Genomic DNA, 144,179 nt, shown 5'->3' with positions numbered 1-144,179 from the left:
CAAAACAATATTTGTTTACTTGTCTAGAAAATGCTTCTGGCTTTAAGACTTTTTAAAGATATTTGGACTAAAAACAAGAAACATCTGAGAGCAAGGTGATGGTTTGATTATGAATATGAATGAATATTGATTGTCATAATTATTTTTAAGCTTGTTTTGTTATTATATGCAAATGATATGACTCGTTATATTATCTGATTCATTATATTATATGATTTAAAAGTCTAAAGCAGTGGCTCTCAAAGTGAGGGTCACAAGACAATGAGGGGGAGGGGGCACTATGATTAATTATTAATACAATAATTAGTAATTTCATTTAATTAAAATTACTAATACTATTAGAATTGCCATATATTATCCATAACCTTAAATAGTTTAACTTATAATACATTTAATATATACTTATTCAATATTTACAAAAAACAACAACATGCAAATAAAATGCCATCAGCCCTTCATTTTTTTTCCAGTGGATTGTGACCCCTGGGGTTATAATGCTAGATTAAAGTCAAAGCAATAGTGTTAGTTGCAGCAGATTGATTTTACGGCACAATGTTAAACATTGACACCTTTATAGCACTCACATACATTAAAAATAAAGCCAACGACTGAACATGAAGATGATCTCCAAGTGGCGATCTTTAAAATTATACCAAGAACAGTCTTGTTCTGTAAACACTGTGCCCACCATCTTCATTAGGGGAGGTTGTTATATGGGTGTCAGACTGTTGCACTCTTTTGTGTTGTCAAAATGCTCATGTCTATATAGTTTCTATTGGTGTGTGTGAACCATTGGTGTATATATAATTGGATCCTTCTGTGTAGCTTGACAATCTGTGCCAATTTTGAGAAAATACAGAAATGTGACATCCAAGAAAACATCCAAGGCGAGAATCTAGTCAAGAAGTTAAAAATATTAAGAACTTTGTGTCATCCTTAACTCGTATTCATCTACAAGTCTACACTTTTACATCTGTTTTTCTTCTGTGGTACAAATAAAAGGACAAATTGGATTGAAGGTCCCACTTTATATTAAGTGTCCTTAACTACTATGTACTTACATCAAAAAAATAAATACAATGTACTTACTGTGTTTATAATGTATTTGAGAACACGTGTGTGCTTTTGAGTTGGGATAGAGGTTTTCGTTATGGACAGGTTCGGTGGCATGGGAAGGTTTAAGGGAGGGTGTTAAGGTGTAAAGAATGGTCAACAGTGTATTTACAAATGTAATTACAAAAGTTAATAACAGATGTAATTACACACATGTATTTAATCAAGCATAAATACACAGTAAATACATGTATTTACACAATAAGTATATTGTAACAAACTATTTATTCCTGTGTAAGTACATATTAGTTAAGGCCACTTAATATAAAGTGGGACCGGATTGAAAAATCAATCCAAAGAAATAATGAACCACAATGACTTTGCTCATATAGGCAAAAAAGCAATAAATAAACTACTAATTATCTGTTTATTATAATAGTAAAGTAGAAGCTGGGTTTAGGTTTTGGGTGGGATAAGTGATGCAGAAAAAGATCATACTTAATAACTACTAATGAACAGTTAATATCCTAATAATAGGCTTGCACTAAGCCAGCAGTTAATAATATGAATTGTGACTAAACTAAAGTGTTTCCAATATTTTCTGTTGTTTTGGATGCACATATTCATGTTCTGTGTCAACGTGTGGAAAAACTAACTAACATAAAAGTGTGATTTTGAGTCAACAGACGAAAATACTGTGAATTTTTTTTAAGATTTGCTAGAGAATGCAGCTGACAATAAAAATATACAGTATATATAATTGGATCGTTTTATGTAGCTCGAGAATCTAAGCGAATTTTACGAAAATCCTCAACAGAAGCGTTTGGAAAAACATCCAAGGCGTCAATTTAGCAAAGAAGTTAAAAATATTATGAACTTTGTGTCGTCCTTTACTCATATTCATATATCATTCAACACGTTTACATCTGACTTTCGTCTGTGGTACAAATAAAGGGGCAAAGTGGATTGAAAAATCAATCCAAAACAATAATAGACCACAATGACTTCCATCATATAGGCAAAAGCATTAAATAAACTACAATATCGATTTAAACGTGGCATTATTTCCCCTGCATGACGTCTATTAAGCCTTGAAACTGCTCCACTTGGAGACGCATTAAAGCACATAAACTCATTCTGCTATTTCATAGCGTGTTATAAACTACACAGCATCTGATGTTTACTGAATTGGGGAATGTTCTTGCACACATTAGCGTGCATGTCATGAGTAAGATCTTGCATCGAGAGAGTTGAATTTAAATAAGTTGTACAAAAGTGTATCTTGATGTTCACACCCTGGTGTTGATGATTATCGAGGCTTTGACAGCTGCAGCCATCGGTCGGAAAAGAGAAGCAGCCGGACCAGTTCACACACACACACACACAGAGAGAGAGAGAGAGAAAGAGAGAGAATGATACTTTCAGTTTCTCGACAAAACCCACACACACTCACTCATATGCACGCATTAACATAACCACAGGTGACAATGCGTTTTTCTAGTTGTTCACACTCAGTAACAGACAGAGAGTACAAGTAAGTATCTGGAAATTCACAAAGTGAGTAAAACAAGCCATCATATTTTATGGTAGTCTGTGAGTATGTATATATATATATATATATATATATATATACACACACACACACACACACATATGTGCAAAAGTAAAAAATTTCATATTTAACCACAAAATAAAAGCCCCAAATGAAATAAAAAAGAAAAGTAATCCGACTTTTATTTATTAAGTTCCTTGCTAAAGTATTTAATTTAGATGAAAAGGCAATATATTTTATTTGTGAAGTATTTTTGCATCACTTTCGTATTTGTTGACTCAGATTTCATTCATCTTTTGTTTAAAACTGCATCAGATTAATGTGAAATAAATATAAAATAACTATGAAACAAATAGGAAATAAATCTAAATAAATACCAATAATAAATAAATAAAACATCCATTTTCTTTATGCAGTTTTAAAAATATATACCCGATGCATCTTCGTGCTCACTTTTCGCAAGAGTCGCCCACATGTAGGCCAGGTTATGGGAAGATGCATTGCTGGAACCCAAACTAGGCGATCAGACCACAGCAAGATGACTAGAACATCTACAAGTACACCGCTGGGTCACATTATTACCACAGAACTCTCTGAGGGAAACATATGCCAGCATGTGACGGCGGCTTTATTAGCAGATGCGCAGCACAGTAATTCTGACACTCACTGATGAGTAACACATGAGATCAGTACTGGCTAGTGACCATGGAAATGCTACTTAGATCACATGAGATCAAGCTTCTCACTGAAAGCATTGGAAGAGGGGAATGTTTTGTGAGGTCTTTCTATATGCATGTGCTGTTAATGCTCGTAACAGTGCGGTAACTAAAACTACACAGTTAAACTAACTGTGTTGAATACAGTGCTTAGCATATAATAGTACACCCCTCACAAATCTATCTTTTAAATTCATATTTTAATAGGAAGCTGTACAATATTATATTTGTGCATATACATTAGATTAATCAGTTCTGAAGCCAAATCTGGCTTATCTAACAAAATAACTTACAATAACGGTCAAAAAGATAGTACAGTTGAAGAAAAATAGTTATATAAAAAAAATAAATGCAAATTTTAAAAAAGAGGGGAAAAAAAAGCAAATTTTTTTTAAAGATTTCGTTGAAATTTTTTAGATTGTAATTTAGTTTTGCAATATTTTCCAGGAATTTAAATGTATTATCTTTCAATTTCTAAATATGTCTGGTGACTAAAAAAATATTTGAATAATATATCTGTTTAATAAATCTGTTTTGTTTAAATGCACCAAAATACATCACCTATATTAACTGAGAAATTGATAAAATATTTATTTTCAAAATGGGGTGTACTCAGTTATGTTGAGCACTGTATATGAACATTTTTATGTTCGAGTTGACATGGATTCAACATTATGAATTTCATTTTTTGGAAAATGTGGTTGAAAACAAAATATCTCATTGGTTATTTTTGTTTATCATGGTCTGAAGATGATCTGTTGCATTTTTTGTTCAAATCTGTAGGAAGAGTGCAGAAAAAAATCTGGGGATGATTGAATATATGTGAATTTCTCACATTTTTAAAATTCATTTAATTCATTGATTTATATATTTTCTTTTTGGCTTAGTCTCTTTATTAATTAAGGGTCGCCACAGCGGAATGAACCGCCAACTTATCCAGCAAATTTATCAGTTAGTTGACGCCCTTCCAGCCATTTATTTTGACCACTAGGTGGCGTCGTTATATGTGCCAATTTTTATCAATTCGATGGTATGTTCCAAAATAAACTTCATGAGATGTTTATGCCAAATAGTTGGTAAAATACAGAAAACCCAACCACAGGGTTAAATTTTTAAATGACATTTCTAACCAAACCACATTACGCAAATTTGAATTTCAACAACTCTTATTTAGAGTATAGCCACTGAAATCCATAGCAGGAAAAAAATACGATGGATAAAAAAGATAATTCATAAATGTTTATCTAAATATTTCAACAAAGGCTCATTCTGAAAACGTAACCGTATGTACATTTCTGGAGATCGCAAATTATGTAGAAAGAAGTATGCATGGCTACATTTTGTTTTTGAAACGAATGCTACTGGGCGGAATGACACTGTTCCTTTTCGCGCTTACCAGCTGACCACTTACCTCCATGATGACTGCTTTCCCGCTGTTACTAGTTTGTCCAGTTAGTTCGCCATGTACATTGGCAAACTTGATATGCAGAGAGAAGTTGACCACAACGATGGGGTTCGAGTCTGGCGAAGAACGGTTTCGGAAAGCAGTTAAGACAAAAACAAAAGCCAAAAAATTTAATAAAGAAGTAAATAACAGGGTGAAAATGTGGTAAAATCTGAAAACATGGTAAAAATCAGGCAAGGGCTTTTCTTTTTCAGGATTGCTTTTAAAAATTTGTTGGGTTTAGGGAAGTGGCTGGGTGGGTCAATAAGTGTTTTTGAAAACACTATTGGTTGAGTTTAGAGCAGGAGGAGGGTGGGTCAGTTGATTAGTCAGTCAGTCAATTTGAGATCTGAAAAAGCATACACAACGGCCTGTGGTGGATTTATGAAAAATAAAAAAGTAGCTTCTGAGTGGTATTTGGCGCTCTCCAGATATGTATATAGGGGTACATTTTCAGAATGAGCCTGTGTTGAAATATTTGTTTACAACACAAGTGGAATCAATAAATGATGACATAATTTTCATTTCTATCATTTAGAAATAATGTGTCACTATATTAAAAAGGTAATATAGATCACGTTTACTCTCCAATGTCCAAGTTATTAATGCCCTATTACTTCCACTGCGAGACATTTTGCCTATAAAGTCGATATGATTGTGTGAGCGTTTCCTTTTTCACATGCATCACCTATAAGTGCAATGCAAACCACACTTCCTCCAGACATCACTCTCTCTATATATCAAGCACTCACACATACACACTCACACTTCTTTGTAAACCATCTGCAGGGAAGTGAGTTAACACTATAGTTTCTGGAAATGGCTTTTACTGTTTTATATTATCGACTGATGAGTCTGCAGGGGGGGAATCAATACAACACAATTAAGCATGTCATCTTAGCATTACACTCCCAGAATATAAAAAGACAAGTGATGACATGAGAGGTGACAGATTTTTATTTATTTATAAGGCCTTATCTGTCTGCTCAATCATTGTTTTCTGTGGATGCTAAGGGTGTCAAGATCCTCCAAATCCTCGATTCGATTACATTTTCGATTCTAAAGGCACGATTCGATTTGATTTTCGATTATGAATAATTAATTAATTAAAGACCAATTATTTATTTGCAGCCTACCGTTTAAACTACCTGACCTGCATGGTCTTTGTTTTACCCATAAACAAATCATACAGTAAATGAATAAAGGCAAGATACACACACAATTACCACCTGTCAATCACTTTTTCTGCGGGACTCGTGAATAGGCAGTGATCTGTGTCGTTATAATGGCGTCAGTAAAAAAGACGCACAACCAACAGGAACCAGCCAACAGTATCTGAGGTGTTCGCTAAAATGACTAAGTACAAGTGAGTGAAAGATTGAAGCAGTCCTTTGACTGCCTGGACCTGCTGTCTCGAGCGCATGGCTGTATGTGCATCTGTGTCTGTGTGGTCACGTGATGTGCATTTTCAGAGGTAGAGAGGAAGGAGGGCTGCTCAGAAATGCTACACGCCACTGTGGATGTCAAATCGTTGTCGTTCTAAAATGCCATTTAAAAACAAAGACAGAGTAAACAGGGCCTGAGTGTGTACTTTTCGCGAGCGGATTTGCAACGGGGGCGGGCAGAGGATCGCGATGCCGGTGTTGTCTATCGGACGAACCGTACGTAATACGTACATAGCAGAGCTTGCAAACTGTGTTTTTTTGTCGACAACACGAACGTTGTCAACATAACTCACTGGAAATCCAAAATGCTTACACACCGGCGACTTCATTGAAAGAGCAGAGGGTTTAAGATCTCTCGACGGGTCTCCTGCTTCTGCAGATTAACAAGCACTTCAACAAGCCTGTTATTTTCCCGCTTGGCAAGCCAAGCTGACGTGACATGGGGGCGTGACAGCATCGACGATTCTATTTTTTGATTCGATAATCGAAATTGAGCATAAATTTCTATCTATTTCGATTATAAATCGAAATCGTGACACCCCTAGTGGATGCATGACGAAATCGCACTCAATCGTATTTATTTCTGTAACTTCAGTTCCTGCTGGTACTAACATCCTGCTTAAATCAGACTAGGTCAAATCTGATAAGCAGGAAAAGGTGTAAAAAAAAATCACCTGACAGACAGAATGGAAGACAACTCAAGGTCAGCAATCCAGAAATGACTGATTTGCTTAGTCATATTCATTCAAAATAAAAAATGTTTTTCGTATTCCACTATCCCAATCATTGATCCAAAATATCCTTAACAGGGTCATATTATGCTTTTTTTACCAGATGTTATACAATAGAAATATTCAGTGTCAGAATATCTGTCTGTACAGATTCATGCTCAAAATACCTGACAGATCATTTATATATTATACTATGCTGCAAGTCCTCCGTTTATGCGTCTTTCATTTATTTTCCTCTGGCAAAGTCCCTTTTTTATCAGGTGTCTTTACAGTGGGATGAACCGCCAACTATTCCGACATATGTATGAGATGCGCTCTCCAGAATCTCGCTGGAAGTAGTAAGTCAGTAAGTTTTTCGAATTCTATGAATTTGGATATACTACTCGGCTCGCATACTGATTTTAGCATACTGAATAGTATGGAAGTATGCGGTTTCAGACGCAGCCTATGTCTTTGGACCGTGGGGGAAACTGGAAGAAATCCCAAGCAAACACAGCAAGAAAATGCAAACTCTACACAGAAATGCCAACTGGCCCACCCGGGACTCAAACCAGCAACCTACTTGCTGTGAGGCGACAGTGCTAACCACTGAGCCACCGTGCTGCCCCATGTGTGTCTTTGTAAATGCAAATGAGCTGCTACTCCCCGCCCCCTTTTTCAGAGAAGGGAAGAGCTTTTACAGCTTGTGCCTCAATTACTCTTGGAGAAAAAAAAAACATCTGCATAATAGTTTAAATCCTGTCAGATTAAACTTTTGATGTGCAATTTTCTGCAGACTTTTCCCAATCTCACCACCACCCCCTAACCCCCATCCCCTACTCTCAAACATCCTGTCAATATATACTGTCCCATTACAAAAAGTTCCAAAAATAAATCTGAATCAGGAGTGCCCAAACTTTTTCCTTTGAAGGGCCAAAAACCAAACATCATTGAGAGCTGTGGACCGAACATAAAGCTACCATGGGTTATCAAGGGTAATTTCTTAATGTATGTCCTAATATTTTAAAATAAATCAAAAACATTACTTTGAATTGTATTGTCTAATGTAGTATCACTTTTAAAATAATAACTTATAGCAATAAAAACATAAACAATCACATTTAAAACACAGTGGAGTTCAATGCTGAATACAATAGTCAAGCAGAATCTGCCCTTCACTTAATTTGCTCACCGAAGTCTCTGCATTGCAGGATGACAGTATGTACATTTAAACAAAATGTGATTAATTTACACCATCTAATTGAAACATTTAATTTCAGTAAGCTTTCAACAATAAAACAAACAAAGGGTTTTATTAAAGGGTTGCATTAAATTTGAATTGACAATCTCAAAACTATCCCCATCATTCTCTCTCTCTTCTCAGATAGGATGGTGGGCCAAATCTAAGGTTACCATGGGCCAACTTTGGCCTGAAATCCCTAGTTTGGGTATCTCTGATCTAAACAAATGTCAAAACTCACAAAAATCCTCACATTTACCAAATAACCATGTCTCTTGGATACAGTGAAAACAAACTGCTAACATAACTTAATTGATCACTTATTTTTAATTGTTTCACATTCCTAAAACTCAGAATTCAGGACAATCCAGATATTTGACAGAGGTTGGAAGATTACTTACATTTGTGCATGGTGATACAGAAAGTAACTCTCTTTTGAGTGGACTTAAGTACTATCTTTAATATGTTAATTAACTCCTCCTTTCCTAATATACACCTACATTCTTACAAAACAATAGCTAGTTATCATCAACCAGACAATTCCCATCCTACAAATGTTCATTCATGCAATTTTCCTTCGGCTTAGTCCCTTTATTCATCAGGGGTCGCCACAGCGAAATAAACCACCAACTTATCAGATGCTCTTCCAGCTGCAACCCAGTACATGTTTCCAGCTTTAAAATATCTTCTTTTGAGTTCAACAGAAGCAAAATAGAAAATGAAAACAGGTTTGGAACAAATGAAAGTTGAGTAAATTATGGCAGAAATATAATTCCCTTTAAGGTGTGTTCTTGTGTTTGTAGTCCAGGCTGTTCTGGAACACACATGCACTTCTGCTAATTTCGAAAAGAGGAAGCACTCCAGAGCCAAGAGAAGAAGCCAGACTAATGGCTAATTGGGGTGGTCGTAGAGCACATTTCTGTTTTTCTTTTCCTTTTTTCTCTCTTTTGTTCCCTTTGGGTGGAGGATTATTGAAAACTCTGATTGCAACACTGCATGAAGCAACAAGACATGTTGGGGCCCAAAAAAAGAAAGATCGATGTGCTTCTGCTAATGCGTGTGAATGGAAAGCAAACAAAATATAGCTACCAAAAGTGTGTGCACACTCATATGCATGCCCGTCCTGCAATTTACAGTTACAAACAGCATTTAGGTGAAACTTTACTGACAGCGCACCGCCACCAAAAGGGAAATCACCAACACCTCAGAAAGCTAAATATAATTTAAGACAGTTCACTTTGCAACATCGGTTTCAAACAAGGTCTGCCTGCTCAAACAATCTCACACAACGACTAGCATAGAAATAATTAAGAAGGAATGCTGACTGAAAACAGTGCCTGATGTCATTTAATTGCACTTAAAACACCCTTATCTAGACATGCCATTTCAAAGGGGAAGACCTCACAAGATTTTGAGAACATGAGCCAGGCCTCGGGGCGCCTTTATGTTACAGAAAGAGAAATTTAAGGGAACCCAAAACAATGACTGTGCTTCCAAAAGTATGAATAGTCTCTCACGTGTGTGTGTGTGTTTGTGTGTGTGTGATGTGATTTGTTTGGGTGTGTGTGGGACGTTACTCACAAAAACACTCACTGATACACTCTGACCTCACGACATCAGAGAAATGACATCACTTTTCATGACCTGATGGTGACCTGTAGTCGTTCCTGAGTCCCTGGATAAGAGCGCTGAGAAAATAGCATGACTTCTGACCTTCAGACAAGTGGAAAATATGATTATTATTATGTTTTTAACATTTAACCAATTAAATTAGTTAATACAAGAACAATTTATTAAAAGGAACAGAGCGTTTATTAAATAAATTGGGTGGAGCTGAGACAGCATTTGTTGATGACTATATTTTTGGCACCACTCCCTATAATTCTGAGAATCAAGGCTAGTAAATGTTGCTCTGTGGGTCTGGAATTTATTACCAACAAGTTCTGGCATGGTAAAGCAAATCAGATCATTTACCACAGACACATTTGTCATTGAGGTTCAAATTAATTCTTGGAGGATGCTTAATTAACACCTAAAGTAGAAGAATAAGGGTTTACCTTAGATACATTACCTAAAACCACAGGACTAGCACTCATTCAGTTTGCCAGTAAGTATATTAAACGTGAATGCAGCTCTCATCAGTGCTTAAATATTCCTATTGATGTCTCAGCTTTAAGTCATGTTGTTGTTATTGTGTTGTCTGTTTGCAAAATAGAAACTATTAAGTAATCGTTACTTATTTTGTACTCACCCGTCGCTCCAAACTCACGACGTTTTCATTGATGAAAAACATGAGGAGTTCGTTATAAAGCGCGCGAAAAAACACACAAAGTAGTCCTCAGTGTTCCTGTGTAGTGTTCAGTCTGCTAAATACTGTATATTCGACGGTTTTGTGTGAGAAATTACGCCGATTTGAGTTGTAATCATTTAAAATCAGTTCCTCTGACGAAATTCGAACGCACGTCAGACGTTACGTCAGCGCATGGAGTCCCCGCGGCCGACGCCATAACGAAAATACCCGCCCGAAAAATGACCGCCAATAACTATCGCCTGCCTTCAGCTTGTCGTTCTCAAAAAATCATACAAACACAAGCAAAAAGTCATACAATTCAATGACAGAACGCATCCTTGATTACTGTCAGCTTCTCCATCATCATTTTATGTTAAATTTATTGCAAATGTGACAGGACTGACAGAAACATGGGGAGTGGGGACAATTGTAAATATATTTGTGGAATTTATTTATAATGTTTGTAGTGTTTTTAATAAATTGATGTGAATGATAATAACTTAAACTTGCCAACAGTTTTTAGCATAACAAAAAGCTGTAGGTTCAATTGGGCTGAGGACAAGGACAATGACAGGGTTTGTGCATTTGTAAAGTGTGTTTAATACGGTGGAAAAATCTGATAACCAAACGAATTACATACTCATAGGGCCAGACGGAATCTGCAGAGGTTTTTTGAAATTTCTGCTAAGAATTTTGGTAAAAATCTGCAGATTTCTGCGGAATTATTTTGAGAGTATAACTAGTAACTAAAACCTTAATATGTAAATAAAAAAATTATATCTTTTAAACTTTTATTTAATGTTTTAAATGCAAATCCAATTAGATTCACTTTATTTGTTAAACAAAGCAAGTCTCTCATAAAATATATCTACTAAAAGACAGAAAATATTACTAAACAAATGTATTGTACAAAATTGTACAAAATTCAGATGAACATTTCTATACTAGTCAATAATTTTACTGTAATTACTTTAAAAACTGAATATAGATTTACACACATTTACTCAAGTAAATAAACAAAACTAATGATAGGCTAAAAATCTGCGGAATTGTGCGCACACATTCCATGTGGGCCTACTCATAGCATAACAACTCACAGAAATCAACCATCAGTCCTTTTTATTCACTATATCTTTTTATTTCAGGGACTGATAATGTACGCTTCTGGTAGAATGTAGAATGTATTTGAAAAAAAACTTTTGTGTTTAGCTATATGCAATTAGACAGAGGTTTAAGTCCAAATTTGACAATCCTACACTCCATGATATGATACTTCAGAGTAATTTCCATTAAACTACAAACAATATGTGAATTTCTTTTAAACTGAGTAGACTGGTGAGATGTCATTATTATCCTAATGGTTCATCCATCGAATATTAAAAAAACTTTGACTTTTTAGAAAATGTCATTTTGTCTCATGTTAAATAACAAAGCATTTATTTATATGATGGATTAAAAAACACACACACACACACAAAGCCAAATACAACTTAAACACCATTTTTTATTATTGTGTAATTTTTATTATTTGTTTACCAGCACCTTATTGTTTAATGTGTTTTTATTTTTTTAATGTAATTTCACCAAACCAAGTGCAACCCATAATTTACATAATAGAGAAAAAGTTAGACAGAAACTGTATTCAAATTCAAGGATTTTAAATGATTGATGATTTATGACCTTTTTAAATGATTTCATGAATATGAATATTATTATATTAATATTATTAATGTGAATATAATATGAATTATGAATTTATTATTAGTCTTTTTCTTTTAAAAATAATATTCCTGTCAAAGTTCCCCAGCGGGCACCTTGATGTCAAAACAGCATAAAATTGACATGATGTCTGAGACCACGTCAAAATGCAAAATGATTTGTTGTCAAAACCTTGATGTACATTTGAAATCCACCTACTGATGCCCTTTTGACCACCAAAATAATGACACAAAGTGTATTTATTCATCTGAAAGCTTCAATTCCAAATTTACAGTGAATTTTGTATCCCTACAATGCAAGTCAAGTACCCCAGCAGACACACAACATCATAAGACGTTTTTAATATTAGGTCAGATTTAGGTCACCAGTGTCTAAAGACAATGTTATTTTGAAATCCAATAACGTGAAATGATGTTATTTGGTTGATTTTAGGTTGTGTTGGAAAGTGACCAAAATCCAACGTTGAGCCAACGTCTTATAATGTCATATTGATGTCAAATACTGACATTTATTCATAAGGTATGGCAACCGAAATCTAACCTAATCTGATAGACGTCGTAGTGGTAGCGTCAAAACAACGTCAAACTGTAACATCATTAGATGTTGATATTTTGTTCTTTTTAGGTTGCGTTAAAAAGTAACCAAAATGCAATGCCTGTCTGACGTTGGGTTTTGACGTCCACAGGGTTCCGCGATGTTGAGGTAAAATGTCAATCTGGCGTTATGTTGACGTCCTGTGCCTGCTGGGCCCTTGATGTTAAAACAACATCAAATTGACATCAAATATTGGTGTCAAAAATCAATCACAGGACTGTCCTGAAATCAACGATTGATGTGTATTTTTGACACCAACTTTAGATGTCATTTTGATACAGTTTTGACACAGATTTGCATTTTTAACATGTTTATTGATGTAATTTTGATATCAAGGTGCCTGCAGGATCATATATAGGCATAGGATGAAAACTTTTACAGTGGTTTGGAAAAGTCAAAGTTTTAAAACCATCAAAATTTTCTGCTATACCATTCCTATGGTACGATATATGTAATGTTTTTTTATTTATGCTTTTGTTTTTAGGACAACAGTATCTCCAGCAAAAAAGATCTCTAAATATGCTGTTTTAAATTGTAAAGAAATCTGTGTTTTTAAAACTAATTAAGACAGCAGAAGTCAATGATTGATTTGAATTATTAAGCTTTACATGTTTACTGCTCCAAAATATTTTAAAAGTTTCTCAAAATAAAATATATTATGTACAAAATGAAAAAAAGCTTTTGTATTTTACCCAGGCATTTAAAAAGCACATATTTTAGAGCAGTAATCACAATGCTGTGAAACGGGGATATTTTTGTATAAGATTATCATACTGTCAGAATCTTATACCGGCCCATGCCTAGTCATATATACACCATGCTTGACATAGATAAAGACACTTCATGTAAATAAATAAACAAGACTTTTTTGTACCATATTTAACAACTAGCACATTTGTAAGCATATTCCTTTAAGTCTTCAATAAAAAAATCATCTCATTTGTAAAAAAAAAAAAAAAAGCTGAAAGAGCATTACACTCTATTTAACTGGCGTCTGGCATGTAGTCAAGTGGCTTCACTCATGCTCTCTAAATATTTCCCCTCCTCATTGTAGTCCATATGCCCCCTGTCTGTCTGCACGTGCCCTCCAGTGCCAGGGCAGCGCGGCGCGGCCTTTTCCTGCCAATCTCCTTCATCCCGTTGACATCCGCGCGCCTTGTGCTAAAGGTCTCCGACTGCTAAGAGGCTCCTCTGCGCATCACCTGCAGCGATGCGGCTGTTCCTGCGCAGTCACAGAGTGGCGATTAGCAGAGCATTCATTAGCGCGATTAGCCGTGGACACAACAGACCCCTGACCGACGGCACAGAGGATAATGAGGGCCGGGGTGGAAAAACAGAGGGGGGATGCTTGGGTCTTCAAATGCTAACAGCCATCTGTTAGCAGTAACTGTAAGCTTACTCTAACTTTCTTTATGATGAGGTTGTTGTTCTTCTTAATATGCTTGCGAAGGACTTTGTACATTGTTTCTCCTTGCCCATGGGGACAGAAAGAGTCACTCTTACCTGACTCATGACTCCTACAGGCCTCTCACGGATCAGTGCTGATGCTAACGCTAACCTTGCCCAAGAAGGAGAAGAGATATGCGCTGACCTAAGTGCTTGTTAAGTGCTGGACAGTACAGTAGTTTTTTCTCCAAGGACTATTGACGTTGTCACATACTAACTAGTCATGTTAAATTAAAATAAGCATGCATGTATGTGACAGTATGTCATCTCTATGACATTTTGTAGCTATATCATTTTAAACATTCCTGATTTGTTTTTAATGAACATGGGTGAAAGTTAGGGTTGGGCCAATACATGATATTATATTGAATGGCGATAAATGTTTTGTCAATAATAATAATAAACTCTGGCCTTTTTTACTCTATATTGATCTAAGAGCCAATCACACAGCAGAAATGCGCAACAATGGGAGTCTAAAAGTGGGTTGATATTGGAGATGTACCGAATTTTCGGCCACCGAAAATTTATCGACCGAAAATGTTATGCCATTTAATGAACCCCCTAATTTTTGTGGCTTCATTCATTGTTGGGATATTTTTTTTAAATCTGGAAGCATTAACAACTTCTATCGAAATATATATCGTTATCATTCAATATGGAAAATAATTATCGAGACTGCATTCTTACCATACTGCCCAGCCTAAAGTGAAAGTACACCCAGATATAAAAAAATGAAAATAAAACTAATGAAAACTAGGGATACACCGATATCGTTTTTTTTTTACATCCAATCTCATACTAAAAATTTAGATACAGATACCAATCCAATACCAGTGCAGTTGTTTAATATAATACAATTTATGTTGTCCACGCAGGTTTTTTGCATCTCGTTTATATACACTATGAACAACAGCGACGCTAATTATTCTCTTCATTCTCTATTTCCACTATGCAGCGCCACTGATTCGATCCAAGACCAGCCACAAGATGATCCCAAGGTTTCCATAATCCTGAGCCAGGCCGTATCCTGAGCAGCTGCTGTGGTGGTTATGGAGGAGTGGAGAGCATGAGACTAATTCCTGTGACACTCCAAGGACAGACGAGTCTCGCTGACGTCCAACTTCTACAGCCTACGTAGACTGCAGCTCTGCACAAGACGTTTGCCCATAGGAGAAATGGTCGTGCCCAAAAGAGCCTGGTTTCTCTCTGGGTTTTTTAATTCTTCCTATTCGCAAATTGGTGAAGTTTTTTCCTCACCGCTGTCGCCAATGGCTTGCATGGTTAGGGATCTGTAGAGCTGCGCATCGATGGATTTGCTCTTTAGTGTTTGGACTCTCAGCAGTGATTATTAAACCACACTGAACTGAGCGAAACTGAACTGAACTTAAACACTAAAAACTGAACTACCCTGTTTCAATTTATGATGATCTTCTATGTAAAGCTGCTTTGACACAATTTACATTGTAAAAGCACTATACAAATAAAGGTGAATTGTCTTGAATTGAGCTGATGATCTATAATAGCCTAAAATGCAAAATAATCTATAGGCCTAATATGATTCATTCTCAAAAAGCACTAACATACAATAGAAAAATGTATGAAAACTTGGTGAAAATGAATAGTATATTACAATAATATTAAATATCTACATTAGGCATTTAAATATCACAACTTTTAATTTAATTTTGCAAACTGATAATAATGATATCGTAGGCATTTTGGATTCATTCATTCATTTTCCTTCGGCTTATTCCCTTTATACATCAGGTGTCGCCACAGCGAAATAAACCACCAACTTATATAGTACAATTCCAGCTGCTACCCAGTACTGGGCAACACCCATACACTCTCACACACAGACACGGCCAATTTAGTTTATTCAATTCACATATAGCGCATGTCTTTGTGGGGGAAACCAGAACACCCGGAGGAAACGTGAACGCGGTGAGAGCATGTAAACAGGCCAAGAAATGCCAACTTGCACAGCCAGGACTTGAACCTGTGACTTTTTTGCTGTGAGGTGACAGCACTACCCACTGCGCCACCGTGCCGCCCTTCAGAAAACTACATTGTAAAAAAATGCTGGGTTCCACACAATTGATTTGTGTTGGGACAACATAAAGGTATAAAGTTAACATAATCATTTTTACAAATTTAAGTTGATTAAATATAAAACAATTTGGAAAACCTGAAGAATTGTGTTGTTTCAGCTCATTTTTAAATGAGTCATTTAAACAAACAGCAATCATTATTTTTTTGGAGTGTACATGCATCATCCACCAAAAGTCTCTCCAATCAACTAAATCAAGGTGGTTGAGATGTCAAAAACTATTTGGTGTAAATGTCAATGTGCAATCGTCATCTACTTGTGATCCTATCAACCAAAACACCAGGCCTTTGTGATGTTACACGACCCACAAGTTCAAATTCACAAGTCACAAAATTACAAGAATTGTCACAAATACAACAAGCAGTTCCTATTTTCCTTCTGAGTACACTCCGAAAAAGCAGACGTTCGACTAACAGAAAGTAGAAGCTTAACAATCTTCAAGAAAGCTGCTCGTTCAAACTACGTATTTAAGATAAGCTGAATCAACACAGGGGCAGTACAGTGGTTAGCACTGTCACTGGTTCGAGTCCCGACTGGGTAAGTTGGGATTTTTGTGTAATGTGTGCATGTTCTCCCTGTGTTGGCGTGGGTTTCCTCCGGGTGCTCCAGTTTCCCCCACTGTCAAAGACATTTGCTGTAGGTGAATTGAATAAACTAAAATGGCCGTAGTGTATAAGTGTGAATGTGAGAGTGTTTCCAAGTACTGGGTTGGGCATCTGCTGTGTAAAACATATGTTGGATAAGTTGGCGGTTCATTCCACTGTGGGGACCCCTGATGAATAAAAGGACTATGTTGAAGGAAAACAAATGAATCAACATAATTCTAGAGGGTTTTTAGAAATAACTTAATTCTTTTATGTTTAATCCACTTAAATTTGTAAAAACAAATATATTAACTTAATTCCTTTATGTTTCTCCAACTTAAACAGAACGTGTGGAACCGTAGCATTCTGTACACTGTATCTCCCATTTACCCATGCAGTGAACTAGCCATCCGCTCTGGCAGCGAAGTGTGCAGTGATGTGCTAATAGTTAGTGAACATATTTAAGTGTTCCCTCTCTCGGCTAACCCGAAGGCTCCATGTTCACCAGCTTGACTGATGTGACCACAGGCACGACTCTCTCTTTTTTTCTCTCTCGTTTCTTCAGCTTTTCCCTTTTCACCCCACGCCATGTCTTCTCCACCGCCATAAACTACGATCTGTCAACACTGATTATCCATCCGCTCAGAACAAAATGACACTTTCATGGAAATCGCTTATACATGAGCCGTGAATACATTTGTGTGTGTGTGTGGGAAGCATGAACGGGCTGCTGTGCATTAGAAACTCCAGTAAGCGTGATTGAAATGATATGAGAATTATTATCAATGTTCTTCTAAACGTTTCTTAAACAGAAAGTACTGTGACTGTCCTATAATTTCTCACGTGCATCGGCCTTATCTGGAGAAAAACAACTCTTCTGCGTAATTTGGATTTTACTGTAGAAATAAATGACTAATTTCAGCGGTAAAAAAACAGTAAAATGCTACAGTTAAAATCTGTAACCTGGTTAACAGTAAGTATCCTGAATATATACGGTTAATAACAGCAAATTGACTTATTTTAGAATTCCCTGCATGAAAATTTATGTTTTATGCCATTTTGTTGACATTACTATGGTTATTTTTAGCTTTTTTCTCATCAGTTAAACCGTTAACAATTTCCTGTAGAATTTACAGTAACTTACTGGCAGCAGTTTGCCAGTAACTAATTATAAAATAAATACAGGTAAAATGCTGCATTTACATTTACACCACCATTTATCTTGCTGTATATGCATTTACAGAATTGTTTGTACATCTTTACTGTAAAATATACAGTAATTTTCACAATGCCACTTTAAAATACAGTAACATACTGCATAACTGTGCCAGAGTAAAATGCAGTTCATTTTTAAAGTTAAATTGTGTGTGATTTACAAATTTCATAAACAGTCGATGTTTCATGGCTAATTTTGATATTCATTCATTCATTTTCTTGTCGGCTTAGTCACTTTATTAATCCGGGGACGCCACAGCGCAATGAACCGCCAACTTATCCAGCAAGTTTTTACACAGCAGATGCCCTTCCAGCCGCAACCCATCTCTGGGAAACATCCACACACATACTACAGACAATTTAGCCTACCCAATTCACCTGTACCGCATGTCTTTGGACTGTAGGGGAAACCGGAGCACCCGGAGGGAACCCACACGAAGGCAGGTAGAACATGCAAACTCCTCACAGAAACGTCAACTGAGCCGAGGTTAGAACCAGCGACCTTCTTGCTGTGAGCTGACAGCACTACCTACTGCGCCACTGCTTGCCTTAATTTTGATAAATAATGTTATTAATTATTCTAATTGTATGTGTATTACCATGGTGGTGTTTATTAGTTGTGAGAATGACTCTGATAACCTTCTGTCTCTCACTTTGTAGGTAAAGTTGTTTGTGATGAGCTTTGGTTTATCACGACGTTCTCATAACCACCTGTGTTTTAGTTTAGTTTTTTTGGACAAAACACTGATGTATAATACAATAAATTAATGAGATACGATAGTTTACCATAACTTTTAGAAAATTCTTTTGCCTCATTTTTAATGGTAAATTCTGGCAACCACCACTGCTGTTTACACAATGCAACATATAATGCAAAATATTGCAAAAATGGCTGCTTTCAAATGAGTAGCAATGCAATGGCTGTATATCGGCACTGGTGGGAGGCATGCGTTGTGTCCCACCAGTGGCGATATACAGCCATATCCCACTGCTACAAGTGTGATATTGCGTTTATAACAGTTCAACAGCATAATCGTGTGTATAAAAAGAAAATCAAACACGTAGAGTCTAAAAAACATTTTGTATAAGGAACTACTTTCTTCCACCATTCATTCACATCGGCAGCTGACGTCAGAATAGCAGAATCCGTTACTAAGTCACCAATGTCACTTAAGAGCTAGTGTTTGAAAGTTTCTAGCGTCATGTCTAAAATTATGACAAAACAAGTTATTATGCTCACAATTTAAGATTATAAGGCTGAACGGCATGAAATGCCATCAGTCTAGAGTTTTTTTCAGTATTTCTCTGAAAAATGCTAAACACATGCAGGCATTTCTTCTTTCTTTTTACTGAACTAGTCTGCAGTAGATGGATTGATGAATGCCGACGTGCTGTATCTCAGAAATGATAAATATATAAAATAGGCACTATCCTTATAAATAAACTGCATAGTTGCAATCTAAACAACTACATTCTCACCTAAAAAAGCCTCAAAAGTACATTATGTTGCGCAACAGCTACAGTATTTGTCAAACTGTTGTGAGTTTATTGATCTGCTTTCATTCTATATGTGAGCTGAGTATAATAGATAGGTGAAGAGGCTGTAGGAATGCAGATATTGCAGAATATCGCACAACTATCAGCCAATCAGATTTGAGAACCAGACAGAACTGTTGTACAATATTTATTTTATACTATATATTTTATATTTCAACCATTGAAATTGCAAATTTGTACACATTCATATATATTAACTGGAATTTTCTATATGTTCTATATTCTATAATTATTACCATGAATGTTATGCGCTTGTTATGGGTTACAATCCAAAATAAACTGGGAAAATTATATATCTAAGTGCCCAATTTTTTTGCTATTTTTTGAAATTAATGTTACATATTCATTCATTTTCCTTTGGTGGAATGAACTGCCAACTATTCCACCATATATTTTACACAGCAGATGACCTTCTAGCATGGGAAACACCCATACACTCTCAAATGCACACACACACACACACTTGTACACTACAGCCAATTTATGTATTTATTCAATTCATCAACTGGCCCAGACGGGACTCGAACCAGCAACCTTCTTGCTGTAAGACGACTAACCATGTTGCATATATGACATATTTATATACGTTAAATCCAAAATACAAATTAGCTTGTCATATATGTAATTTGCATTTATTTACATGTATCAGATTTCTATATGGGCTGCATTGCAACCTCCAGTAAGTGAAATGAGAATGATCAATATAACGATTGTTAAATGAGAAGTACTGTCTTAATCTCTCATGTTTTTCTGCCTTCAGAGAAAACACAATCCTTCTGCGAAATTCTCTTTGTTCTGGACCTGGTGTGATGAAACTGACAGACACCTGACGTCATGCGAGTGGGATCAAATAATATCGAAAGCTTGTTGATGGGAAAAAATAATGCTGTTTATAGAGTGATGCGCAAAGGTGGGGCTAAAAGTTCAAATAAACCTTTCTGTGACCTTTAATAGTGGCTGATGGATTTGGTGATAAGGTGGCTTACAGTAGATACACCTGAAAAAACAACAGTTGAGTAAATCTATAAAAAGATCACACTACGATATAGCAAATTCTTTAAAAAAAAATAATGATATCTAGTGTAGGAACTGAGCTTGTGGTGGTGGAATGAAGCAAGAGGAAGCCAACTTCCTCTGTAGCCTGGTTTGATTTTGAAGATATCAAAGAAGTGAGACGGAAGCCACTGTTCTTGGTTACGGTTGGATGTCTATCTTGTTCTTGTCTGTTTTTTTTATTCTCTAGCCTCATACTTTCACTATGACTGGCTCATTCATGAACAAACAATCCGGGTCGAATTTTGAAATGAAAAAAAAAAGGACTTACTCATTATTATGGTAGACAATGGAATCAAAAATATGAGTATCAGTTCATTTTGATTTAAAGAATATCACTGACATTGTTGATTTAAATTAAGATTTTTCCATGATTTTAAACCATGCAGGTGTTTAAAACAAAATGTGAGATTTGCATTTTTGTTAGTAAGTGAATTTGAACCCATGACCTTGGTGTTTAAGTATTAGAGGCTTCTGAAGAAAGAGTGCGGCCCATGAAGAATGACCTCCACCCTGATCTCATCCGATGACACAACTGAAAGTCCACACACATCACTGTCAATGAATCATAATCACTCAGAAGAATTATTTAGAGGACAGGAGAAGCAGAGCTACTGAATACATTTGTATTCTGACAAGTTGATTATTGTGCTAGAAAAAAAAAGATATATATATTTATTTAATTTTTGACATATTTATTTACGTAAAATCTAAATATTAACGTGCATTTCATATGTAATTTGCATATGTCTCTATGTATCAAAGAATATATATATGCAATTATTATGCTATTTAATTATTGGAATGCATTGGGTTTAATACATATACGGTTGCATAATTATTTATTTAAAAATTATGTATATTTAGCTAAGATTTATGGTTTTTCATTTGTTTTTGTTTTTTGTATTGGTGTCACTAATCGTTATGAGTTACGATCCAAAATATATTGGGAAAGAAATATATGTAAACCCCAATAAATAGGAAAAAATATATATGTAAGCACCTATTTTTGCAATATTTCGAAATGTATGTTACATATATGGCATATTTATATACGTAAATCCAAAATACGAATTTGTATGTCAAATTTGTCATTTAATTTTATATATACCGGATTAATAAAGGGACTAAGCTGACAAGAAAATGAATGAATACTGAAAAATTTTATCAGAATGAGTATACCTGAAACTCAACATTTGGTAATAGGATTGCAAATATTGTATAAGCAAATGGCTAAATAAAACCACTCATGTAATGTTTATAATCACCCATGCTTCCTAATTGTTAAGCTGTTTTTATTTCTGCAAAAACCTTCATCATGATTTGAATACACAAACAGACACATACTAAAGCACATACTAAAGATGATTCTGATTAGTTTATCTGATCATCCGAATTGTCAGAATCTAAATCATGCTTGGAATGACATGATAAACTGATCTGGACTATTGTTAACTGTTTACAATTTCTTTAGAAGCCTTAAAAACGGAAATGCGCTATTATTGGAAAGGGTGTTACATTAGTGACACATACTCAAGGTATTTGCCCAATCACAATGGTCGTGTAGCCAGAAGTTAACCAGCCAATCAAAACACTCTAAGCTTTTTAGAGGGAGGGGTTTAATCAGAGCATTTCAGACAGACTTAGAAAAGAGGTGCTGCAAAATGTGCCAAAAATCGAATACACAGTAAACAAAAACAACGTAGTTTAAAGAGGGCTTCAGAAGCCTTAACAACTAAAATGTGCTATTATTGGAAAGGGTGTTACATTTGTGACACATGCTTAAGCTATTTGCTTACAATCACACTGCTCTATGGCTTTAAGTCAACCAGCCAATTAGAACACTCCAAGCATTTAAGAAGGAGGGGCTTAATCAGAGCATTTCAGACAGACTTAGAAAAAGAGGTGCCGCAAAATGTGAAAGTTTATGCCTTTTTCAGTGTATTAAAGCATATTAACTTAATCAACACTCAGTAAACAAAAACAATGATATTTTAAAATTGCATCATGGCTTTCTGTCCAATGGCTGTGATTTCAACAGAAAAAAAATTGTAAAAATGCTACAGCTAAAAATCTAAATTTGGTTAACAGTAAGATACGGTGAACAGGGGCGGACTGGGACTGCATTTTTAACAGGGAAAAGTTATTGAACCATCAGGCCATCCGTGATCCATATGGCCAGGCCGTCCCTGACAGTGAATTACTGTAAATTGACTTTTACGAAATCCCTGCATGACACATAACTTTTTTTTTTTTTTTGACATGATGTTTATTTCAGTTTTTTAAGTTCCAACATTAAATACATTATAAACAAATAAAATACGGTAGTTTACCGTAAAAAGTTTTATGTTTTATTACATCAAATGTTGATAAATAATGTTTATTGCATTACTTTAGTCTAGTTTAGTACTCCAAAACATTGAATACATTATACATGAATGAAACACAGTAGTTTACCGTAAAAAGTTTTTAAGTTTAGTTGCATCTTATGTTGATAATGTTTAATACATTCATTTGGTCTAATTTAGTACTCCACAACACTGAATACATTATAAATTAATAAAATACAGTAGTTTACCGTAAACAGTTTTATGTTTAGTTACATCTTATGTTGATAAATAATGTTTAATATATTACTTTAGTCTAGTTTAGTACTCCAAAACATTAAATACATTGTAAAAAATAATTGAAATACAGTAGTTTACCGTAAAAAAAGGTTTATGTTTATTTATATCTTATGTTGATAAATAATGTTTTATTCATTACTTTAGTCTAGTTTAGTACTCCAAAACATTGAATACATTATAAATGAATGAATTACAGTAGTTTACCATAAAAGGTTTTATGCTTAGTCACATCTAGTGTTGATAAATAATGTTTATTACATTACTTGTTTAGTGCTCCAAAACATTAAATACATTATAAATGAATGAAATATGGTAGTTTATCGTAAAAAGTTTTGTTTTGTTACATCTAATGTTGATATATAATGTTTATTGCATTACTTCAGTCTAGTTTAGTACTTCAAAACATTGAATATATTATAAATGAATGAAATACAGTAGTTTACAGTAAACAGCAACCACAGCTGCCAGTGTGTTTTACCGTAAATGTATTTTTACAGTATACAGCAGAAGAGACATAAGTGTCGTCTTGACAGAACTCTGATTTATACCTGAATGTAGGTGAAAGGCTCTGCACTGCTGCTGAATGGCGAAACATTGGTTAGCACCTGGCTCCATGCCCAGCCAGTGATGATTCAGACTTATTATCATATTGAGGAGACAGTAGTGGCTTTCTTTTAGTGCTAAACAGGTGTTCAAATGTGGTCGCGCGAATATCTTCACGCACCAGAGATGTGAAGCTGCATTGTGTTCTGACCTGCTACAAACAATCGCTTTTTTCCTATATTATTAAAACTAAGGTTGAATGACAGCCATTGTGGGTTAGGTGAAAAACAACATACATAAAAGGTTATTTATAGTGGAAATGGGGATTCAGATGTTCAACACACTAAGAAATAAGTGTTTTTTTCTGATTATTAGAACTTTTTTTGTAGTCAGACAGTCTAATCATTAGATTGTTCATATTATTGTGGCATGAATTGTATTGAGAATGCCATTATGTGCATTGTCTGCAAATGTTTACAATGTACATGACTGATTTTTTTCATGTTTTAATCAATTGATTTTGTTTATAAACTCTGAAAATTGTAAATTGCAAGTTATGTTTTGAAGGGATATCTTTTGGTTTGGCTGTATAGAGGGTTGGGGGTTGTGCAGGGGAAAATGTGTTTTTTCCTGTATGCTTATACTTTAATTATTATATTTTTTATAAAGTTAATCAGGCACAAAAAGAAAGCAAGTGTTTTGTTTTGGTTTTTAAAGAACAATTTTCTTATATTATTTTTTTAGCATAACTTTTTATGCGATTTGTGATTTTTATTTGCAATTTATTATAGTGTGCTTGTATTCAGTCTAGTTTTCATGCATGTAAAGCACTTTTTTAAGATGCTACTTTTAAAAATATATTCATTTTAAACCTGTTTAATCACATTATTTATCTGTTTTTAATCACGTTAATGCTTTACATTTTTTCAGTTCTTATAATTATTGTATTTTATGGTTAATTTTTGTTTATCTAAAGCACTTTTAATTATTATCATGTAAAAATATGCTACATAAATTAACTTGCCTTATTTTAAAGGTGCTATATAAAACTATATTTTATTAATATATTATTAATAAAATTATTATTAATAATATATTATTACTATTATTTTTAACATTACTATCACTATTATTGCTTTTATTATGATCGTTGTTGCTATTATTATTATCAACATTATCATCACTAATATTGTTGTCATTATTATCTTTGTTGACATTATTGTTTATATTATTATTAGCATATTATTACTATTATTTTAATATTATTATCACTTTTATTGTTGTTATTCTTTTGTTGTTGCTAATATTATTATTATCATTTTCACTATTATTATTATTAATATATGATAACTGTTATTTTAATACTATTATTGCTATTATTGTTGTTGTTATTATTGTTGCTGTTATTATTATTAATATTATTTGTCTGTATTATTTGTCATTATTATTATTATTATTATTATTATTATTAATAGCACTATTATTAATGATATTATTTGTCGCTATTATTATTATTATTATTATTAATAGCACTATTATTATTAATATTATTTGTCATTATTAATATTATTAATAATAGCACTTTTATTTGTAATATTATTTGTCATTATTATTATTATTATTAATAGCAGTATTATTATTAATATTATTTATCATCATTATTATTATTATTATTATTATTATTAGCACTATTATTATTAATATTATTTGACACTATTATTATTATTAGCACTATTATTATTAATATTATTTTCAAAATACTTTTTGTTGTTAATATTAATATTATTAATATTATTTTCATTATTGTCAATAGTAGTAGTAATACCACTATATTATTATGGTCACTATTCTTATTATATCACTATAACTGTTATATTACTATATTATATATTTATATTATTAATATTTTTACCATTAATATTGTCACTATTATCATCCTCATCATCATCACTTTTATTATCAATAGTATCATTATAATTATTATCAAAATGATTCCAGCATCACTGAAAATCCCCCTTTATTTTTAAGAGTGCATGCATCAAGTTTGAGAGACCGGCACAACTACACTAACATGCAGTCTGCATTAATATGTCAGATGAAGAACAGATAAAGAACAAATGAAGAACGTGCTCTCTGAATCTCACACTCTTGCGCCAGAGTGTTGTGTACGTGCTGCTATCTATCAGCCTTCTCCCCTCCTCCAGCGCTCCATGTGCGGGGGCGTCGCCGCTGGAATCAGGCCCACATGGGAGAGGTTTCCCGGTCCTACACTAAGGAGGAACTACACTGCGGTTTGCCCATATATGGGACTCATATCAGTTGCCAAATCCTGAGTCAGATCATTCCAGATCAATGCAGAGTTATGTTTACAGGTTATACTTTAGAGTACAAATCTCTAGTGTAAAACATCAGCAGTTTCTTTTTTTATGTTTCTACATATTTAGCTTTTGAATTGCATTATGGGATCTTTCTTTCAACAACTTTTAGCCATAACAAGTGGCTTTATTAACATTTCTAATAGTTTAAAGTGATATATTGTCTGGGTTGGTGTTGTATATTGTGTTACAAAAACCTCGTAATAAACTGCCAGTACATTTTCTTTGATTTATTTCTCTCAATATATTATTTCTTATTCATTATATTATTTCAAACTACACTGTAAAACCCCAAAAGTTAAGGTAACTCAAACCATTTAAGGTAACCTATTGCAACAAACTTGAGTTCAAAAACTAATCCTAATGAGTACTGTGAACTTACTCCATTTGAGTAAACGAAGCAATTTGATCACAGTAAAACCCAATAAATGAAGAGAACTCAAACCAACTGAGTACTGCAAAACTCAATGAGTTAAGGCAACTCAAACCGTTTGAAGAAACTGATTGCTACAAACCATTTGAGTTAAAAAACAAATCAATATGAGCACTTTACTCCATTTAAGTTGAATTAATGAGGTATTTAATTAACTCATTACCTTCAACCCTGAGTTCAAAACTATTTTCAAATGAGTTCTCTGTTAAAATAGTTGGGTTAAAAATACCCCAACATATAAATCAACTATAGGTTATTATAGCACCTTCCCAACTATGGGCTATTTTAACCCAAAGCATTGGGTTATTTTAATTAAATGTTATTTTTTCCATTCTGCTATTACTATTGAAGTACTACTTTTATTTTCTAACTATGGCTGTGAAAATTAATGAATCTCTCCGCTGGGTCCCAAAGGCAAGAATGGCAGGTGAAACTGATATAAAAAACATGACACAGAGAGTAATTTGATAAAAAATAACAATATTATTATGTTACAGCTTAAACTTCACAACGCAAAAACAACATTACTTGCGCATATTAATACAGCTCTTCTGTGTCAGTTAAATCAGTTGACTGTGGAAATTCAAAATTTTAACCCAACTAGTTGAGTTATTATTAAATAATCTAATAAAGGTTCAAATATATCTTAACAAAACATCAAATATTTACCCAACTGATTGAGTTATTATTAAATAATCTAATAAAGGTTAAAAAATATCCCAACAAAACATCAAATATTTACCCAACTGATTGAGTTATTATTAAATAATCTAATAAAGGTTAAAAAATATCTCAACAAAACATCAAATATTTACCAAACTGGTTGAGTTATTATTAAATAATCTAATAAAGGTTAAAAAATATCTCAACAAAACATCAAATATTTACCAAACTGGTTGAGTTATTATTAAATAATCTAATAAAGGTTAAAAAATATCTCAACAAAACATCAAATATTTACCAAACTGGTTGAGTTATTATTAAATAATCTAATAAAGGTTAAAAAATATCTCAACAAAACATCAAATATTTACCAAACTGGTTGAGTTATTATATAATAACCTAATAAAGGTTAAACGTAACCCAACAAAACATCAAATATTTACCCAACTGGTTGAGTTATTATTAAATAACCAAATAAAGGGTAAAAATAACCCAACAAAGCACCAAATATGTTTAACTCAACCATTGGGTTTAAGAAATAACTAAACGTTAAGAACGTGTAGAGTTAACTTTCAGTGAATTTTGAGTTAACTCCACTCATTTCATTTGATAAAGTTGACAAAAATGTCAATAAAAGTCACTTTGTTCAACTGCAGAGTTTAATTTTCAACATTAAAAGTCGACAGAGCAGATATCAACATCCCATAATGCAATTCACACCTATAAATAAACAGAAAACACACATGTGAATCACTAAATACAGTAACTGTTCATTAACACATTTTTATTTACAGTGAATTCTATGAGAAGGATCTATTATTATTACTAGTCATGTTTTATGTGTTATATGACTCAGTACTTAAAAAGCAGTCCAATTCAAATAGCTGATAAGCCCTTGTATGAATCTGTATTAGATATTCTCTTAATTACTTTTATTTTTATATTACTCACTATAGCCTTTCCTAGCATGTTTAACAATAAAGCACATTAACGGGATAGTTCACCCACAAATTATATGTCTGTCATCATTTACTCACCTTTTACTTGCTTCAAAACTTTTATGTTGAACAATGAAGAAGATATTTTGAAGAAAGCTGAAAAAATCTAACGGTTAAGAAAAACAAACACAATGGAAGTCAATGGGTTTCCAGCATTCCTCAAAATATCTTCTTCAGTGTTCAACATATAAAGAAAGGTTTGAATCCAGTCAGTAAATGATGACAGAATTGTAACTCTTGGGTGAACTAACCCTTTAATAGAGCTTCTCTTGATCATTGACGAGATGATGTGGTAGCTCAGACACATTTAACTTGGGCTGAAATCCCCCAATCTCAATCCTGCAATCCTGTATTTACTTAAATGGCCAGTTTAGATGCTCCACCTAAATTAAAGGAATATATTTAGAGCTTGACATTTAAAATAAATTCCAATTTCGTTTATATTAAAGAGCTCCTCGTATATTCTGCTTCAGATCTACGGAGATCACAGTATTGTGTTGGAACCTTTTGTTTCCATTTCGACAAGAATGTTTATTATTATTATTCACACGACATCCTCTAACGTAGTGTTTTTCTCAAGAGACCACAGTAGTGTTTCTGTTTTCATGGCCATGGGAAACTTTTCTTAAAAGTGCCGAGCTATTGCGGCCAGTTTTTGCTTCTTGTCTGTGGAAACAAAAATAGGAGCGCAGCGCTCGGTCTCCCTTTGCTCTCTCGCCTCCAGCGTTGTTTTCAATCTCAGCGCTTACTGGCAACAACGTCATCAACCCATCTGACAGCTCGAGGAGCGGAACGAACTCTCGTCCAATCAGCGGCCGCGATTATCTCAGCCACGCCCTCAGCATTTGGAGTATATAAGAATGAAGGCGCACTTATCATGATACTGAATGCGCGACGGGCCAGAAGAGCTGTTTGTAAATAACCGTCTGGGAAGACACTTTTTGGACGTCAGCTGTCGAGAGAAAACACCTGTCGAATTGGTACAGTAAACTATTTTGGAAGTTTCTTCTTTTTTTGCTCTCTTTTGCCTGATGTAATATAACGGAGAGAACTTGCGGACTTTAGTCAGCTTCAGTACGTCCCAACGTAATCTCTGTTCACATGTCAACAAAAATGGAGCAACCGTTTTATGACGACTCGTTTCTTTCTGCTTATGGTCATCCAGACGCTGCCCTGCACGACTACAAGCTCCTAAAGCAGAACATGAGCGTGAGCTTCGCCGAACCCTACCGGAACCTCAAGACCCTCCGCTCCGAAAGCGACTTCTACACGGCGGCGACCGGAGACGTGGGCTCGCTGAAACTCGCCTCTCCGGAGCTAGAGAGACTCATCATCCAGAACGGTAACGGCGTCATCACATCACCCACGCCGGGGCAGTATTTGTACGGTCGGAGCATCACAGAGGAGCAAGAGGGCTTCGCGGACGGATTCGTCAAAGCGCTGGACGAGCTCCACAAAATGAACCAAATGCCCCCGCCGAACGTGTCCATCGGAGCCCCCGGGGTGTCGAGTTGTTCGGTGGCGTCGTCAGTCTTCGGCGCCTCCTTACCGCCCGAGACTCCGGTGTACACCACCCTGAACAGCTGCAATCCTAACACTAACCTCACACCTGCAGCCAACTACCCGACAGCCACCATCAGCTACCTGCCTCACCATCACCACCACCAGCAGTACCACCACCATCACCACCAGCCCACGCCGCATCCTCATCACTTCCAGCACTCGCTCCATCCGCAGCGGCTCGTTACTCTGAAAGAGGAGCCACAGACCGTCCCCGACCTGCAGAGCAGCGATGGTTCTCCTCCCATGTCGCCCATCGACATGGAGGACCAGGAGCGCATCAAAGCGGAGCGCAAGAGGCTCCGGAACCGACTGGCGGCCACCAAGTGCCGGCGACGGAAGCTGGAGCGCATCTCCCGGCTGGAGGACAAAGTGAAAGTGCTCAAGTCGGATAACGCCGGACTGTCCAGCACTGCGTCCCTGCTGAGGGAGCAGGTAGCTCAGCTTAAGCAGAAGGTCATGACCCATGTGAGCAGCGGGTGCCAGCTGATGCTGACGCCGAAGATCAAGTCGTTTTAGGGGGGAGAGGGATGCTACGGACTCTGGGAAACACTGGAAGAGCAGATCCTGTTTGTGATGATGTTATTGTCGCAGCACTGAGTACGAGCGTTGTATATTTCTTAAGTGTTTTCTTGTAGAAAACTTTAATGTTATTGTTGTTTTCCAAAGATAAGGTACTTTCAGCCGAACGGACAATGGACTAAACTTTTGAAGTGAACAGTTTTGGTTTTGTTGTTAAGTGCTGCCCTTTGAAAACATTCCAGTAAGTTATTGATATTGTGAGTCAGGTTGAGCCAGACCTTTAACTGTTTTTCTGTTTGTTTGTTTTTGTTTATTTTTTATATTTAAGTAAAAATGTTGAAAATGATTCTACTGTTTGGGTTGTTTATTTCAAGCGTAGAGCAGAAACAAAGTTTATTCTGTAGCCTACGGCTTTAAAGTTACGTCGAAGACGTGCCCACGTTGGCTTTTTTTTTCCTGCTGACGCAAGGCCCATATATGGGCAGTTTTGGTCTATGTACGTCACTAAGGGTAGATTTCGGGAACCCCCGCCCACGCTACCGGTCAGGAAGTCCGCGCGCTTTCAACTCTGACGTTCGATGAATGGAGCGCGTGTGAACGAGAGAAAATTTAGCAACGCGGGATTTTCCCCGCGCGCACAAACCTTCCCAAAACAGTTTCAGCGAAAAGAAAACTAGAGATAAAAATATGAGCACGGGCATTTTCCAGGTACTTTGCAGAAAACGGAGCCGTCGCAAGCACAAAAATAGACAAACAGATCTCAGTAAATATAAGAGCAAGGCTTATAAACGAGAAGTGCCCACAGTGACTCCTTTATCAGCTATTTCCCGAAAACACACAGGCGGTAGATTAGCCGAACTGGCCATTAAAAACGCCAACCCTTTATTAAAATGTTAAATTCATTTGAATAATTCCTAAAATACTTAGATTTTAGGTGACAAAAAGAGGGTTATTTGTCCATTATGCTAATTACACCTTTCAGATGTTGAATGAATGGTTGTTTCGAGCCTCCTCACAGACTATAAACACACATCTACACTGAATTGTGCCGTAGAAAGTTCACTTAGCTACTTCAAATGTTTTCGCAGCGATGCAGTGTTAGAAATCTCTTCTTAAAAGAAGGCATCTTGCCTATTATATTTTCTTTTACAAAATCATCTGGAAAAGTACCCTATTCCACAATAAAGATCAATCTAAAAGTTTCTAGATTATAAAATAGCCTTTCATTTTAAAGAGCCAAGTCAACATTTTAAACCCAGGAATTTTTACTGGCAACATATGAAGTTAATAATTAACATTTTTAGCATATTTTTTAGTTTTGTAGTGGTCATTTTTGTCACCATAGTCTGAAACCAAGCTAATACACGTTATAAACATTTAGATTTTTAAATAAGGTAAAGCAAAGGGACAAGACAGACAAGAAAATGAGTGAATGAATAAGGTAAAGCTTGAGATGACAGGATAATAACACGGCACACTTTATATTATAATATCTGTTATATTTAAAAAAAAAAAAAAAAAAGTATAACATTTTATTAAGGCAGAATTTACCTTTTTCATGGACACAGAAATGAGCCCTGGCCTTTAAATAATAAGAAAACACGGGGATGTTGTAAACAAAATTACAGATTTAAGCAATAAAGACAATTCTAGGAGATTAACTAAATTACTATTTATGTCTGAGCTGGTTTAAAATTCAGTGTAAAATAACCACAGAATTTACGAATCACTTGTTTAAGCAAGTACACATTCACTCAGTCCTGAACACGAGATTTGCCAAATATTTATTAAAATTGTTTTGGGTTTATGTAGAAAAGTGATTCCTGCTTCATTACAGCTGAATCAATGAGGACTCCAGAGCTGTAACTCTGTCCTAACTATAATGAAACACTGCCACCTGCAGGGCAGATTTGTTAATATTCTGTTAATTTTGACTTCCACCAAAAATATTGTAATGTCATTATCAGAGAAAATACGTTTGACTTCGCCTGCTACCTTTAATCTTAATAACTTTATATTCTTAAACAAGCATTTTAATCAGGGTGTGAATCATTTAGGCCTATGTTCGATAGCGTATTACACGCTTCAGTGAATCAAATGTCTGTTTTATATATTTATATAATAATATATGTTTTATATATTCATTTTAATTACGTATATTTTAATAATAAAACATAAGTCTTCAGTGTTTTAAAGGATATTTAGCGTATTCTAACTTATAGTGACTCGATTAGTCGTTTCAGGGGTTACTTTAGGTCAATCTATATAACTCAATTGACTTTAGTTTTAAGTTATATACAGACACAAACATATATTCTACTTAAAACAAGTGTCTTTTAAACACTTACGATGTCTGTAGCTGCTGAAGACCTGCCAGTTTCAGACTATCGTCGAGTGAATGTTTTTTCCTCACAGAGTGTTTGGCGCGCTTGCCTTCACAATGGTATGAACCGTTATAGGGGTGGTAAAATGTATATTTATACTATTAATTGAATTATAATATTATATAAGATACTATGGAGGGAGAAAGGGAGAAACCTGCAAAAACAATAAAATAAAAAATAAATAGCAAATTAACTAAATAATAAATCCACAAATTCCTGCATAAATAAAACAATAAATCAATAAATATGCAAATTTATCCCAAAGTCCTGCCTAAATAAAACACTAGCCAAATAAATAAGTAAATAAATTAATAAATTCCTGCATAAACAAAGCAATAAATTAATAAATATCCAAAAAATAACTTAATGTATATAAAACACAAATTCCTGCATAAATAATTGTTTAAATAGTACAGGCAGATTAAAAATAAATTACACAGATGTTGGGGGAATAAGAAAATGCTTAACTGAACGTGGATTTCTCCCCCTTTCAAACTACTATTAATTATGCACAAATTTGTAGATTTTATACATTTAATTGTGTATTTATTTAATGTTTTATTTATGCAAGAATAAATATTTGTTTGCGTAGGTATTTATTTATTGTTTTATTTATGCAGGAATGTGTATGTATTTATTTATTCATTTATTTGCATATTTCTTTATTGTTTTGCAGGTTTTGTTCTCCATACCCACACTATTATTCATTTCAATATTTATTTATGCAACATTTTTAAAAAAAATTTTAAAATACACTCATTTGGATATTTATTTAAGGTTTTATTTATGCAAGAATTTATTGATTTATTTACTCATTTAATTTTTGCCTATTTATTAAATTTGTTTTCGCAGGTTTAGTTTCATGAATTATCATGCAATTTCATGATATGCATTTATCTCTCAAATTCTGTTCCATCTATTATAATTCTAATATTAAAACATGAAGAAAACACTACTGTGTCCTTCTGCATTTAAAATTCGGTTTACCATGCCATTACCATACCTTCTAAACTAATTAAATGTTTAATTTGAGGTCAACCATCCATTAAGTAGCAAGCACAATAAGACAACTGCAACATTCAGCAATAACAGCCTGTTTATTTAACAGAGATATTGACAAAATCACCAGAATGCCAACAACTTGAGAGAATTTAAAACCAGCTATGTTCACAGAGTACCAAATATGCAATGCAGACTAACTAGCTGAACACAAACTACAGATATTTCAGTGCATGAGAGACGCGGGCTGAAACGGCTTCTTCAGACAGAAATCAGACTAACTAGTGCATTTAACCTGTGTTTGTTACGATGGCTAAATCAACTTTTCTAGACCCCCTCAGGCTGAATTTAAGTGCTTCAACAGCCCAGTGAATGCAGAAATAGAGACTGTTACTGCTTGGAGAAAAACTCCTTGCTCTTCTGCACGTCGGGAACGATGGTGTCACTTCCTGGCTTCCATCCAGCAGGACAAACTAAAGGAGAAAGCATAAGAAGTTATAATAAGTGATTTTGGCGCCCTCTTGTGTCATGCATAAAGTATTACATCAGTTACAGTTCAAAAAGTAGGGAGTCTTTAAGATTTCTACTGTTCTTTAAATATTTGTATAATGTTCACAAAGCTGAACTTACGAATATTAAATGCAAAAAAAAACTTTCATACTTCAATTAAAAATAACTGATTTCTATTCAAATGTTTTAAACTTATTTCTGTCTCGCAAAGCAGGATTTTCAGCATCATTGTCGTCTTCACAGTCACATGATCATTGAAGAAAAACTAGCACCGATAGCAATTTTCTTGGATGATTCAGATTCCCAATTTTTTTTTTAAATATACAAAAAAAAAAAAATTCTGAAAAAAAAAACAACAGAAATATAAAAATCTGACAAGACTCCAAGTTAAATTTTGCATGAACCAGAGGAATTAAGATGTTAATTCAAATAATGCGAGATGAAATGAACAAATTCTTGACGTATTGAGCATTACAGTCATGTGACCAGTCAGCTGTCTCCATTATGCTTTGTTTACTTTTGGTTGCTAGGTTACCAATACCACAGTTGGCCACTTTAACAACCTGATAGTGCTTAACCCAGTTTACTGACAAATTAAAAGTCCTTCCGCATATACGCCATTAAATAGAAGACCAGCCGGTCATCGTTTAGGCCGATCATGAGGAAATGTCAGCTGATTACAATCCCTGGCCAGTCAAGAGAAAAAAAAACCTGATTCATATAACGCACATTAGTCGCACTTTTGGAGTCACAAAGGTGCATGTGCAGGCAACTTTTTCACTTCATAAGACCTCAATGCATGGTCAGCAGTCAGAGGTGTTCATTATGTTTTGCCTGTATGCATTTTTTTTTACTCTAAAAGTGGTGGTTGATGCTGACCTGCATTTAATGAAACCAGCAAGAACCACAATTGCATTTAAAAATCTTCTTTAAAATGTTCTGAGATAAAAAAAAGGTGGAGGGGAGAGAAAACCTAGATGGAATGACTATAAAAAAATATTAAAATCATTTGTTTTCATTTTTATAGGTTACTTTCTTCTAAATCACACAAAAATATCAGATTTCAAGTCAAACTTGTAGACGGTAATCTTACTAAAGACGTTGGCTTAAGTTTTGCACAAATAAAGGCTTGACACCCCTATTTCAGATACATTGTGTTTCACAATTTAACTTTTATGTTGCCTTCAGGATGCGTTGATGTTTACACAACAAATACAACATGCTTAGAATGATCTGGAAACATGTTTGACCCCATTTACACAAAGATCACCCGAGACAGACATTAGAGGACATTAAAGGCTCATTTATACTTCTGCGTCAGGCGCAGGCGTATGGTCCCTTGCCATGGCTGACGTGTACCTCTCAAAAAATGTATTGACGCGTAGCGCAAGCTCTGTGATTGGTCAGCTTGGTTGCGGCGAGCTCCCTGGAGAAAGTAAAACCGCTCGCACTTTTAGACAGCCTCATAAAACAAAAACAAAAAACAGGACAAGGCAGATTTTGTTCTCGGCTTTGTGGCTGTTCATCAAGATGATGAAGGTTAGTTTGAGCTTAGGTCAACCATGGGTTGTTATTATATGCATATAGTATTACGATGTAATGTCTCAGCTGTGCATTTAAAAATGGCGGTTTCTTTGTTTTCATTCTTCTGTTTGTGTATGCACGAGTGACATTTCTCTGTATATCAATAGCATTCAGTTGCGCGTTTAGCTCAGTCTTTTGGTACCTTTTTGTTGTGCTTGGGTACTCTTTGCAAACGGTGCTCAAAAAGTGGTACAATACAGTTCGCTTGTAGGTACCTTTTGACAGTGGAAACAGCCATAAAAGTGTACCGAACTAAACCGTACTGTAACACTCAGTGGAAACAGGCCATTATAGTACAACAGCGAGCACGTTAAGTATAAAAGCCTTCACAGTTCTTGGCTGTGCCAGAAGTATAAAAGTATAAATCAGCCTTAAGAAAGAGAGTGTGTTTTCTCTCACCTTCTCCGTATTTGTCGGTGTGCTGGAAGGCCTGCACCAGTCGAAGAGTCTCGTCCACAGATCGACCCACCGGCAGGTCATTGATGGTGATCTGCCTCAAGATGCCCTTATCGTCAATCACAAACAGACCTCTGTGGGAGCAGGAAAACACAAAGAACACTTACTCTTAATGCAGGAATTTGGTTGAGCATTCAAGTTACATTTTAAAAACACATGAGGTCCAATGCAAGGTAAACACCAAACAAATTAAAGCATAATGTTAACTGCTACATAAGAGTTAACACTGATCATTTCTTATTACATTGTCTACATTTGAGCATAAATAATGTGCCATTAGGTGGACATTTTTTAAAATAAAATAATAATAAAAATAAATAAATGCTAAATGCGTTTATAAACGGTTACATTTTCATTTGATCTGATTTCACGTTATTCGAACAAAAAGCATGACCATTAATAAACCTAAACCTATCTATCTAAATATCCCAGGTGCATTAATTCAACACACAATTCATATGTTTCCCTTGTGGTTTGTGTATCCACCTCCCCCAGCAGTGCACGTGGACACTAGAGCACACTTGACCATGAAAAGAACACTATACACACATTGCAGAATCACTATAGTAGTCAACCCTATACATAACACCTTAACTTTCTGAGTTCAAATGCATTATAATAACATGCACCTTTTGTAAAGCTGCTTAATAAGTGCTATAAAAAGAAGCTTGAATTGAATGGAATCATAAAATCCTGCTGCAATGATGCACTGAAAGAGAAAGAGCCTGTAATTTAACTGAAGCAGAGCAAATGTCATCATAAAATCACAAACCTGTAGGCGATGCCCTCGTCCTCCTTCAGGACTCCGTAATCACGGGAGATAGACTGTGTCAGGTCGGCCACCAGCGGGATGTTCATGGAGCCAAGGCCACCCTGCTTCCGTGGTGTGTTGATCCTGTCAGGAGCAAAAGCAGAAGTTTGGTTTTTTATTTATTGCCACTTGAGCAACTTCTGGCTATTTCATGGCAAGATCAATACATTTATTCATTCATTTTCTTTTCGGCATAATCCCTTTATTAATCCGGGGTCGCCACAGCAGAATGAACCGCCAAGATCAAAGTACATAAAAGCATTACATCAGAACAACTTCATATTTAAAAACATGTCACGTCATCGCAGGAAAAGAGGAGATCCAATGAGAACTGACATGAAAAGGTTTTGCATTTACTCGATTACAAATTAGAGAATAACTTCATAAATAAATTATAATTAATGATAATATAATAATAAATTTTGTATGCACTTATCTTTATTAAAATGGGAATCTCAATGCTTTCTCAATAAAAGTGATCTAAATTCAAGTAGTAGCTCCTAGAACAAGTTTAGCTTTTATTATTAACCAACAAAACCACATATCTAATATTGTATTATATGCTATTTCTAATTCCTTTTATTTATATTATATATTAGGGACACGACGGTTCTCGTATCGTACCGCATCATCTCGTTGTTCGTCCATGGTCCAGTGCATCCTGTAATCCGCGGTTCAGAATATGAATTACGAGTGTCAACACAAATTATTGGAAGCTTTATTAATGATAATAAAAGCTATTAATACAACTAATAAAGCCACTTAAATATATTATTATTATATTTAAGATTTTTTTTAATTAGTTTTAGTGAAAATGCTAAAAAAAAAAAAAAGAAAAAAAAAAAGAAAAGGTCAGCATGATTTATAGTAAGAGTTTCTAGAACAAATAAAGTGCTACACCCTTCCTTTATCTGTGTCTCTCTAACTCACTATAGTAGCCCTTATCAGTGACAGGCTGGTCAGAAGAACACTAGATAACAGAGCGAAGCCATAGAAAACCTGAGAAAAAGCACGTCGTTCACAAGTATGAGAAAAAATATATCGATGAAGACATCTAATGTATAGTGCAGGACCAGCAGTACACCTCAACTGAACAATAAGAATGTGTAGTTCAATACATTCAAAGTTAAAAATCATATTCATCACTTGTTATTGGAAAAATACCGAAAGCCCTCCTTTTAAAACAATGCTTGCAAGAATAGTCTCATTGTTTGGTATTGGAAAACAATAGTATGTCCTTTGTAGGATTTCTGAAGCAAACTGATTATAATGGTCTGTGCATATAACTTGTGTCTGGCATCACCTGCTATTAATATACAATTTTTAAAAACATTTATATTGTATGTACATATACTTTTATATACTTGTAATTTTGTATGATTTGCTTTCTGTAGTACATAATAAAAAATAATAAGAGACAAGTTAATAAATTAATAAGTTTTTAAAGAAAACACATTTATCTAATCAACTTACTAATTTCAGCATTTTAACAATCATTTATGAATGTGCTGTGCTTATTAAAAGTTCTTTGCATAAAGACGTCCAACATTTTCGTATGCATTTTGTTTTCATATCCCCATTTGAAAGATTTGTCATGCACAGAAACCTTGCCTTTTAGCTGTCGCTTGTACGGTGGCTTTGAAATCTCAAAAACCCTCTCAAAACACTTTTTACAGATGCAAAAAATGAACAGAAGAAATAAATATAGCCGTAAGTTAGGCCTGTGACGATGAGGAATTTTTGTCGTGTGCTATATTGTCAGAGAAATTGCTGCGATAAGCAATATAAGTCATTTTGAGATCATTTTATTCCACTGATTATATATAATAATGCAAATAGCCATAAACACTTTAAAATACTCATCATTCTTACGGTTATTTAGACTCTATAATTTAATGTTAAAAAGGCAACTGTCCTATTATATATACTATTAAACGTCCTATTATTTTTAATATTCAAAATGTTTAATTATAAACTTTGACACCTGTGAGGTAGAATGTAAACGTCATTGTAAAATGGCTTTAACGTTATTTATGAATTTGTTAATATTTATTGCAACAGCAAAAAATATGAGTTTATATCCAAGTATTGCAGGATAAGTCGATATATTGATTGCTGTGAAAGGCCTACCATATGTGGCAATTGGTAGGGTTCAAGCATTTATGACATTTATGCTATTCATGTCCATGACAACCCCCAAATTAAGACTGACACAAAAACAGAATGTAATGACTGGAAAATATTGTGTATAAATTGGTCTAAATTTGATTTCAAATGCATTAAGTGTTTATACCATGTCAGAATGTAACCTTAACTGGAATTTCAGTGACTTTAAACTGAATGAAATGAAAAATAAATTAAAAAAACTAAGATCTACAAATGCAATGACCAAATAATAAGTGGTTGTAGGCTGCCATCTAGTGGCTAAAATAGTACGAGAGAGTTGAAGGTCTGTGTTTTAGTGGCTAAAATGGTATGAATATGAGGTTGAATTCATTTTTTTGCATGTGAAAATGTCAGATTCAGTGTGCAAAGCACCTTAAAGTCCACATGAACCAGAAGCTGAGACTGTTTTTTTATATAGTGATGCAGTTCCTAGACAAACTAAATAATAAATGAGAAAACAGTGGGCGTAGCTTGTTTTTTCTACCAAGAGCTGATTGGATGTAGTAAAGTAAGCATTTTATTCAGAAGGATCAGGGTTTGGGGAGAGTTATTACAACCTAACAGATGTCTCCTGCACACCATTTCTGTTTGTTGTCAAAACTGACAGCTGAAGGGGCGTGGTTAAGTATGTTAGCCACGCCCAATACCTCAGGCAGATGTAATCTGAGAATTTAACTGAAAACAATCAGGAAGTGCTTTTTCAGATTTAAATGAAAGATTACAAAGGCAAACTGTTTTTTTTTTTTGCTTAATGACATGCACTGATGAATTGTTCACCAAATTCAGCTAACAATGTGAGCCAACACAATCAATATGGTTAGTCTTTTTAAGTGTACTTTAAAGAGTTTTTCCAGATGTGTTCAATACAGAAATAGGGAATCTCACCATGCTAGATGGCTGAAATGAGAGTCTGTGGAGGCAGCGATGAGCTCCACACCGATTTTACGAAACTCTGCTGCCCGCTCGCTGAACGCAATGATCTCGGTGGGACACACAAAGGTGAAATCAAGAGGATAGAAAAACAACACAACATACTTCCCTGAAGAAAAAAAAAAAAGAGAAAAATGGGTTCAAACTGACACCAAACTTAAAAACAGTTCATTTAGAGACATCCAGAAAGAGTTGGCTCATATCATCATGATGTAAAGGAAGGTAAATGTGGTTCACACTGACATTTAAATGACATTTAGAAAAGAAACTGTGCTAATCTACAAAACACACACACACCTCTGTAGTCTGAGAGCTGAATGTCTTTAAACTGTCCATCTACCACTGCTGTGGCCTTGAACTGAGGAGCAGGCTGACCGATCTTAGCGTTTCCAGCAGACATCTTGAAGATTGCTTGTTGGTACTGTGGTAGAGATAATAAAAATATAATAATTCAACTTATACATAATAGTTATACATATAGGATTGACTTATAGTTATCGCTGACCTCTTCATAATTATTGTAAACCTTGCGTTAAACATTGTTCTTTGTACTTTTATTTTTCTGTTATCCATTTTAATTTTAAGCCTGTGTACAGTCAGTTCTGTTCTTATTTCTCATTGAACATAATTAAGCTCATCTAACTAAAAACATTAAAAAATAAGTAACTTCTCACGCCGTAAACACAAAGTATCCCTGAATAATGCATGCAATAGCCTTGCAGCAGACCACACACTGCAGGTCACATGACGCAGTCAGTTGTTCTGAACAATGGGCTACTAAGAAACTAATTCAAGAAGGGCTTCAGAGCGGTCTTTCACCCAAATCACCGACTAAAGACAGTACTAATGTGCATTTATCCATTTCTAAGCTTAAAATAAAGACTTTAACAGCGTTTTATGTGGTGAACTCATCCCAGAGGTCGCCTAAACGCTTACTTGTGGCCCTGCACTCTCTGATAACGCCTGACATTTCAGTATCTCTGCTAAAATCATATCAGACCCCAGCAAATGCACCAATGTGTCAACGACCCTCAGACTTTGCCCTGGAAATTATCAGTAAAAGACAAAAGGAAAAGGCCGAGACAAGTGTGCTAATGTAGGGCTTTACTATAAAAGTCTCGTTCAGCAATTATAATATCAAGTTTCTGGAAATGTGAGAGGAGAAGCAATGCATATGAAGAATGCATGATGCTTTTAGATATCAAAATGAGTAATATACACAATATCTGCGTTTAGCCTCGCGAGCTAAAGCAAGTTCAAGTGGGATGATGTTACATAAAAGTAGCATAATGCGAATCATATAACGTATACTACTTAAAGTGAACGCATGCATGATATATAATAATAATAATATATGCATTAATATATTTCACTCCGTTATCAAGTGTAACTTAAATCCAACATATAAAAATGACGCCGGCGTTTCACACGCGCTCTTTTGTTCTGTAGTACTCAACAAAACTACTCATTAAGCATTTGTACATTTATATAAACGTTCAAAATGTGCAGATTAAAGTTAATATATCCGTATTTAAAACCTACCTGTTCTGTGTGGACGAGAAAGTTCTCTTTGCCTTGATGCACGCGCACAGGAAGTGGCAACCGCGCGACCTGCTCTAAAACCAGCGAGCAGCGGCTCTACGTAAGAAGAGGGGGGAGCGACGTGGTTCACGGCACCGCCCACTTTTTGGCTTAATTATTTTTTTCAAAAATAATTTTTTCTGCTCCTTACTTTGTAAAATATTAAACTAATAAAATACAAAGACATTTATTTTAGTATGTATATAATTTGTAAACAAAAAGGCTTTGAAGCTTTGAAAACCTTAAACCTAATATAAAAAAAATAATAATTATTATATTTTTAAATAAATTAAATGATCAAAATTCATTATTATTATTAGTATTGTAATTTATTTGTAATTGTGCTTTGCACTTTTATTTTCCTATATTTATTGTAAGCCTATGAAGGACGAAACCTGCAAAAACAATAAAAAATAAATAATAAATAGGGCGTCACAGTCAATTAAATTAATTAATTAATTAATCCACGAATTCATGCATGAATTAAACAATAAATAAATATGCATATATATATATATATATATATATATATATATATATATATATATATATATATATATATATATATATATATATATATATATATATATATTTGCGTATTTATTTGTTTATTGTTTTATTTATGCAGGGATTTGTGTATTTTTTTAGTCATTTAATTATTTATTTGCGTATTTATTTATTTATTGTTTCGTTTATACAGGTATTTGTGTATTTATTTATTCATATATTTATTTATTTGTGTATTTATTTATTGTTTCATTTATGCAGGATTTTGTGTATTTGCTTATTCATTTTTTTATTAATTTGCATATTTATTTATTTATAAGTTGTTTATTTATGCAGGAATTTGTGTATTCGTTCATTTATTTGCATGTTTCTTCATTCATTGTTTTTGTAGGTTTCGTCCTCCATAATTTCAAAGCAGGATTAAAATATATTTAAAAATTCACCACATTTTGCTTATAAATATATATTTGGTATGTTGTTTTTTGTTCTTGTCCATGGTGAAGTATAGTTCATTTATTATTTTTTTTTTAGTCAAGCTTCACCTCCACAACATAAACTAATAGCACAAAAATCAACCGAATTCTGCTTTTCAACACATACATACATACATACATACATACATACATACATACATACATACATACATACATACATACATACATACATACATACATATACGAAGTCGACAAAATAAAAAATATTTGAACTCCATTTCCCACAAGCCCTTGCGACGTTGAGTTGAGGAGGCATACAGTTAAACGCGTTCACTTCATGATTTTGAACATTACACGATTTTTGTGTGTGTGTTACAGAATGTCTTGCATTTATCAATGAATTAACAAATACGTTCGTTTCTTTTTAATATTGTCGGTCAAAGGTCACGCTGTACCGTCAGACTCGCGCCAATTCTGTAGTTCCGGTTGAAGCGCGCTGCACACACATTCAGGTTCGTCCAACTTGTTTATGCTTCTGTTTACAATCACTTTTACGATTAAGCTAATTGTTCTAGAATGTATTTGTGTACACTTCAAGTTAGCATTTAAGAGTAAAACCGCATGTACTCACTACTCATTGTTCGCACAATATTTGTATTATTTATGTATATAACGTTGTTCCAGAGATGGGTTGCAGCTGGACGGGCATCAGCTACGTTAAACATATACAAGATACGTTGGCGGTTCATTCCGCTGTGGTAACCCCAGATTAATAAAACGATCCAAGCCGAAAAGAAAATAAATGAATGAATGAATGAATGAATGTATATAACGTTATCTCTCAGTAATCAGATCATATATTGTTAACAGTCATCTATGATGTACTGTACTGTTTTATATTGTGTTTTAAATGAACGATATAAGTTCTAGATAAGTTTAAATGCTTAGAGAGTTTCTCTGTCAAACACTAGGTTACTTCATTCATTATAACTTTAGGATTTATACAAGTTCAAGAAAATAAATAATGGAAATACGACACGTAAGTTTAATGGTTAGCTTTAAGTTTATTTTAGCACTTTATTGAACCTCCTTCAAAATATTGTTCATATTTTATAATTTTAGAATATTGCTTTAATTTTCTTTCCTTTAAATATTATTTAAATAGCACTCTAAAAGGTGCCTTTCAAGATAAGCTTCATTGATTTTCTTCAACTTGGTCCCTTTATTCATCAAGGGTCACCACAGCGGAATAAACCGCCAACTTATCCAGCAGAATTATTAGCACCTTCCTTTTTAAGAAATGTCCCAAATTATGTTTAACAGAGCAAGGAAATTTTCACAGTATGTCTGATATTATTTTTTTCTTCTGGAGAAAGTCTTATTTGTTTTATTTCGGCTAGAATAAAAGCAGTTTTTAAAAAAAAAATTAAGTTCAAAATTATTAGCCTTCCTAAGCTATATTTTTTCGATAGTCTACAGAACAAACCATCGTTATACAATACCTTGCCTAATTACCCTAACCTGCCTAGTTAACCTAATTAACCTAGTTAAGCCTTTAAATGTCACTTTAAGCTGCATAGAAATGTCTTGAAAAATATCAAGTCAAATATTATTTACTTTTTGTCATCATCATGGCAAAGATAAAATAAATCAGTTAATAGAGATGAGTTATTAAAACTATTATGTTTAGAAATGTGTTAAAGAAATCTTTTCTCCGTTAAACAGAAATTAAGGAAAAAAATAAACAGGAGGGCTAATAATTCTGTCTTCAACTGTATATACTGATCTAACATGTTTTAAAATGATATTCACTGTTTTATTAGTGATGGATCTGAGTGATTTTGAGGCGGACAACTCTGTGAGCTGCCGCTTGTCTTCATCTATCCCAGACTTGTGTAAGACAGAGGACTGCTGCCTGGGCATCGATGAGGCGGGCAGGGGACCCGTATTAGGTGAGAGTCATCTTCACTGGAAAAAAGCTCATATCCGATTGAAACTGGAGTGTGCATTAAATATGTTACTATTTTCCAGGACCCATGGTGTACGGCATATGCTTCTGCCCTGTATCCAGAAAAGAAGACCTAAAGAATTTAAAAGTGGCAGGTTGGTCTGAATTATTCAGCATGTTTTGTTACAGGGTGACATGGTGGCTCAGTGGTTAGCACCGTTACCTCACAGCAAGAAGGTCGCTGGTTTGAGTACCAGCTGTGCCAGTTGGCATTTCTGTGTGGAGTTTCCAAGTTCTCCCCGTGTTGGCGTAGGTTTCCTCCAGGAGCCTCCACAGTCCAAAGTCATGCGCTATAGGTGAATAGGGTAAACTAAATTTGCTTAAGTGTATGAGTGTGTGTGTGTGAATGAGTGTGCATGGGTGTTTTCCAGTACTGGGTTACAGCTGAAAGGGCATCCACTGTGTGAAACATATGCCGGAATAGTTGGTGATTCATTCCGCTGTGGCGACCCCTGATGAATAAAGAGACTAAGCCAAAGGAAAATGAATGAATGGATATTTTGTTAGAGAGCATGTGTGTAAATCTTCAGTATATTTGTTGTCTATTTAGACTCAAAGACGCTGACGGAGGCTGAGCGAGAGAACCTGTTTGTGAAGCTCGATGAGGCCAAAAGTTTCGTAGGCTGGGCCCTTCAGATCCTCTCGCCCAACATGATTTCCACCAGCATGCTACAAAGGTACCAGCATGCTAGATTTCAGTGAAGAGAAGGCTAGTGTGATGTTATGTCAGATTAAATCAGCACAAAACAAACATTTTTGGTGTACAAAACTGCTTGTCAAAGCATAGTTTCCACAACATTTCGCTCTGGTTGGTAAACTCCTTCAAACTACGACTAGTAAAGCAGGTTTTCAGTCCACTTGAAATCAAAATTTACTTTATTTACTAGCTCACATTGTTATTCCTAAAGTCTGCATGAATTGGAAGCTGCGGCTGTCTTTTTTTTCATATAGTGATGCAGTTCCTACAGAAACGGAATAATAAATGAGACAACAGTGGGCGTGGCTTGTTTTCTTTTTCTACTCATGGCTAATTGGATGTCTTAAAGTAGGCATTTCATTCAGAAAGAAAAGGAAAAGGGTTTTGGGAGAGTTATTACAGCCTAACAAACTCCTCCTGCTCACCATTTCTGTTTGTTGTCAAATCTGACAGCTGGAGGGGCGTGGTTAAGTATGTTAGTCAGGCCCAATACCTCAGACAGACTTAATGTGAGAATTCAACTGAAAACAAACAGGAAGTGCATTTTTAGATTTCAATTTTAGAAACAAACGCAAATAATTTTATTTTCTTATTGCTATGCACTGATAAATTGTTCAACACAGAACTAGCAATGCGAGTTAACAAAATCAACATGGTTAGTTTTGATGTGTACGTTAAGGTGAATAGATAATCTGTGCAAGTTAAGCCACTGAAAAAAATGATAAAATTCAATGCTGATTTGCTTTCGCTTTTGAGTGGCGGTTCTTCTGTTGACATCAACCTGGGGGCTCCCATAGCAACTGTACATGAATACCCTCTAATACGATATATAATGGTAATAATCAAAGAAATCCACATATGCAACGAAAACTAAACTAATTAGTTTACAAATTAAGTTAAGTGTAATAAAATGAAAGGACGCAGAGGAAAAGTATTGAACACACGAAGAAAGGAAGGTGTTGAAAAGCATGGAAAGCCCAGACAGCTGCTGAAATCTCTTTTTTTTCTCTAGTTTATTAGCAACCATCGTCAGTGTAAATGAATATTCGCTGCTTCAGTCCAACATCTACATTAGCAGATGATGAAGATGAAACCAGGGTGGACATTTCAGCAAAACAATGATCCAAAACACAGCCAAGGAGACTCGCAAATGCTTTCAGAGAAAGAAAATAAAACTGTGGAATGGCCTAGCCAATCACCTGACTTGAATCCAATAGAGAATACAAAATAAAGATCAAAATTAATAGACGAGACCCACAGAACCATCAATATTTTTATACTCTGTTGAAGTCTGTGAAAAACTCATGCCTGAGCAATTCATGTGACTTCATTCTCCATATGAGAGGCGTCTTTAAGCTGCCATCACCAACAAAAGCCTTTTATATAAAGTGTTAAATACGTTTTAATAGTTCAGTAATTTCTCCTTGTGTCATTCCATTGTTATTACACAAAATATTTCAGATTTTTTTTTTGTCTGTTTCTTTTTATGTTAACATTGTTCTGGTTTTTATCGTAATCTGGTTCAATTCCATGTCAAAAGCTCCTTTAGAAATGTTATTTCCAGGAAACAAACATGACATGTTCAGTACTTATTTTCCTCGCTGTATAGAATATAGAATAAAAAAAAATAGCTGCAAGTATATCTGACATCAAGGTTTTGTTGTTATTATTTTTTCAGAGCAAAATACAATCTGAATGCCCTTTCACACGATGCAGCGATTGGCCTGGTGCAGTATGCTCTGGATTCTGGGGTGCAGCTCAAAGAGGTGATTGAGACAAAGCAAACCTGCATGATAAACCGCAGAAATGGCCCATAATGACGAGTCTGTTTTTCCTCTCAGGTGTTTGTGGACACTGTGGGTCCAGCAGAGAAGTATCAGGACAAGCTGTCGCAACGGTTCCCCGGTGTGGAGGTCACAGTCCGTCCCAAAGCTGATTCCTTATTCCCAATCGTCAGCGCTGCCAGCATCTGTGCAAAGGTAATCTGCCCATCAGAGGTGGAGAAAACGGGAGTGTTAGTTATTAAAGGTCCAGTAAAGTGAAATGTGCATTTTTTAATTCAAAATTTGCTGTAATCACATCTGAAAAAAGCATAGAGTGGGAACCATAGGTGTTTTTCTTTATAAAAATATTCTATTCTATTATAAAAAGACAAATGATTTGGGTGTCTATCTCATATTTAGTATGATTTAAAGACTGCACTGCAATCAGTGCAGTGTTTGTATCGACCAATACTGTGAATGTTTGGTATCAGATCAAGTGTGCTTTTAAAGAAAGTATGAAAATGAAAGCAACCCTTGATGGAAATAAATGTTATGCACCATATAATTAATAAACAATATATAACTAATTGTATATATGAAGAGTTCAGAATCAGAGGCAAAAAAACTCTACAAAAATGCTACAACAAAATAAAATTGGCGGCTGAAATTTTAATCTAAATGCGTTTATTTTCAGTTATTTCATCTATCCTATTCAATCTATCCTTTCCCTTAGAAGTGAATCTACACACAGGAGGTTGGGAAAACAAACTCTTCATAAATATATACACACACAAACATACACACAATATATTTAACTGTACAATATACAGTTAAGAATTTTCTTATGTAAATTTAATCCAATACACTGCACTTCTGTGTTTTTACAGTTCCTTGTAATTTGTTTTCTTTCTAGGTGGCCAGAGACCATGCTGTCAAATCCTGGAAGTTTGCTGAAGATTTGGGTGACGTGGACACAGATTATGGCTCTGGGTATCCTAATGGTCTGTAGATGCTTTATGATTCCTTCCATTTGCTAAACAAATATACATTTTTCAATTAGTGGTAAATCCATAATCATTTTGCCTAAAAGCAAGCTGCTGTTATTTGAACGCAGAGACTGAAAAAGAACACCTTTCTGCTAGTAACGCCGTCATATGATGATTTAATATTTTAAATATTTTTACATTTCTTTGACCAGTTAGAGCAGATACATTCTGATATATAACTTTTGTTTGAATATATTTACATTATCCAGAATTTTCAGCATTTAAAATTTTTATTTTTGAGAAAAACATATACATTTGCAATGCCGGTCACACTTTATTTTGATGTTTGTTGAATATAAGTTACATTGCATCTACATGCCAACTAATTCTCATTATGTTATAAGTTGACTGTTAGGTTTAAGTTAGGGTTAGTGTAAGTTGACATGTACTTGCAGAGTTTCTTACAGTCAGTTAAATGTCTGTTGAATGTCTGTATCAGCAGATATTAAGCAGTTTACTAATACTCAAATGGACCATCAAAATAAAGTGTTACCGCAATGCCATGTTTTGTAATGTTATCAGACATAAAAAATCATCCATAGAGATGTTAAAATAAATATTTTTAAATGTGAATCCTTAAAAAAATGGTAGATTTAAAAGAAAATCAAAAGCAAGTCCTAAAATATTGTATCATATGTTTTATTTATTGTTGTTGGTGTCTTTTTATTGTTATAAAAATATTGTTTTAGATTTAGAAGTGTTTCAATGTTTTTTTTCTTCATAAAATAGCTAGGGAAACTGATACAGCAATAAGCTAAACTATTTCTCTGTTCGCATTAAACTTTTATTATCAGTAATGTTATAAATACGCTCACTGGCCACTTTTTTAGGTACACCTTACTAGTACCAGGTTGGACCCCTTTTGTCTTCAGATCTGCCTTAATCCTTCATGGCACAGATTCAACAAGGCACTGGAAATATTTCTCAGAGATTTTGCTGCATATTGACTTGATAGCATTACGCAGTTGCTGCAGATTTGTCGGCTGCACATCCATGATATGAATCTGCTGTTCCACCACATCCTAAAGGTGCTTTATTGGATTGAGATATGGTAACTGTGGAGGCCATTTGAGTACAGTGAACTCATTGTCATGTTCAAGAAACCAGTCTGAGATGATTTGTGCTTTATGACATAAAGCGTTTTCCTGCTGAAAGTAGTCATCAGAAGATGGGTACATTGTGGTCATAAAAGGTTGGACATGGTCGGTAACAATACTCAGGTAGGCTGCGGCGTGGACACGATGCTCAGTTGGTACTAATGGGCCCAAAGTGTGCCAAGAAAATATCCCAAACACCATTAAACCACAACCACCAGCCTGAACTGTCGATACAAGGCAGGATGGATCCATGCTTTCATATTGTTGATGCCTAATTCTGACCCTACCATCCGAAAGTCGCAGCAGAAATCGAGTGTTGTGCCTTCAGAGATGCTCTTCTGCATATCTCGGTTGTAACAAGTAGTTATTTGAGTTACTTTTGCCTTTCAGTCAGCTGGAACCAGTCTGACCATTCTCCTCTGACCTCTGGCATCAACAAGGCATTTGCTCCCACAGAACTGCCGCTCACTGGATAATTTCTCTTCAGACCATTCTCTGTAAACCCTAGAGATGGTTGTGCGTGAAAATCCCAGTAGATCAGCAGTTTCTGAAATACTCAGGCCAGCCAATTGGCACCAACAACCATGCCATGTTTAAACTCACTTAAATCACTTTTTTTCCCCATTCTGATTAAACTGCAGCAGATTGTCTTGACCAAATCTACAAGCCTAAATGCATTGAGTTGCTGCCATGTGATTGGCTGATTAGAAATTTGCGTTAATGAGCAGTTGGACAGGTGTACCTAATAAAGTGGCCGGTGAGTGTAGTTGTGCTGCAAATAAACAAACGAATTAACAACTGAACGAATGAATAAGGTGTTGTCTTTTTGTGTTTAGACCCCAAAACCAAGAGCTGGCTGCTGAAGTATCTGGACCCAGTGTTTGGTTATCCTCAGTTTGTGCGCTTCAGCTGGAGCACGGCGCAGACTCTGCTGGACAGTAAAGCTGTAACTGTTCACTGGTAAGTCTGACAGCAGAGGGCGCTGCAGTCACTCACACAAAGAGGTTTTTACCCCACATAGTATGTAATATTACGCTATACATACAATAATATTGCGTTTCTTTCTCTTCCAATATTATAGTAATTGTTGATGTCTGTTTGTAATAATAAATGTGTTTGTTTGTGTGTAGGGATGATGATGAAGAGGATGGAGAAAAGGCTGCTGCTCGCCAGAACAACACCTCTGTGTTGTCCTATTTTAGTCGCAATAAACCGTCTGAGCTCACACACACACGAGACACACACCGGTTTTTCACTGAGCGCAAACTGAAGAGCATAAACACACTCTGAACACAAACACACTCCATCAGGGGGAGAAATACACAAGTCGGATTTATCCAACACTGCAGATGATGAACTGTGCATGACAAAGTATTATATTTTCACATTTTTTGGGTGCCCATTTAACAATTTTCAGGACGAAAAGTAAATAAAATTGTGTTTTTTTCATGGGGGTGGTCTTTTTGAATGTGTCTCAGCTTATTTCTATAGCAAGTACAGAATTTCATAGTGTCTTATTCAGAATATTAGTCATTTATTATTTTATTCATTTCTTTTCACCTTAGTTTCTTTATTAATCAAAGGTCGCCACAGCAGAATGAACTACCAACTTCAACTTACACCGCAGATACCCTTCCAGCTGCAACCTATCACTGGGAAACATCCATACACTCTCATTCACACATACACTACGGACAATTTAGCCTACCCAATTCACCTAAAGTGCATGTCTTTGGACTTGTGGGGGAAACCAGAGCACCCGTAGGAAACCCACACGAACACAGGGAGAACATGCAATCTCCACAAAGAAATGCCAACTGACCCAGCAGAACCAGCGACCTTGTTGCTGTGACCCACTGCACCACCATGCAGCCCCTTTATTATTTTATTTATTATGTTATTTTGTGCTTGTGTGTGTCTGACTGAAAGCTGCAGTGCAACCTTCTTGAACACATTTATCTTAATGTATTTGTACATACAGTATCAGCCATATAAGCACACTTTAGTACACAACACAAATATCAGATTATAGTTGTATGGATGATTTCACAACCTCTGTAGTTCATGTTCACCGATGGGGTAAATAAAAGACTATTATGATAGTTTGATTAGAAAATATATTTGAGGCTAATGTTGGAAAAAATCCCATTTATTTGCTCGTCACATTGCAGTAGCTATAGTCGCCTTTCTGATATTTTCAGAAGTAATTAAAAAGTTTTTTTTGGTAAATATGGTTGACTGTCTATACATCATCAATAAAACTGGGATTAATCAATTAAAATCTTTGCAAATCTGTGTGAAGTCCAACCTACACAATTTCGCTGTGAGGAGGCTGTTACCAATTAATTTTAAAAGGAAGTTAGTTGCTAAATGCAAATTTTTTTATTATTATGCAAATTTAGACAATAATATATTCAAGATCATTACAATAAATAAAAAAAAAAAACATCCAGAAATTCAAATAACATTTTAATAATAGAAATAAATACAATAGGTTAAAACATAGTAATGAAAACAATGGGACACAGTCAACAATTACAGCGGGGGATTAGTCCTAGAAAGAAAATCCTCCCTCAAATCTTAAATCAGGTCGTTCTTTTTGTTATTAATTTGCATTAGAGACTTTTCCAAAGTTTCCATTTCCATTAAAAATAAATTACATTTTGGTATACACTTCGCAAACTTCTGTTTATGAAAACATTTTTATTTCTAAAGGCGGATTTCTTAACTTAATATTTTCATTATATTTACTGAACATTTCCAATCAAATGCTTTTCAAATCTTAAAATAGGATATTCATGTTGTAGCATAAAATATGTTAAACAAATAAATAAACGAAAAGAAAGTAACAAAAGGACAAGAGCGGGTATACAGCATGACAATTACCATAGGACTTTAGTTTTTGCAGTATATTTACAGTTATGGTTGCTTTACGACTTGCAAGACCTTTAAGAGTTCCTTTAAGTGTAAATTAGCCTTAAAATGGAGATATTAGGGCGTCACGGTGGCACAGTGGGTAGTATGATCGCCTCACAGTAAGAAGGTCGCTGGTTCGAGCCTCGGCTGGGTCAGTTGGAAAGTCTGTGTGGCATTTACATCTTGCTCCAGTTCCCTCACAAGTCCAAAGACATGCGGTACAGGTGAATTGGATAAGCTAAATTGTCCGAAGTGTATGTGTGTGAATGAGAGTGTATGAATGTTTCCCTGTGATGGGTTGCAGCTGGAAGGGCATCCGCTGTGTAAAACATGCTGGATAAGTTGGCGGTTCATTCCGCTGTGGCAACCTCAGAATAATAAAGGGACTAAGCGAAAAGAAAATGAATGAATGAATGAGAGATTTTAGGCTTCCTCTCTGTCCATTTACACTTGTGTATATGAAACTTACCAAATATTATCAAAAGTTCAACATAAACAGGATATTTTTTATCTATATCTTTTTTGTCAACATCTCTTTTCTGTATCCTCATTCTATCACCACTAAATAGACATTCCACATCAATCCAGAAATATTGAACATAGCCTACATACAATAAAAAAAAAACATTGCATAAACATCCCTTTTACAAAATGCTAAAGGTGGAATAATTTGTTGCTAACTGATGCTATGACGTCTTTGTGTTATTATAGCATCATTACATAATCCCAACTCAAAGCAACTTTTTATAATATACAAAATAATGAGTTTTCACAACTTGACTGGCCATCTCAGCATTAAAAAACATTTTATCCTGCATATGTTTTAATGTTTACTGCAACCCAGTACTGGGAAATGTATTAGCAGTTAATGCTATCTAAATGAACAACAGTTATACACGCTAACAACAAGGTAACTTCAGCTAATGAACAATCAAATGGCCAATCACAAATATTGATAAACTTGATCTTAGGTGCTTTTTGAATTCAAAAATGTTGCTAGGGTAGTATATGAAAAGTTGCTAAACCTAGCAACGAAAAGTCCTAGCAATAGTGTTAGTATCACTCCGCGACAACAGGTGGCGCAACAAGCGAAACCCGATTCACAACAATAAAGGAAACGAAGAAGAAGCGAAGCGCCAGTTTCCGCTTAAATCCAGAAGTGTGGTGAGTCCGTTCATTCACTTTTATTGTGATTTTTAAATCTATCAATAAGTTGTTTCACGTTTATAATTTTATAGAGCTGCACTCAGTGTCATTTCAGGCATCTCAGAAGGCTTAAATGGGAGACACTGCGAGTGTTTTGTGTTTGTAGTTCCTCGTTGTTTATTGTACTGGATCTCTTATGTGTTTACTGCAGGGACATTTTACCTCAGTTTATTAATCATGGACATCCGGCCGAATCACACCATCTACATCAACAATGTTAATGATAAGATCAAGAAAGAAGGTAAAGTCTTTCGTTTGTACTGTAACTTGCGTCTATATGTGGAAAAGCTTTGACATTTTTGTTTGTCTTTGCTCATTGAAGTATGTTTGAGTTAATTAGTAAAGGGCTTTTCACAGTAATAATTGCTCCACATCAGTTTTAAAGTTAAGATTGGGGTAAAGTTGCTTTTATATTATCTCCTTCATCATATAAATCCAGAAAAAAATGGTTTGCAATTTCTAAATGAGGAAATGTATTAAACTATTCAAATCAAACTAATCAAAGTACATTTCTCACGGTCAATTAAATGGTGCTAATGTTGTGTTAATCGTTTCTACAGAGCTGAAGAGGTCACTGTACGCCTTATTCTCGCAGTTCGGCCAGATTATGGACATCGTGGCTCTGAAGACCATGAGGATGAGGGGTCAGGCGTTTGTGATCTTCAAGGAGCTTTCAGCAGCCACCAATGCCCTCAGACAGCTTCAGGGATTCCCCTTCTACAATAAACCCATGGTCAGTGCCACAGCTCCTATTCCTATCAAGGAACTACACCTGAAATGATTATCACTTCAGAAAATGAAGCAGTTTGGGGCTTTTGATTGACTTTAAAGAGATAGTTCACCCAAAAATTTGAAATTGAGTAAATGGGGAGTAAATTTTCATTTTTGGGTGAACTATTCTATTGACTTTTTGTTTTATTTATTAATTTGATTAAAGATATAGTTTTTCTGCCTTTTTGCCTTATTAAGTAGATAGGACAGTACTATAGACAGGAAGTAAAGTGGAAGAGAGACAGGGTAGGGACGAGAAATGTCCTCGAGCTGGGATTCGAACTCAGGATGCCTTGAAGTGCTACTGCACCATATGTCAGAGCGCTAACCACTAGGCTATTCCGCCGATGACTTTGTGTTATTATTCGATTTTTCAAATTAGAAGTTCATCTAGTGTTGATTTAGTCATTTTGGGTTAGTCATTTAGTTAATTCTATATGCCATGTTTTACATATATCTTTTTCTGATAATCATTACAGATGATGTGTGAAGAAACAAAAGCTGTTTTATAAGAAAAGCGATTTGTGAAAAATGTATTATACAAGTATGAACGCAAGTCATACAAAGTCTACATATATTATGTTTTATTGTACTTTTTATTGATCAATTGTGCATGACGTTATTGCTGTGGCGTGAAATTCAGATGGAGTGCATGATTTACAAATTTTGGATATATTTGTGAAACAAACAAAACTTACTTTAAATGTGGTTAATCATTTTACAGCATTAATACATGTATAATTAGTAATTTTAATAATATTTATACACTACATTTTAAAAAACAGATACCTCGAACAACATTACACTTGCGCAAAATCCAAGCAAACAATAACTTATTACGCAATTACAATGTGCTGCAATGATTTTTCCATCTTGTTTGTTATAGTACATCCTATGAACATGGTCCTCACACTACTACTACTGCTTTTTTTTATTTTTTATTAAATTTAAATTTTCAAGCAATAGAGATACAACAACAACAAACAAATGAACAGAACAGGGCGGAGAAAATAAGTTGATGATGATGATGATGATAATAATAATAATAGTTAAATAAAAAGTATTTTAAAAGAGATCTTGCATATTCATGCACCACAAACCTTCACAAGATCTGACCTCATTAAATAAACCGTCTGATGAGTATGAAGGTTATGTTTAAACCCATATGTAACAAAAATGGATCCCACCTCTCATGAAACAAAACATCTTTGCCGTTTAAAACACAAGTTAAGTAGTCCAGTGGTACATATTCAAGTTTTACCCTGTGCCATGAAGACTTTGTAGGAGTTTTACCCGTTATCCAGTTCAGGAGAATACATTTTCTTGCACAAAATATCAGGAACTTGCAAAGTGTTTTTTAATTTCTATTTTAATGAATTTCATATTAATCTCTTCGTATAAACCAAACAGCATATGCTTTGGGTCGCAACCAATATTAATAGATAAAATACCATAAATTTCTTGTTCAATCATGGCACAGAACTGTTGAATTTGCCTGCAAAGCCAGAAACAATGAACAAGGTCTTCTTTCTCTGTTTTACATTTCAGACACATTGGTGACAACTCCTCTTTAACCTCTTAAAGAGCCCATATTATACATGAAATAGGGTCATATCTTGGTTGTAAGGGTCTCCAACAACAGTTTAATATGCATGCAAGGTCAAAAAAACACTTTCGTGGTCTTATAATCTGCATTTATTTTTATCTAATTATCCCAGCGACTCCTGTATGAATCGTCCAGTGATTCATTTGTTCCCAAACCCCTCCTTAGCGCGAAGCTAATCTGCTCTGATTGGACCGATGACAGCCTGTTGCGATTGGTCGACTGCCTTCAGTCAGAGAGTGAAATGCCAAACAGCTAATCAGCAATATAAAAGTAATCACAGTTCATGCACGCTCGATAGTGTAGGCGTGGATTTTAGCTGCCTGTGGGTCAATGTAAATACAGACTATGGACTTGAAAATTCAGACGACTAACTATTTTATTGAGCAAAAACAGTTGAGGAGATCTCCTAGCTTCTCACTCTGCTCTTTTCACAGACACACACACACACACATATTGCGCACACACACACACGCACTTAACCCTGCTCCGGACGACAACACACACACACACACACACACGCGCGCGCACGCACACACACACACACACACACACACACACACACACACACACACACACACACACACACACACACACACACACACACACACACACACACACACACACACACACACACACACACACACACACACACACACACACACACACACACACACACACACACACACACACACACACACACACACACACACACACACACACACACACACACACACACACACACACACACACACACACACACACACACACACACACACACACACACACACACACACACACACACACACACACACACACACACACACACACACACACACACACACACACACACACACACACACACACACACACACACACACACACACACACACACACACACACACACACCCACACCTCCGGATGACAGCACGCGCACACGCACACACAGACACACACACTACTCCTCGTCCACGGAGCTCCGTTAACAAAGCAGCACGCGTCGCGTTTTTAACGTGACTTTGCACGCGATAAGAGAATATAGCCAGTTAACCTGATACAGTACACGCGGTTACAAGTAACAAATCACAACTAAATACATTTGCAAGCTAGAGTCAACTTTAATCGCACGTACTTACACTTGAGAAATGGAGGAAGAAAAATCCATCCTGACGTCCAGCAGTAAGTTACTCTTTACTGATCCCTCCTTTAACAAACGCTGATGAAGTAATCTTTGTAGCATGTAGTTTCCAGAAGTTTCCAGTAGTTTCCAACTGCTTGGTTATAATGCTGAGGTTTCATCTTTGGGTAGAGACTCAATATAATATCCATCTGCAGTGTGACTTCAATTGACCGGCATGTTTGTGTGTGTGTGTGCGTGTGTTTGTGGGTGTGTGTGTGTCTGGGTTTCTGCGTCAGAGGGCGGGGCCTCAGGTTTGAAATCTCCCGGGTTTGCGCGTGCACGTGAATAACTTGGTTTCGTTCGTACGTCATGGCGAAACACCTAATGAATCGGTATCAAGGCGACTCGTTTGAAGCACTATGAGTCGACTCTTTTATAAATGAATCAACCGTTTTAAACACTGTACACTAACAGATTTAAGCCTTAGCTGGATACTTCACTTCACTTAGAGCTGTGTTACACACTACATGGAGGGGAATTTTCAAAAACCCATAATATGGGCTTTTTAAGGCCCAAGCTGTTTATTTACATGCATTTTCACATGCTTATTGCAACCTAATTAGAATAAAACCTAAGTATCATATTTTGACATGATGTATTTTTAGAGAAAAATTATGTCCATATATGTGGACTCGTGGTCCCAATTTACATAAAACACAGTAAAGTCACCTTTGTGTAATAGAATGAAAAACTCTTTATTTCTGCCTTGAACACAGCCGTTTTTTCCTGACTGTTTTTTAATGCAATAATAACACATACATTACACACATTTATTTGAACATGTTTTGACTATTAGTTAAAACAACATTTTTTTGCCCATTTTAGACAGCTAAAATAGTGTTTGGGACATTTCATATGCTGCAAAACAGTTGCAGGATCACACTGTATGTCTGAAACAAAATATAAAACATTAGAGCTAAAATGTGCTGTCCACGTATGTGGCCACTAAGCCCTAGGAAGTTAAACTTGTGCCTCCCTGAGGGAGGGATGTGAGCTCTGTAGAATTTTCAGTTGCATTGGTTTTACTCTGTTACATACACTTAATGGGCCATGACACCCCCCACTTTCAGTTAAAGTCTACTTCAGAATTTTTTCAGAAGATGCATTATAATGGGCGTGGAGCTACGCGAGCAAAGGGCAGGAGTGGGCGTGGCCAGCAGGGGAGAAGGGGAGCGAACAACTGTTGATGTCAGTTAGCTCACAAAATGAGACACAAACCGTGAGGAGATGCATGAGTTTATAGTTTACAAAGTTAAAATGCAAAGAAATAAACAGTAATTTAATGCCCTGCTACATTTGTTATTCGTAATTTTATATACAGATCACCACAATTTATATCATTATAAAGATATATAATGTGTTCATGTAAACACTATAAATGAGGATTCTCCCTCAATCCCCAGGTCTAAATTATAGATCTGAATGCAGGCTCGGTGCAGCAGATCTCCTGACCTGCCTATTTTAACTATTAGTCCTGCTGGTAATCTGGAGGATTTAGGCAAACACAGCAGCACGGTGATGTGTCTGTATGTGAACGAACTCCTGATAAAAGACAGCGTCCGCCATTCTCTAATTCTCGTGCTGCTCTCCTGACTAAAATGCTTGCAGCACACACACAGCTTTGCTGTATGATCGTCCCTGACAAGATCGCGGGGAAAAACATGCAACAAACCGCGTGGATCATGGAAACAAACACATACGAGCTTTCATGAACAACTACTGCGTGCCGTGGGTCCGTGTCTCACAGCTTGGGCTTGACACTGGCAGGTCTGCCTTGCCTTCGGAAAGCATGTGCTCTATTGAATAATTAAGCAGCAGGCTCTTCACATAGGATAAGAAAACTCCGCTATGAATAATAATGAGAAACCGACGTGTCATCTTTGCACTTGCAGTACTGCGCTCTGTCGCCAAATTTGATCCCGCCCCAAAAATCATTTTAAACCCAGAAGCTGAAGTAAGCTGACAAAAGCTCAAAATTATCTTGTTTTCCCCACAATTAAAGCTGACTGGTGCTCAACACACACACATCTGTTAATATAAAAAAAAAAGTTCTGAACCTTTAAGGACATTGCATTTTTCCAAGCTTCCTTCAATTGATCATCTGTGATTTGTATATCAAGGGTCCCTTTCCCCACATTTCTTGAAAGTAGCTGAATTTCAGACAAATTGATTCTACCAATGGAAAGTACTTAAAAACAAACATAGGTCCTTGAAAGTGCTTGAATTCAAATTTAAAAGGAAATTGTTTGTTGTTTTTTTGTTTATTGTTTAATTTTTTCTACTGCTGTCAAAAACAAAATGTAAAGAAAAAGAGATTCTTAATTTTTAAATTCTTACATTTTAATCCTGTATAACAACTATGACAATGCACATTTGATCAATATCAGAAACAGCATTTGAATATTACTAGTATTGAATTTAACAAATTTTTATTAAAGTTCTCTGAACAAGACTAAAGTTGATTAAAGTTTTAGTTTAATTTCAGATTTATTTTGAAAATGACACGCTTAAAACATCATTACTCACTTTTTATTTAATCTAATTACCCTAACTTGCCTAATTAAACTAGTTAAGTCTATAAATGTTAATTAAAGCTGAATACTAGTATCTTGAAAAATATCTAGTCAAATATTATTTACTGTCATCATGGCAAAGATAAAATAAGTCATTTATTAGAAATGAGTTATTAAAACTATTATGTTTAGAAATCTGTTGAACAGAAATTGGGGGTAAAAAATATACAGGAGAGCTAGTAATTCTGACAACCGGATGTGTTATATTTATCTCTTTAGAAATGCGGTTTAAAGCACAACAGTACAGACTTTCCTCTATCTCAGATTTTTTACTCCCTGGCTTCAGTCTGAATTTCACGCATGAACAATCCAGTGATCAAAAAAAAAACCTATTAAAAGAGAGTGATGCCATAGTTCATTTTCATATGCGAATGAACTGTTCCTCTCCTGTCAGGTTCATCAGACGTTTACATGCTATTTTATAAATATTAGAGGTGCTTTACACGTTTCTTCGCTTCATGTTCCTGCAGCGAATACAGTATGCAAAAACAGACTCCGACTTGGTCTCTAAGATGAGAGGCACATATGGAGATAAAGAGAAGAAGAAAGAAAAGAAAAAGAAGGCTCAGGAACAGGCAGCAGCCAACGCCAACAAGAAGCCGGCGGTGAGTGGAGATTCTCCTGGATGCCAGCTAATTTGGCTGTAAATTGTTTTAAATAAAGAAAAAGCAGGTCAACTGAGCAAATTGAGCTTAAAGATGTGCATGTTTTCCCTGCAGGGAGCTGTAAACACACAACCTCCTCCACCTGCTACAGTCCAGGTGTGTTTACGTAATTTACACACTTTGTGAATATTTTGTTTTTAATACTTTTGAAAATGCATCTCATTTATGTGCATGAGAATTTAAATCGGTTTTCTGTTTTATTTTAGATCCCGGATAATCCTCCAAACTATATTCTGTTCCTGAATAATCTTCCTGAAGAAACCAATGAGATGATGCTCTCCATGTTATTCAACCAGTAAGTTTTAAATATGATTTATACTGTGCAATTTGGTAGCGCTTTAAATAAATGGTCCATTAGTTAATGTATTTACTAGCATGAACAAACAATTAGTAATCCATTTATTATGGTATTTATTCAACTTTTTTAAAAGATAAGGTTGTTTAAGGTATATTATGTTGGTTAATGTTAACTCGCTGTGCATTAACTAATGTTAACAAGCACAACTTAAGATTTTATTATTGCAGTAGTAAATTCTGAACTATGATTAATAAATGCTTTACAAGCTTATTCATACTTTAACAAATACATTAATTAATGGACCATTATACTACAGTGTTGTCTGTATTTTTACTGTGTATATAGATGTGATTTGTAATATTAAATTGAGATTTTTTTTTTTTATTTGTTTCGGTGGAAAACTTTTAAACACTCACTGAAGTTTTTCTTTCTATAAATCGAGTGGGAAGCATTAAATGCAGTGTCTGCCTTTAATGGTACACATAACTTTTGTGAAAAATAAATGACATGTATAAAATAGTTTAACTTTTCTTGTATATTAAAGAATAAACGATCATTCTAAATGTCATTACCTTTAAACGATGAGACATGGATGAAACCTAGTGATTTGAAGGATAGTGGAAACTATACCAAGGTTTAAAATGATAATAAATGAGTATTTTGCACTTTTTTTAAAATTTGTAGTCAAATCATTTTTGCTCAGTGTGGCTGACAAGATTTTTTATGTATAAACTACTGTGACACTGATTGACATTTTACCTAGTGTCTTCTGTAAATCAGGGTAAAAATGATAAATAAGGAACAGAAGAAGAATAAATGAATAAATAAACTAGCTAATGGACCATTATTTTAAAGTGTTACCCAAAAAACAAACAAACCAGACATATTTTCTGTTTACTCATTGGCTTTATTTTATTTTTTAGGTTTCCTGGGTTTAAAGAAGTGCGTTTGGTGCCTGGAAAACATGATATTTCGTTTGTAGAGTTTGAAAGCGAAGCTCAAGCCGGAGTGGCGAAAGATGCACTTCAGGGGTTCAGAATCACAGCCACGTGTGCCATGAAGATCACTTATGCCAAAAAGTGATTTGGCACTGACGCCTGTTTGTCAAGAACCAAACATTTTAATGGACTTTACCTGAGGATTATTACTAATGAGTGAATCCTCGACTTTTATTTTATTTTTTGTCTTTTTCAATTAGTTTTATTACTGTTCTTCCTTTTTTTGGTATGGATCTTACTTGGTCACTAAGAACATTTTAATATTCCAGGATAGATCTTTATTTTGTACTGTGGACTGAAAAAGTTAGCCTATAAAATAAATGTCATCTCGCCCACCCATGTAACTGACGTTTTTATTTTTGTTTTTTACCTTTTTAAAAAGCACTGCATAGATGTTCTGTTTCTTTCAATCTAAACTGCATTTTTTGTTGCTTGTTTAAACTACTTACTTAAAATGAGCTGAAAAGACCATTCTTGATTGTGTTGGGACAACTTAATTGTTTTGTTCAATTCGCTTAAAGGGCAGCTATGATGAAAATCTTCTTTTGTAAGCTGTTTGGACAGCTTGAAGTGATAAAACACTAAGTTTTTTTTTTTTTTTTTTAATTTCCTGATGTTAAAATAGGATCCAAATCCCTCCATTTTGAGGTCCACCGCAACATGACGTAGAAATGCAGTTTCCCTGCCCACTGAATTGATTGACAGCCGTGTATTAACATGACGCCGTAGTAAGCAAACTTATGTAGCAAGTTTTTTTATGCAGCGGATGCCCTTCCAGCCGCAACCCATCTCTGATAAACATCAACACACATTCACACACACACACTCATACACTACGGACAGTTTAGCCTACCCAATTCACCTGTACCGCATGTCTTTGGACTGTGGGGGAAACCAGAGCAGCCGGAGGAAACCCACGCGAAGGCAGGGAGAACATGCAAACTCCACACAGAAACGCAAACTGAGCCAAAGTTCGAACCAGCGACCTTCTTGCAGTGAGGCGACAGCACTACCTACTGCACCACTGCCTCGCCCATTTTAGGCAATGTGTGTTTTAATTTCAGTTGTTCAACACTGATGTTCAATAAATAATCACAGATGGTAGTGTTTTACTATTATTTAAAATAAAAAAAAAGGAAAACTAGCTCATTTGCATTAAAGGCACAGGCAACAAAAACATCTACAAAGTCTAAACAGCTTAAATTTTCCAGATTTAGAAAGGTAAAACGAATAATCTAATGGGTGTTTTGAGCTGAAACTTTATGGACACATTCTAGAGACATAAATGACTCCTCTTAAATCTTGGAAAAAGGGGTAAAATAGCTGCCCTTTAAATTTGTAAAAAGTTAACTTGATTCCTTCATGTTGCCCCAACACAAACCGATCGTGTAAAACCCAGCATTTTTCACAGTGTATGATTGACAAACTATCAGACAGACTTGTGATGGAAGGACTGAAATAGTTGGTTTGGCACAGAATATTGAGACCTTCATAAGCGTCAGCACTCTCTCCTGTAAATTCTGTTCTGGGTGCAATTCCTTTATAAATTCGGCCACAAGTTGACATATCCATCAATAACTGCAGCAGCTTATTGCATTGACTTTATTATACAACACTGCAGTTGAATGCTTGCCCTGCAAACATGTTTTGTTGTCAATATTTTAATTGCGTTTTATTGTGGGGAAACTAAGTAGATTAATTAGTCATGTTGGTATTTAGTCGGAGACCGGTTCTGTCATTCAGACAGCTGTGGATCTGACCACTGAGGTCACTGACATTTTTCAGACATGCTGTTTTTAAAAATGTCACAAGAGATTTGCATAATAACAAACAATTTAGTCGACAGCACATAATGACCCCCTCACTTAGTGTAATTTAGTAATAAATAAATATATAGAGTGGCACAAAAACTCCATTATAAGCTTTTTGATACGAGGGAGGAATGCAAAGGACAAATATCTCCCTTGGGATTGATTTAAACAGGATAATTTAATTGGGAAATTTGAAGAGTAAAGATGAGCAGACCTTTAATTCTCCTTTGAGTATGCAGAGAAGGAGATTTTTTATTCTCTAAAAGTTTGTAGTTGTGTGCAGTAAACATGAGACAGGCTACATGTGAAAGTGTATGTGACAAATAAAGGCTACATCATAATCATTTTCATTTATGGGTGAACCGTCCCTCTATGGATAATTTTAATGTGATATTCCTCAATGCACAAAAATAGCCTGATGGAAAGATAGCTAGTGAGACGACATCAGCTAGCGTCATCCCCATTTACTCTCTAAATGAGCAGAGCGCTGATCTGTCGTCGTCATGACAGCCTAATCATCGTTTTTTACGCTGCTTTGATCAGGGTCACACAGCAGGTTTCCTCACACACAATCTGTGAAGTAACTCAAGCGTGCTGGACATTCACACAGTGTGTTCGAGAAGGAAGGACTTGTGAAGCGTCTGCCGTCAGATGAGTTCACCATGGTCTCTGACGCAGTCTAATGGATGTACACAGCTGTCCACCGTTAAAGCCGCACTATTTTTCCACTTCCAGTTATAATGAGATTTGCTTATGATGAGCGTTCTAATTTTGTCATCTTGTTGTCTCTGATTGAGATCTTTTGGTGTTTAAAAGAGCACTTCACTTCTTTATTTTAAAGATTAGGCTTATGTCACAACTTCCCTAGAGTTTAACAGTTGAGCTTTAAAATGTTTTCATCCATTTAGCTGATTTCGGGGTCTAACAGCAGCACATTAAGCTTAGCATAGATCATTGAATCGAATTAGACCGTTAGCATCTTTCTTGAAATATATATATAAATAAACTATATATATATAGTTTACATACAATATTGCATGGATTTCGAGGACAGTACCTCTGGACTGGGCAACTGGGGTGGTGGCTCCCATTTTATTCTGGACCAGCTCTATACCTTCACCAGGGTGCTCCAGGGTTCATGGGAGTATGCCCAACCAGTCCCCATGTGTTTTGTGGACTTGCAGAAAGCATTCAACCATGTCCCTCGTGGAATTCTGTAGAGCAGTGGTTCTCAAACTTTTTTCATCAAGTACCACCTCAGAAAAAAATTGTCTCTCCAAGTACCACCAAAATGAGCTGTATTGAAATATAGTAACGTAGTAGGCCCAGTAAAGCAGCTACAACTCTGCACATTTAAAAAAACATGGCAGATTACCTCAGAAATATAGACTATATGTCATATATGGCATAATATATACATCATTTTTAATAAATTTTGAAATATATGTAGGATGTACATGACATATTTCATTCCTCCGTGTACCACTAGAAGGAAGCCCGCGTACCACTAGTGGTACACGTACCACAGTTTGAGAACCACTGCTGTAGAGGGTTGCTCTTGGAGTATAGGGCGCTCTGTTAAGGGCCGACTCGTCCCTGTATGAACAGAGTAGGAGTCTGGTTCGCATTGCCGGCAATAAGTAAGACTTGTTACCAGTGTATGTTGGGCTCCGGCAGGGCTGCCTCTTGCCACCAACTCTGTTCATAATTTTTATGGACAGAATTTTAAGGTGCTGCCTTGAACTGGAGGGGCTCAGGTTTGGGGACCACAAGATTTCTTCTCTGTTATTCTCACATGATGTTGTTCTGTTGGCTTGATCAAACATGGACCTTCAGCATGCACTGGGGTGGTTTGCTGCTGAGTGTGACGCGGCTTAAATGAGAATCAGCACCTCCAAGTCCGAGGCCATGGTGCTCCACCGGGAAAAGGTGGTTTGCCATCTCCAGGTAAAAGTCTTTACCCCTGATGGAGGAGTTCAAGTATCTTGGGTTTTGTTCACGAGCGAGGGGACGTAAGATTGACAGGTGGATTGGTGCAATGGCAGCAGTAATGAGGTCGATGTACCGGTCCAGTGGTAAAGAAGGAGCTGAGCCGAAAGGCAAAGCTCTCGATTTACAGTCAATCTACGTTCCTACTCTCACCTATGGTCATGAGCTTTGGGTCTTGCCTGAAAGAACAAGATCTCGGATACAAGTGGCCGAAGTGAGTTTACTTCGCTGAGTGGCAGGGTGTACCCTTATAGGGTGAGGAGCTCTGTCACCCAGGAGAAGCTCGAAGTAGAGCCGCTGCTCCGCCACATCGAGAGAAGTTAGCTGAGGTGGCTCTAGCATTTGTTTCAGGTGCCTCCTGGATGCCTACCTAGGGAAGGGTTCCAGGCATGTCCCAACACCAGGAAGCCTCAGGAAAGACCCAGGACACGCTGGAGAAATATGGAGACTGTCTCTCGGCTGGCCTAGGAACACCTCGGGATCCCCCCGGAGAAGCTGGAGGAAGTACCTGGGGGGAGGGAAGTCTGGGGTTCTTTTATAAGACTGCTGCCCCCGCAACCCGGCCCCGGATAAATGATTGAAAATAAATGAATGAATATAGTTTTGATAATTTTTCTTTTTAAAGCTGCTGTTACTTATGATGAGAATGTTCTAATTTTGTCCTCTTGTTGTCTCAGATTGTTTGTTTGGTGCTGCTTTAAAGGAACACTTCACTTTTTAATTGTAGGAAATAGGCTCATTTTTACAACTCCACTAGAGTTGGCGGGAGCACTTTTAGCTTAGGTTAGCATACATAATTGAATGAGATTACACTGTTAGCATCTTGCCTGAAAATAAAAAAAAATGTTTTGATAATTTTCCAATTTAAATCTGCTGTTACTTATGATGAGAATGTTCTAATTTTGTCCTCATGTTGTCTCTGATTGTTATTTGGCGATTGCTTTAAGCTTAGCTTAGCATAAATCATTGAATCGAATTAGACCATTAGCATCTTGCTTGAAAATTTATCAAAATTAAATGTTTTGATATTTTTTCTATTTAAAACTTGACAAATTATAAAAAGAAGCACTTGTCAGTAGTCCCCAGTTAGGTAACTTAGTAACAGATCTGCATAATATCATTGCTCCTGCTTCAGCCATGGAATAGCAGCAAAGTTCCTTGATCATTACGCCAAAATTATAGTTCCTATCCATATTGGCCTAGAATATACTGTAGCAACTTTTCATTTTTCATCAGTCTTAGTACACCACAAAAGAGTCAAACTTTCATTTATTCATTTTCCTTCGGTTTAGTCTCAAAGGACAGGGATCGCCACAGTGGAATGAACCGCCAACTATTCCAGGATATGTTTTACACAACGGATGCCTTTCTTGCCACAACATCCATACACTCTAATTCTGACACACACTCATACACTACAGCCAATTTAGCTTATTCAATTCTCCTATATGTGTTTGGACTGTGGGGGAAACCGGAGCACCTGAAGTAAACCCACGCAAAAATAAGAAGAACAGGGAAACTCCACACAGGAATGCCAACTGGCTCAGCCTGCACTCGAACCAGTAATCTTCTTGTTGTAAGGCAACAGGGATAACCACTGAGGAAAATTATTAACTTTTTTTTTTTCAGTTTCTGGAGTGAGATGCTAATGGTCTAATCCAATTCAATGATGTATGCTAAGCTAAGCTAAAAGTGCTACCGCAAGACCAGGAGATCTGCTTAATGTATAATAAAAATGTTTAAACTCAACTGTTTAACTATGTAGGTGTCATCTATGCCTATTTCTTGAAAAAAAAAGAAGCAGAGTGTTGCTTTAATGGCTTGTTGTTTGCCCAGGATGGTGTGCGTGTGTGAGTGATTTAGAGAAGGAGAGGGATATTTTTGTCCATGCAGCAATCTAAAGTCCCCGACTATCTGTGCTGAAGCTGTAAATTTACTGGCTATTCAGGAATGATCCTGTCAGGGAGTGAGCGATGGCGTGTGTGTCTGTGTGTGTGTGGAGGACAGCATGATGCTCTTTGATAGATTCTGTGGTCAACATGTGAATAAATCTTTAATACAACACCTGTTTCACTTTCTTCCGCAGGCTGTCGCGATGGCCTGTCCTTCCTCTCAGTCGTCAGCAAGAAGAAGAAGCTCATTTTCAGTCCCATAATATGTGTCTGGGTCACGTCTCAATTCTATAATAAAGGAAGAAATTAAGAAAGAAGAAAATTAAGTCATGGCAATTTACTTCATACACTTTGGAAGCTTGTTTACTGGCATTACATTTTCATTTGGATGTTTAAATTACGTGTTTTCGAGGTAATTTTCTGCATAATTACTCAAGTTTTGCTATTCTGTATTCAGATTTTTGTTCCTACTGCAGTAATAAGAGGATATGTTTATATGACAGCCATGTTGTCAAAATGTTCCGTTCAAATGGGCCCACAATAACAACTAAAATTGCTGTATTATACATGGTAAGATAGTAGCTGGTGAAATGCAATTTCTTGTCTATAGATTGAATTATTTGTCCAATTAATTTACCTCATGACATATTTTTTCCCAGTATCAAGGTCAATTATGTTTGAAGTTGAACTATATTGTTTCTCTCAAGGTTTTCTCAGTCATCCTTGATTGTACTGGATAAATAATGATTTCAAATTATGTCAGATATACAATATAAACGATACCAAATCAAATGACATGAGCATCGTGTTCATAATGACACTTTTCTTTGAACTTAATGAGAAAATCTACAGTATAAATGAAAATGCTTTAAAACAAAAACCTACATTTAACTTTACATAAAATCACACATAAAAGTTATTTGCACATTGAGTTATAAGCATATCATTCTGTAATTTATATGAGGTTGTGTGAAAATGATAATTTTCATTTGGATGTTTAAAATACATGTTTTCGTGGTCATTGTCTGCATAATTACTCAAGTTTTGCTATTCTGTATTTAGATTTTGGTTCCACTGTAGTAATAAGAGGATATGTTTATATGACAGCCATGTTGCCAAAATGTTCCCTGTTCAAATGGACCCACAATAACAATTAAAATTGCTGTATTATATACATGGTAAGATAGTAGCTGGTGAAATACAATTTCTTGTCTATATATTGATTTATTTGTCCAATTAATTTACCTCATGACATCTTTTTTCCCAGTATCAAGGTCAATTATGTTTGAAGTTGAACTATATTGTTTCTTACAAGCTTTTCTCAGTCATCCTTGATTGTAGTGGAAAAATAATGATGTCAAATGATAGATTTAAAATAGGAACTATACCAAACTGAATGTAATGAGCATTGTTCATAGTGACACTTTTATTTAACTAAATGAGAAAATCTATTAAGGAAAAAAATGCTTTAACTACAACAATAATGTTTAAATTGAGCTAGAAGCACACATAAAAGGTGTTTGCACTTAGAGTTTAATCATATCATTCTATTACTTATATCAGGTCGTGAGAAAATGATAAATCATTTAAAATATCAGCATATTTAAACATTTTAGACCACACTGCAGGATTTAAAAGGATAAAACGAACCCCTAAAATGGCACACGCTAAATGCTGCTGTTTTGAGTATGAAGTGAAAAGCCTATACATTTTTTTCACACACTTTCATATTTAAAAGGTTTAATAATGCAAACAGCCACTCGAGGCCATGAATTAGTGATTTTAAAGAGCTTTCTTCGGTACAGGCTTCAGAACACTTACCTGTGATATAAAAAACGCACATGAGTGGCTTATAAAACTTACAGTTTTTAGGTAACAGCATATTGAATGTTGATATGCTAGCTTTACTTACAAATTACGAATAATCGAGGAGGAAAAAAACAACAACAAATCTTCGCATCTGGTAGACCAAACGTGTCACTCGTATCTTTTTGAAATGTAACGGTCAATATGATACATAAAGCCCCGCCTACTAGTACGGGAGCCAATCATCGATCGCTATATGGCAAATAAAACCCGCCCTTAAGTGCAGGCGCCAATCATCGATCGATATAGACTAGACTGACGATACTCCGGTGGAGGGGCTCGGACCAGAAGTGAGTTTCTGCAGATTTTGTGTGATTTGGACGTTTAGAAATGAAACTAAAGACACAGTTGTTGGTTAATTTTATTGGTGATTCATAATTTGATACTCAATCATAAGCTTGGCAAACAGTTTTGGAGAATTTTGTGTTTCCCTATTTAAACAGAATACCCAAGCATGCTGCTCGAGAGGTGTTTCAAAGATGGCTGCTGAGTGAAATGACTTGCATTAAAGGGATTTTGCCCAAACTTAACTGTTGTTGTTAAGTTTAAAAAGGCGTTTATTGACATTTTACAAATTAATAGTTCAGTCACAATTAAAATGTGTCAAAACTTTTATTTTGATTAAATGTTGATAGCACATGGTAATATTCTTCTGGTAAACAATCAGTGCAAGGTAATCCACTGAAAACAAAATGTCTGACATTTACTTCTGCGTTTAGATGTCCGTATGGCAGCTTCAGCAACAATATTACTAGCCACGCCCCTCTTATCGTTAATTTTCTAAAGAAAAACTCCGCCCCTATTCCGTTTCAGTTGGAATCCGCTTGTTAAGTGTGACCTCATGCGAAGCGGCTTCCGGGTCCAAGCGATCTATCAAACTGTATGTAAATGATAACAATAAACAAGCAATGTAATACTTTCGAAAATCACAATCGCATTATATGTCCATGCCAAATATCCGATAGCCAGAAAGTGATTCATTGATTCATTCATTTTCTTGTCGGCTTAGTCCCTTTATTAATCCGGGGTCGCCACAGCGGAATGAACCACCAACTTATCCAGCAAGTTTTTACACAGCCACAACCCATGTCTGGGACACATCCACACACTCACTACGGACAATTTAGCCTACCCAATTCACCTGTACCGCATGTCTTTGGACTGTGGGGGAAACCAGAGCACCCAGAGGAAACCCACGCGGACGCAGGGAGAACATGCAAACTCCACACAGAAACGCCAACTGAGCTGAGGCTCGAACCAGCGACCCAGCGACCTTCTTGCTGTGACATTCTACCTACTGCGCCACTGCTTCACCCAGAAAGTGATTCATTTTTTATAAATTGTTAAAATTTTGGTATTTGTGATGCAGCAAGCCCAGAGATTGTTGTGTACACCATGAGTTTATATAAAATTAACATTAATGTTTGATAGGAATAAAAAGTGATCATAAACAAATATTTTCTCAAGTCAAATGAGTGGGGGCTTGGACCTGCAAACAGTATACATACGTCACCAACACGTCATCACTTAACTAGCAGATAAGTACGTCAACATACTGAAAAATAAGTTTCAGCAATTGCTGTTCTACATGGACTTTAATGTAAATACTGTAGTTTATAATCCTCTTAGTTTTTTATCTCTGTCCTCTGTGGTAAATATTACGATATAGTCTTATTTAAAGGTCCCATGAAGTGTTTTGAAATGTGCATTTATTTAACGCAATCTCAACATGAGGAGAGAGCGGGACATCGGGTAGCTCCTCCCCTTTAAAAGGCAACCTTAGCGTTCAATTTTAATCACAGTTCTGCCAAAGAGAGTGGTTGAGATCAAGCGCATCAAATGAAAAGCAAACGAGAAGAAGGGGGCGGGGCATCTTGGATACTAGGGAGCATTTGATTGGTCAAGATTTGATGAGAAACTGTATGAGGTGAAGAGAAAAATAAACGTGGCGTCCCTGCTGAAAAATCCAACTTAAACCAGCCTAGGCTGGTTGGCTGGTTTTAGCTGGTTGACCAGCTGGTTTTAGAGGGGTTTTGGCCATTTCCAGGCCAGTTTCCAGCCATTTCCAGCCTGGTCTTAGCTGGTCAGACTGGAAAATGACAAGCTAAATCCAGCTAAAACCAGCCTGGTTTAAGCTGGACATAGCTGGTTTAGGCTGGGCTCCCAGCCTGGCTAAGCTGGTCAAGCTGGTTTTAGTTGGTCATCTCCCAGCCTGACCAGCTAAGACTAAGCTGGAAATGGCTGGAAACCAGCCTGGAAATGGCCAACACCCCTCTAAAACCAGCCTGGTCGACCAGCTAAAACCAGCCAACCGGCCTAGGCTGGTTTAAGCTTTTTTTTTAGCAGGGGTGAAAAACTGCAAGCGGTTTTATACTCCTAAACACAAATTTTGTCACTGTTTTAGTAGCCTTTAGATATCATTACACCTAACATACTGATACTAACATCTAAAAACGGGTTTTGGACTTTGGACACTGGACCTTCAAAAAGTGACTCGCAGTCACACAGTTCTGCCGCTAGAGGGAGGGAGGAGGCGCTGAGGATTCATTCATGAGCGGACAGCACAGCAGCAGCAGAAAAACTAGACCTGATCTGAAGACGAAGATGAAGATGTCTTCAGTCGGAGACATAAAGGAGCACAACTAGGAGAATAATGCTGTGAAGGTAGGATATACATGATTTAGTATTATTTCTGTCAATGTGAAGTTAATTGGTTTAGTTTCCGCCTGAATGTTTGCTCTTTTTTACTGTAAAAACGACTGACTTGACCTTACAGTATATGCTTATTTGTTGGACACCCCCTGAACTACAAACAAATGTATATTAAAAGTTTGTAACAGTTCAATTTTGAGACTGTTATTGAGTTTATTTACATGTAAATGAACAATTTAACTGCTCATAATTATAGTTCCATGCAGAAAACGGCATTAAAGCTGCAATTATTCTATAGTTAATTATTAATATGCATCTGCTGGTCGTGTTTTGCTCATGATGGAGACATTCAACGTTAATAATAGAATTAAAGTGCCATTTCTACATTAGGAATAACATTTAGGTTGTTCCACACCGTAACTGTAAATGCATTTTGGTACACCACAATAAGGAACATTTACTAATAAATGTACATCTTTACGAGTTTATTTCTTAGAATTATATGATCAATTTGTCCTGATAGCATATGTTTTTAGGTCATTGTAACTTATTTATTTACGTTAATAATGTTCTAACTTAATTTTATAAGGTACGCAAAGTGTTTTAAGTTAGATTAACATAATATAAGTTCAATGCACTCAAAAGGTTAATTTGATTCTAGGCATGGGCCGGTATAAGATTGTGATGGTATGATAACCTTGGATAAAAAATATCACAGATTCACGGTTTTGTGATTACTGTTGTAAAATATATTCTTTTAAAATGTCTCTTTACAATTATAAATGTTCCTGGCATCTTTATAATTTAAAATAGCATTTAAAACAGCATATTTACCATTTAAAACAGCATCTTTACCATTTAAAATGGCATCATTACAATTAAAACGGCAACTATACAATGTAAAACAGCATTTTTACAATTAAAGCGGCAACTTTACAATTTTAAACGGCAAAATAAAAAACTAAAACTAAAAAACTAAAACTAAAACAAACAAAAAAAAAAGAAAATTGTACACATACCTTAGGAATGGTATAACACAGGGGTGGCCAACCCTGTTCCTGGAGAGCCACCTTCCTGCAGATTTCAGTTGCTACCCATATCAAACACACCTGAACCAATTAATTAGGACCTGAACACCACGTGATAATTACAGGCAGGTGTGCTTGATAGGGGTTGCAACTGAAATCTGCAGGAAGGTGGCTCTCCAGGAACAGGGTTGGCCACCCCTGGTATAGCAGAAAATGTTGGGGGTTTTAAAACCTTGACTTTTCCAAACCGCAGTATACCTTTAAAACAGTTATCGTCACATGCCTATTTGATTCTGGTTAAATATTTAAGGCAAGTATTTTTTTACAGTGTAGGAAAATATTATTGAATTCAAACCTTACATTCTTCAAAATATCTTATTTTGTGTTTGACAGAAGAAAGAAACTTTTGAACAAGATGCTGAATAAATGGTCATTTATTGTTTTGGATAACTGCATTTTACAGAATATATTTTCAACAAATTTGTACATAAATAGGTCTGTGCAGCATTTTTAGGCTAGTCATACATTTAATGTTTATTTTAAAATCATATATACAGTTGAAATCAGAATTATTAGCCCCCCTGTTTAATTTTTTACCCAATTTCTGTTTAACAGAGAGCAGATTTTTTTAAACACATTTTTACACATATTAGTTTCAATAACTCATTTCTTATAATTGATTTATTTTATTTTTGCTATGATGAGAGTAAATAATATTTGACTAGATATTTTTCAAGACACTTCTATACAGCTTAAAGTGACATTTAAAGGCTCAACTAGGTTAATCAGGTTAACTAGGCAGGTTAGGGTGATTAGGCAAGTTATTGGATAATGATGGTTTGTTCTGTAGACTATCGGGAAAATATATAGCTTAAAGGGGCCAATAATTTTGTCTTTAAAATGGCTTTTAAAAAATTAAAAACTGCTTTTATTCTTGCCGAAATTAAACAAATAAGATTTTTTCCAGAAGAAAAAATATTATCAGACATACTGTGAAAAATTCCTTGATCTGTTAAACATCATTTGGGAAATATATAAAAAAAGAATAAAAAATTCAAAGGGGCTATAAAATTCTGACTTCAACTGTATATACAGTCAAGCATGATTTCAAGATGATTTCATAACCCAGGGGTATGATGAATAATTTCGAGCTTGACTGGATAAGATTACTAGTACACATGAGCAATTAGTAAAATGATTTGTATCACTCAAAGACTGATCCGCCATATTTATTACAGCATTCTCATACGCTGTAATACCAGATGACAAAAGAAGCAACTGGAAAAAATAAACACACACACACACAGATGGACGCACACATAAAGACACACACACGCACACACACACACACACACACACACACACGCACACACACTCAAATATGTAAATGAATAACATTCCATTTTTAACAAAACTAAGTTCAGCAAAGTTTTAAGTAAACATGCACCAGATTCTGCGCATTATCATAAATCCTTCTCTAATGGCCATCTGTGAGCTCTCCAAACTTAGAAACCTGAATGTGCCAGATAACTAGGCATGCTGTTGTCTCCCATCCACACGTTTCACTGGGTTATGAATATGTTTTCTTCCAATAAAATCACAGTTTACCCCTAAGGGAAGGTTTTGTTGACATTTAATGACCACATATCATTTCAATCTGTTCCATAAAATACTAAAATGACATGTTAGGCAGAATGTCAGAGCGATTGCTGACTGTACAAATCTGAAAATTAATGTTAATGATTTGTTGGCATTAATTCCACATTCATGGAAGCTTTCGATTATGCGAAACAAGTCCTTTCAATTCTAAAGTATAAATAAAAATGCACAATGTTTATTTTGATCATTGTTAGTCTTAAAAACATCGTAAGTAATATATATTTATCCAAAAATGAAATTTACATCATCATTTAGTCTTCCTTGTGAGGTTTTAAACTTTTATGAGTTTGGTTCCTGTGTTGAACACGAAAGAAGATATTTTGAAGAATGCTGGTTGCTGCCACCACACGTCATAATTTTGCAGAGTACGATACGATCCTGGATTAACATCTATGTTGATCCTGGAACATCATTTTTGTTGGAAAATGTAATCCATACTTATTCCCTATAAACCCAACCATAACTGTAAATTATTCCCAAAATCTGAGGGGAACAATCATGTAGAAGCGCATAAACCTAACCGTAAGCACTTAACATAATCTGTAAACATATCCTTTATTCTGATTGGCTGATTGGAATGTTGTTCCATGATCAACATTAATGTTAATCCAGAAACAGGTCCTACTCTGTGAAATCAGGTTGGTGGCTTGAATAGTTGGAAAAAAATATTATGGTAGTCAATGGGTAGCAGCATTTATCAAAATATCTTCCTATGTGTTCAACAGAAGAAAGAATCTTAAATACTGTAGGTCTCGAACAAGTAAAGTTACATTTTTAGGTGAACTATCCCTTTAATGTTAAAAAATATTCAGTGCGATAAGTATGGTCTGGACAAATGTGATTTCTTTAGGTATTTGCAAACCAGAACCTATTTTAATAGTGAGATTAGATGCTCAGAGAACCATCCCCCCAATTTAATTGACTTAGTTATAGACATCTACAAGAACAAAGATAATAGAAGACTTGTTTCAAAATTGTATTCTGCCATCCGATCGACCAAGGAAGAATTAACAAATTATATCAGACTAAAATGGGAGAGAGAATCCAACCTAGTTATCTCAGAGGAAGATTGGTTGAATATCTGCTCAGTACAGGCCACCTCTTCCAATTCTGGTATGTGGAGAGATTTTTGCTGGAAGAATCTTACCAGATACTTTATAACCCCCAAATTAACATACATGCAAACACAGGACAAGGACAGGGGGCAGTGCTGGAGGAAATGTGGAAAAGACTTGGCAAACCACTTTCACATATTTTGGAGTTGCCCAGCCATATTGGAAGGATGTAAAGCAAATAATACGTAATATTTTTGGTGATGATGTGGATCTTTCTTTTACAACAATTTATCTGGGAAATATTGCAGCCAACCTAACGGTAAAAGACAAGTACTTATTAAAAATACTCCTAGCAACCAGTAAGAAAACTGTGACTCGAAAGTGGCTACAACTGGAACCCCCTACAAAATCTGAAATGTTGGATATCATATCTAATGTTCAAAATATGGAGAGGATGACTTTTTCTTTAAAACTACAAATGGACAAATACCTGCAATATTGGGAGAAATGGATTGTACTTATGCCTTTACACAGTGTAATCTGATTTATATATGTATCTGTTCATGTGACCTGTAAGGAAATATGTGACCTGTCAACCGTTCATTTAAGTTCTGGTGTTTTATTGTATTATTTACTTACCTACTTCTTGTATTTTTTCCCCCCTTGTTTTATTTTTATAGACTTATTTATTTATTTATTTTTATTCTTTCCTTAAAAGTAATAAAAATAAAGTATAAAAAAAAAATATTCAGTGCAAATAAATCCAATAAAAAAAGGTTTGTTTTGATAATCGTTAATCAAAACCTGACTATTTATTTCCACTCTGGAATGGCAGTCCATCTCTGATGACATCAGTCAGTTTGACGGATTGGTTGAGATATGCTTAGCAATAAAAATATTTGGTCAGTAACAGACTTAATGGATGGAAGGGGCAATATTCTAGATTACAATACTTTCACTCTAAGACATGGATTTGCTTGTCATCCAAAGCAATTTTTCACTGTTATTAGTGCTATACCCTCAGGTATAAAAATGTTAATGAAAGTTACCTATCCTATTCGAAAATTACTCCAGTTCTTCCCTTATTATATACTGGTGAGATTAAATTTGATAATAAACTTTGCACTAATAAACATTTAAGACAAATTATTATCCAATCTTGTTTCCCTTATCAAGTATTAAGAAATAGGTTATTTCATTCAGTGGATAAAAATACTGTTAAATATTTTAGAACAACATATCTTAAATTTCCAATTCTCCCCAAGGCAAAAGAAGTACAATTTAAAATATTAAATGATATATACCCTTCTAATAGATTCTTACACCTAAAATTTATCTTAGAAAACTCACCATGCCATTTATGTAAACACTTTGGTGAAGACACAGAACACATATTTTTCTCTTGCAGCGCCATTCAATCATTTTGGAAAAAAGTACAAGACTGGTTGCAAATAAAAAATGTGGATGCTGAAGGTTTGACTTTTACATTACAAGATGTACTATATGGAATTACTAAAGATTGCTCTGCTTTGCACGATTTGATAAATATTATAATTGTGTCAGCCAAATATTTTATTCATAAATGTAGATATTTCAAAACACCTCCATTACTTATTATATTTATAAAAGAACTTAAAGTATTTTCAGATGCCCTGGCTAAAATGAAAACAAATATTGCCTTACAAATGTTCAATTTATTTGTAGTATATAACTTGCCATAGATAATATCTATGTTGTACTTATTTTTTATTTATTTTTTATTTTTTTGTGTTTTCCTTTCACTCTTGGATTTATTTTAGCTTGAATGCTTTTGTATATTACATTTGTAGCTTTGTATATTGTTTTGTGTTGAGCCTTCCATATGTTACACACAAGTTGTAAAGTTAAATCCCATTTTGTTGTATTTGAATTTTGTAATTTCAATAATAAAAAAAAAAAAAAAGATATGCTTAGCAACGCCCCCTCCAACCATTAGTTTGCTGCAAGTGAAAGAATAAGAGGAGCTCCAAAATAACCCTAAACCGATTAAATGAAATATAAGTTTTATATGAAAAAATTTCTTAGTATTTCTTAGTATTTCTTACTAGAGTTTTTGTCTTGTTTCTAGTCTAAATATCTAAAAAATCTTTAGTCAGGAAGCGTGTCTTGTTTTCAGAAATAATGAGTCAAAATGAACGAGCCCTAAGAGCTTTTTACTTAAAACAAGCTAAATAATGCGGTAAGCAAAATAATCTTTTTTCTTCTTTGCTTCGAAATAAGGTTCTTTTACTTACTCCCTTGACAGATTATTTAGCTTGTTTTAAGGAAAAACTCCCTTTATTTTTGACATATTTCTTTCAGAAAACAAGCCAGTATTTTTTGTTTGTCTAAAAAATGCTTTTTGATTTAAGAATGTTTAGATATAAGGACTAGAAACAAGACAAAAAAAGAAGAAAGAAAAGAAAAGAAAGCATATTTTTGCAGTGCAACGTCCAGTTAATGCAGAGTTTGAAGTGTTCTTCCCATTTAAAAATGGTTCTTTGACTGGTTAAAACGTTGTTACAATAAAAAAAAGAGCTAAAGTGCCGATTTTCTTGTGACTTTTTCCACTGTGTTTGTTTTTGATCGAGCACCTGTCTTTTAGAATCTCAGATGTGCTCACATTTCTGTTTTTTGGTCAAATCTGCAATAGTCACACATCGCAAGATTTCAGACTGAATTATAGTATTTTTATAACTATTTTTGGGGGGTTTTCACCTTTAATTGATAGGACAGTAGAGAGTATAGACAGGAAAGCAGAGAAAGGGGAAGGCTCAGCATACAACCTCGAGGTGGGAATCGAAGTCTAGTCACCATGAAACTGAAGTGAACATGTGTCGATGCACTAACCACTACGCCATTGGCACCAGTCTGAGTTATAGTTGACCTGGAGCTACAGAATTGCATAATTACTTTATTTATATGGAATGTTTACGATTTATGCAAAAATAAATGATTTACTTAGAATTTTTGTCTTGTCTCTAGTCCAAACATCCACATTTCAAAGTGAAAATCTCCTAATTTTTAAAAAAAATTTTATGAAGTTGAAAAGAAAGCAATATTTTTACTTGATCTAAGAATGTTTAGATATTTGGTGGTCTAGAAATGAGACAAAGCAAAGTAAGAAAAGCACTCTTTGCATTGTGACTATTTCATTTTTGTACCTAAATACTGTTAGTCTCCCCAGAAAACTGTCAAATAGAGCTATTCAAGCCATCTTTTGAAACTGTAAAAGTTTCATATCGCAATAATTATCACAGAACAATAAAATATCGTAATATCAGATTTTGGCAATGCGGTGGCTCAGTGGTTAGCTCTGTTGACTCACAGCAAGAAGGTCACTGGTTTAAGTCCCAGCTGGGCCAGTTGGCATTTCTGTGTGGAGTTTGCATGTTCTCCCCAAGTTGGTGTGCGTTTCCTTCGGGTGCTCGGGTTTCCCCTACAGTTCAAAGACATGCCCTATAGGAGAACTTAATAAACTAAATTGGCTGTAGTGTATGAGTATGTGTGAATGCGTGAGTGTATAGGTGCTTCCCAGTGTTGGGTTGCGGCTTAAAAGGCAGTGTGTAAAACATATGCTGAATAAGTTGGCGATTTATTCCGCTGTGGCGACCCCTGATAAATAAGGGACTAAGCTGAAGAAAAATGAATGAATGAATGTCAGATTTTCCCAGCATCGTACAGTGAAAATCTTGTGTGTTTTGCAGATTATATATTCAAGTATGGAAGACCCCGGTGCTTTGACGGACCAGTAAACACACAAGATGACTGAAAACAACACAAGCACAGAGACATGGACTCTTATTCACCCGTCCGGGAGTCCTCATGACCTCATCTATGACATCCCTGTGGATTACGAGGTCCCGGTGGACGAAATTCCCGACACGACTCAGGGACGAGCGTTTTTCGTGGCCACCATTGTAATTGCGATGGTCCTGGTTTGCATTATGCTGGTCTGTGGCGTTGGTAATTGCGTATTTATCGCCTCGCTGGCACGTTACAAGAAATTGAGGAATTTGACCAATTTACTCATCGCCAACTTGGCAATATCAGACTTTCTGGTGGCGACTGTGTGCTGCCCCTTCCTGGTGGATTATTACGTGGTCAAGCGGCTGTCATGGGATCATGGGATTGTGCTTTGTGTCTCCATTAACTACTTGAGGACTGTGTCTCTCTACGTGTCCACCAATGCTCTGCTGGCCATCGCTGTGGACAGGTGAGTGCTTGTCTTAAATAATTCAATAGTAAAATAAATAATACATGCACCAATGGGATTTTTGGCAAGACTTAGTTCTTAGAGTAGTGTGTTCAAGCGAAAAATGAATATTTGCTGTCAGTTTACTCACATTCCGGCTATCTAAAATGACTTTTTATTCTTTAAGGGTACAAAAATATATTATATAAATAATATACAGGCAAAGCAAAATGTAGACCCATGGCTTCTAATGATACATTAAGGTTTATTTAAGCTGTCAGAGTGCTGGTGGCTGATATATATTATTAATATATTAATCATCTTGTAATCAAATATTATTATTATTATTACTACTACTACAGTAACTAGCAGTATTTTTTGTGGCTGCATTCATTTTGGCAAGCATTATATAATCTTCATTTTGTTGCATTAGGAGTAATAAAGGTGAGAATTTTGCTTTCTATAAACTGAGCACAAACTAGGACTTCAAATTCTTATTTTTTTATGATTTTAACTTTATTGATTTTTCTTATTTCAAATAATGCAGATGAATATTAAATGCAGAGCATTGACATAAAAGCAGAACAATACAACATAAATAAATACAAATAAATAAATAACATCATATAAATTGCAAACGTAAACATATTGATTCGCTTCACGATTTTGCGTTTCATCTTTGCGCAAGGGACCATGCTAATCTTCCACCATCCTTATATTTTACTGGAAAGCCTATGCTTTCACACATGTGATTTGAATGATGCGAGAGGTGATCTCTCTGTGATCGTTACAAATTTAGGATTAATCTACAAGTAAAAAAAAATTTATTAATCCACAGGCCACGTGTGTTCCGAACAGTGGGTTGTGAGCCGTACGACTCACGAATCAACCGTGATCCATTACACCCTTACAGAATTGCATATTGTTTTGAGGTTGTGTGGTGTGGTTATATTAAGATATGTATGTTACCTTTTATGTCTGACTTGAATAAACCAGTTAATGTGATTTTTTTTCATTGTATTATCTAATTTTATTCAATTATCTTCACTAGAGAACTCTATGACAAATATAAGGTTAAAAAATGTGGGATAAGCATGGGATAAGTTGTAACGATCACAGAGAGATCACCTCTCGCATCATTCAAATCACATGTGTGAAAGCATTTAGGCTTTCCAGTAAAATATAAGGATGGTGGAAGAAGTTGTGGTGGGTTATTCGGGATGTGCTGGGTTTCTTAGGTTATTAAAGGTGTTTTCTGTCACCACTTGTTTAGTCTGAATTAACATGTAATTAACCATTAAAAGTTCGGGATCTCAACACCCACGCAACATAAATTATAAATGATGGTAACTTGCATATGTTTATTAATCCTTCGATTCGCTGCATTCAAATCTGTGTTTGAAAAACGCAAAAATTAAGAAAGAGATGCAGTTTTTAGTCTTTTGAGTTAGTTATGAAGTTACAAATAACACAGAAATACTGGGAGAACAGTTTATAGTTAAGATAGAACCACTTATGTTTATCGTAAAGATTACAATCACCATCATATGCATTTAACGTCGCTTAAAAATGAAAGTTGTAAGCAGCAATTACATAATTTAACCAATAGGTGGCTGCATCTAGCAATAAAACATGACGTTTTATGAGTGAATAACCAAATCATTTATTGAAAATAAATATGGGTTGTACAAATTATAATGTTAGATTTATACAAATTGTGTTTTCAGCAACAGTAGTAGTAACAGTGAATTTTAAAATTTATTTTTATTCAGCTGATTATTTCTTCATTCTATTTTTAATAAAATTACAGGTTCTAAGTTCTGTTTGTTAAAACCAAAAGTTGCTTGCAGTACTGTTTTTGTAATAAATGGAAGGCAAATTACATTAGTCTCCTCCCCTTTTTGGCTGCTCCGTGACTAAAAAAACATAACGTGATCCGAGCCGTGAGATTTGTGATCCGTTACACCACTACAATTGTGAGTGTGCCTCACACAGGTGAGTGGGCCTGACAAACCACATGTAGAAAATACACTCTTTTATCTCGCTGACACTTTAACCGACACTTACACCAGTTTTGCACATTTGCATCAGACACTTTCTTACAATCACTCCATATCTCGAAAAAACGATGAGTGGGTTTGACAAACCACCTGTAGAAACACTCTTTTACTCTAGTACTTAATTTTCAGAGCACTATCAGTTTCTTTATATACTTGGCAGTTGTTGTGTGTATTGCCTCTTCCTGCTGAATCACTGAATGCCTCCTTAATTGTAAGTCGCATTGGAAAAAAGCAACTGCTAAACTGTAAACGAGATCTATAACGAGAACCTATAAGCATTAATTCATATTCAAACCAACTAATTTTTATGTGTTTAAATCAGATCACTCAAAGGTAAAGACTGCAGGTTATACAGTGCTTTTCAGGGTTTTTTTTTATTTGCATCGTATTCATGGAAAGTTTTCAGTAAATAAATAAAACAGCACATATCAAATCTCCACTCTCCAAGTCACATTCGCAACTTTCAATCTTAAAAGCAGAGAGAGCTCAGAAAAAGACCTGGGGGCAGAATTAGAGGTGAGGTGCAGGACTCACCCAGAGCTCATGCTTTTCTGAAGCGCATTCGCACCTGCATGCGAGGAATTGCACAGCGCTTGCATCACATTTGGCTACTTTCTGCGGTATATAGCAAATTAGCATGTCGATATTCCAACGGCCGGAGAGTATGTGCTGAATTTAGCCTTCAGAAATAGGCACCCCATGTAAATCCAAACCAAGATGTGAGGCGTTGCGCCTGCTAGCACGTTAGAAAATTAGCATAGGACACACAGTACAGTGCATTTAACTACCTTATCGCCTCAAAACCCTGAAAAATCCAGGATAAACCAGTGTGAAGTCAGAGCTGGTTATACAGTAGCAACTACTGTACCATCCCATGTTACTCCCAGCATGCCAAAGCTTTAAAAGGAACCTATTATGCAAAAATTACTTGCATAAGTGGTTTAAACACAGTTGTGTGGCAGCAGTCTGTGAATATGACCAGCTTCTAATGGTAAGAATAAATTAATTCTGTTTTTTATAATCACACTTGATAAAAACAGTCTGCAAAAACACTTTGAGATTCTCCCTTTGTACGTGTCATCAGAGGGAGAAAGCCCCGCCCATTAGTGATGATCTCTCCCTCATTGGCATATTAAGTAAGTCTTGTTTTTTAATCTGCCACTATGCTGACACGTAGGCATTTGTAGCTCCGCCCTTTTCTGAAAAGAGCCCAATCTCATTTGAATTTAAAGCGACAGCCACCAATATGTCACCAAATAGGATCAAAGGCTAAAAGGGGCAGATTTAAGTGTTGTAAAACATTATTTGTGAGGTATTTTTGAGCTGAAACTTCACACACACACTCTAGGGACATCAGAGACTTATTTTACATCTTGTAAAAAAGGGCATGATCTGTCCATTTTTATGTATTAGTGCAGTTTGGTTCTTTTTTATCTTCTCTCAAAGATTATTCAGCAAAAAAATGTGACCAACGTTTACTTTAATGTTAAGTCCTAATGAGTGTCCTTGCTGTCTACTAAGCATGCTTTCACACCTGCCTTATTTAGTTCAGTTAAATCGCTCTAGAGCTCGTTTTCCCTCTTGGTGCGGTTCGTTTGGGCAGGTGTGAATTCAGTAGGGGTGTTACGATTTAGATTTTTAATTGAAATCGATCGAAATTTATGCTCAATTTCGAATTATTAATTATTTCGATTATCGAATCAAAAAATAGAATCGTCGATGCTGCCACACCCCCATGTCACGTCAGCTTGGCTTGCCAAGCGGGAAAAAAACAGGCTTGTTGAAGTGCTTGTTAAACTGCAGATACAGGAGACCCGTCGACAGAACTTAAACCCTCTCCTCTTTCAATGAAGTCGCCGGTGTGTAAGCATTTTGGATTTCCAGTGAGTTATGTTGACAACGTTCGTGTTGTCGACAAAAAAACACAGTTTTGCAAGCTCTGCTATGTACGTATTACTCGTATTACCCGGAGGAATCCCACACCAACACGGGGATAACATGCAAACTCCACACAGAAATGCCAACTGACCCAGTTGGGACTCAAACTAGCGACTTTCTTGCTGTGAGGCGACAGTGCTAACCACTGAGCCACTATGCCGCCTATTTTAGAATTCAAAATAATTCAAGATAATAACATTATATTTTACCAAACCGTGTTTTAATGTACAACATTTACAGTTGTGGATAGATAATCTAAAAGTATATTTATAGGAACATTTGGCAAAAAGACTTCACATGTGATTGACATTTTAACCTTCATAATTCATTCAAAAAAAATTAATGCATACTAATTTTGCATTCTAATTTTGCACAACTAAATATTGTTCAATTAAAACCATATTCTCATTAATGAGTGACTGAGGAATGATATAAAAACCCAGGCTCATTCTGAAAACGTACTGTGATATACATTTCTGGAGAGTGCCAAATACATCCCAGGAGTTTTTTTTTTTTTTTTTTTTTGCAGTTTTGGTTTTCGCAAATCCACCAGAAGCTGCTGTGTATGCTTTTTGAGATCTCAAATTTCTCTCGCGAGTGCCATTTACACCTGCTCTTCTCATGTAAATCCACCAGAGGCCGCTGTGTATGCTTTTTGAGATCTCAAATTTCTCTCACGAGTTCCATTTTCGCCTGTTTTTCTCGCGTAAATCCTCCAGAGGCCCAACCAATAGTGTTTTCAAAATCACAGATTGACCAACGCCCACCCACTTCCCTAAACCCAACCGACAGTTTTTAAAAGCAATCCAGAAAATGAAAAGCCTTCGCCTGATTTTTACCACATTTTCAGTTTTTGCCACATTCTCACCCTTATTTACTTGTTTATTTTATCTTTTGGCTTTTGTTTTTGTCTTACCCAATGTATGGAACCATTCTTTGCCAGACTTAAACTCCATTCTTGTGGTCAACTCTGTTTTGCGTCTCAAGTCCGCCAATGCACATGGCAAGCTCGCTGAACAAACTGGTATCAGCGGGAAAGTCGTCTACATGGAGGTAAGCGGTCAGCTAGTATGCTCGAAAAGAAACAGCATCATACTACCACATAGCGTTTTATTTTTAAAAACAAAATACAGCCATACATACCTCTGGTTACATAATTTGCGATCTCCAGAAATGTATATAGGGTTACGTTTTCACAATGAGCCTATGTTGAATATAATGGATTTAAATATTACCATGCTTTTTGTAACCTCTTTATTAAAATATTTTATGGAACTTATTTGAAAGTACGCTGACCACACCAAAAAAAGGAAAAAGAAAGAAACAAGGGATTGAAATGCTCCCATCCTAGGAAGCCTACTGGGTGCTGGAACTGAGCTGCTGTCTTTATCATACAATGTTTTTCATGATATAATCCAGACGTACTGTCTCCTGTCAACCCCGACTTCTTATTCGTGACCCTGACAGGTAGTACCTGATACTGTATATATAAATAATAAATGTAATAAATATTTTGGTCTGCCCATGTATCACAGAAACCACATGTATTTTTGGGAAAAGTACACACTGTTCACTCCTGCTTGTCTGTGCAGATAACAAAGGTTTCCTTTGGAAACACAGAATTTTGCAGCAACTTCGTACTCTTGTATAACATACAGAAAAATTAACAAATTCAATGAATCCAGAAAACATTTGAAACCACAACAGCAAAAACAAGACTTCCTGTGGGCAAAGATGTGCTGTTAACCACGGCAAAGTGTAAATGGTTTGAAATAGTGCCGTACCTTTTATTTAGGGAACCAGAGATGGAAAATCCAGTTATTCTCCATGAATGTCAAAAGGTTATGAAATATCTCATAAAGAGCGGGCAGCGGCGGGCAGATCATGAAGTCGGAGAGTGCTAATAGACCGCTGTGTGTCAGACTGATAATCCTGATTCATTTTCTATGTTTGGACTGTTCTGAGGATTTGAGCTTTGACAGAGATCAAACTCTGAGATCTTTGTTAAATGCAGATCTGCACAAACACACCACATCCATTCGAAACGCTATCACACCTCCTGATCCAGATTCAAGCCCAAAGCCAGTTTAAACAGTATTAATTCATCATTGTTAACGTTAGTTAATAAAAATAAAGTAATTAAATAACAGTATTACACAGCTTTCTGGAATACCTGATTGGTCAGTCACAATACATGGTATGTTATTCTCAGATAACAATCGGTAAAACTAATACACACAGGCCTTATTCATTCATTCATTCATTCATTCGTTTTCCTTTGGCTTAGCTCCTTATTCATCAGGGGTCACCACAGCGGAGTGAACCGCCAACTACTTTGGCATGTTTTATGCAGCGGATGCCTTTCCAGCCGCAACCCAGTACTAGGAAACACCCATACACTCTCACATTCACACACACTCATACACTACAGACAATTTAGTTAATCCAATTCACCAAAGCGCATGTGTTTGGACTGTGAGGGAAACCGGAGCACCCGGAAGAAACCCACGCCAACACTGAGGCCCCGTTTACACTAGTGCGTTTTAGTTTAAAAGGTTGTTTTAGATCAAAAACTATCCGCGTCCACACTAGCGTTTCACCTAGTGTTTCTGAACATATCTCCATCCACACTACGCCACCAAAAACGTATATCACGTGACCATTCGCACACTCTGGGCATGCGCATTCTAGTATACAGGAAGCATGTGTCTTGCTCGGCATTTGGTTATTGTTAGTAAATAAACGCCGGTTGAGCAATGAACACAATGACAAAGAAAGCAAGGGAGGTATTTTTTGTGGACAGACGACAAAGTCGAGTTGTTACTAAACGTAACAAGTGAATAACTGCACAATGGCGCCTAAAATAGACAATAGTGCAGATAACGCTCCCATTTCTGTGTCCGTGTTGTTGTTTACAGTGAAGGCTGGTCTGCTGTCGTCTGGTAGTGTTAAAGCCATGTGTTATAGTCATGTGATAGGGGCTTGATGAATAAGGGAAGGATACGCAATGACACAAAAGCCCCAATCAGGTAGCGAATCTCAGCAGCCCCGCCTCCATTTTCAGATGTCTCCGTTTTCCCCCATCCACACTGAGACGGATCAGCAGCGTTTCAGAATGAAAACGGCCTCTCCAGCGTTTCCAAAACACTCCGTTTTCTGTGCTCGAAAACTCCGGCGTAGTGTGGACTGATGGCATAACTGTAGCAAAACGTATGCGTTTTCAAACTAAAACGCATTAGTGTAAACGGGGCCTGAGAGAACATGCAAACTCCACACAGAAACAATAACTAGCCCAGCCAGGACTGATTCTGATCGGTCAGTCACAACACTATATGGCATGATATTTTCAGATAACTGGTAAAACTAATAACACACAGGCTCATCTGGGTACTTTAAATCATCTTGAATATATTCTATAAATAAAATAATCAATATACTTAGTTCTGTAGTTTGCTTTACACCATGTCACACAGTAGCTTTAGTGCACTGCTCAGTTTTGTTGTAATAAGTCAGAAATGTCAGGGAGGCCGCCTACTGCATTATCATTACAGCATTATTACCTTTCAGAACTGTCTTGAGTGTCTGCGCTTCCAAATAGCATCTCACGCCTCTAAAAGCCAAAGGCAATAGTCATTTATTATATAAGGGGAAAAAGCCCACAGTGATTTCTCCTACTGCAGGATATTACATTTTTCCTTTTAAAATTTGCCGCCAGTCTATCAGAAAGTAACGATTTAATTCTCTATGACAATATATGCAAATATGTCTGATGCCATATTGCAAGTTTTTTTTATCTGTTTATTAAACTTTTACAGATATAACTAAGTAATTTTACAGAGAAATTTAAATTTTATTCCCAGCCCTACCGTCTAAACAAATTGAAATTACATTTATCTAAGAGAGAAAAGAAGAAAAAAAACTATAAATTAAAATAAGTTAAATAAATGAAATACAAAATTAACCCTTGTGTGGTGTTTGTATTTTGGTTACTCAGCCAGTGTTCATGGGTCTGGTAGAACGGCTAAAGTATTGGCTTTCCAAATTAACACTATCAAACAATTTTATGTTAAATTACTTAACAAATGTTTAGCTAATCCCATTACAAGCCATATGAAAAATAAACATGGTGAATTTTTCCCCTTTACCTTAGATCATATTGATGAATTAATGTGCTTCTCGTTTTTTTTTTTACAATTTTTTATTAATGTTATGAAAAAAAATAAAACCCACAGATTTTTTTTTTCTTATTGTTCCCACCATGGTCATGGACATCATCATTAGAAGTTTTTCTCTCTTCCACAATCAATTACAAGGACCTCACAGCAGATTATCTTTTGGCCATCTTGATCAGTTGTAATAAGGAACCACACTGGCAAAGTCTTATTTATAGTACTATAGCCCCTAATTCGCTGATGGGACACGGTATGAGAAAATAAAGCTTGGTTCCCGCAAAAGAGAGGGTAAAATGTGCGTGAATGTAAGAGCAGACAGTGTTGATAGTTAAATTTTCAACAATGTTGCAACCGTGTGCGGGAGAGGGAGGGGAAGAAAACAGCAGCACCAGAAAGGAGGAGGACAGAGAGTAGAAACACTGGACCTACGCTTTCAAGGGTGCTTTCACACCTGTGAATCGATTCAGTTGTTCCGAAACAGAGATTACAATTGTTACATTGTTGCTCTTTGCTTTTGGAGCGGTTCGCTTTCACACTGCAAAGTTTCTAATTGGACCAAAAGAGCTAAAACAAGTCACGTGTGAGTAAACTCTCCTCACATTGGTCAGAGTGTCAGGGTTTATTTTGCAGCGTCCCGCTCAGCTGATTGACAGGGTGCGCGCGCGACGTGTCGGAGGAGAGATGCGGTGGGGAGGGTGAGAAGGGTGCGCGACGATGCCTTTTTGAGGACCGGGAGGGAGACGCGAGAGATCATCACTCATTTGCGGGCATCCGGAGACTTGCGAAACTTCCCGACATACTCATAATTCTCTCTTCATATAGCCGTAAGCCTATTACATATCCATAAAACACTGTGATATAACCGCGCTCGGATCGGATCACTTTCTAACTGCAATCGAACCGATCCAGGGTTCGTTTCAATCGAGCCGAGACCACCTCATTCAAGCGATCTCGGAGCGATTACTTTGGCGCAGAACAGAGCGTGATTGCCCTGTTCACATATGCCAAACGAACCGCGCTAACTGGGCAAACGAGATACGTTCCGAAACAAAAGTGTAGGTGTGAAAGCACCCCAAGACTTTTATTAGACCTGGGTCTAGTGGACCCGAACACCTTGTATGTAATGTGTGGGGGGAGGTACATTATGTGGTCGTTGCAAATTTGTTCGTATTTATTTTCTTTCCAGAAAATAAGCCAAAGCCAATGAATTTCAGGTTGAAAAAATAATTAATTGTTTAATAAAAAAAAAAAACTGAAAACGGGTCTCACAGACCCAAACCAAACCAAACCAAAACTGTACAGATTACACATATACCTTGATAACCCAATGTTGCAAAGATGAATCCTCGGGTATTTATACAAAGTACTTAATTACATTTGCTTTGCAATTGAAAGACCCTAAGATTTAAAAAATTCTAAATGGTCCCATGTTTCAGAAAAAGTCCTAGTATTGCCATTTATTTTAAGCCAGATTTTTTTTCAAATAGATGAAGTTCGTTTCATTTTGCAACCAGTTGTCAAAACTACGGATATCTACAGAGGCGGAGAGAGCTCAACGCGCTGCAATTAAAGAAAGCACATGCAATTACAAAAAGCACCAGCAAGTAAAGAAACGATCTTCATCAATTTGAAAGTGTTGCAAATTGTTCACAACACAAACAACTGAAGAAACACTTGCAAATATCCATGTAACACAACGCAAATGTTTCAAGGGGACCCAAAAACATGACTGACCCTGCTGAGATATGGATGTGTTATGTTGTGTAATCAGGATATTAAAATAAATGAAAAACAACTCACCTTTCAAGGACCCCCAATCATATCTCAGCAGGGTCATGTTTTTGGGTACCCTTGAAACATTTTTGTACTTCGTCACAGAACTGTGACTCTGTGAACTGTAAACAACACCAGTCACTCAGTAGTCTAGTAGTAATGTTATAGAGGTTTTAATGTATTGATAAAAAGCCTTTACCTTGGCAGTGCAGTGGCTGGTATTTAAATATTTCTGTCGTGTCATGTTTGGTGCAAACAAACAAATTGCTTGTCGCTGGAATCTTGTCACATCGTGTGGTTGTTAGGACATGGTGTTACTATTCATTGATAATCATCACGTTCTGTATTCAACAGGTACATGGCTATCGTTCACCCGCTGAAGCCCCGTATGAAGTATCAGACAGCATACTGGCTTATATTTGGGGTCTGGATAATCCCGGTTCTCATCGCCGTACCGTCTGCATACTTCGCCACAGAGCACGAGTACCCGCACAGCACACTCCACCACGACAAGAAGATCTTCTGCGCCCAGATCTGGTCTGCAGATCAGCAGCTCATGTACCGCTCCTACTTCCTCTTCATCTTCATCGTGGAGTTTCTGGGGCCCGTGGCCACCATGTCGGTCTGTTACGCGCGGATTTCAAAGGAGCTTTGGTTTAAGAATGTTCCCGGATATCCAACGGAGCAACTTCGGAAGCGTCTACGACGGCGGCGCAGAACAGTCGTGGCACTAATCGCGGTTTTGGTGGCGTACGTGCTGTGCTGGGCGCCGTATTACAGTTTCACATTGCTACGAGATTTTTACCCGGCGCTGATCACGCGAGGGCGGAATTCTCTGGTCGTTTTTTACATCATCGAATGCATCGCTATGAGCAACGGTGTCATTAATACTCTGTGCTTTGTGAGCGTTAGGAATAATGCAGTGAAGTGGCTCAGAGCGGTTAAATTCGCTAAATGGCGCTCGCTGACTAGAGTTATTGTCGGAAAGATGGCGGAAGATGACATTAGGACTTCCTCGTTGAGAGTGACTGAGGATGTGGAATGTACACGAATCAAATAAGAAAATAATAATCTTTCATGAGGACCAAAATATATTGACTTTGGTAGGATCTGTGAATTTATGAGTCAAAATGACTGATTGCAAAAGTTTTCAGATCGTTCAGAACATTACTGAAGAAAACTGATGCGTTTCAGCCAACAGTGGTGTTGTGGTTTTGAGTCTTTTTGATTTTGAGGCTTAATTTAGCCACAAATTTCTCTCTGTGTTTCAGCAAATGTAATGATTTTTGGGGACAAATCTTATTTCGACCCATACTTTGGAAGAATGTAAAAAAAAAAAAAAAAAACATTCGACAATACACTTGTATCAAACGGACAACCCTTTCGTTATGTTCGTGGCTGTTTTTGTCCCATTGACTTCCAATATAATGGCATTTTTTGATTGCAAAGCCATGACACATATAATCATGCATTCTTGATTGTTGCTGGTTTTCCCTGTTGGGAAGAGGTAAAACTTTTCATTTTAACTGTTGAAAACCAGTCGCAGTGCAAAAAAGCTTAGTTTCTGCCTTCTATATTGAGTATAGTGTGTGTGTGAGAGAGAGAAAAAGAGATGTCAATAGATCTCCATCTAAGGCCTTGTGTACACTAATATGTTTTAGTTTTAAAACAGTGTTTTGTTGAGGTTTGGGGGGGGGGGGGGGTGCGCAAGACGTATCTGAAGAGTGATGGGGGTGAGTTGCGTGCTGAAGAGCGGTGGGGTTAAGTTGTGCCCGACATACCTAAAAAGCTGGGAGGCATGGGGTGGAGACTATTTAAGGATCGGGCGGGAGACACGTGATTTCTGGAAGATTATCTTTTGTTTGCGGGCATCCGGGAGTCTCTATGGATTTGCGAGAGACTCCCGGAAACTTACGGAAGACTTGGGATGTCTGCCTGACCACACACACTCTGGCATTCGCTGCAGCGTATGCGCACGTCTGAGCTCCAGGCAGTCAGTGGGTGCTTTGAGCACACATCCCCAGATCTGAGCAGCGCATGTCAGATAATTCATCAAGGATATACCGCTGGATCTCATCACACTCTATTTGTTAAACATGATATTTAATTCATCTAGTCTCTATCTAATGACTCTTTGGTCTTTTGGATCTGTTACTTGTTTTCAGGTAACCTGTTTTGGCTGAGCGCAAAGATAAGTTAATATATTAAATCATGTAACCACGTACACTGATTCTGCACATTTTATCGATTGCTTCCCTTTATTTTCTATATTATATAAACTTATTGTACATTATACTTTTATAATGGCCATTATTGATTATTAAAACTGATATTCAGCAGATAATAATAATAATAAATAAATGCAGTAATGTTATAGGCACCGTTTTGTTATAAATAAGCATACAGTGAAGATGACGATCATATAAATGTGTAACTACATGACGCCTCAACATTTTTGGTGTCTGTTAAGTTGTTAATATGCCTATTATCATGTAAAATTATAATAGGCAGTATTTAATATTGAAAAAACGCCCCAATCTGAAAACGCTTCCATTTTCAGATGTCTCCGTTTACCCGCATCCACACTGACACAGAGCAGCAGCGTTTTAAAACCAAAAAGTGTTTTCAAAACGCTTCGTTTTCAGGGCTCGAAAACTCCAGGGTAGTGTGGACGCAAGGTATAACTGTGGCAAAACTTATGCGTTTCAAAACTAAAACGTATTAGTGGAAACAGGGCCTAAAGGATTAATCCTGCCAACTGATGATCAACAGAAAAAGTACACATTTTACCTCTTCCCAACAAGAACGCTTGATTATATGCTGTCATGGCTTTGCAATCCAAAAATGTCATTATAATAGAAGTCATTGGGGTGAAAACAGCTCTGAATATAACGAAATGGTAGACAATTTGAACTACCAAGGGTTAAAAATGAAGAGGGACTGAGCTGGCTAATGAGCAACATGAAAGCAAGTGAGATTCATACATTTATAATAAATCCAATGTAGTGATAATTTCCCAGCTGAACAAGAAATGCACTTCTTCAAACACTCTTTATACACCTGACATCAACATTTTTTTGTGTGTGATCGCAACAAAGGTTGTGTGATCAGTGTTGAATTGCTGGAGGCAGCCAGGATTTTACCCAACAGATTTTAGCAAATGTGCCAGATGAAAAATCTAGTTATAAATTCTCTTTCAGACTAATGCTAAAAACAACAAATGCTAATGTTTAATCGTGCCTCTACCTACATTTCCCGCAAAATACATTTCACTGATGTTTCCAACTAAAAAATACACTAATATAAACACTAAATTTTAACACCAGCTTTTATTCTCACAAATTCAATTGAATTCAATTCACCTTTATTTCTATAGCGCTTTTACCATGTAGATTGTGTCAACTGCGTCAGTCCAGTTTTCAGAGCTGAGGTTCAGTTTAGTTCAGTTCAGTGTGGTTTAAGTTTCACTGCTAAAAGTCCAAACACTGAAGAGCAAATCCATGGATGAGCAGCTCAAATCATGATTACAGGGGCAGATGATCAATTAATGAAGGAATTTTGAATGCATTTCAACTGCAGAGTACAGCGCTATCAACTTAAAAAAAAACTTTTACCATAAATCATTTGGGGGGCTTCTGAAAAGAAGTCTCGAGCCCAAAATATTCCGACTGCTGTACACGAAGAATAAGGTCAATGCTCTGAAAGGCTTGGCATTTTAATGTATGCATAAAAAAATGATGTTGCTTTGGGCTTGATGTTGAGCACTCAGGTATAAGTCCAAGAAACACCCTGAAGAATTATAAGCGATGTAAAAAAAAAGGTATGGTTGCTTCAACAAATACAGTCATATCTCATTTGCGCTCGTTTACGCTGTCAGTTCGTTTTAACATATGTGGTGTCTCATTTATTAAATAGTGCTAATAACAGTCATTTCTAAACTTCACCCAACATACTGTAATGAAGCATTCCTAGATTTACTGAATAAAACTTTTTGTGATTGTAGTGTGACTCACTAAACATTTCACTTAAAGGTGCAGTATGTAAGTTTGACACCCAGTGTTTGAACTAGGTATTGCACTCCTGGTTCAAAACACAATCAAGAGCAGGTTGCCAGATTGACGATGTACATTTAATAATGTTAAAGAGGCCTAATATGTATTAATTAGATTATAAACCTTGCCATTTTGTTAGAGTGCAGTGAGTGCACTATTCTGTGCTTCTGAATGGCTGTATTTAAATTTCTGTCGTGCTGCGTCTGGTGCAAACAGGCAGATTATCACTGCAAATCTCGTCACATAGCATGTTGTTTGGACACGTAATGTTTATGTTCATAATATTTATATTATTTACTAATAATAACTGTCATTATTAGCGGTTGAAACGGGAACAAGAGGTGTAGGATCCAAATGCAGTCTTTATTAAGAGATTGTGCAGCAACAGAAAAACAAGGTGTCCGACGTTCAAAAAATAACAAAGCAACAAATAAACAACTAAACAAGAAACTACGACAGAAATCAGGATCAGTAACAAGGCTAAGGAAATAACAAACTGGCTATACAAGACTTACTAGATACTGAAGACAGGAAAGACAAACGACGCAGTAATAAACAATGGGTGAATGGGTGTATAAATAGTCCAGGAAATCAACAGGAAACGGGAACAGCTGTGAATGGCCAATCAGTGTAAGTGATACCGGGTGTGTTGCACGTGGAATGTATGGACTTGTAGTTCTTTCACCACTGTAGTTCGCTGGGAGTCACTGGCGAACTACAGTGTCATCTGGTGGACACAGACAGTCATGACAAATAACCACCTCATGTAGAACTCTGAATCTGCATCTCATTTCAAGGGTGTTACTGTCAGGATGCTCAAATATAATTGGAAAAACAAAGACAGCCACTCCGGCATGTCCGTTCCGGCTTGAAATTGATATTTTCAAAGCAGAATATCTGACTATTGTTTTTCAGATACACAAGAATGTACATTTAGCATGTTTCCTAAATATCTGCAAACATATTACATATTTTTATGCGTTAGAAGAGTCAAAAATGTAAATACAGCAACTTTAAAACACATACAAAATAAAATATAAACATAATTATGAAGAAATGCCACCACATGAACATTATACGACTATAAAAGGTATTTTGCTCTTCCCTGAAAAAAGCATTTATGATTAGAAACAGTTTACAGCTGGTATTCAACCTTAAAAGCGTGCTTTTATTAAACCCCATGTTCTGTTAGTTGCTTTTGATTACCCAAAAACATTGAAAATGAGGCCAAAATGTCCTGTTTTCCCCAAACGTAATCTCAATGAAAGCAGATTTCCAAATATGTGTCCACAAGTATAACAACATAATTAGAGGCGATGGATTTGTCCTCATTTTGTTTTATGATCAGTGTACATACAACTGTATATTTGGGTTCTTTGAATTATTTTTCATTTCCCAAACACTGTAATGCAAGTCAGTCACATCTGGAGCTTGGAATAACATTAAAAGCTAAAACGTATCTGTAATAGCATCTGCCCACCGGGTTTTCTGTGGATCATTTTAAATGGTTTTGACTTGGAAATCAAGTTAGCAATTTTCTCCTTTTCCTAGTTTACAATTCATATGCTCACAGCTTTTGGGTACAAGATGCACTTTTGTTTTATATTCAAAAGAAGTTTTTGTTTCCATACACATGCCATCCCTTTTTTTAACCACGTTCTGGACTTTCCGAGTTGGTTTAATACATTGAACAAATACAGAAACATGAGCAGGCGCCTTGGGAGATATAAAAGTGAACCAATCGCATTATAACAAGTCAAGCGCAGCAAAAAAGAAGAATAAAACTTTATTAGAAGAACCAGGAGTCCCCTTGCACATCATTAACAAGGAATTATCAGTGTGTGACTCAATCTGAAAAACACATTCGCTTTGTTTCCAGTCAGCTCCCCGTGTAGGCAGCGTTAAAATCCCTGTGTAATTTCAATGGACACTTATTTTTTTGGAGTTGTTAATGGTAAATGAGTTATCTATGCACATCATGACCTTTTTACGTGTTCTGATAATCTTTAATCAAAATAATTTTGCCTCATAGGCGAAGCAGTGGCGCTGTAGGTAGTGCTGTCGCCTCGGAGCAAGAAGGTCGCTGGTTCGAGCCTCGGCTGGGTCAGTTGGCGTTTCTGTGTGGAGTTTGCATGTTCTCCCTGCGTTTGTGTGGGTTTCCTCCCGGTGCTCCGGTTTCCCCAACAGTCCAAAGACATGCGGTACAAGTGAATAGGGTAGGATAAATTGTCTGTAGTGAGTGTGTGTGTGTTTCCCAGAGATGGGTTGTGGCTGGAAGGGCATCCACTGGGTAAAAATGTGCTGGATAAGTTGGTGGTTCACTCCGCTGTGGCGACCCTGGATTAATAAAGGGACTAAGCTGACAAGAAAATGAATGAATGAATTTGCCTCATATTGTCACTCCATGTGTCACTCATGAAATCCATCTATGCACTGTAAAACGTTAGACGATGTATGTTTTTATGTTACTTTAACTTAATTTAAAGTTAATCAGGTACAACTTTATTTTTTAAGTTAAACTAATTTAACTTGATATGTGCTTTATTGAAGTTAACATGAGTTGTAAAGTTAAATTGGTTCAACTTAAAAATTTAAGTGAGCAACATTTTTTTTTTACAGTGTAGCAAATCAATCCAACCAATTCCTGGGATTCCGAGGTGTTCCCAGGCCAGCCAAGAGACATAGTTCCTCCAGCATGTCCTGGGTCTTCCCCAAGGCCTCCTCCCAGTGGGACATGCCTGGAACACCTCCCTAGGTGGGCATCCAGGAGGTATCCGACACAGATGCCCGAGCCACCTCAGCTGACTTCTTTGGATATGGAGGAGCAGTGGCTCTACTCCGAGCTCCTCCCGGGTGACATACTGTAGCTCATCACCCTATTCATAAGGGTGCGCCCTAATAACACACTGCAAAGGAAACTCATTTCGGTTGCTTGTATCTGAGATCTTGTCCTTTCAGTCATGACCCAAAGCTCATGACCATAGGTAAGAGTAGGAACGTAGACTGACCAGTAAATTGAGAGCTTTGTCTTTCGGCTCAGCTCCTTCTTTACCACAACGGACCAGTACATCAATCGCATTACTGCTGCCGATGCTCACATATTAATTTAGTAATTAATATAATAATAACTTATAGGATTGTTTTTTAGAAAGTTGATCTAAAAATGTTTTTCTCAGTGATCTCAATAATTTATATCAAGTAGCCTTCAATGGGATATATGTACAAGCACTTTTAATTTTCAGTTAGCCAGCTCAATTGCTATCATGCCATAAAAAAATCACAGTGTTATCTGGTTTCTTTAAAAACCAAATTCTCACTGCCTGATTAATATACCATATAAAGTAGGTCTCAGACCAGACAGGAAGCACTGAATTAAATTCCATCGTTCCACGCTGTATCTTTAAAATACTAACATTTGTTTTACCACAATATTTTCAATAAGGTTTCTGCGCTCGCCTGCTGCTCCTGACACATCTATCATCTTGTTTTACACTTGAACAACTAAATGAATGCTTAACTCTGTTTAGCTAATTGTATTTGAAATACATTACACCAGTGGTTCTCAATCTTTTTTTATCAAGTACCACCTCAGAAAAAAATTGTCCCTCCAAGTACCACCATATGACCAGTATTGAAATACAGTAGTGTAGTAGGCCTAATTAAGCAGCTACAACTCTGCACAGTTTAAAAACTTGGCAGATTAATTACTATTATTAATAATATTTATAATTTAAACCTTATAGATAGTTTGAACGTTAACACTGCTGTGCTGATATGTAAAAAAACAAACAAACAAAATAACATGGCAACGTTTAAATTAAAATGTGCTTTTAAAAGTTCGTAAAAAGTGAAAAAAAAATCTCCTGTACTTAAATGTAAAGTGTAAACCTATAATATCCTATTCATCAAAGCCTGGAAATGCTGCTTGGACCTCATAAATATAGGCTATATGTCATCATGTTTATATATGAACCATTTTTGATCATTTTGAAATATATGTTGCATGTACAAATGACTATTGGATTACTCTGCGTACCACTAGAAGGCAGCCCACGTACCACAGTTTGAGAACCACTGCATTACAACATTTCCCAGAGATGGGTTGCGGCTGGAAGGGCATCCGCTGCGTAAAAACTTGCTGGATAAGTTGGCGGTTCATTCCGTTGTGGCGACCCCAGATTAATAAAGGGACTAAGCCGACAAGTAAATGAATGAATGAATGAACATAACAACATCGAAGCTGTAAAAGAAACCTTGTGAAATTAAAAATAGTCACATTAATCGTTCACCGGAAGTTTATCGGTGTCTGAAAAACACTAGCTTAACATAACCATAACATAACGTTTCAAGAACTTTGTAAATGCTTAAGTCTATTTAACTGATTATACTTTAAATATATTACAACATCGAAGCTATAACCTTGTGAAATTAAAACATCACAATAATCTTTCACAGGAAGTTTATCAGTGGATGTGTTAACATATAACCCATTAGCATAATGCTTCAAGACATTTTAAGAATGTTTCGATCAAAAATATATTAATATTCATCAAGAACAAATCATGCCCTGAAGACATTCCAGGAGCATAAGACTTCCTAACAATGTTACAGGAGCGTAAACATATAATGTTATGTCATATAATAATGTGATGTATTACATTGATAACGTGTTGCGCTCAAATTTAAAGCACGTTATAGGAGAGTTTCCTGTTAGCTGGGGTGTCGTCGAGCGATTACACATCTGTGAAGTGTGAAATCTCACAACACACGCATCATAAAGCACAAACACATCTGACAGTGATGCACAATCCGCTAACAGGCACGCGAGATTAACTTAAAGCGAGTCAAGCACAAACCGCAGCGCTTTATCATTTACCTCATGAGGAAAACAGCCGCGTTCTTCCCGCGGTTTGGCGATTCCCGCGCGGAGGCTCGACGTCAGCTCAAAGAGATAACCTCCTAAATCTTACAAACACTCAATGCTAGAAACAGACCCGCAATGTCTCCATTTACCTCGTTTATTCTCCTAGAGACCGACGCCGATTTATGAACGGGCAACATTTCAGGACAGCTGGAACCATTCAATACCAGCAAAAAAGGTCAGTGCTGCTTTAATTCAACGTGGATAAATGAAACTGGTCAAAAATGACTATAAAAGTACTATAAAAAATCCTAAACAAATGTTTCGTGGTCATCAAAGCAGCACATTACACTGTAAGCATCCATAAATTAGCAGTTTTTTGATTATTGTGATTCATATTTTTTTATTTTTCCATACGTCAGAGTTGCATTATGGGATCTTGAACATTCTTCCAACCACTTTTTAACTTGAAAAGTTTGAAAAAGTGACTTTTATTGACATTTTTAATAGTTTTTAAAGTGGGGGTGCCCAAACTTTTTCATATGAATGGCCAAAAACCCAATATCATTGATAAGCCGTGGGCCAAGGGTAAATATACCCAATTTTATTACATTATTATGGCTGCATGGTGGCTCAGTGGTTAGCACTGTCGCCTCTCAGCAAGCGGGTCGCTGGTTTGAGTCCCGGCTGGGCCAGTGGAGTTTGCACTTTTTCCCCTGGTTTCCTCTGGCTTCCCCCACAGTCCAATGACATGCGGTATAGGTGAATTGAATAAACTAAATTGGCCGTAGTGTATGAGTGTGAGTGGGAATGCGAGAGTGTATGAGTGTTTCCCAGTACTGGCTTGCGGTTAGAAGTGCATCCACTGTGTAAATCATATGCCGGAATAGTTGGCGGTTCATTCCACTGTGGTGATCCCTAAAAATAAGGGACTAAGCCAAGGAAATAAATGAATGAATATCCCATTAAAGTTATTTCCTGATTTATTTCCTAATATTTAAAAATAAATAGAAACATTACTTTGAGTTGTATTATCTAATGCAGTATCACTTTTAAAATGATAACTTATTGCAATAAAAACATAAACAATCACATTTAAATCACAGTAGAGTTCAATGCTGAATACAATAGTCATGCAGAATCTGCCTTTGACTTGATTTGCTCACCAGATTCTCCAAATTCTGATTTCACAAACAAGTTAAGTTGTACGAAAGTGTATGATTTTAAAAAGGAGGCATGGCACCCAACCCCACCCCTAACCCCAACCGTCATTGGGTGATGAGCAAATCGTACTAAATTGTACGAAAGTCGTTAATTAGCCACTAAATCAGTTATGAATTGCCGTGAGATTGCGTTGCATTGTCGGATGACAGTATGCACATTTAAACAAAATATGATTAATTTACACCATTTAACTGAAACTTTTAATTTCCGTTAGTTTTTAACAATCAATCAAACAAACAAATAAAAAAAGTTTATATTAAATTTGAATTTGACAATCTGGAAACCATCCCCATCATTCTCCCTCTTTTTGGTGGGCCAAGTCAAAGGTTACCATGGACCAACTTTGGCCCGCAGGCCCTAGTTTGGGCATCTCTGGTTTCAAGTGACATAGACCTATTGTTTGGGTTGGTGTTGTATATTATAGTACAAAAATCTTGTAATAAACTGCCAGTACATTTTCAACTATTTTACAGACTTATTTCTCCATATATTATTATTTATTATGGGAGACTGCGGACAGTTGCAACACATTTTGCATTTCCTTAAATTTCTCAGAGACAGTTTCTTTGTGGAAATAGTTGCAACATTCATTCAAATTTAATAATAATTAAAAAAAAAACAATTCTAAAGCATCATGTTGGGTTTCTTTTTTTTTTTTTTTTGGTAAACAGACTAAATGTAAATTGGTTAAATTGTTAAATTTGCCTTATAAATACAGACAAGAACAAACAACAACCAATTATCAGGTCTAAAAAATAGAATAAAAATCCTTTTTTAGACTGAACCTTTACTAAACTACTTCTTTGAACTTTAAAATGAAATAATAAATCAAAGAATTCAGCCAAATTAAATTCAGATAAAGTTCAGTGTACATTGTTAATATTGCAAGCTTCTAAATTAATTTTGTAATTGGGGACGGTTGCAACTCTGTCAACCCTGATTAAACTCCATAGCTATACCTATTTAAAGCTGAGAAAACAGTTATTTAAATTATATGAATGAATAATGCTTCACAATAACAGATTAGACAGTGTGAGAAATTTTCTGAACATTAAAAAACACTTTTTGTAACCTAAAATGGGTTACAAATATGGGTCAAATATGGCTGATTTTTTTTCTGACTGAAAAAGGGTCTAACTGAGAATATGTATAAATATCATCACTCTAATCTAGCTCATTCCTGAATAGAGGAGTCTTACTGCAGAGTCTTGCTGCAGCTGCCCCCAATCTCCCCTATACATTATATCATTGCAAACTACTAGAATGTCAATAAAAAAAACTTTGTTAAACTGCATCAAAAGTCGACAGAGAAGAGATTAACATCCCATAATGCAATTCACAATTGTATATATAAATGGAAAACACTTATAAATATACATAAATTAATAAACATATTTTTTACAGTGTATAATCATTTCTGAGACACTTGATAATGCTGATTTTACTGTGTATTTACATAGAAAGCAGCTGTTTTGAATATTTTTATGTTTTATTGTGTATTTAGATCATATAAATGCAGATTTTGTGAACTCATGATGTTTTAAACTATTGTAAACAACACAAATAAGCTGGCTGGAGTTTTATTTTGCAGCTACCATTAAAATATTTAGCTTTCTGGCCTCATATCTTTATCTGAATAGGGCTTCAAGATGGCCCGCTTCAACTTTCAGATGTTATTTAATGCTGTGAACAGTCAGCTACACACTTCATCCAGAGCTGCATCCAAGATAAACCTTGGACTCAGAAAAAGCCCCTTCAGCCAAGCTTTTCTTTTTCTAGCCATTTAAAACACACAATTATGCACCTATTGGCTAAAACAGCAGATCTCAGCTGCTTCTGCTTCAAAATGCTGATTCCACATCAGTGCGCAACTATAGCCTGGGATGAAAATGATTTATTAAAAACACAAACCAGACATACATATAACAATATAACCCATAAAGTCCCTAAAATTAACATGAAATGAACTGTAGGCCCAAAATAAAAATACAAGACATACAAGACTTTCTTTTTAAAATCAACAATATGCATTTTTAACTTGCTATTCTATTGATATGCAAGGCTATTTATTCCTTTGTTATTTATATTTTGGTAATTAATTTGCTATTCTAGGTCTGCTATATGCATAATTGGGCTTGATTTAATAGAAATTTAGTACACTTAAAATTTTTTTTGTTGGGTTAATAAATGATGTAAATTTAAGTGTAAAAAGTATTGTTTATATATAATATTGTTTATATAATTGTTTATATATATATATATATATATATATATATATATATATATATATATATATATATATATATATATATATATATATATATATATATATATATTATTAGATTTAGTAATAATTTTATTAATAAGTTTAATAAATAAATACATTTACAATTTATTAAATTTTCTTTTCTTTTTTTATTACATTTTTATTTCTTATTAATATTTATTTAGTTTTTTTTGGTATTGCATTTTACAATACATTAATAAATATATACAGTTAAGTCAGAATTATTAGCCCTTTTTGAATTTTTTTTCTTTTTTAAAATTTCCCAAGGAAATTTTTACGTCTGATAATATTTTTTCTTCTGGAGAAAGTCTTATTTGTTTTATTTCGACTAGAATAAAAGCCGGTTTTAATTGTTTAAAAGCCATTTTAAGGTCAAAATGATTAGCCCCTTTAAGCTAGATTTTATTTTGATAGTCTACAGAACAAACCATCGTTATACAAAAACTTGCCTAATTACCCTAACCTGCCTAGTTACACTAATTAACCTAGTTAAGCCTTTAAATGTCACTTTAAGCTGTATAGAAGTGTCTAGAAAAATATCGAGTCAAATATTATTTACTTTCATCATGGCAAAGATAAAGTAAATCAGTTATTAGAGATGAGTTATTAAAACTGTTATGATTAAAAATGTGTTGAAAAAATCTTCTCTCCATTAAAATGAAATCAGAGAAAAAAATAAACAGGGGGGCTAATAGTTCTGGAAATAAATAAAAAGTAAAAAAAAAAAAAAAGCACTGTAGTTGCATAGTTCCAATTATAAAATAAAATATTTACTGTTTTTGCATGATCGTATTTATTATTAATTTTATTATTATTTTAATTTCATATTTACCATTTTACTAATTTGCTAGGTCAAATCATAAATATATGTATTTTTTGTTTTATTATTTATTTAATAATTGCTTCATTATTATTTATTTATTACTTTTTTTGGTACAGTTTTAGTTAGCTGTAAAACAATAATTAAATAAAAAATTTACTGTACTTGCATGATCCTATTTATTATTAACCTTATTTTTAATTTAATATTTACCATTTAATTAATTTGCTAGACCAGTTCTTGACAATTGTTGTAGTTTTATTATTTATTTTATTTTATTTATGCCCTTTCAGTCACAAGTTCAGCCCAGTACTGTGAAACAACCATACACATTCATTCACACACATTCACTACTGCCAATTTCGTTCATTCAATTCACCTATAGTGTATTTCTTTGGACTGTGAGGGTAACCAGAGCACCTGAAAAAACCTACGCCAACACAAGGAAAACATGCAAACAGAAATGCCAACTGGCCAAGCTGGGACTCGAACTAGCAACCTCCTTGCTGTGAGGTGACAATGCTAACCACTGAGCCACTGTGTCGCCATTTTTTGGCCCATCACCCCTTCATGCGCATTGCAGATGAATATGAAATCAAAACAGTTTTCCATCTGGCCACACAATGAACAGTGTTTCAGTGTCTGATCGATGTCTCTTTTCTCTCCTGTCAGGACAAACAGTGTCTGCAGGAATTAAAGTTAAACCAAAAGTCTCACATTAATCTCATGGAAATTTCAAAGAACCGACATGCAGGAAAGAAAGAGTTTTTTTAATGGCGACTGTGCTGACAGATGGAGGTCAGGAATGTTGGTAGAGTGTGTTTGGAGCTCAGCTGTAAATCCTGCACAGTGATGAGGTGAAATGTAGAGATTATTCTGTCAATCCGTGATTCGGTCATTCAGTATTCACCAGCGGCATGAATGAAGAGCACCTGAGGACTCCCAGACGGAGAACGATTAGAAAAAAAAACTAATGCATTAAAAAAAAAAATCTCTTTTAAAAAGGTTTTAAAAAAAAAAAAACTGGCCAAGCTGGGACTCGATTTAGAAAAGGTAAAAAAACAAAACAAGAATGTCAATCAAAAAAAAAAAAAAAAAAAAAAATTATATATATATATATATATATATATATATATATATATATATATATATATATATATATATATATATATATATATATATATATATATAAAAAACATTAAAAAAATTATTTCTCTAATAATTTCTGTAAAAAATATATTTGTGGCAGTACTAAAATACTAAAAAGTCTAAGCAAGTTTCTTTCAAAACCACCTCAATAGTAATATTGGATCATATCCATTAAATTTGTTTATATTTTGTGAAGTTTATTTATAAACAAGTTTTGAGAGGATCACGTGTTTATGATTGTTCACAGCTGTTCCAGCATTAGCTCATGACCAATTATCCAATCAGTTGATTCCTAACTCACTATAAATAACCAGAGTTTTCTTATCTCAATATCTTCATCTTGAAGAACCCGTTTGCGTTTATCGTCAGCGTTTTACGAGACGTTTTTCCGGATTCAAACCCAAGCGATTTTCACTGGCGTCAAGCAGAAGAGTATGCAAAATCACTCCTTGACGTTAGATGGCGCTACACCACTTTAAGCTTCCGACACCCGCATATAACACAGAAGACGAGAGGAAGCTCACACGCTTGTTGTTAAAGTTACTGGTGACTCGAACAAGCATGAATGGTTCAAGCAGCAGCTCTAGCAATGAAGAAATGATTAGTGTTCACAGAGCAATAAGCAGCTGCACGTTCATATCGCATCTGGGCATCTTCTTCAATGTGCGCTGCATTGACAAGTTTGCGCTTGAGCACCTCCAAGTGTGCACGTGAACAAAAGTACCAACCTGATTGGTGGAGAAGGAAAAAAAACAAGCATGAGGCAATTCTTTAAAAATGACGCTTTTGCGCATGACGTTTTGCGCGTTGGTGTGCACGATTACATCGACAGCCTTCATATAATCACGAGGTGTTAAATGTCGATGGAAAACGCGAGCAAAAGAAGTTTTTTTTTTAGCCCACATAAATGCCGCTCACTGCAAATCACCTTACTTCCCCATTCTGATGCCCGGTTTGAGCTGCAGCAGATCGTCTTGACCATGTCTACATGCCTAAACGCGCTGAGTTAGAAGTTTGCGTTAACAAGCAGTTAGACAGTTGTTCCTAATAAAGTGGACGGTGAGTGTGTATTGTTATTGTTGTTGATTTTAAATGTATATACAGATTTATTTATTGTCGCAACTAAATTAAAAAAAAAAGTGTTAAATTATTTATTTACTTTTTTAATTTGTTAGAAAAACCATCAGTCGTTTACAGAATAACAACAAAACAGGTTTTACTTAAACACTTAACTATTATTATTTATAAAGATTTTGATTGGTTTGCATGAATGAGGCTCAGTGGCTTTGTTTTCTCCTAGTGAGCTCCCTTGTTGTCTTTTGAGGGACTATAAATAAAAGCAAATCTTCCGAGTGAGAGACTCAACTGGACAAACTGAATCCCTCTTGACTTCAATCAATCGCAAATCTTAAAGCACACATTCAAATGAGGGCTCATTCTCCTTTTATTAATAAGGAATATCTTTTTCTTCACAGCGCTCGTCGTGTTTCATTATAGGATCGGCTTGTGACAGGAACATTCAGTGCCGTCTCAGATTTCTTTGGCCGATTCTAATTTTGCCACCTACTTTCTGGAGCACACTTTACACTTTATGCTGGAACTGAGCTAATATTTCCAGGACGACGGAGTGTCTGGCACATTCACCAATAAGCAAAACTAAAAGCAACTGTTATGACACGTCCACTGCCTTCATTTTGATTCTTCAGGCATTTTGATGTAGACTTACTGGTGTGCATCGAAGCATTGTCCTGCAGCAGAAAGCAGGTCCAGTTTAGCTTGAGGGCACTAACAGATGTCTAGATATTCTCCTTCAGTATATTTTGGTACGCAGCAGATTTCATGGTTTCATTTATCACAGGACGTCTTTCAGTGCACTAACACCACCACAGTTTACTGTTGGTATAATGTTCTTTTTCTGAAATGTGGAAAGCGGGACCAAAAGTATTTTCCCAAAAGTCTTGGGGATCATCAAGATGTTTTCTGGCAAAACTGAGAGGAGCCTTTATGTTGTTTTTGTTCAACAGTGGTTTTCGTCTTGTAACTCTGTCATGCGGTCTTGTTTTGCCCAGTCTTTTTCTTATGGGGGAGTCATGAACACTCTAATATATCCAGAAAGATTGAACGTCTGCCATATTTCTTTCTTTCTTTCCTTTCTTTCTTTCTTTCTTTCTTTCTTTCTTTCTTTCTTTCTTTCTTTCTTCTTTTATTTGTTCTTTCTTTTATTCATTCTTTCTTTTGGTTTTTCTTTCGTTTGTTCTTTCTTTCGTTCATCTGTTCGTTATTTCGTCCTTTCTTTTGTTCGTTCTTTATTTATTGTGTTAATTTTTTTGTTCTTTCTTTTATTCATTCTTTCATTCGGTTTTCTTTCTTTTGTTCCTTCGTAATTTCTTGTTTATAATTTCTTTCTGTCTTTCTTTCATCCGTTCTTGCATTCATTCTTTCTTTTCCTCTCTTTTATTTATTGTTTCTTTTTTTTGCTATTTTCTTTCACTTATTCATTATTTCGTCCTTTTTTTTGTTCGTTCTTTATTACTTTCGTTAATTCTTTTGCTCTTTCTTTTATTCTTTCGTTCTTACATGTTCATTCGTTCCTTTGTTATTTCTTTCATTCATTATTTCGTTCTGACTTTCATTGGTTTGTTCATTCTTTTATTCTTTCTTTCTTTCAGACTTTCTTTCATTTATTCTTTCTTTTGTTCTTTTCTTTCATTCATTCATTTTTTCATTTGTTCATTTGTTCTTTCTTTCATTTTTTTTCTTTTGTTCATTATTCCTTTCCTTCGTTATTTCTTTTTTTCGGTCTTTCTTTCTTTTGCTCTTTCTTTCATTCGTTTATTCATTTCGTTATTTTGTTCTTTCTTTTGTTCGTTCTTTATTTTTTTCTTAATTGTTTTGTTCTTTCTTTCGTTTGTTCTTTTATTATTTCTTTTGTTATTTCTTTCATTTGTTCTTTTGTTTGTTCTTTGTTCGTTCTTTCTTATGCTTTACACAAAATAGAACATTGCAAAAAAAAATTCAAGACCACAAACAAAGAGTATAAAATAAAAAAGTTTTAAAAAATGCAACTAAATACAACTAAAATAAAAATAATATAGCAAATTGCAAAACTGCAAAAGCCAAAAAACACAATGCGAGAAAATTCTATGAAAACTACAACAACAATAAAAAAACAACAACAAGATAAATGGCAGATTAGACCATCAGCATCTTATTCCAATAAAGTTTAGATAATTTTCCTATTAGCAGGTTAACCTTAGGATTATTTGGTAATATTTGAGTGGGAAGCTAATGGTCTAATCTGATTCAATGATTTATGCTAAGCTAAGCTAAAAGTGCCCTCGCTAGACCCGGAGATCGACTGAATGGATTAAAAAAAAAAAAAGTAAAACTCAACAATTTAACTCTAGGTGATTTGTAAAATGAGCCTATATATCCAAAAAAAATAAATAAATAAATAAATAAATAAATGTGGAGCGTTCCTTTAAATGAACTATAACACAGGGTCAATTTTTATTTTATTGTATTTGTTTTATTTTAAGCAACCAGCAAAGCACAAACAAAATGATGCCCCTTTCCCTTTCAGTGCACTCGATGCGCTCTCATTTTCATTCACTTTAAGTAGAAAACAGTGACTGAGGGTATAGGGGGCGATTTCAGACACAGCCCAATATCAGGAATATCTTTATAATGTAAGTCATTTCACAGGTGTCAACAAATCAAGATGGAGCCATTCCCAAATCAAATTGCCCATTATAGTGTCCATTTTTGCTCCACGCAAGCACTTGAACACTTCAAGCTGGCTACTTTATCTGACAAAAACAGGAATGATGTTTTTCCAAAACAACAAAGCGGACAAAAAGCCCAAAATATTCAACAGGACAAAAGACCCAATAGCAGCATCTTAATGCCCTGTGTGATGAATAAAGCTTGACTAAAGTGCCCATAATGTGCTTACATCAACAGTTCCTCTTCTGTATCCTCACATGGCAGCTTTCTAAACAATGTGGAAGCGGTTTTGGTCTCTTGGAGCCCTGTTTTAAAGTCACGGATGTCCTGTTTAAGACTTGTTTTTTTCAACTCAGTTTAGTCACTTCTACAAAGCTCTGGGAAAAAAAAAGATGTTCCCAAAATTACAGACCCTCAGGCTGCAGGCTGAAATAAGAAGTGAAATGCAGAAACAATTTTTTTGTTGTTGCTTACAATGAGTTTAAAAACACACACACACACACACACACACACACACACACACACACACACACACACACACACACACACACACACACACACACACACACACACACACACACACACACACACACACACACACACACACACACACACACACACACACACACACACACACACACACACACACACACACAAGCTCCCTACATAGACTGCATTTTCAAGTGTACTTCTAATGCATGTACTGTTGACTTCCTCTGTCCTAATTATTAAGCTGAATTAAGGTAAGCTCACACTGTAAAAAAAAAAAAAAAAGATGATGGGTTCCACACAGTTCATTCATGTTGTGTCCACACAAATCGATTAGGATGTGTCAGTGATTTAGCATCTACATTTAATAATGTTAAAGAGGTTTAGGCCAAATCTCAATTCAAATTTTTCCCCTACTCCTTGGCCCTTGAAACAGTGTGAAGGGGAAGGGCTTTAAAATTTACCCGTGAGAAATGGGACAGCACTACAGTACCTGCACACGTCATCATATGTCATCGCGATCTCTTCATATGAGATCAGACGATGGCGACTGCTGTAGTTATTTTTTGGTATTTATCTTCAGGAAATCACTGAAGGCATATATTATGTTATCATAGCCATATAATGTGGCAATAAGATCGTAACTGTGTATTGACACCCTGGCCATATTCATCTATGTAAACACACGACAAGACACTGTAAAAAGCCCACTCCCAGCCACTAGACTTTTCTGACAGGGTTTTCGAGTGTCAGAATGTTGTAGGACTGCTGTACAAGAGTTATTAGTAGGGATTATAGATTGCGAAATTTAGCATTTTTTTTAAGCATGATGGCAAAACACGAACCCGGTTATGAATGTATTAAAACGTGTTAGTTTGTTGTAAAAATTTGTGATAATGACAAAAAAATACTAATTTGTACTAATTTGCCATTTTGCTGTTGTGGCTGGTGCATTCTGGGAAATTTTCCTACCCCTTAGTTTCGAGGGTGGTCCTGAAAAATCTCAGTTTTGAGGGCTATCTAGCCCTTCCCCTGAGCCTTCAAGCTAAGGAGAGTTGGGACATCCCAAACCCTTCATGAGAACGCAAAAAATGAGGGGTAGGTGTAAGGGGAAGGGCTAAGGGCTAGAATTAAAATTGGCCCTTAATATCTATTTATTAGATTATGAACCTTACCATTTCGCGGAAGGGCAGTCAGTGTATTATTCTGTGCTTCTGAATGGCTGTATTTACATTTTTGTCATGTTTTTCTGGTGCCAAATTGCTTATCACCGCAAATCTCATCACATATCGTGTTTTTAGGACACAAGGTTACATTGTGGAACTCTGAATCTGCGTCTCATTTCAAAGTCTGTTACTGTCCACCGGAGGTTGCATTTCGGTCGCAGATGCTAATATTTGAGAGCCTTCCTGACTAAGTGAATGAAATACGCTGTTTTTCATGAAGTCAACTCGGGGTGCTGAAATATAATTGGCTAAACTGTCAGTGGACGGGTTAAAAGACCAAAATAAAGACAGCGGTTCTGGCATGTAATGCACATTTTCAAAATATCTGACTTCAGCATTGTTTTTCAGATAAACAAGAATGTTCAGTCAGCAGTTTCTGAAATATCTGCAAACATATTATGGTATCTTTATGATTTAGAAGAGTCAAATACGTACACACACACCACCTTTAAGAATAGTGTTGTTTCAACTCATTTTAAATAAGTAGTTTAATCAAGCAGCAAATGTCATTCTTGAGTGCATTAATATAAAATATTTGCAAAATTACAGCAGTTACAGCTGGAATAAGAAGTGAAATGCACAATAATAAATAAAAAAATCTTTGCTTGCAATGGCTGTGCTCAAAAACCCACACACGCTCCCTACATAGACAACACTTTAAAGTGTACCTCCAATGAATATGCGGTATCTTATGTTTACTTCATGAGGCCAAAATATGAAGCTGAACATGAACAGACAATCCCATAAAGTTTATTAAACAACAACAAAATATTAACATCTTGTGTATTTTACCCTAAGTAGAGTTTAAAATCACCCAGGACGCCAAAAAAACCATAAAGCAGGAATGTTGCTGTTGCTCTATAAATGTCAGTGGCTGATAAATAATAATGAAAGTAATAAGAATGAATGACCCACAAGTAAAAGGAATTTTAAAAAGATTACTAAATCTTGTTACTGGATGTTCTGTAGTGTTTATTTTCCCCTTATGATTCTAAACACTAGACATTAAAGACCACACAGCAGCAATAAACAGCCAGGGTGATTCAATTAAACTCCCACAATAGTACTAACAGAACCATAAAACTACACTTAAAGGTACAGTTCACCCAAAAATACAAATTCTGTCATTGTTTATTCATCTGGTTACAACACAAAGGAAGATTCAAAAGGAAGATTGTGTTCAACAGGAGAAAGTCATATAGAAGCATTTGAGTGAAATAAATAGAGGAAATTTTAATTTTGGGGTGAACTATCCCTTTAAGAGATCATTTAAAGGGATAGTTCCCCCTAAAATGAACATTACCTCACCGTTTACTCTCCCTCAAGTGGTTACAAATGTTTGTTACATAAACCCAAGAAGATATTTTGAAGAATGTTGAAATCCTGTAACTAACTGACTTCCATAGTAAGAACAACAAATACTATGACAGTCTATGGTTAAAGTCGATGGTTTCAACATTCTTCAAAATATCTTCTTTTGTGTTCAACAGATGAAATGTAGAAGTTGGAAAAGTAATGTTTTGTTCCGACTATGGGTGTCAATGGCTGATTTTTTTTTTTTTCCAGCATTCTTCAAAATATCTTGCTTTGTGTTCAACAGGAGAAAGAAACGTAGAAGCATTTTAGTGAAACAAATAGAGGTAATTTTAATTTTGGAGTGAAATATCCCTTTAATTTCATACAAACAAAATCAAAGTATAAGCAGCCTTTATTATAAAGCTTAGGATGAGATGAGAGAACATTTAAAAGTAGGCGACTAAAAACAAACATCAATTATGGTAGATTAATTAGAGGGAAAGTTTATCCAAGTATTAAAACATTTATAATGGATACAGATGGAGATCATTCAAAGGGATAGTTCACCCAAAAATGGACATTTGCTCACCGTTTACTCTCCCTTAAGTGATTTCAAAGGTTTATGAGTTACATAAATATAAACAAAAGAAGATATTTTGAAGAATGTTGAAAATCTGTAACAGCTGACTTCCATGGTATTTATTGTTCCTACTAGGGAAGTAGTTACAGGTTTTCAACATTCTTCAAAATGTCTTCTTTTGTGTTTTAACAGAAGAAAGAAATGTAAAAGTTTAGAACCATGTGCGTGAAATTTTAATTTTGGAGTGAGCTATACATTTAAGATCCACTTACATCAAATATTAACAGCCTTTATTAAAAAAAAACCTTAGGATGAGATGACAAAACATTAAAAAGTAGTCAATTATGGTAGATTAATTAGGGGAACGTTTACTTAAATATTAAAACATTTATAAAGGATGCAGATGGAGATCATTTAAAGAAATTGTTCACCCAAAAATGGACATTTGCTCACCGTTTACTCTCCCTTAAGTGATTCAAATTTTTGATTGAGTTTCCTATTTGTTTTGAACACAAAAGAAGATATTTTAAGAATGTTAAAAACCTGTAACCATTGACTTCCATAGCATTTGCCTTTCCTATTATGGAAGTCAATGGTTACATGTTTTCAACATTCTTCAAAATATTTTCTTTTATGTTTAAACAAAAGAAGGAAATGTAAAAGTTTAGAACCATTTGAGTGAAACAAGTAGATGAAATTTAAATTTTGGGGTGAACTATCCCTTTAAGATCCACCTAAAATCAAAGTATTAACAGCCTTTATTAAAAAAAAAAAAATTAATAAAACTTTGGATGAGATGAAAGAACATTGAATAGTAGGAGAATCTAAAAATAAACATCTATTATGGTAGATTAATTAAAGGAAACATTTACCCAAACATTAAAACATTTATAATGGATGCAGATGGAGATCATTTAAAGGGATAGTTCACCCAAAAATGGACATTTGCTCACTGTTTACTTTCCCTTAAGTGATTCCAAACCTTTATGAGTTTTCTATTTGTTTTAAATACAAAAGAAGATATTTTGAAGAATGTTGAAAACCTGTAACTATTGACTTCCATAGTATTTATTTCCATACTATACTAGTATTACTTTACATACAATACTATTTCCATAGTATTTAATTTTTTTTCTATTATGGAAGTCAGTGGTTACATGTTTTCAACATTCTTCAAAATATCTTCTTTTGTGTTTTCTATCAGTTTTAGATTAAAGTTTAAAGCTTGTAAAGCAAACAAACAAACAATAAAACGAACAATAAAAAAATGTTAATTTCTCTTGTAAGTTTGAGTAATAGCGAGACATTTCTTTAAATAAAATGTAATTTCATGGTCCAAATAAGACAGAAAGAATAAGAATCAGCCCTAAAACAACACCAGGGGGAACAAATCAATGATAAATGAATTTCTAGGTGAACAATCCATTAAAACGTCAAGCTAAAAGTAAATAAAATCATATAAACCTGAATTAAACGAGCAGAGATTCTGCATCAGCCGTTCAATCTTTGTAAAGTTAGTGTTTTTCTGCAGTCTTCCCCCAAAGCAGAGTCACTTTTTCCTTCTCAGAAAGTTCTTGGCTTCTCTCTGCAGCCGTTTAATGTCCTCTTTGCCGCTGCCGTCTGATTCTGGCACATAGTCTGAGTCTTCATCCACCTCCTCCTCCTCGCTCTCGTCATTAATAAAACTGTTCTCATATTGATCTTCATCCTCATCAGCAGCAGCAGCAGCAGCAGTGTTCTTGGCTAGGGAAAATAAAATGACATTAAAGCTGTTATGAAGTGAAATCAAATCTGTTTTAGCAGAGTTCCTTATATTAATAGTCTCGTTAAATTAATTTCTATAACATTTTTTAGATGTTAGTTTCATTATGAGAGTTAGATTTTGACTTTAATGCTCTGCCGGGACCCTTTTTGATTGACGTCGACTAGTCGCAGATCACACGGTTTTTGACTTGAACTACATGGCAGCCTTTTACACGAATGTAGAATCACAATGAAACTGCCCTCGCATTATTGACATTCATTTTAATATAATTTTTTTTATGTCAGCGTCAATGATTACATCCATTTTTAATAAACTTTAGATCCTCAAACAGGTGTCAGCCAGTAAGATTGCACCATGCAAATACCCTAGAGCAGATGATAGCCAATCATGTTTACGCAACACTGGAACAGAAATGTGATTGGCTGTTGTCCTCTGTGACGCACTGCCACTGACATGTTTTGTGAATGAACTGTGAAATGCAGCAAAACAGTCAAGCGCACAGCCGCAGAGGTGTGCCAAGATTGAACTGTTTGGCCATATTGACCAGTGTTACATTTGGAGGACAAAGGAGAAAGCTTACAAGCTTAGGAATACCATCCCAACTGTGAAGTTTGGACCATTATGTTGTGGGGCTGTTTTGCTGCTGGAGGGACTGGTCCACTTCACAGCATAGATGGCATCATGAAGAAAGAACATTATGTAGAAATACTGAAGCAACATCTCAAGACATCAGCCAGGAAATTACAACTTGGCCACAAATGGGTCTTCCAAATAGACCATGACCCTAAGCATACTGCCAAATTAGTTAAAATGTGCTTTAAGGACTACAGAGTGAATGTTTTGGAGTGGCCATCACAAAGCCCCGATCTCAATCCTATAGAAAATTGGTGGGCAGAGTTGAAAAAGCTTGTGCGAGCAAGACAGCCTACAAATCTGACTCAGTTACACCAATTCTGTCAGTACTTCAAACTATTGTGAGGAGCTTGTGAAAGGATACCCAAAACATTTGACCAAAGTTATACAGTTTAAAAAGCAAAGCTAAAAAAAACAAGGAAATTAATGTAAACTTTTGACTGTCTAGAAATAATAAAAATTAATAATAATAAATAAAAATAAAAAAATCATTTATTTTTCTGGCATTTAGCAAATGTAGATCATTTAGGTAATCCTAACGGACCTAAAATAGTAAACATTTAGTATGATTTACCATCTGATATTTACAAAAAAATGGTTCTGTTCCTTTTTTTAGAGTGTATGTAAACTTCTGGTTTCAATTGTATATATATATATATATATATATATATATATATATATATATATATATATATATATATATAAACTGCTATTTTAAATTGTAATCATATTTAATAAAATCCTACAGTTTTTGCTATACGATTAATTAAAATCTTGGAGAAAATAAGAGACTTTTTCTAAAGCATAAATAATTACATCCCCAAACTTTTGTGCAAAATCATAATTTAGATTTTATCTTTTAAATTACACAGTTAATTAAAATAGCACAAAGCCAATCAACCTTATCTCATAATCTTTCACATACTCTACCATGAAACTGCATTTATTTGTCCAAAGAAAATTCCTGTTATACAAGCGGAGCAGCCTGAAATGAGCCTCACTGACTTGTCAAACCAGTGTGTCTTCATCATTATCAGTAGGCTTTTTCAAATATTCATTTATTCATTTATTTTGTTGTCTTAGTCCCTTTATTAATCCGGGGTCGCCACAGCTGAATGAACCACCAACTTATCCAGCATGTTTTTACGCAGCGGATGCCCTTCCAGCCACAACCCATCTCTAGGAAACATCCACACGCACATTCACAAACACACTCATACACAACGGACAATTTAGACTACCCAGTTCACCTGTACCGCATGTCTTTGGACTGTGGGGGAAACTGGAGCACCAGGAGGAAACCCACGCGAATGCAGGGAGAACATGCAAACTCCACACAGAAACACCAACTGAGCCGAGGATCGAACCAGCAACCTTCTTGCTGTGAGGCAACAGCACTACCTGCTGTGCCACTGCTTCTCCCCCTTTTTTAATATCTGAACATTAATTTAGTTAAAAACTTTTTCAGTCATTGATCAAGTTTCACCTCGAAATGTTTGTTATTAAAGGTTTGAGCAACAGCTTTGGTTCTGTAAGATGCAATCGCTTTGACGTCCACAGAATAACAAACAATATCTTTATTGTTTAGAGTAGCCTCATGCATATTTATCACCCCTGATGAAGCCAAAATCTGAATCATATCTGCATGAGCGTAATGTTGTGCTGAGTAACCCGAGGCTCCTCTGGGTCATTCCTCGTCACATTGAGCGTAATTAAATTCTTCTTAAACTAAGTGGAAACATACTGTAGAAACCCTAGAGAGGAATAAAAGGCTGCACATGTGGCCCACAGCACCGCCGGTCCAGATAAATGTTAGGAGACGCGTCTGCCGCGCTGTTCTGACGTTGGCTTATTAGCATTCGCAGATGCCTTCGCTGATAAATGAATAGCATGTCATTTTTGGCTTGCTTCGCTCCTGAAGATGGTTGTAGTTTGTGCTGAGGCTTCTCAAAAACTGCTCAGAGCTGAATTTACAAGTTTATACTCTACAGGAAAACTAAAACACAGAGCTTGTAACCGCATAGCTGTTGGAGATGTTTTTGGGTGATCCTGAGGCATCAGAATACAAATACACACTCTAAAAAATGCAGGGTTTTTAAAACACAATGTTGTGTCAGATGTGGAAACCCAACTGTTGGGTTAAAAAGTCTCATCAAAATTTAATTAAAAAAATTAACCCAACGTTGGATTATTATATGAACTATTGTTGTCACAATGCTGGAATTCAGTACCAATCGGTACCGACTTTTAAAACCGTCCACTTCCCGCTAACATTTGAACGCTGTTGAGCTCGTTCTTAACTGCCGGATTGCCATTGTGTTCACATGCTCAACAGAAATGACTGTGGTTGGCCGTGAAGGTCATCAGTTCACCAAAATCACCACTTTTTACTGAGTGTAAACACTGACAAAGGGGCACTGGAGTGTTTTAAAGCCGTGAAGATCAGCTTGTGTGTCTATAAGCTGAGTTCGGTGCACTAATGACCTTCACAGCCAATCATAGTCATTTCTGTTGAGTACATGAACACAATGGCAAATGTGTTAAATCAAGTTTAAGAACTAAAATGTTAGCGGGAAATGGACATTTTTTGTAAAAGTGCAGGTGTAAAAGAGTGCAGAAGGATTCACTCACACCACACTAGGTTATTTCAACTCAATTTTGGGTAAAAAAAATTGCACACAACTAAACACGGAGTTAAATATTTTTAAATAAAATTTATAGGAGCAAATTTAACCCAACATTTGGATTTTTCCATATAATATTTTACCCAATTTGTTAATATATATATATATATATATATATATATATATATAGTTGAAAGCGTTTTTTAAATATAATTACTTTGTAACTTTCTCAATAAATATTAATTTCTTAAATGGTTATAAAGTTAAACACAACTAAAATAAATACATTTATTAAATATTTATTAGATAATATTAATTAATTCTAACATTTAAAATGTCTTAATTGCCTATTTTGACTGTAATCAAACTATTAAAAATATACATGCATAATAAAATATGCAAATTAAGAACAAAATATAAAAATATATAATTTTGACATTAGACTACTCAATTTGTTCAAAAGGGGCTAATACCTGCAAAAAAATATTAATTTCTTTAAAAAAAATTATAATAATAAAAAAATAATCCTTTTATCTTCCAAAACACCGAAATTAAATAAGAGTCTGATCAAAGGTTTACGAGAACCGAAAGGCTTCACTGCTTCACGTTTTCTTCAATGATTTCCGACTAAAAACTGGACAAAAGGTGGATTGGATTACTTGTTAGCGAAAATTGATCGCACTGGATCAGCGTGAAGAAGACGACGCACAACGCACCAATTGCACTGTCTGACAAATTGCACAGAAGTCTGGCAAGTAATGACTTCAATATGTAAACGTTTCTTTAATTCTGTGTGTGCTAATTTAGTTTGCAGGTGATAAAACTTAAGCGCTGTCAACATTTGGGTGATCATTGTTTAACAAGGTAATGCAGTGATATAAATCAGGTGAGGTGAAAACAGACATATCAAATAATTTAATCTATTTACCATCTAATTACGAAATATAAATAAAGTTGGACATATTTGACAAAATTCTGACAGATTGCTTGGATTTTTTTTGAGACACAGTGTATATTTATTCATTCATTTTCCTTTGGCTCAGTCCCTTTATTTATCAGGGGTCGCCACAGAACTAACCGCTAACTTAACCAGTGTATGTTTTACACAGCGGATGACTTTCCAGCTGCAACCAAGTACTGGGAAACACCCATACCCCCTCACATTCACACTCATACACTACGGCCAATTTAGGTAATTCATTTCACTAATAGTGCATGTGTTGGGACTGTGGGGGAAACCGGAGCACCCGGAGGAAACTTACACAAATATAGTATTTTATTTAATTACGTTTTTTCTTCGATCTTTCTTTCTAAAATGATATGTATTTGAATGTGCGTCTGAATTGCTTTTTACCAACTGCTTCTCCTCCCCCATTTTTTGGAGTTAATAAAAACCTACTTAGATTTAAAGCACTGCCGTATAATCTAAGCACAGAGTCATTTGAGTAGTTTAACTTTCCACAGGACCTCCAAGTACAGATTAGTGTGTCTAATACAAGCGGCTCGTATAACTGTAGTGGTTTACACTGTGCAATTTATTCCTAAATTCAGGAAAAACCCTGTATAACTCTGAAAACTGTCCAGAAGACGGTCGCTGCATGTAGCTCTTATATTAAACCTAGAGCCTGATGCTTGATGGATCTATCCAGATTCAAGAGGGCAGAAGAAAACAAACAACACTGCGCACAAAGACAGCATTTTTTTTTAGAAATACAGATCTGGATGTTGGAAAATGCAACAAATATTTCCCCTCCTCTCTCCACCTCAGAAATAAACACTGTTTATTTCACATTCGACCTGCAGTAATGCGATGATTTAGCATGAGCTGTCATAAAAAGACATATCACCATAAAAACATTTATTGAGTTCACAGGAGCGATCCATTTCTCTTGATTATAATTCATTTCCAAACCCGGAGCCAGCATTTTTAAGTTTAACATTAAGGAGGACGGATAGAAAACATTTTTCTCTCAATTAGTCTTCAAAAGTCAGCATCACTTTTATTATTGTTGTTGCTCTTAAAGTCGGAGACCTGAATAAACTCTTCATCTGACTCACAAACATTTAACTGGGGCAGGAATTAATAATTTTGCTGACCTAACGAAGCCAACATACTGAAGTCCTACTTAATTTATTTAAGCTTCTTCAACTGGGACAAAGATTCTAAATGCATCTCCACCGGCAGCTTTCAAGCTACAACCACCAAACTCACGTCAGAACTTCTGGCTGATCTCAACATTTATACTATATCTTTTCTAAATGGATCGACTTACGGTTTTTCTAAAAATCCAGAGACTTTTATTGGGGGGTGAAAACTTTTAAACAGTAAATCTCGATGAGCTACATCCATGCAGTTCACAACCTTCATCAATCAAAACATTAGCAGCTAGCCTAGATCATCCTAACAACATGTCAACTCATGCTACACACGTTTGGAACATTATTATTTGCTAATGGCATCATCTAATTTGCCAACAGTATCATTTGCTATTAAAATAATTTGTCAACGGTATCATTTGCTAACATTATAATTTGCTAACTGGTTTATTTGCTAACATTTTAATTTGCTAATGGTATTATTTGTTGACGATATCATTTGCCAACATGTTTATTTGCTAACATTATAATTAGCCAACGGTATCATTTTTTGACGATATCATTTGCTAAAGATATCTTTTGCTAACTGTATCATTTGCTAAGGGTATCATTTGTTAACATGTTTATTTGCTAACATTATAATTAGCTAATGGTATCATTTGTTGACGATATCATTTGCTTATGGTATCATTTGTTGAATGTACTATTTGTAGACAATATCATTCGCTAAAATTTTTATTTTCTAACATTATAATTTGTTAACGTTATCATGTGTTGACGATATCATTTGCTAACGGTATAATTTGCGAACATGTTCATTTGCTAACATTATAATTTGCTACAGGTATCATTTGCTAACATGTATATTTGCTAACATTATAATTTGCTAACGATATCATTTGCTAACATGTTTATTTGCTAACATTATAATTGGCTAACGATATCATTTGCTGACGGTATCATTTGCTAACGGTATCATTTGCTAACATGTTTATTTTCCAATATTATAATTAGCTAACGCTATCATTTGTTGACAATATCATTTGCTAACGGTATCAATTGTTGACTATATTATTTGTTGACAATATCATTTGCTAAAATGTTAATTTGCTAACATTATAATTTGCTAACGGTATCATTTGTTGACGATATAATTTGCTAACATGTTTATTTGCTAACATTATAATTAGCTAACAGTATCATTTGTTGACGATATTACTTGCTAACGGTATCATTTGTTGACTATATTATTTGTTGACGATATTATTTGCTAATAGTATAATTTGCTAAAATATTTATTTGCTAACATAATAATTATAGAAACAAAAACAGGAAAAATAGAAACTAATCCTTGCTAACAACATGCTAATTCCTGCTAATTCTTGTAAGCAACACACGCCTGAAAAACATGCTTATTCATGCAAGTAGCATAGTAATTAATGCTTAACAACATGCTAATTCATGTAAGCAATATGTTAATGTTAGAAAACATGTTAACAACATAATAAATGCTAGACCATACTAGCAAATATGCCAATTGATGCTACAAACAACATGCTTTCAGCATGCTAACTCATGCGAACATGTTAACAACATCCCAATTATAAGATGTTTAAGAAACACGCTAGCAACATGACAATCTAAAAACATGTTCGCAACATGACAATTCATGCTAGCAACATGCTAAATCCAATGTTAGAAACATGGTAAGTTAACATGCAGTTTGAATGTTTTATAATGAATTAATGCAAAAAGAAACCTGTTAATTCATAATAAAAATAATTAATAAAAAAAATACTAGCATCATGTTCATTTATTCTATGCTAAATACAAGCTAATTAATGTAAACAATATGCTAAAATACAAAAAACATACTAGCAGCATGCTAATTCATGTGCTTTTGTCCAGCCAACATTAAAGTTTGTCATCAAACTTTTTAAAATCACTTTTAAAAATACTCACGTGGTGACTTTGTGTGTTTGTACTCTTTCTTGTGAAGTGGATTCTTCCTGAAATATCGGAGCATGCATAAAGAACAAATGTTAAACAAATGCAACACACTCAAGAGTATTCGCACTTTGCAAGCTGGCCCGATTTAAGTCTCAGGACACCAGGACGCGTACAAGCAAGATTATCACCAACGTGTACTCCTCACTAAACTATCATAAGAATAGTTATAATAACTATAAATATAATAATTATTGTAAAACCGCTTTACAAATAAACCAGAATTAAACTGCAAGCATAAAATTTTAATTTTAAAAGAAAATGCCACAGGTCTGCATTTGACACGTTGCATTAAAAACAGTCTGACCAATGAGATTGGAGCTTCTGAATTTACATTAAAACATGCCTTAAAAAAATTAAACATAAAAATAAAAGTCTCTTCCTGTGAAATTCTTGTCACAATGACTTTAAGCATAATTCCAGAAAACTTGTAGAACTAATAAAAAAAATTGCTAATTTGCTAAAATAAATTTATACAACAATTCTGTCTGTTTTTTGAATCTGATTGTTTAGTAGCCATGCAATGCTAAATAAAAAAGCTTTAAAGTGAAGCATCAGGCGTCACCTGTAGCATTGTGTGCCGTATGGACACTCAGGCCGATCGTCATCTTCATTCTCCTCCTCGTCTGCTTTCTCCTCCTCATAGTCGATGTCTCCAGGATGACTGCACTCCTGAAAGTGAAGCGGATTCTTCCTGAATGGAGGAAAACACAACTGCTTACTGATGAGTCGAGCAATGCATGATGAAACAATACAGCAAATCAACTTAATCACTGGCATCCAACCACCTTCATTATTACACTGACAGACCGTCAGCTGAAGTGATTTTTCTTCATTATCTTTCTTGTGACCCATCCACGACACAATGCAACCTTTCGGCTAACCACAATGAAACTCTGAAAGAGTAAGGGCTCGTTCATATCAAACAAGTCTTTGCTTTTAAAAATGCAAGATACTGTGCTCAGGAATGAGTTTGAGCACGAGGTCCACCTGATGTGATATTATGAACGTGATATAATAACAGACCCATTAGAAATAGGAAACAATAAGTATGTTAAGATGCCTCATACAACATTCATTCATCTCTTTTCTGCTTAGTTTCCCAATTATCAGGGGTTGCCACAACGGAATGAACCATCAACTTAATCCAGCAAATGTTTTACCTAGCGGATGCGGTCTGTGGGGGAAAGCGGAGCACCCGGAGGAAACCCACGCCAACATGGGGAGAACATGCAAACTCCACACAGAAATGCCAACTAAACCAGCCGGGCCTTGAACCTGCCCCACCGCACTGCCCCACATGTTAAGTCATGTTAATATAATGCTGAACATGCTAGAAACATCTTGCTAGCATGGATTATGGCATATCACGTTAGCAATGCCAGAATCCATGCTAGCAAGTCCTAAGCTGCTAGGTTTAGCTACTTATAGCTTAAAGCAGGGGTCACCAATCCTGGTCCTGGAGGGCCGGTGTCCCTGCAGGGTTTAGCTCCATCTTGCCTCAACACACCTGCTTGGATGTTTCAAGTATACCTAGTAAGACCTTGATTAGCTTGTTCAGGTGTGTTTGATTAGGGTTGGAGCTAAAATCTGCAGGTCACCGGCCCTCCAGGAACAAGTTTGGTGACCACTGGCTTAAAGGGTCATGACACGTCCCACTTTCGGTTCAAGTCTACCTTACAATTTTCAAAAGATGCGTGATAATGGGCGTGGAGCTTCGCGAGAAAAGAGCAGGAGTGGGCGTGGCCAGCAGGGGAGAAGGAGGGTAGCGAACAACTGTTTTTAGTTAGCTCACAAAATGAGACACAAACCGTGAGACGCATGATTTTATAGCTTACAAAGATAAAATGCAAAAAAATAAACAGTAATTTAATGCCCTGCTACATTTGTCTTTCGTAATTTCATATACAAATAACCACAATTTATATCATTATAAAGATAATCATGTTCATATAAACACTATAAAGGAGGACTTTTCCCTCAATCTCTGGGTCTGAATCATAGGTCTGAATGCAGACTCAGTGCAGCAGCTCTCTTGCCCTGCCAATTTTGACCATTAGCCTTGTTTGTAATCTAGAGGATTTAGGCGAACACAGCAGCACGGCGATGTGTCTAAATGTGAACAAACTCCTGATAAAAGACAACGTCCACCATTCTCCAATTCTCGTGCTGCTCTCTCGACAAAAATGCTTGCATACTGCTTTGCTGTATCGGCCCTGACAGCATCGCGGGGAAAAACATGCACCAAACCCCGTAGAAAATGAAAACAAACACCTACGACTTTTCATGAACAGCTAAATACTGCGTGCCGTGGGTCCGTGTCTCACAGCTTGGCACTGGCAGGTCTGCCTCGCCTTCGGTAAGCCTATGCAGTCTTGAATTATTAAGCAGCCGGCTCTTCTCATAGGATAAGAAAACTCCGCTATGAATAATAATGAGAAACCGACGCTTCATCTTTGCACTTGCAGTTCTGCGCTACGTCGCCGATTTTGATCCTGCCCCAAAAATCATTTCAAACCCCGAAGCTGAAATAAGCTGACAAAAGCTCAAAATTACCCAGTTTTCCCCACAATAAAAGCTAACAGGTGCTAACATTGTCCTAACTCAATGGTCACCAAACTTGTTCCCGGAAGGCCGGTGTCCTGCAGATTTTAGCTCCAACCCTAATCGAACACACCTGAACAAGCTAATCAAGGTCTTACTTGGTATACTTGAAACATCCAGGCAGGTGTGTTGAGGCAATTTGAAGCTAAACCCTGCAGAGACACCGGCCCTCCAGGACCAGGATTGGTGACCCCTGTCCAAACTGATGCTCAAGACACACCAATCTGTTAAAATCTAATCTGTTAAAAAAGAAGTGCTGGAGGGTTTCGTGAACTTTTAAATATGACTTATACACTCTAACAAATTATGGGTCATTTTAACCCAACTTTGGGTCAAATATGAATAAACCCAACAGTTTTTTGTCCAATCTTTTCAACTAATGTCCTAGGTGGGCTTTTGGATTTGTCCACATTTGACCCAACATTGGTTCAACACAAGGGTTTTACAAAATACCAATAACAAGAAAGGTTATTGATGATTGATATTTAATAATAATGGTAGAATTTCCCCTGAATATAGTTTTTAACACTGTCGCCTCAGAATAAGAAGATTGCTGTTCGAGTCGCGGCGTTTGTGTGGAGTTTGAATGTTCTCCCCATGTTCATGTGGGTTTTCTTCGGGTCTTCCGGTTTCCCCTACAGTCCAAACGCATGCGCTATAGGTGAATTGGATGAACTAAATTGGTCGTAGTGTTTAAGTGTGAGGGTGAATGTGAGTGTGTATGGGTGTTTCTCAGTACTGAAATGCGGAATCGTTGGCGGTTCATTCCACTGTGGCGACCTCTGAAATAGTGGCTAAGAAAATTAATAAATGAAAGAATGATTGTCTGCAGATTGTCAGCAAGAAAATCGCTGGTTCGAACCTCGGCTCAATTGGTGTTTCTGTGTGGATTTTGCATGCTCTCCCTGCCTTCGCGTGGATTTTCTCCGGCTGCTCCGGTTTCCCCCAGAGTCCAAAGACATGTGGTACAGGTGAATTGGGTAGGCTAAATTGTCCAAGTGTATGAGTGTGTGTGTGAATGTGTGTGTGAATGTTTCCCAGAGATGGGTTGCGGCTGGAAGGGCATCCGCTGCGTAAAAACTTGCTGGATAAGTTGGCGGTTCATTCCGCTGTGGCGACCCCGGATTAATAAAGGGACTAAGCCGACAAGAAAATGAATGAATGAGATTTGTTCTTTTCTTTAGCCTTGATGGCACATTTGGTACTATTAGCTGGCACACTGTTGAATCTGCAATTACTGTATTATAGTAGCCAATAAATATCGCGCCCCGTAGTATCAGTTTACTTTATGATTTAGTATCACAGCTGCTGGTAGAAAAGAAAACTAGAAGCAGATGAGAGTGGAATCTTTGCTTATTCACTTACAAATCCAACGGGTAATACTATAAACATAAGACTTGAAATATTGTTTTGTAGATGAACGCTCCATCAGGTAATGTTATCTCAAGATAAAACGAGGATTAAGGAAACATTCTCCACCAGAAGCTCCTCGGAGATCTTTCAAAGTGCGTAAATCTGCAGGACTGAAATGGTTTTTGCGGTGCTGTATTTCAAAGAGACGCGCACATGTTTTCCCTGATGTCTAATTCTCTGATGTTTACTTTTTAATAGCTAAAAGCTGAGAGATAGAAACGCAGAACGTGTATTTTTGCAGGATGCTTCTGTCCTCGAGAGGTGAGGTGAAGCAAAAAAAATAAAAAGTAGACTCTGCATTTGAGCGCGGTTCACTTTCCTGCTGGGACTTGCATTCGCCTCATCTTTTTATTGTTCTTTTCTCTCCGTATTGTCATGCAGTACATGATAAAAGCATTTTCTCAATTGTTCACACAGGAATGACCGGGGTCTTGTTTTTGGAAGGAGAAGATTTGCCTTTATTATGGTGGCTTGAGAAGGCCAACACACTGTTATACTACATACACAACTTCTTCTTCTGAGCCTAATTTATATATGCATCTCCTCTTAAACCGTTCATACTACAACCACCAAACTAATGCCAAACCTCCAAACTGGTCTGACTCGAGATGCTATATCTTTTCCAACTGATCCAACTTACGGTTTTCCGAAAACTGACCCGGCAATTTCGGAAAAGTTCCATTAACTTAACATTGGGTCAAATTTTGTGACCCCACAACTTTGCGCCAAACTGTCATACAGACTTAAGGTTACGCTCATTTAACTCAGACTACCAATCTGCCAATCACTGATGACTTTTAAACTTTTAAGCCACACCCTAGCAACCACTTACGCCACCATAGCAACTGGCCCATAGACTTTCATGGTATAAAAAATCATTGACTTTACATTGGACATACTAACAACATAGCAGTTCATACTAACAATATACTTATCATACTAGCAACACGCTAATTAATACTAGAACCATGATGACAACATGCTAGTTTAACTAGAAACATGCTAGCAACATGCAAATTCATACTACCTATAGAACCATGCTAATTTATGTTAGCAAGTGCCTAGCAACCACTCAGAACGCCCTAGCAACTGCCTACCAACAGCTTAGCAACCACCTAGCAATGCTTAGCAACCACCTAGCAATGCTTAAGCAACAACTTAGAACACCTTAGCACCTAACCACACTTACTGGCCTGTTTCCACTGACTGGTACAGTACGGGTCTGTACGGGTCACCTTTATCAGGCTTGCGTTTCCACTGCCTAAAGGGTAACCAAAAAGTGGTACGGTACGGTTCGCTTTTAGGAACCCTTTGACAGTGGAAACATAAAAGTGTACTGAACCAAACTTTACCGTACCACCTAATGGAAACGGGCCATTAGCAACCGCCTAGCAATGCCTTAGCAACCACCTAGCAACACCTTAGCAACCGCCTTGCAAAAACTTATCAACCACCTAGCAACGCCTTAGCAACCACCTTGAACACCTAGGCAACCACCTAGCAACCATTCAGAACACCTTATAACCACCTGGAACACCCTAGCAACCACCTAGCAATGCCTTAGCAACCATCTAGAACACCCTAGCAACTGCATAGCAACACCTTAGCAACCACCTAGAACATCCTAGCGACCAATCAAAATACCTTAGCAACCACCTAGCAACCACCTAGAACACCCTAGCAACCGCCAAGCAACACCTTAGTAACTACTTAGAACACCCTAGCAATGCCCTAAGCCTCATTCACACTACTAATGACTCGCAGCGGCAAATCAACAGTCTATTGTTCATTTCAACGGAGAGCGAGCGACTTCTGTCGAACTCTGTTTAGCGACCATTGGTGACCAGATGGGCATGTTGAATGACGTGGTTATGTTGACAATCCTTCAACTTTAAGCAAATGAACAGCGAATTTCTTGAGTGACAGCCAATAGGAGCACCAGTAGAACTCGCATGATCTTCTCTCAGCTTGCTCAGAGGCCGCTTGTATTTGTGTTGTATATACCTGCACAGATCTGTGTTTCACGCAAAAGAGCGACAGGCAAAGTCGCTGCAAGTCTAAATGAGGTATTAGCAAGAAACATGCCAATCCATACTAGAAACACGCTAATATATATATGTAGCTATCTATCTCTGCTGTTTCAAACGTCTTAAAAACTACTTTAATTATTTATATTTTGAAACTACTTCAAACTTTCAGATGAGGCTGTCTCAAGCCACCATAAAGTTTGTCTACGAGCTTTACTTTTCTTTTTTGTTTGATTTTCTTGATATAAAGGGGAGCTAATAATTCTGACTTCACCTGTATGTTTTTTATGCACATTTTCAAAATTCATGCTCATCTTGCTATACACATTTTTAATGAAATATTCCAAAAATGTGCATCAAAAATAGCCTACGAAAAAGTTTGAAGGTAAAGTTGGAAAAGTAGACTGGAGGTTGTTTGCGTCAGTACCTGTAGCAGGAGCTGCCATAAGGACAGGCTGTCCGCCGTGGTTTCTTCACTTCACTCCTGCTTGTTTTGATCTCGCTCTCTGTGACATCTGACCTCTGCGAGAGTCCCCGGCTGACCTGAGAATCACTGCGATCTTCAGTTTGAGTCTTGGAGTTTTGTGCTTGATCTCCTGGTCTGACCTGGGCTCTCCTGCCACCTCCTTTCCTCTCCTCATCATTACGCTCCATCACTCCTGTGCCGTTCACTCCGTCCGGGACTGAAGACTCTCCACTGGGAGCCGTTGCATCATCCTGTCAGGACACACAGCAAATCCTCACTTCTGCTTTCATTTCAATACAACAATAGGCTGATGTTAAATACAAGTGACATAGTTCATGTACACAGCTCTCTGCAGGGTTTGTAAAGGTAGAATTAAGACTTTTTTTTTTCATTTTTTTTGTTTTCATTTCAACAAATCAAAACAAAAAAAAAGCACTTTCAAATGACAACATAAAAACAAAAAAAACATACAATATAAGTACCAGGGTCACTGGATATAATCACATTTACATTGATAAGCATTTATGTTTGATCAGATCTTGGCTGAAGAGCCTTTTAAATTTTTATTTTTATTTTTTTTGTGAATAGGCTCATTGTACTGCTCCCGTAGAGTTAAACAGTTGAGTTTTACCATTTATGAATCCATTCAGACGATATCTCAGAGTCTGGCGGGAGCACTTTTAGCTTAGCTTAGCATAGATCATTGAATCAGATTAGTCTATTAGCATCTCGCTCCAAAATGACCAAATAGTTTAGATAGGTTTGTTATTTAAACTCTTTTGTGGTTACAGTGTGTACTTAAAGGGGCAAATATTTTTAAAGTTGCTATTTTCTAAAGTGGTATGTTTTTTTTTAAGCACCTCCCCAACAACCTTGCATTTGCTTCTTGCAGATTACAAAACCAGAGAACATTTGTTTCGGGGTGCTTCACTCCTGTGAATCGATTCATTTGTTCCGAAACAGGGATTAAAATTGTTATAGTGTTGCTTTTTGCTCTTGCTGCGGTTCACTTTCACACGGCAGAGTTTCTAAACGGACTAAAATAGCTAAAACAAGTCATGTGTGAGTAAAATCTCCTCACATTGGTCGAGTTTCACGGTTCATTTTGCGGAGTCCTGCTCAGCTGTCAAGGGGGGGTAGTGGTGTTTGACAGGGTGCGCGCAACGTGTCTGAAGAGCCAAGAGGGATGCGGTGGGCAAGGTGTGGGAAGGGTGCGCGACGCATTTGAGGACCAGGAGGGAGACGCGCGATTTCTGGGAGATTATTACTCCCAGATAGATAACAACTTAGATAATGACCTCCCGCCCTACTCATAACTCTTCATATAGCCGTATGCCTATTACATATCCATAAAACACTGTGATCTAGCTGGGCTCGGATTGTATCGCATTCTCACTACAATCGATCCGCTCCGGAGCTCGTTTCAATCGAGCCGAGACCACCTCATTCAGGCAATCTCAGACCGATTGTTTTGCCGCAGATTAAACGAACCGCGCTAACTGGGCAAACGAGACCGTTTCCGAAACAAAAGACTAGATATGAAAGCACCCTTAGAGTGTAGTTGATTAGCTTATACGGTACGTAGAGATTTCAAGCTTGCAAATAGTGGGGGAAATAAGTATTGAACACGTCACCTACACATTTCTAATTCCTAAGTGCTGCTGACTTGAAATTGTTGTTGTAACAACCAAAGCAATCAATATATACACAAAGAAAACAAAACTAATTTGTGTACAAAAATAAGTTATATGTGACTCAATTAAAAACTATATATATATATATATATATATATATATATATATATATATATATATATATATATATATATATATATATATATATATATATATATATATATATATAACTAAAATAACAAACTATAGAACACATGAAGAAAGGAAGGTGTTGAAAGGCATGGAAAGCCCAGAACGCAGCTGAAATCTCTCAGTAGTTCTTCAGCAAGTCATGTCAGTGTAAATGAATATTCGCTGCTTCAGTCCAACATCTACATTAGTAGGAGGATGAAGATGAATTTAGGGTGGACATTTCAGCAAGACAATGATCCAAAACACAGCCAAGGAGACTCTCAAATGCTTTCAGAGAAAGAAAATAAAGCTGTGGAATGGCCCAGCCAATCACCTGACTTGAATCCAATAAAAAATACAAATTAAAGCTCAGATTTGATATACAAGAGCCACAAGGCCATCAAGATTTTTGTACTCCGTTGAAGTCTGTGAAAAACTCACGCCTGAGCAATTCATGTGACTTCATTCTCCATATGAGAGGCGTCTTTAAGCTGCCGTCACTTTTAGATAAATTATTAAACACATTTTAGTAGTTCAGTAGTTTCTCTATGTGTCATTTCATTGTTATTACACAACTCATTTTTCAAATTTGTTTTGTTTTATTTTGTACTGTTTATTTTTTTTTTACCAAAATCATCTTCAATTCCATGTCAACAGCTCCTTTAGAAAGAGTTTTGACGTGTTCAATACTCCTTTTCCCTGCTGTATGTCTCATTAGATTTTTTGTCTTATTTCTAGTCTAAATATCTAAAATTTCTTATATCAAGAGGCAATTTCTAGACAAGCAAAACATATTGTCTTGTTTTGAGAAATAATATGCCAATAATAAGTGAGTTTTTCCTTAAAACAAGCAAAATAATCTGCCAATGGGGTAAGCAAAATAATCTTGTTTTTTCTTTTGACGTAAGATTATTTTGCTTACTCCATTGGCAGATTATTTTGCTTGTTTTAAGGAAAAACTCACTTATTATTGGCATATTATTTCTCAAAACAAAAAAATATGTTTTGCTTGTCTAGAAAATTCTTCTTGATTTAGGAATTTTCAGATATTTGGACTAGAAACAAGACAAAAAATCTAAGTAAGAAAAGCATTTTTTGCAGTGTGTGAGGCAAATTTTCCAGCGCATTTGGAGTTTATAACAATGAAGCTGCAGAAACTGTCATGAAAACACACATCATATTGACAGTTACATTTTTCCCTGTTCAAAACTATATGCATAACACGTCTTGTGAACTCTGCAGTTGTCGGTATAATACACGATTATGCACTAATGTCGAGTGTGCAGTATGAGCTACCAGAGGTGGCAAGGACTCCTCTTCAGAGTCGCTCTTCAGTCTTTTTGTTTTCCTCTTGGGCGTTTTGTCCTCCAGCTCCTCTTCCTCAGATGACATCGCTGCAGTTCGAGCCCGTTTCGGTCCAGTCGCCCGCTTGGGTGTTGCAACGCGTTTGGCTTTTGTAGGGGTTCCTTTGGCTACTGAGAAAACAGGACAATGTTTATTGATGGATAAGGTCAACATTTGAACATGTTTATTATCCAGTAAATATTAGACATATAGAAATATTCGATATATTGTGATAATACACATTACTATATGTTTATATATAAAATATTTATTCTTTAAACCTTGAGAGTGCCTTTTAAGAATAATCAGATTGTTGTATTTGCAAAGGTTGTTCAAATGCTTGAAGGCCATTTAATTTTCAAACATTAACATTATTAAATACAATAATTATTTTTTTATAAAAAAAAAATATTATTTTTTATGGATTTTTTTTATAAATAATCAACATGTTGGTGACATTCAAGCATTTCCACTTTTATCATCCATTCTAATTCCATGTTGTATAAAAATTAATTAAATTAAATTAAATAAAACATTCATAATAATATTTTTTTTTATTAAATTACATTAAAATTTAATAAAAAAATATTACAACACAAAAAGTTTTTAAAAATGTAAAATTTAATACAAAATAAATTAAATAAAAATTAAATTAAAAAATAAAATGAAATATTTTTTAAAAAAGTAAATAAAAAGCTATTTAATGAAATTAAAAATAATAAAAAATAATAAAGAAAAAAATAAATAAAATAAAAAATCTATTTAATTCAATACAAAATTATAAAAAAATAAAAAAATAAAAATTTAATGATAGAAAAAAATACTTAAAATTTTATTTTAAAAATTAATTAAAATTAAATTAAATAAAAATGTAATAAAATTAAAATTTGTAATAATAAAAATAAACAAAATAAAATTATAACAAAACAGTAGGTCCCTGCTATTGAAATATGTCTAAGGATATTACATCACACTTTAACACACACTGTAATGTACATAATGAATCAGAAGGTGGAATAAACATACTAGCTATCAGCCAGCGACCCAAAATCATCTAATAAATGAGCTGAAGAGAAACATAAGAGCTCAGTGTAAAGCACCACGAGCTCCAGATGGAGAGCTGAATATGACAGGTTTAGTGCTAATGAGGTGTTTATAGAGTCTGCACTTGCTCTTTTACAAGCACATTAGCGATACATCTGCATTTGTGGATCTGCATTTCTGTATGTAGACATCTGGGCCCGATCTGAAAGCATTCAGATACAGCACACAAACCCATTTGACAAGCAGATGCAGACAAACTCCCACTGCTTTCTCACTTTTATCCTTCAGCCACAGGTTTTTTTTTTTCTTTTTTTTTTATTCTTCAATGGGTGTGAGACGGACAGAGGACTGGCGGAGTTGCCATGGTGACAGTACCTTTGGCGGGTGACGGACTGGTGGCAGCTGAAGTCGTCATCCAGGCTGGCAAAACACGCTTCCTCAGGGGCAGAGAGGACTTGTCCTGCTGGCTCTTGGATGGTGGCTTCAAAACACAAAATAAATGAACCATAAAACCATAAAAGACAAAAGAGGGTCCAACCCCAAACTAGTAAGGTGTACCTAATGAAGTGATTGTAAATATAAATGTATAGATGGATTAAATATACACATTAAGTTTATATAAATATTTTTCTGTATTTACCCAAAAAATACACATTGTCTCTCTATTGCAATAGAGCAGTGGTTCTCAAACTGTGGTACATGTACCACTAGTGGTACGCGGAGGAATCGCTGAGTAATGACAGAAAAAATGAATACAATTTTAATAATTTAACGCGTACGATAACACCAATGTGAGCAGCATTGGCTGTTCTCTAAAGCCTACGATCAAAAGGCTGTGCTTAGACTGTTTACTTAAGTGCATAGAGTCATCAGCTTCTAAAAATCAATCCAAATGATGCAGAACTAGAGAAAAAGGTGCTTGCAGAGCAGATACACGCTAGAACAGTGGTCCCCAGCACTTTGGCCACAGACTGGCACCGGTCTATATATATATTAGTACCAGGCCGCACAAAAAAAATAATTATTTTTAACTTATTTATTATCTAAGACTGAATGATCTTTTATATTGAAAAATCGTTTATTTTGAAAACTGATCGGATTCTCTTGTTACATCAAGGTCACCTGAGCATCAAAATTTAACCCACAGGCTAGTACAATGATTAAGAACTGCAGCACGACGCACTTGCGTATTCCAGGCGTACTAAGTTGAAACATCTTAATTTTTCAGAATGCTGCATCGCGAGTCTGTGACAAGAACCGACCAATCAGTTTCATATTTAGTATGGAATATAACTTCAGTAGACAAATTATCTCAGACAAATACTGACCACCCAAACACCGCAGTGCTTTTGAATTTTTTCCATAAATAAAACTTCAGCTTGACATCCTCTGAGAAAAACGGGTTCCTACCAATCTAGAGACAAGTTAAAAGTTTTACAAATATGTCATATGTACATGCAATATATATTACAAAATTAATCAAAAACTCCATAAATATGAATATGACTCTGCCTCGAACTGTGCAGTGCTGTAGATGCTTCATTTGGCCTTCTACGCTACTTTATTTCAATACTGGTCATTTTGGTGGTACTTGGAGAGACATTTTTTTTTTTTTTGAGGTGGTACTTGGTGAAAAAAGTTTGAGAACCACTGTAATAGAGAATTAAAATTGGAAAACAGTGAAAATGACAGACACACTTTATTGAACGTATAAACTTATAGTAGGAGTATGTTATTACATTTTTAATAGTTTCTGAGGGAGAATGGAGAAACAAGATCGCAAAACAGAGGCAGGAATGTTCAAATAATGGCAAAAGCAGTCATAATAAAAGCAGTATAAGTCCTGGAATAAAACATTTACCGTGAACTCGTAAATCAGGATCCAGTACAATTATGCTTAAATCACCAAAATCCACATTCATAATCGGGATGAAAATACGCTACCATTACTAAAGGATTAGTTCTCTTCCAGCACGAACATTTCCTGGTAATTTACTCATCCGCCCACATCCAATACTTTTTCAAAAAAATTTTATTTTTATCTATTGTGCACAGTGTTTTTAACTTCCAAACAGTTTCTATAAGCTGTTTTTTAGGTTGTTTCACTACACAAGACACTTGTTCCTTATATGGGATCATTTGGAGCCTTTAAAAGCTGCATTGAAACTGCAATTTGGAAGTTTAAGCTACTGAGCACCATAAACATCCACTATACTGATATAAATCCTGCAGGTTTTACTAAAAAACTGAACTGAAGAGGGAAGGAAGGAAAGACAGATAGGTAAACAGAGATGATTAAAGACAGATATAAGAAAGATGATAGATGAACAGAAATATTGAATAATTGAATTATAGATGCATGGATGGATAAAATGATAGGATGGATGGAACAGATGGATGGATGGATGGATGGATGGAACAGATGGATGGATGGATGGATGGATGGATGAAACCATTTGATAGATGGAAGGATGGATGGAATGACAGAATAATAGATAGACAGATGGTTGGTTGGTTGGATGGATGGATGGATGGACATTACATAGATAAATAGACTGATAGATAGATGCATAGATGGATGAAATTATTACATGGATAGATGTATGAAACAATTGGATGGATGGATGGATGGATGGATGGATGGATGGATGGATGGATGGATGGATGGATGGATGGATGGAACGATTGAATGAATGGATGGATGGATGGACAGACCGATAGACATTAAATAGATAGACAGACAGCTAGATATATGATTAGATGGATGGATGGATGGATGGATGGATGGATTGAACAATTGAATATATGGTTGGATGGATGGATGGATGGATGGATGGATGGATTGAACAATTGGATATATGGATGGATGGATGGATGGATGGATGGATGGATTGAACAATTGGATATATGGATGGATGGATGGATGGATTGATTGATAGATTAAACAATTGGATATATGGATGGATGGATGGATGGATTGATTGATTGAACAACTGGATATATGGATGGATGGCTGGATGGATGGATTGAACAATTGAATATATGGATGGATGGATGGATGGATTGATTGATTGATTGATTGATTGATAGATTGAACAATTGGAAATATGGATGGATGGATGGATGGATGGATTGATTGATTGATTGATTGATTGATAGATTGAACAACTGGATATATGGATGGCTGGATGGATGGATTGAACAATTGGATATATGGATGGATTAATTGATTGATTGATTGATTGAACAATTGGATATATGGATGGATGGACTGATTGATTGATTGATTGATTGATTGATTGATTGATTGATTGATTGATTGATTGATTGATTGATTGATTGATTGATTGGATATATGGATGGATGGATGAATGGCAAGATGGAACGACTGAATGATAGACGGTTGGTTGGATAGACGAATGGATGGATGGATGGATGGATGGATGGACAGACATTCAGGGTATCTGCACATTTTTTAACAAGAAATTTAAGACCTTTTAAGACCTTTTTAAGTCCTCTAAAATGAAAATTTAAGACTTTACCTAAACAAAAAAAAAAAACAGGAAAATGTTCAGTGTGTCAACACAGAATGATGTGGTGAAGCATTAGCGTGGCACAACTCACTAGAGCCACGCTCACAGGGGCGGACTGGCCATCTGGCAGTTCTGGCAAATGCCAGAAGGGCTGGACCATTTTTTAAATGTGGGCACCTATTTTATTTATTTATTTTTTCATATGTATTGTTTTTTAAATGTAGGCATCTTTTATTCTGTTTGAGAATATTATGATGATTATGGAGGTAATAGTAAGAATAATAGTAAATGTTAGGCACTTTCTGTGTGGATTTCCTTCTGGTTTCCTTCACAAGTCCAAACACATGCTATAGGTGAATTGGGTAGGCAAATTGTGAATTGGGTAAGCCAGTATATTGGGTTGCAGCTTTAAGGGCATCCGCTGTGTAAAACATATGCTGGATAAGCTGACGGTTCACAGATTAATAAAGGCACTAAGCCGAAAAGAAAATGAATGACATGATTGCATATATAAATGGGTTGCTTTTGTTCCAGTCACATACATTAAATGTTTAAATATCTCTTAAATATGGTACTGCTTATATCATTTTACCATCTGTACACCAATATAAGTAGTGAATGTGCGTGTCCTTGGGTGGGGCTGTGTCGGTGTGGTAATGTGGGCTGGTGTGGCTACAGTGCCAGGGCTGACTTTTAGTCCCAGTCCGCCCCTGCACGTTCAAGACAGGTCAAAGGGACGCAAAAACTTTTATGCCGAGTGCTGATTGACCTTACAACCCTGACAACAGGGTACCGGTCTCGTCAGTTGCTCAACGTCTAAAGTGCAAGTATAAGTCTTCGTTGCTGCGTTCATGGATTCATCGAACATTATGATGAAAGCATCCTTGTTTGCTTGAGAAATTAGTTTCTTCTTTAGGTATGGGGCAACACCAAATCGTGCTAAATATACAGTTTTGTCTCTTCCACATGTGAACGTACTCGCACACTCTGAGTCAGGGAACATTGCTTGAAAAACTAGGTGGACGTCCTCATTTGAGGTGTACGAGTGGTGGCGGCTTACGGTTTGAAATACCCACAGTATTTCGGCCTTAAATGTAACTATATTCGCAAAGCTGCTGAAGGCATTGCTAGAAGTGGACGGCCTTGTGGAAGGCTGAGGTCGAAGTGCTCGATGAGAACACACTTATGGGCAAACTACTTGCCTGTGACTACACATACTTTTTGTGCTTCTCTGCTTTCATGTGTGAATCGAGCGATTTGCGGTCCATTGTTCCCAGTTTTATCGTCTTTTTACATAAAGCACACCTCCCTTCATGATTACTGGCTGTTTTCTTTAGCCACCCCCGATACTTTTCGTCCTCCAACCAATTGTCATCAAACAAACATTTGCCCATGCTTGCGATTCGCAAAATGCTGTGGTGGCGAAGTATCAACGCAACGCATTCATCAATCACTTGTATGTCACCTATGGAATGATGCAGGTTGCACCCACGAAGTGCTGCCCCCAAATGTTGCGCTGGTCAAATAGCGGTTGAAAAAAACGAATAAAAAAGACGAGTTGGACATGAAATTTAAGATCCCACATGAAATTTAAGACCTCCTTATGGAAAATTACAGAATTCAAGACATTTTCAGACCTTAAAAATCGAAAATTTTATTTAAGACATTTCAAGACTTTTTAAGGACTCGCGGGGACCCTGACATTAGATAGATGGAGGGATGGATGGATGATAGAAAGATTGAATGACATAGACAGACAGACAGTTGGATAGGTAGAGATGGATCAATAAATTGATGTATGGAATATCCAGGTGGAAAGTCAGACAGGTAGATGTTGGATGGATGGATAGATAGATGGATGGATGGATGGATGGATGGATGAATAGATACAGACAGATGGTTAGATAGATAGATGGACAGATATACGGTTATAGATGGAAAGATGGATGGATAGACAGATAGATGGATGAATGGGTGGGTTGATGGATGGATGGATGGATGGATGGATGGATGCATAGAACAATTGACATAGACAGAAAGATAAATAAATAGAGAGATAGATCGACAGACAGACAGACATACGTCACTATAAAAATTTTTTTACCAAACAAACCAGAACACACACACAAAGACACGCACTCACCTCATTTAGAGAGGCAAGAGTGTGTGAAGAACCAGCGGCTCCTTCATCTTCTGCATGTGTGTGTCTCAGGTTGGAGTGTGTGCAGCTGCTGGCCTCGAGTGTGTCTTCAGACAAACACTTCTCCACCTCCACATCCTCTCCAAACGCCTGACTGTTCCTGTGAACAACCAGCAGAACAAAAAAAACAAAAACATCTCCAATTAAAGCACCAGACTTCAGTAAAATGACATAAACATCATCACAATTCAGACGCAACAACTGCGACCTTCCACTCGAGGCTTATGCATGGCCTCAATCCTTCATTAACAAAAACAAAATCAACAATCCCTCGTCAGCGCGAGCTCGCCGTACGAATAGAGACAGCATCCTAATTGTCTCATTTCACAGATGAAAGGCCTGACTTTTAAATGTATGCAAATGAGCATGTTCAGAGCCGATTGGTCACGGTGGCTCTTATCATTCGTTTATCACCCGGGCGTTATGAAAGCATCTTTTTTTTTTAAGACGTCCATTTTTAAGAGTCTAAGCTCATTATGGGGTGGCACGGTGGTTCAGTGGTTAGCTTTGTCGCCTCACAGCAAAAAGGTCACTGCTTCGAGCCTCGGCTAAGCCAGTTGGCATTTGTGTGGAGTTTGCAATTTTCCCCCTTGTTGGCGTAGGCTTCCTACGGCTGCTCCGGTTTCCCCCACAGTCCAAACACATGCGCTATAGGTGAATTAGATAAACTAAATTGGCCATAGTGTACAAGTGTGTGTATGTGAATGAGTGTTTCCCAATACTGGGTTGTGGCTACAAAGGCATAAGCTGCATAAAACATATGCTGGAGATGTTGGCGGCTCATGTCGCTGTGATGAGCTCTGAAATAGAGACTATGCCGAAGGAAAATGAATGAATGTAAACTCATTATAATAAAAAAGTAAATGAAAGTGTCCTTTAAACTCAACTCTGCAGGTCACAGATCAGTTTCTAAGAGGAATGTCAAAATGAACAGACACTCATTATCATGACTACGGGGAAAAATGGAAAGATGAGATAAATGGCCGGTTCTAATAAAGGGTGCTATTTAAAGATGACACCACATGCATGAGCGCATCTGAATATTCATCCAGGCCAGAATATTCTCATGCTTAATTGAATCTGAAGTCAAAGTGAAACATCAACAACCAGTTTCACTTCTGTAATTATGGACGTCCATCAGGAATCAGTTTGAATTATAATAGTTTTAAACCATTGTTACGGCCCAAACTCAAAACTGGCTCGAATAACAACAGCATTCAAGGTTTGAGCCGAACATATGGAGGACACAGACGTTTGAATTGTTAAACTGACATTCCGTCAATACGTTTAATTTTCCATAAATGATAAGTTTTCAAAAGAGACAAAACATTAACAAAAATCAAGTAGACAGGTAGGGCAGCTAAGGTAAACAGTAGGGGTGTCACGATTTTGATTTTTAATCGAAATCGATCGAAATTTATGCTCAATTTCGATTATCGAATCAAAAAATAGAATCGTCGATGCTGCCACGGCCCCATGTCACGTCAGCTTGGCTTGCCAAGCGGGAAAAAAACAGGCTTGTTGAAGTGCTTGTTAAACTGCAGAAGCAGGAGACCCGTCGAGAGATCTTAAACCCTCTCCTCTTTCAAGGAAGTCGCCGATGTTTAAGCATTTTGGATTTCCAGTGAGTTATGTTGACAACGTTCGTGTTGTCGACAAAAAAAAAACACAGTTTCGCAAGCTCTGCTATGTACGTATTACGTACGGTTCGTCCGATAGACAACACCGGCATCGCGATCCTCCGCCCGCCCCCGTTGCAAATCCGCTCGCGAAAAGTACACACTCAGGCCCTGTTTACACTGTCTTTGTTTTTAAATGGCATTTTAGAACGACAACGATTTGACATCCACAGTGGCGTGTAGCATTTCTGAGCAGCCCTCCTTCCTCTCTACCTCTGAAAATGCACATCACGTGACCACACACACACAGCCATGCGCTCGAGACAGCAGGTCCAGGCAGTCAGAGGACTGCTTCAATCTTTCACTCACTTGTACTTTGTCATTTTAGCGAACACCTCAGATACTGTTGGCTGGTTCCTGTCGGTTGTATGTCTTTTTTTACCGACGGCATTATAACGACACAGATCACTGCCTATTCACGAGTCCCGCAGAAAAAAGTGATTGACAGGTGGTAATTATGTGTTTAACTTGCCTTTATTCATTTACTGTATGATTTGTTTATGGGTAAAACAAAGACCATGCAGGTCAGGTAGTTTAAACTGTAGGCTGCAAATAACTAATTGGTCATTAATTAATTAATTATTCATAAATAATCGAAAATCGAATCGAATCGTCCCTTTAGAATCGAAAATGTAATCGAATCGAGGATTTGGAGGATCGTGACACCCTTAGTGAACAGGTCTCTGACTATACTGTTTTAAAATGGACAGATCTTACCTAAACTCCCGTGAAAGGAATAAAAATAGGCGAGTCTTCCGGGTCACTGCTTACCTTCGCTAAACTAAATAAATAACAAAACGTGACTATATAAATAAACCACTACCTGCTACAAAACAAAGTATTAAAATAAACAAACTAGTTAACGCATTACGAATTAAGAATCAAAAGATTAACAGGAACAAAACACCAAATGGAGCGCCATCTAGATGATTCGGAGCACCGTCAGCCAGACCGCCTGAGCGCAAGCCACTACCGAGCTAAGGGAGGGTGAGAGACTGTAAGATAGAGAGAGAGAGAGACAGAGACGCCATTGCTGTCAGCGTTATATAGTGGCAATCCCCAGTGACGTCACGGGCATCATCCAATCCTGGATAAGCCAGGTGAAACACTCCTCCTAGTAACTCGATCGCAAGCACAATCCAGCAATAAATAAATAGATTAAATAACACAGACCCACGTAACAACCATAAATATTAAATATGAGAAGAAAAAAAAAAGTTTGTATTATAATAGGCTTACGCCATACAACATTAAAAGCTTTCTATTTAAAACCTATTTTCACTGCAGAATACGGCTCTTCTCTCAGATTCATTCGCTCATTTTCCTTCACGGCCACGGTCTCTATTTCAGAGGTTGTCACAGCAGAATGAACCGCTAACTATTCCAGCTTATGTTTTACGCAGCGGACGTCCTTCCAGCCACATCACAATACCGGGAAACACCCATACACTCTCATCACTAGGCCCAGATGGAATCTGCGGACATTTTATACTATTTCTGCGCAGAATTTTGTTAAGAATCTGCAGAATTATTTTGTGAGTATCATAACTAAAACCTTAATATATGTATTAAAAAGTAATACCTTTTTAACTTGTACTTAATGTTTACAATGCAAATCCAATTAGATTCACTTTGTTTAGTAAACAAAGCAGGTCTGAGATTGAACAAAAGAAACATTTTATGCCTCCTTTTAAACAACTATTAATACTTGATAACTGCAGCTATTTGTAAAGCATCTACCTAAGCTCTGCCCACAAAAACGTCAGAAACTTAGTATATATAAAAAAAATACATAAAAGGGGCACGTTAGGAAAGAAGATAATTATAGCTAGATGTAGTGTTGACTTTAAACGTATGCATTAAACACCAGTTTCTGACCTTTGTCTTTTTTGGCAGTGTAGTAAACAAGGCTTAGAGAACAAGATGTGTTTGACTGCTTTGAGTGACAGGCTGAATCACCTGGGAGTCTGATCGTCTTCTTTAATGTGGACTCTGTAAATGTATTTTCCAGGCATGAGAGAGAAGATGTCTCCATCCTTCAGGCAGTGCCACTGGTCCTTCTCCAGCGGCTGAGGCGGCGCTACGATGTTCGTCTGAATAAAACAAGGGTTCAGATGCGTCTAGAGGACGGAAATCAAGAGAAATGCTGGTTATTCATTTTTGGCAATTCTTTCATTTTTTCCCCAATTTCTGTTTAACGAAGAGAAGATTTTTTTTCAGCACATTTCTAAACATAATAGTTTTAATAACTCATCTCTAATGACTGATTTATTTTATCTTTGCCATGATGACAGTACATAATATTTGACTAGATATTTTTAAGATACTAGTATTCAGCTCAAAGAGACATTTAAAGGCTTAACTAGGTTAAACAGGCAAGTCAATATATAATGATGTGTTGTTCTGTAGACAATAGAAAACAAATCTTGCTTAAGGGGGCAAACAAGACTTTCTCCAGAAGAAAAAATATTATGGGAAATAATGTAGAAAAACTTCTTGCTCTGTTAAACATCATTTGGTAAATATTCGATAAAGAAAGAGAGAAAAAACACAGGAGGGCTAATCATTTTGACGTCAACTGTGTTTTTTTTTTTCACATGCAGGCATTATCAGAACTAGGGCTGCACAATATACCGTTTCAGCATCAATATTGCAATGTGCGCATCTGCAGTAGTCACATGGCAAGATGTGCAATGCTGTCTGAATTATAGTTCAGCAGAAGCTACAGAATTGTATTTAATTACTGTATTTATATGGAATTCATACCATTTACGCAAAACAAAAAAGGTTTCTCATTTGGAGTTTTGGTCACACTTTACAATAAGGTTCATTAGTTAATGTTAATTAATGCATTTACTGACATGAACAAATTATGAACAATACATTTACTACTGTATTTGTTCATGTTAGTTAACGTTAGTTAATGAAAATACAGTTGTTCATTGTTAGTTCATGTTAACTCATGGTGCATTAACTAATGTTAACAAGCATGGACTTGAATGTTAATAATGGATTAGCAAATGTTCAATTATGATTAATAAATGCTGTACATGTGTTGTTCATGATTAGTTCATGTTAGTAAATGCATTAACTGATGAACCTTATTGTAAAGTGTTACCGGAATTTTTGTCTTGTTTCTAGTCCAAATATCTACATTTCAAAGCAAAAACAACATCATTTTACTCCACTGGCAAATAACTTTTCTTGTTTACAGGAAAAACCCTTAACTTTGCCTTATTTCTTCTTTGGTCTTCTGACAAAATATTTTTACTAGATCTACAAATTTGTAGATATTTGGTCTAAAAACGAGACAAAGCGAATAAAAAAGCATTTTTAGCATTGCGATTATTCCATTTCTGTACCTGAAAACTCCCCAGAAAACCACTAAATAGAGCTATTCCAGCTATCTTGTAAAACTGTTTTCATATCGCAATATTTATCGCAGAAAAATAAAATACCACTGTGCAGCCCTAATCAGAACTTTGCAAAGAAAAAGGTTAAATTTGTTTTCTGATTGAATTCAATGGTTAAATGTTGAAAAAATCTCTTCAGAACCTTTTTTTTTGTTCTTTTATATTTATACTTTACCTATTAAAATTAGCAGTATTTGAATATTTGTTTTATTTGTTTCACTCTGCATTTTAATGTGTTTTATTAATTCTGTTTTTTACATTTTTAAGTTAATTTAAAATGTCTTTATCTTTTTAAATATAGTTCATATTTTACATGTCAGCTTTTCTTCAGCTAACAAAAATATAATGCGATGAAAAACATGTGCAAAACTTTTAGCTAATAAGACATCGAGTTACAGAAGCTGCAGTGTATGTCAAATAATAATATTAAAAATAATGATAATTAATATAAATATAAATGAGATGGCATGGTGGCTCAGTGGTTAGGACTGTCACCTCACAGCAAGAAGGTTGCTGGTTCGATTCCTGCTGGGCGAGTTGGCTTTTCTGTGTGGAGTTTGCATGTTCTCCCCGGGTTTGTGTTGGTTTCCTCCGGGTGCTCCGATTTCCCCCACATGTCAAAAGACATGCGCAATAAGGGAATTGAATAAACTAAATTGGCCGTAGTTCATGTGTGTGAATATTTCCCAATACTGGGTTGCAGCTGGAAGGGCATCGGCTGTGTGAAACATATGCTGGATAAGTTGGCGATTCATTCAACTGTAGCAACCCCAGATAAAGAGACTAAGAAAATGAATGTTTAACTATTAACATAACTATAAATGTATTTAAAAATTAAGCTATTACTTGCATATAATTAAGCATATAAGAACATCCCGTTTGCAAAAACTTATTTTTTAGTACCCCTTCAAAAAAGTGTGTTGAAGTGTACTTCATCACAAGGGCAACATGTTAATCCAATTACCCATCAACAATATGAATATTCATGAGACCGATACAAGCCCCTATTAAATACTCCAAGTCAAAAGATCAATAGAGGCTAAAACCCTCCTCATTGTTGCTATGACAGCATGACTAAGAGGCCATAACGACACGTGTAATTAAGAGCGACAGCGGCTTTAAAGAGAGAGCGAGAGCACTTTTAAAAACTTCTGATGTCTTCTCATCAAAGGCGAGCGCTGCTTTTATTCACCACCAGAGTCTGAAATGACAAAACCATCATCACGACTCCCGAGCCCACATTAGAGGACTAAAATAAAACCTACAGGCTTCAGGCGCAGCACGCCATTCTGGTTCTCAAGGATGCCATGGTTCCTGGAAACCCTCTTATCGTTCACCTGACGAAGAGAGAAGACAGAGAACAACAGAAATGTTGAGATGTATGGATTGATGAACTGCTGTTTACTAGGAAATGCATCATGTTAATGGCACTTTCATATTGAACAAGGATACATTAAATCAATCAAAAGTGGCAAGAAAATATGTGTATCATAATGTTAGAAAGGATTTCTTTATTATTACAGCCTTTATTTTACCAGTAAAAAGGCCATTTTTATAAACTTAAAAAATTATAATATATATAATTTTTTATAATTATAATATATAATTTATATATTTATAAATTATTTTATTATTATTATTATTATTATTATTTAACCTTTAATTGGGATAGGACAGTGGAGGTTACAGACAGAAAAGTATTGAGAGCAGAGAGAAGGGTTGGGCAAAGGACCTCTAGCCAGAACTCAAACTCGGGTCGCTATGACCATCACAGTACTACATTTTGGCACATAACCACAAGGCGACTGGCGCCATAAAAGATTTTTTAAAGAATGTTGGAAACTGTTAGCCACTGACCTCAATGGCATTCAATCCCTACAGAAGCCAATGGCTACCAGTGTTCAGCGTTCTTCAAAATATCTTCTTTAGTGTGATATTATATTTGTTAAATTCGGTTGAAAACAGAAGTTTACATACACTCCAAAAAAGGGAACATAACCATTTTTTTGTCTGATGGTAAATCATACTAAACGTTTACTATTTTAGGTCCGTTAGGATTACCTCAATGATTTACA

At 35.9% G+C, this 144,179-nt stretch overlaps 6 protein-coding genes and 2 long non-coding RNA genes across 27 annotated transcripts in view; 4 read left to right on the top strand and 4 right to left on the bottom strand.

Moving 5' to 3' along the window:
* The window catches only part of si:ch211-145g9.7, a 72,944-nt gene extending 62,300 nt beyond the window's left edge, over window positions 1-10,644 (bottom strand). Inside the window, exons 1-2 of one of the 2 annotated variants that reach the window (XR_012382245.1) lie at window positions 10,412-10,644; window positions 9,742-9,873 (exon numbers count right to left, since the gene is read on the bottom strand). This is a non-coding gene — a long non-coding RNA (si:ch211-145g9.7). The remainder of the gene's footprint in view (window positions 1-9,741; window positions 9,874-10,411) is intronic. The other variant, XR_012382246.1, reaches the window with a different exon arrangement.
* Window positions 10,645-29,243: 18,599 nt separating this feature from the next.
* Window positions 29,244-30,795, top strand: junba (JunB proto-oncogene, AP-1 transcription factor subunit a). 2 transcript variants are annotated; one of them, XM_017353483.3, is made up of 2 exons: window positions 29,244-29,347; window positions 29,533-30,795. In XM_017353483.3, the coding sequence occupies exon 2, from the start codon at window positions 29,571-29,573 to the stop codon at window positions 30,444-30,446; it is 876 nt and encodes a 291-aa protein (XP_017208972.1). In that variant the 5' UTR covers window positions 29,244-29,347; window positions 29,533-29,570; the 3' UTR covers window positions 30,447-30,795.
* Window positions 30,796-33,907: 3,112 nt separating this feature from the next.
* Window positions 33,908-41,923, bottom strand: prdx2 (peroxiredoxin 2). Its single transcript, NM_001002468.2, has 6 exons — window positions 41,832-41,923; window positions 40,587-40,710; window positions 40,245-40,398; window positions 37,155-37,277; window positions 36,326-36,456; window positions 33,908-34,305 (listed from the first exon to the last, which is right to left on the bottom strand). The coding sequence occupies exons 2-6, from the start codon at window positions 40,687-40,689 to the stop codon at window positions 34,223-34,225; spliced, it is 594 nt and encodes a 197-aa protein (NP_001002468.1). The 5' UTR covers window positions 40,690-40,710; window positions 41,832-41,923; the 3' UTR covers window positions 33,908-34,222.
* A 1,184-nt stretch (window positions 41,924-43,107) lies between these two features.
* Window positions 43,108-50,871, top strand: rnaseh2a (ribonuclease H2, subunit A). 2 transcript variants are annotated; one of them, NM_200226.2, is given in 9 exon segments: window positions 43,108-43,323; window positions 44,635-44,763; window positions 44,843-44,914; window positions 45,370-45,496; window positions 47,195-47,282; window positions 47,358-47,495; window positions 48,193-48,280; window positions 50,259-50,382; window positions 50,553-50,868. In NM_200226.2, coding segments are annotated over 8 exon segments (924 nt in total). In that variant the 5' UTR covers window positions 43,108-43,323; window positions 44,635-44,636; the 3' UTR covers window positions 50,713-50,868.
* On the bottom strand, window positions 45,680-69,471 carry LOC141375080 (uncharacterized). 3 transcript variants are annotated; one of them, XR_012382230.1, is made up of 5 exons: window positions 69,237-69,355; window positions 67,962-68,056; window positions 67,498-67,612; window positions 47,303-47,500; window positions 45,680-46,037 (listed from the first exon to the last, which is right to left on the bottom strand). It is a non-coding gene; the product is annotated as an uncharacterized lncRNA (long non-coding RNA). The 3 variants fall into 3 exon arrangements; XR_012382231.1 differs by lacking the exon at window positions 67,962-68,056 and having other exon boundaries at window positions 69,237-69,358; XR_012382229.1 differs by lacking the exon at window positions 45,680-46,037 and having other exon boundaries at window positions 46,511-47,500; window positions 69,237-69,471.
* snrpb2 (small nuclear ribonucleoprotein polypeptide B2) lies at window positions 53,400-61,973 on the top strand. 2 transcript variants are annotated; one of them, NM_001256190.1, is made up of 7 exons: window positions 53,400-53,502; window positions 53,696-53,785; window positions 54,105-54,277; window positions 60,142-60,276; window positions 60,391-60,432; window positions 60,543-60,631; window positions 61,558-61,973. In NM_001256190.1, the coding sequence occupies exons 2-7, from the start codon at window positions 53,722-53,724 to the stop codon at window positions 61,715-61,717; spliced, it is 663 nt and encodes a 220-aa protein (NP_001243119.1). In that variant the 5' UTR covers window positions 53,400-53,502; window positions 53,696-53,721; the 3' UTR covers window positions 61,718-61,973. The 2 variants fall into 2 exon arrangements, with proteins under 2 accessions (NP_001243119.1, XP_073783722.1); XM_073927621.1 differs by having other exon boundaries at window positions 53,477-53,502; window positions 54,105-54,380; window positions 60,013-60,276; window positions 61,558-61,972.
* prokr1a (prokineticin receptor 1a) lies at window positions 69,443-93,741 on the top strand. Of its 2 annotated transcripts, XM_005160127.6 has the most exons (4): window positions 69,443-69,480; window positions 69,634-71,854; window positions 79,310-79,818; window positions 90,095-93,741. In XM_005160127.6, the coding sequence occupies exons 3-4, from the start codon at window positions 79,367-79,369 to the stop codon at window positions 90,798-90,800; spliced, it is 1,158 nt and encodes a 385-aa protein (XP_005160184.1). In that variant the 5' UTR covers window positions 69,443-69,480; window positions 69,634-71,854; window positions 79,310-79,366; the 3' UTR covers window positions 90,801-93,741. The 2 variants fall into 2 exon arrangements, with proteins under 2 accessions (XP_005160184.1, NP_001166877.1); NM_001173406.1 differs by lacking the exons at window positions 69,443-69,480; window positions 69,634-71,854 and having other exon boundaries at window positions 79,117-79,818; window positions 90,095-91,031.
* Window positions 93,742-110,302: 16,561 nt separating this feature from the next.
* aplf (aprataxin and PNKP like factor) overlaps window positions 110,303-144,179 on the bottom strand; it is a 38,339-nt gene continuing 4,462 nt past the window's right edge. For 2 of the 13 annotated variants that reach the window (XR_012405387.1, XR_012405386.1), the window contains exons 3-12: window positions 143,370-143,441; window positions 140,651-140,811; window positions 136,956-137,112; window positions 131,655-131,760; window positions 130,188-130,366; window positions 127,048-127,337; window positions 121,142-121,270; window positions 120,532-120,578; window positions 111,706-113,193; window positions 110,303-110,829 (exon numbers count right to left, since the gene is read on the bottom strand). Coding sequence is in view for 9 of the 13 variants with exons in the window: in XM_073949327.1 (XP_073805428.1) it covers window positions 113,000-113,193; window positions 120,532-120,578; window positions 121,142-121,270; window positions 127,048-127,337; window positions 130,188-130,366; window positions 131,655-131,760; window positions 136,956-137,112; window positions 140,651-140,811; window positions 143,370-143,441 (1,335 nt within the window). In the remaining 4 variants the exon portion in view is untranslated. Of the gene's footprint in view, window positions 113,194-120,531; window positions 120,579-121,141; window positions 121,271-127,047; window positions 127,338-130,187; window positions 130,367-131,654; window positions 131,761-136,955; window positions 137,113-140,650; window positions 140,812-143,369; window positions 143,442-144,179 lie in introns of all 13 variants that reach the window. The other 11 variants (XM_073949327.1, XM_009294463.5, XM_068220986.2 and 8 more) reach the window with 7 other exon arrangements.

The sequence above is a fragment of the Danio rerio genome, chromosome 1 (assembly GCF_049306965.1).
Source record: "Danio rerio strain Tuebingen ecotype United States chromosome 1, GRCz12tu, whole genome shotgun sequence".
NCBI lineage: Eukaryota > Metazoa > Chordata > Actinopteri > Cypriniformes > Danionidae > Danio > Danio rerio.
The sequence above is the reverse complement of the archived record's forward strand: the minus strand, read 5'-3'. Positions and strand labels throughout refer to the sequence as shown.

Coding starts and splice junctions, on each gene's coding strand:
- prokr1a (XM_005160127.6), top strand. CDS start 79,367: ATGACTGAAAACAACACAAGCACAGAGACATGGACTCTTATTCACCCG. Junction 79,819..90,094: donor CTGGCCATCGCTGTGGACAG/GTGAGTGCTTGT, acceptor TGTATTCAACAG/GTACATGGCTATCGTTCACC.
- rnaseh2a (XM_073921582.1), top strand. CDS start 45,471: ATGATTTCCACCAGCATGCTACAAAG. Junction 47,283..47,357: donor CTGGGGTGCAGCTCAAAGAG/GTGATTGAGACA, acceptor TTTTCCTCTCAG/GTGTTTGTGGACACTGTGGG. Junction 50,383..50,552: donor AAAGCTGTAACTGTTCACTG/GTAAGTCTGACA, acceptor GTTTGTGTGTAG/GGATGATGATGAAGAGGATG.
- prdx2 (NM_001002468.2), bottom strand. CDS start 40,689: ATGTCTGCTGGAAACGCTAAGATCGGTCAGCCTGCTCCTCAGTTCAAG. Junction 40,399..40,586: donor TCAGCTCTCAGACTACAGAG/GTGTGTGTGTGT, acceptor TTTTTTCTTCAG/GGAAGTATGTTGTGTTGTTT. Junction 37,278..40,244: donor CATTTCAGCCATCTAGCATG/GTGAGATTCCCT, acceptor TGCTCCTGACAG/GATCAACACACCACGGAAGC.
- junba (XM_017353483.3), top strand. CDS start 29,571: ATGAGCGTGAGCTTCGCCGAACCCTACCGGAACCTCAAGACCCTCCGC.
- snrpb2 (NM_001256190.1), top strand. CDS start 53,722: ATGGACATCCGGCCGAATCACACCATCTACATCAACAATGTTAATGAT. Junction 54,278..60,141: donor CCTTCTACAATAAACCCATG/GTCAGTGCCACA, acceptor ATGTTCCTGCAG/CGAATACAGTATGCAAAAAC. Junction 60,433..60,542: donor CTCCACCTGCTACAGTCCAG/GTGTGTTTACGT, acceptor GTTTTATTTTAG/ATCCCGGATAATCCTCCAAA.